This window comes from Bos grunniens, chromosome 8 (genome assembly GCF_055505025.1).
Source record: "Bos grunniens cultivar Pamir isolate PY7600 chromosome 8, Bosgru_T2T1.0, whole genome shotgun sequence".
NCBI classification, from domain to species: Eukaryota; Metazoa; Chordata; class Mammalia; order Artiodactyla; family Bovidae; genus Bos; species Bos grunniens.
In genome coordinates, this window is record NC_141172.1 from 20,706,405 (window position 1) to 20,850,583 (window position 144,179).

Consider the following 144,179-nt stretch of genomic DNA (forward strand, 5'->3'; position numbering starts at 1 on the left):
TGGGGGGCTCCAAAATCACTACAGATGGTGACTGCAGCCATGAAATTAAAAGACGCTTGCTCCTTGGAAGGAAAGTTATGACCAACCTAGACAGCATATTAAAAAACAGAGACATTACTTTGCCAACAAAGGTCCGTCCAGTCAAAGCTATGGTTTTTCCAGTGGTCATGTGTGGATGTGAGAGTTGGACCATAAAGAAAGCTGAGCACCAAAGAATTGATGCTCTTCAACTGTGATGTTGGAGAAGACTCTTGAGAGTCCCTTGGACTGTGAGGAGATCCAACTAGTCAATTCTAAAGGAAATCAGTCCTGAATATTCATTGGAAGGACTGGTGCTAAAGGGGAAACTCCAGTACTTTGGCCACCTAATGAGAAGAACTGACTCATTGGAAAAGACCTTGATGCTGGGAAAGATTGAAGGCAAGAGGAGAAGGGGATGACAGAGGATGAAATGGTTGGATGGCATCACTGACTCAACGGACATGAGTTTGAGTAGGCTCCGGGAGTTGATGATGACAGGGAAGCCTGGTGTGCTGCAGTCCATGGGGTCGCAAAGAGTCAGACACGACTGAATGACTGAACTGAACTGAATAGATAGGTGGGGGAGGAATACTAACATACCACTTGTCTGGGACTATAGCTCTCAAACTGGAAGCTGGATCCCTGTGTTCTTGGGTATACCAGTCTGGAGTAAAATTTCCATCTTGCTGAGTTAGGTTGGAGGAAGAGGAAGCAGATCTCAGTTCAAATACTACAGGCTCTAAATATTCTTAACAAATTACAGAAACTTTTCTTAAGTGTGTGTTTCTGTAGTTACTGTATGTACTTGAACCATATCCAGAGAGTTTAACTGGTTGTTTTAAAGTAATTTTCACTAGTTTCTCTGGTAAGTGAATCTGATGAGTTCCTCATTAGAGCCACAACACCCACTCCCTTTATTTCCTCTTTCTGGAAAAAGCATTCTTTTAAATAAGATCTGTTAGAACTTCTGCTGCACTTTATGTTTCAAGCTCTCTATCTTACCTTCCATCTCTTTCTCTGTACATCTGTGTTTCTCCTTTAGTTCATAATCCAGTTTGCCAATGATGTCTCCAACTCTTATCTATATAACTTTCTTCTGAGTTTCTAATTTTGTTGACTGTATTTCAAATTACCTTTGGTACTATTTAGTTTTTTTTTTTTTTTCTTTTAATCTGCCTAGTATGTCGAGGGAGAGTTTCATCCTCTTCTTTTGTCATCTTTTCCTGTGGCTTTGCTCCTAATTGTTTATGGGAACAAAAGTGCATCTTTATGGTATATATCTGACCCATTCTTAAATTCTAAGAAAATTTGATTTCTTGCTTACTAAGCTTGTTGTTTGTCATGAATGACTTAAATGTTATGAAATGCTCTTTCTGTGTAAATTAAGATGGTTTTGATCTTAATTAAAACAGGAGGGCTTCCATATGACTTTTCATGTATTTAAATGGAGGTGACATTGAATTAGAATATCACTTTTGGGGAAACTCATATTAAATTGATGGATAGAGGCATTAAAAGCTGATTGCTGTTAGATCCAAGACAGATGAGACATTATGTGCCCCTTGATGGAAGAACAGCCTACCTCCTCTGAAGTAACTTTGGAAAAAAAGTCTGTCTAGATTTGACTTAGCAATTTAGAGGAAGTACATAGGATAGAGGATTAAATGAAACTGTGCTATGGGGATGCACTTACAGAAATCTGGATTATATAAAATTCTCAAGGACAAACAACTATGTTTCTTCAAATAAAATGTAAGGAGAAAGAGTGCATATGAAAGATGGAGAAGGGGAGAAAGAAAGAGCAGAAGAACCAGCAAGAGAGGGCAAGTGAGCACAGAGATTAAAAGAAAAAGAAAGTATCTATCAATTGATAGCAACATGTGGACTTCAACTGCCTTCTGATTCAAATAAACGATTTGTGCAAAAAAAAAAAAAATGGCATTTTTGGGTAGGTGGGAGGTAGGGAGGTTCAGGAGAGAGAGGACATATGTATACCTATGGCTGATTCATGTTGATGTATGGCTGAAACCAACACAATATTGTAAGACAATTATCCTTCAATTAAAAATAAATTTAAGTTTTAAACAGTGACATTTATGAAACATTTGAACTTTTGAATATTTGACATTAAGGAACTTTTATTCATTTTTCTGTCTACTAATAGTGTTGTGGCTATCTTAAAAATACTTATTCTTTAGAAGTAACATTGAGATATGGGAATTTGAAATTCATCAGTAAAATTATATGATATATGTTGTTGTTGTTCAGTTGCTCAGTCATGTCCAACATTTTGTAACCCCATGGGCTGCAGCACACCAGGTTTCTCTGTACTTCACCATCTTCCAGAGCCTGCTCAAACTCACGTCCACTGAGTTGGTGATGCCATGTCCATTGAGCCGGTGATACCATCCAGCCATCTCGTCCTCTGTCATCCCCTTCTCCTTCTGCCTTCAATCTTTCCCAGCATCAGGGCCTTTTCCAATGAGTTGGCTCTTACATCAGGTGGCCAAAGTATTGGAGCTTCAGCTTTAGCATCAGTCCTTCCAGTGAATAGTTAGGGATGATTTCCTTTAGGATTAACTGGTTTGACTTCCTTGTTGTCCAAGGGACTCTCAAGAGTCTTCTCCAAGACTATAACATGATATATGTGAAATGCTTCAAAAGAGCATGGGAGGAGGGTAGTGGCGGGGAGAATAGAAGAAACAAAGTGGCGGAGGCTATGAGATGTTAATTCTTGAAGATGGGTGATGGATAAGATTCATTACTGGTTTTTAAATTTTTTTATTTTTGCATATATTTGGAATTGGCTTTCTTATTACTTGCCACTTAGGCCTGGTAATCTTGATTCTTATTGGGGAGTGGAATTTGCAAACTAAAGTGAGGTCAAAAAGAGTATTAATGAGTACACAGCTCTCCTGATGTGTAGACTTTCTAAGTTTGAATCATCTATGAAACTAAGGCCATGGTTTCCAAACACTGACAATTTCCCTAAATGAAATCATCAAATGCTTTTTTTTTTTTTATGGTGAAGAAATGTGCTCTGCAATAAAATGTCTATGAAATCAAGCCCATATCCCTTTTTCAGTTATATGCTGAATTCTAAAATACTTTTATGTTTTATGGTTTGTTCTTTTTCAAAATTTTTTTTCAGTATCTTATTGATATGATTAGTTGTTCAGTTTAAACAACTGATTGAAGTAAAACCAATAACAATCTGTTGGTTGCTCATTAGGTATAAGCATGTGCCAGGCTTTTGAGAATGGCAACTAAATCACCCCACAATTTATAGAAGGCTACAGTGTGCAGATTTTATTTTCTTGAGCTTCAAAATCACTGTGAACAGTGACTGCAGCCAGGAAATTTAAAAATGCTTGCCCCTTAGAAGAAAAGCTATGACAAACCTAGATAGCATATTAAAAAGCAGAGACATTACTTTGCTGACAAAGGTCCATCTAGTCAAAGCTATGGTTTTTCCAGTAGTCATGTATGGATGTGAGAGTTGGACTATAAAGAAGGCTGTGTGCTGAAGAATTGATGCCTTCTAATTGTGGTGCTAGAAAAGACTCTTAAGAGTCCCTTGGACAGCAAGGAAATCAAACCAGTCAATCCTAAAGGAAATCAATCCTGAATATTCATTGGAACGACTGATGCTGAAGCTGAAGCTCTAATACTTTGACTACCTAATGCATAGAGCCAACTCATTGGAAAAGACCCTGATGCTGTGACAGATTGAGGGCAGGAGGAGAAGGGGGCAACAGATAATGAAATGGTTGGATGGCATCACTGACTCAACAGACATGAATTTGAGCAAACTCTTGGAGATGGTGAAGGACAGGAAAGCCTGACGTGCTGCAGTCCATGGGGTCACGAAGAGTCAGATATGACTGAGCGACTGAAAACAACAGTGTCCTGGGGAAGACATACTACATGACAAGATGAACAACCTCCAAAAGATACAAATAATCACCAAAGCAACAGAATAAATATTATATGAGTTTTTTTGCCAACTAAAAATTTGAAACCCAAAATTCCTAATTTCTGCCATCTGAGGTATTTTTCAGCTATAATATACCCTGATTATTCCCTACCTCCCTAAGATAACAAGGGGGCATTAGTTGGGAAAAAGGACTCTGTTAAAATTAATTTAGGCACCAACATAAGATCTCTACATTCATTCCTTCTCTTGGAATATGTGGACTTTTCATTATCATGGATTGAACAGTTAACAGGTAGTGGGACTCCAGGCTCACAGCCACCCACAGGCAGATCCCACTTTCCCTTTGGGGTTATTTATTAGGGCTATGTTCATAAAGTGTGTGAGAGGCTGAGAAATTATGATTTATCTACAATAACTGTACACACTCATCTTTCTTCTTCAATCTGTTAGTTGTTGATGAGTCACTCAGTCGTGTCTGACTCTTTGTGACCCCATGGACTATAGCATGCCAGGCTTCCTTGTCCTTCACCATCTCTCGGAGTTTGCTCAAACTCATGTCCATTGAGTCGGTGATGCCATCCAACCATCTCGTCCTCAGTCTGGTAGAGAAACAGTCTTTTAACGCTTGTACTAAATCATATAGAACACATTTGGCAGCAGTTTTATAGTTTGGTTTGCTGTATTCCCCTTTAGTTTGTCTATTGAAGGGCATGTTTTTGTAAAAGGGAGAAATAAGCTTTGCTCTTAATTGAATATTTAGGATCTTGCTCATCAGTGATAAATGAAATGAACAAGGTTGGTATATAACCATGTTTTGATGAGTGATTGATTACTTATATTTTCCGAGAGATGGACAGATACCTGCAGTGGTAGAGTAGACAATGAATCAGATCTGACTAGTTCCTAGGAAGAAGGTTGTCAAAGGTAAATGGAGAAGTTGAGGAGATAAATGACATTTTGATGAATGATTGACTTCATGTACATGAAGACACATGGAGTCATTCAGAAAGTAAACTTTCTTTTTTTATGAAAACTGCTTTTAAAATCCAGTCAAAAGATTGAAAGAAAGTAGGTTTTAACATCATAGTTAAAACAGGGAAAAAAAGTGTCATAGGATTATCTAAGAAAATGCAGTTACCAGACCCAAGATTCAAACCAGGCAGTACATTTAATTATTGATTGAACACCTATTATGTAAGTAAGTTTCTTTTCCAGAGTTCCTGGTTTTCCAGTGTATCTAGTTTGGAGAGTAGAAATTGTACAAAAGTAAAATTACTCCAATAAATGGTCTGTGAGAAATATGGACCAGGTAGTTTGGGAGTACAAACAAGAAAATATTTACTGTGAGTTGGTCTGACCAGGTTCTTGGAAAGAAGTGATTTGAACTGGAAATGGATGGATGACTGAAATTTCAATAGGCAGAAATAGCATAGGTTTATACATTTACTTGACAATTATACATGGTAACTTTTATGTGTCAGTTGTTATGCTAAATAGACAATGAATCAATTATAATAGTGTGACAAAGTACTGTAATAGAACAAGGTATTTGTGGAACACAGAGGAAAGACAGATAGCAAATGAGCCAAATTGGAGTAAAGAGGACTGTCTTCCAGGTGGAGGGACAATGGTTACAAAGGGCCAGCGGCAAGAAGGGGCCTACCCAGGCTGCTTGGAGCTGCGAGCCCAAGAACTGCTCTGCTCACTATGGTGGCCCTTGGTCACATGCAGCTGATGAACACTTGAAATGGAGCAAATACGACTAAGAAACCAGATTTTTATTTAATTTTAATTAACTTAAGCTTAAAAATTGATATGTTTCAATATGTTTGGAACAAATAACAACTTGATTATGTGAATCTGCTTTTTCAAAGTAAACGTTATTACATTTAAATAAAGAGTAAATATGTCTTATGACAATTTAGCATCTGAATTGAGGTGGACTGTTGGTGTACAGTACAGGCCAGATTCCAAAGATTTTGTTTGGAAAAGAATGTATAAAATTTCATAACTTTTTAATATTAACTGTATGTTGACATAATATTTTGGATATTTTAGACTACTTAAATTAATTTTACCTGTTTCTTTTTACTTTAAAAAAAATTTTATTTTATATTGGGTATAGCTGATTAACAATGTTGTGTTAGTTCCAGGTATACAGCAAAGTGATTCAGTTATACATATACATGTATCTATTCTTTTTCAGAGTCTTTCCCCATTTAGGTTATTACAAAGTATTGAGCAGAGTTCTCTGCTATACAGAGGTACTTATTGGATATCTATTTTAAATACAACAGTGTGTACATGTCAATCTCAAACCCCCAGTGTATCCCTCCCTTCTACCTTTTCCCCTCTGGTAACCATAGTTTCTTTCTCTGAGTCTGTAAGTCTGTTTCTGTTTTATAAATAAGTTCGTTTGTGTCATTTTTTTTTTTTTAGATTCCACATGTAAGCAATACCATAGGATACTTGTCTTTCCTTTGTCTGACTTACTTTAGTTAATATGATAATCTCCAGATCCATCCATGTTGCTGCAAGTAGGATTATTTCATTTTTTTAATGACTGAGTAATATTCTGTTGTACATACGTACCACATCATCTTTATCCATTCCTCTGTCAGTGGACATTTAGGTTTCTTCCATGTCTTGGCCATTGTAAACAGTGCTGCAGTAAGCACTGGGGTGCCTGTATCCTTTCACACAATGTTCTTCTCTAGATATATGCCTTGGAGTGGGATTGCTGGATCATATGGTAGGTTCCCTGGTGGCTCAGTGGTAAAGAGTCTGCCTGCAGTGCAGGAGTGGCAGGAGACTTAGGTTCGATGGCATGGCAACCTGCTCCAGTATTCTTGCCTGGAGAATCCCATGGACAGAGGATCCCAGTGGGCTATAGTCCATAGGGTTGCAAAGAGTCAGATATAACTGAAGCGACTTATAGCATAAAGCACACGTGGTAGCTCTATTTTTAGTTTCTTAAGAAACCTCCATACTGTTCTCCATGGTGACTGTACCAATTTACATCCCCACTAACAGTGTAGAAGGATTCTCTTTTCTTCACATCCTCTCCAGCATTGGTGACATCTGTTCTGACTGGTGTGAGGTGATGTCTCATTGTGGTTTTGCTTTGCATGTGATATCTCACTGTGGTTTTGATTTGCATCTCTCATGAAATTAAAAGGCGCTTACTCCTTGGAAGGAAAGTTATGACCAACCTAGATAGCATATTCAAAAGCAGAGACATTACTTTGCCAACAAAGGTCCATCTAGTCAAGGCTATGGTTTTTCCTGTGGTCATGTATGGATGTGAGAGTTGGACTGTGAAGAAGCCTGAGCACAGAAAAATTGATGCTTTTGAATTGTGGTGTTGGAGAAGACTCTTGAGAGTCCCTTGGACTGCAAGGAGATCCAACCAGTCCATTCTGAAGGAGATCAGCCCTGGGATTTCTTTGGAGGGAATGATGCTGAAGCTGAAACTCCAGTACTTTGGCCACCTCATGCGAAGAGTTGACTCATTGGAAAAGACTCTGATGCTGGGAGGGATTGGGGGCAGAAGGAGAAGGGGACGCCAGAGGATGAGATGGCTGGATGGCATCACTGACTCAATGAACGTGAGTCTGGGTGAACTCTGGGAGCTGGTGATGGACAGGGAGGCCTGGCGTGCTGCGATTCATGGGGTCGCAGAGTCGGACACGACTGAGCAACTGAACTGAACTGAATCATTAGCAGCGTTGAGCATCTTTTCACATACCTCTTGCCCATCTCTATGTCCTCTTTGGAGAAATGTCTACTTAGGTCTTCTGCCTATTTTTTTAATGCATTTTTTTTAAACTTTGAGCTACATGAGCTGTTTGTAAATTTTGGAGATTAATCCCCTGTTGGTCGGTCACAATGTTTGTAAGTATTTTCTCCCATTTTGTGAGTTCATTTTCTTTTCATTTTGTTTGCATTCCTTTACTGTGCAAAAGCTTCTGAGTTTAATTGGGTCCTTTTTGTTTATTTTTGTTTTAATTTCTATTACTTTAGGAGATGGGATGAAAAAGATATTGCTGTGATTTATGTTAAAGAGTATTCTATCTATGTTTTCCTCTTAAGAGTTTTGTAGTATCAGGTGTAACACTTAGGTCTTTAATCCGTTTTGGATTTATTTTTGGGTATGGTGTTAAAGAATGTTCTGATTTTATTTTATTTTATTTTTTATAGGTAGCTTTCCAGTTTTCCTGGCACCACTTATTGAAGAGACTGACTTTTCTGTATTGTATAGACTTGTCCCCTTTTGTCATATATTAACTGACCCTATGTGTGAGGGTTTCTATCCTGGGCTTTCTGTCCTGTTCCACTGATTTATATTTGTGTTTTTGTGCCAATACCATACTGTTTTGATGACTGTTGCTTTGTAGTATAGTCTAAAGTCAGGGAACCTGATTCCTCCAACTCCATATTTCTTTATCAAGATTGCTTTGGGCATTTGGGGTCTTTTGTGTCTCCATACAAATTTAAAATCTTTTTGTTCTAGTTCTGTGAAAAATGCGATTGGTAATTTGATAGGGATTGCTCTGAATCTGTGATTCCCTTGGATAGTATAATCATTTTGACAACATTGATTCTTCCAGTTCAAGAACATGGTATATTTTTCCATCTGTGTCACCTTTGATTTCTTTCATCTTATAGTTTTTGCCTTGGATAGTATAATCATTTTGACAACATTGATTCTTCCAGTCCAAGAATATGGTATATTTTTCCATTTGTGTCACCTTTGATTTCTTTCATCTTATAGTTTTCAGAGTATAGGTCTTTTGCCTCCTCAGATAGGTTTATTCCTAGGTATTTTATTCTTTTTGATGTCGAGGTAAATGGGGTTATTTCTTTAATTTCTCTTTCTGATCTTTCATTGTTAGTGTGTAAAAATATCCACAGATATTTTAAAACAGATTTCTATGTATTAGTTTCATATCCTGCAACTTTATAGAATTCATTGATGAGCTCTAGTAGTTTCCTGGCAGCATTTTTAGGATTTTCTGTGTATAATATCATGTCACTGCAAACAGTGACAGTTTTAGGTCTTCTTTTCCCATTATTTGGATTCCCATTGTTTCTTTTTCTTCTTTCACTGCTGTAACTAGGAATTCCAAAACTATGCTGAATAAAGTTGGTGAGAGTCAACATTCTTGTCTCATTCCTGATGTCAGAGGAAATGTTTCAGCTTTTCCTGGTTGAGTATGATGTTAGCTGTAGGTTTGTCATATGTAGCATTTGTGAGGTATGGTCCCTCTATGCCTAATTTCTGGAAAGTTTTTGTCTGTATTATAAATGAGTGTTGAATTTTGTCAAAAGCACTTTCTGTATCTATTGAGATGATCATGATTTTTATTCTTCAATTTTTAAAAATTAATTTTATTGGATTATATTTGCTTTATAATGTTTGCGGTGAAACAAAGTGAATTAGTCATATGTATACATATGTCCGATGCTGATAAAGAGCAATATTGCATAGGAACCTGGAATGTCAGGTCCATGAATCAAGGCAAATTGGAAGTGGTCAAAGAAGAGATGGCAAGAGTGAATGTCGACATTCTAGGAATCAGCGAACTGAAATGGACTGGAATGGGTGAATTTAACTCAGATGACCATTATATCTACTACTGCGGGCAGGAATCCCTCAGAAGAAATGGAGTGGCCATCATGGTCAACAAAAGAGTCCGAAATGCAGTACTTGGATGCAATCTCAAAAACGACAGAATGATCTCTGTTCGTTTCCAAGGCAAACCATTCAATATCACAGTAATCCAAGTCTATGCCCCAACCAGTAATGCTGAAGAAGCTGAAGTTGAACGGTTCTATGAAGACCTACAAGACCTTTTAGAACTAACACCCGAAAAAGATGTCCTTTTCATTATAGGGGACTAGAATGCAAAAGTAGGAAGTCAAGAAACACCTGGAGTAACAGGCAAATTTGGCCTTGGAATACGGAATGAAGCAGGGCAAAGACTAATAGAGTTTTGCCAAGAAAATGCACTGGTCATAACAAACACCCTCTTCCAACAACACAAGAGAAGACTCTATACATGGACATCACCAGATGGTCAACACCAAAATCAGATTGATTATATTCTTTGCAGCCAAAGATGGAGAAGCTCTATACAGTCAGCAAAAACAAGACCAGGAGCTGACTGTGGCTCAGACCATGAACTCCTTATTGCCAAATTCAGGCTTAAATTGAAGAAAGTAGGGAAAACCACTAGACCATTCAGGTATGACCTAAATCAAATCCCTTATGATTATACAGTGGAAGTGAGAAATAGATTTAAGGGACTAGATCTGATAGATAGAGTGCCTGATGAACTATGGAATGAGGTTCATGACATTGTATAGGAGACAGGGATCAAGACCATCCCCATGGAAAAGAAATGCAAAAAAGCAAAATGGCTGTCTGGGGAGGCCTTACAAATAGCTGTGAAAAGAAGAGAAGTGAAAAGCAAAGGAGAAAAGGAAAGATATAAGCATTTGAATGCAGAGTTCCAAAGAATAGCAAGAAGAGAATAAGAAAGCCTTCCTCAGCGATCAATGCAAAGAAATAGAGGAAAACAACAGAATGGGAAAGACTAGGGATCTCTTCAAGAAAATCAGAGATACCAAAGGAATATTTCATGCAAAGATGGGCTCGATAAAGGACAGAAATGGTATGGACCTAACAGAAGCAGAAGATATTAAGAAGAGCTGGCAGGAATACACAGAAGAACTGTACAAAAAAGATCTTCATGACCCAGATAACCATGATGGTGTGATCACTGACCTACAGCCAGACATCCTGGAATGTAAAGTCAAGTGGGCCTTAGAAAGCATCACTATGAACAAAGCTAGTGGAGGTGATGGAATTCCAGTTAAGCAATTCCAAATCCTGAAAGATGATGCTGTGAAAGTGCTGCACTCAATATGCCAGCAAATTTTGAAAACTCGGCAGTGGCCACAGGACTGGAAAAGGTCAGTTTTCATTCCAATCCCAAAGAAAGGCAATGCCATAGAATGCTCAAACTACCACACAATTGCACTCATCTCACATGCTAGTAAAGTAATGCTCAAAATTCTCCAAGCCAGGCTTCAGCAATATGTGAACCATGAACTTGCTGATGTTCAAGCTGGTTTTAGAAAAGGCAGAGGAACCAGAGATCAAATTGCCAACATCTACTGGATCATCAAAAAAGCAAGATAGTTCCAGAAAACCATCTATTTCTGCTTTATTGACTATGCCAAAGCCTTTGACTGTGTGGATCCCAATAAACTGTGGAAAATTCTGAAAGAGATGGGAATACCAGACCACCTGATCTGCCTTATGAGAAATCTGTATGCAGGTCAGGAAGCAACAGTTAGAAATGGACATGGAACAACACACTGGTTCCAAATAGGAAAAGGAGTATGTCAAGACTGTATATTGTCACCCTGCTTATTTAACTTATATGCAGAATACGTCATGAGAAACGCTGGACTGGATGAAACACAAGCTGGAATCAAGATTGGCGGGAGAAATATCAATAACCTCAGATATGCAGATACCACCACCGTTATGGCAGAAAGTGAAGAGGAACTCAAAAGCCGCTTGATGAAAGTGCAAGTGGAAAGTGAAAAAGTTGGTTTAAAGCTCAACATTCAGGAAATGAAGATCATGGCATCCTGTCCCATCACTTTATGGGAAGTAGATGGGGAAACAGTGGAAACAGGGTCAGACTTTATTTTTGGGGGCTCCAAAATCACTGCAGATGGTGATTGCAGCCATGAAATTAAAAGATGCTTACTCCTTGGAAGGAAAGTTATGACCAACCTAGATAGCATATTCAAAAGCAGAGACATTACTTTGCCAACAAAGGTCCGTCTATTCAAGGCTATGGTTTTTCCAGTGGTCATGTATGGATGTGAGAGTTGGACTGTGAAGAAGGCTGAGTGCCAAAGAATTGATGCTTTTGAATTGTGGTGTTGGAGAAGACTCTTGAGAGTCCCTTGGACTGCAAGGAGATCCAACCAGTCCATTCTGAAGGAGATCAGCCCTGGGATTTCTTTGGAAGGAATGATGCTGAAGCTGAAACTCCAGTATTTTGGCCACCTCATGGGAAGAGTTGACTCATTGGAAAAGACTCTGATGCTGGGAGGGATTGGGGGCAGGAGGAGAAGGGGACGCCAGAGGATGAGATGGCTGGATGGCATCACTGACTCGATGGACTTGAGTCTGGGTGAACTCTGGGAGTTGGTGATGGACAGGCCTCCCTGTCCTGTGCTGCGATTCATGGGGTCGCAAAGAGTCGGACACGACTGAGCAACTGAACTGACTGACTATGTAGACAATTGTGTTAGTCAAGTACTTAGGGAAATTTGTTGGACTTATGAACAAATTGGACTTACACACTCACTCTTGTAATGGCACTCATTCATATGTACTGTACTGACTTTTGAGTTTTGATGTTCTTTCTTTAGTTGCTTTAGGTGTAAGGTTAGGTTGGCTGTTTGGGATTTTTGTTTCCTAAGGTACGATTATACTGCTATTTACTTCCCTCTTAGAATGGCTTTTGATACTATTTGGATCATTGTGCTTTCATTTTCATTTGTCTCTGTGTTTTTTCATTTCCTCTTGGATTTCTTCAGTGATCTTTAGTAGCATATTGTTAAGCCTCCATGTGCTTTTGTTTTTAACAGGCTTGTTTTTTTTCCCCTTGTAGCTGATTTCTAATCTCACAGATATTAAGATTAAAAGATGCTCAGTCAGAAAAGATGCTTGATATGATTTCAAATTTATTAAATTGACCAAGGCTCTCTTTGTGGCCTAGCATGTGATCAATCCTGGAAAGTATTCCAGGTACACTTGAGAAGAATATATATTCTGTTACTTTTGGATGGAATGCTCTATAAATATCAATTAGGTCTCTCTGGTCTAATGTGTCACTTAAAGCATGTGTTTCCTTACCAGTTTTCTGTCTGGATGATCTGTCCATTGATGAAAGTGGGGTATTAAAGCCTGCCACCATTATTGTGTTACTGTTGCTCTGTCCTTTTATAGCTGTTAGTATTTTCCTTACATATTGAGGTGCTCCTATGTTGGGTGCATAAATATTTACAGTTGTTTTATTTTCTTTGATGGATCTCTTGATCATCATGTAGGGTCCTTCTTTGTCTCTTGTCACAGTCTGTATTTGAATGTCTGTTTTGTCTGATATGAGTATTACAACTTCAGGTTCTTCTGATTTTCATTTGCATAGAATACCTTTTCTGTCCCCTCTCTCTCAGTCTGTATGTGCCTCTAGATCTGAAGTGGGTCCCTTGTTGACAGAATATATATGAGTCTTGTTTTTGTATCCATTCAGCCAGTTGTCTTTTGGTAGGAGCATTTGATTCATTTACATTTAGTGTAACTATCAATATGTGTGTTCTTACTGCCAATTTGTTGTTTTGAATTTGTTTTTATAGGCCTTTTTTATGCCCTTCTTCTTTATTCTCTTGTGATTGGACTATCTTTAGTGTTGTGTTTGAATTCCTTTTTCTTTTTTGTGTGTATATCCATTGTAGATTTTCAGCTTGTGGTAAACCATGAGATTTTGAGATAGCAGTCTATATATATAAATAGGATTAAGTTGCTGGTCTTTTAATTCCAAATACATTTCCAATTTCCTGTGTTTGTGCTCTCTTCTCACAATTGCTGGTTTTGATATCATATTTGTCTGCAGATTATTTCCTGTCTTTATTGTATGTTTGCCTTTACCAGTGAGCTTTTCCATTTGTAAGGTTGTTTCTAGTTGTGGCCTTTTATGCTTAGAGAAGTTCCTTTAATACTTGTTGCAGAGCTTGTTTGGTGGTGCTAAATTTTCGTAGATTTTGCTTGTCTGTAAAGCTTTTGATTTCTCTTTCAAATATGAATGAGAGCCTTGCTGGCTAGAGTATTCTTGACTGTACATTCTTCCCTTTCATCACTTTAAATATATTGTGCTACTCCCTTTTGGCCTGCAGATTTTCTCCTGATTCTTATGGGAGTTCTCTCATATTTTTTGTTGCTTTTCCCTTGTTGTTTTAATATTTTTTGTCTTTAGTTTTTGTCAGTTTGATTACTGTATGTCTCAGCATGTTCTTCCGAGTTCCTTCTTGGGACTCTGTGCTTCCTGGACTTGAGTGACTGTTTCCTTTCCCATGTTGGGGAAGTTCTCTATTATCTCTTCAAATATTTTCTGAGGGCCTTTCTCTCTGTCTTCTGCTTCTGGGACTCCTAAATGTGAATGTTGGTGCATTTATACTATTGTCCCAGAGGTCTCTTAGACTGTCTTCAGTTCTTTTCATTCTTTTTTCTTTACCCTGTTCTATGGCAGTGATTTCCACCATTCTGTCTTCCAGCTCATTTACCAGTTCTTCTGCCTCAGTTATTGTTATTGGCTCCTTCTACCATAGTTTTAATTTCAGTTATTGTACTGATTCATCTCTGTTTGTTCTTTAGTTCATATTGGTCTTTGTTTAAACATCTCTTATGTCTTTTTAATCTGTGCCTCAATTCTTCTTCTGAGATCTTGGATCATCTTTACTATCACTACTCTGACTTTTTTTCCTAAGCAATTTGTCTATGTCCACTTAGTTGTTCTTCCAGGGTTTTATCTTGCTCCTTCATCTGGGACATATTTCTCTGCTGTCTCATTTTGTCTTTCGTGATTGTGGATTCTGTTCTGCAGGCTTCAGTGTTGTAGTTGTTTCTCTTGCTGTCTGTCCCCTGGTGAATGAGGCTGTCTTGTGCAGGCTTCCTGGTGGAAGGGACTGGTTCCTGCCCACTGATGGGTAGAGTTGGGTCTTGTCCATCTGGTCGCAGCGCTATGTCAGGGAATGTGATTATTGGTCATGTCAGTCAGCTGTGTACTCAGGAAGACTTTAAACAGTCTGTCTGGTGATGGGTTGGACTGTGTTCCCACTCTGGTTGTTTGGCCTGAGGCATCCCATCACTGGAGCCTACAGGCTGTTGGGTGGGACCAAGTCTTCGTGAGAAAAAGGCAGCTTCCAAGAGGACTCATGCCAGTGAGTATTCCCCAGAACTACCACCACAGTGTTTTTGTACCTGCAGTGAGCCATAGCCACCCTCCAATTCTGCAGGAGACCCTCTAGTACTCGCAGCTAAGTCTGCCCCAGCCTCTTAGGAGGTTGCTGCTTTTTCTCCTGGGTCTTGGTATACGTGAGACCCTATGTGCATCCTTCGAGAGTATAGTTTCTGTTTCCTCCAGTCCTGTGAAATTCCTGTGATCAAACCTCACTGGCCTGCAAAGCAGATTCTTTGGGGGCTACTCCTCCTGTTGCCAGACCCCCAGGCTGGGAAGCCTGACATGGTGGCTCAGAACTTTCTCTCCTGTGGGAGAACTTCTGTGGTATAACTATTTCCGAAGTGTATCCCATACACCCTGTGTGTACAAGATTTAATTTTATCATGATTGTGTCCCTTCTACCATCTTGTCGTGGCTTCTTTTCTGTCTTTGGATGTAGGCTGTCTCTTTTGGTAGGTTTCAGTGTTTGTTTGCTTTTTTTGTCAGTGGGGTTCAGCAGTTAGTTGTGATTTTGGTGTTTCCATAAGAAGAGGTGACCTGGCTTCCTTCTACTCTACCTTCTTGTGTCCTCTCAAAAAGGACTTTTTTTTTCAGAACTGGAGAACTGGAGGCAGTGAACTGGCTGCTGGCTGACTGCTGGCCATCTGCACTTACAGTGCCAGACTCTGTCTCTTCCACTCTGATGTGGGATGGTGGGAAAGGAAAGCAGGAGGCAGCTGCTGCTGCCAAACAGCTCCTCCACTATCTTTTTACTTTTTAAATGTGGCTTCTAGAAGATTTAAAATTAAATATTGGTGCACATTATATTTCTATAGGCTAGCTCTGATCTAGAGTGCCATGAGGTGTGGGAGGTGAGAGAAGAGGCTGTAGTAGGCCAGAAAATGTTAGAACATGCAGGGCTTGTGATAAGGAAGGGGAAACTGTACATTTAAAAGTATTGGCTGAAAGCCTTCTAAGTGCCAGACAGACACTGTTCTGGTCATTTGGAATATGTATCAATGAATGACAGGATTCCTGCAGAGTTTACATTTTTGAGAAGGCAGTAGGGGGAGGGTATCAGCAAACAACAAAAACAAATAAGCAAACACAAATACTAGCATATGTTGGGAACATTGAGAGCTATGGAGAAAAAAGAAAAGTTGAGCCAGGAATGCTGGGGGTGTGTAGGGGAGTGAGGATCTTTGCTTTCTGTTAAGATATGATGGTTGAGGTTGACCTATCGAGGTTTATTTTGAGCAGAGAATTGAAGGAGCTGCAAGCCTGAGCCACATGTTTATCCGGGGTAACTTTTCAGGAAGAGGGACACAAAGCAAATACTTAAGGAGGAGAAGGCCTGGTGTGTTATAGGAAAAATAAGGTTGGTGGTATGGAGCAGAGTGAGTTTTGAGGATAGTTAGAAAGGAATTCAGAGAGATAAGGGAAAGGTACAGGTCTCATGGAGAAGAGTAAAAGCTGGAAGACCAGTTAGAAGATTATTTCAGTAGTCACATAAAAATTAGAGCAGCTCAGATCAGGGTAGAAACAGTAGATGCTGTGAGGAATAGTTTCCAGATGTGTTTTGATGGCAGAGTGAATAAAGTTTTCCTGGTGTGAATATGGCTTTTGAAGTGGCATGGATGACTCCATGTTTTTGGTCTGAGTAACTGGAAGGAAGGAACTGCCAACTGTGCAGGGAGGGCAGATTTGGGATGCAGATGAGAAATGGTCCCCAAAGTATGAGTGAAGATAGAAAAATCCAAAGATTGAGCCCTAAGGCAGGTAATATTGAAAGATTAGGGAGGAGGAACAGCGGAGACTGAGTAGCAGCTATCGACATAGAAGAAAAATCAAGTGTGATGTCCCTGAAAGCCACGTGAAGAAAGTTTATCAAATAGCAGGAATGGATAAATGTATCAAATGCTGCTGATAGGAAAAGGATGAAGTTGGAGAGTTGACCTAGATTTACTAGAGATGACTTTGAGAATAATTTCGGTGGTATTGGAAGTGGGTTGCTGGCAAAATTTGATTTGGAGTGAGCTGAACAAAGAATGAAGACAAGTTGGAGACAGTGAAAATATATAACTCTTCAAGAGGTCATATTTCAATGAAAGTCAAAGCATTAAGACAATCAGTAAACAGAATTGTGGTCAAGAAGTATTTTTTTTTAATGGGAGAAAGAATAGCATATTTGTGCACTGAGGTGCAATGATCCAGTAATGAGAGATGGTTTGATTTTTAGAGAGGGTCAAGTGTCAGAGTGACATCTTTGACTAGGTAAGAGTTACAAGATCCAGTAAGTGGATGAGCAGGGAAAAACATCTATGATAGCAGTTTTCAAAGTGTGGCTTCAGTGTCACCTGGAACTTATATTAGAAATGTAAATTATCAGGCCCTATCTCAGATGTCTTGAATCAGAAACTCTGAACCCTATCTTATATCTATACTACTCACAAAAATTAAATTGAAATGAATTGAAGACCTAAATGTAAGACCTGAAACCATAAAACTGCTAGAATAAAACTTGGGAAAAATACTTATTGACATGGGTCTTGGCAGTGATTTTTTGAATATGACACTGAAATCACAAGCAACAATACAACGGTAAACAGATGGGACTACGCCAATTTAAAAGCTTCTGAATGCCAAAAAGAAACAGTCAACAAAATGTACGAGCAGTTTACAGAATGACAGAAGATATTTGCAAATCATGTATCTGACAAGAGGTTAACATTCAAAATATATAAAAAACCCCATACAACTGAATAGCAAAATAATAATCATCTAATTCAAAAATTGGCAATGGACCTGAATAGACATTTTTCTAAGATATTCAGATGACCAAAAGGTCATGAAAAGGTGCTCAACATTAGGGTACTGCAATCAAGACCACAATGAGATTACATGTCAGCCATTCCATCAGAATGTCTATCCTCCAAAAAAACAAAAAACAGATAACAGATGCTTGTCAGGATGTAGAGAAAAGAGAACCTTTGTGCAAGGCTGGTGGGAATGTAGATTGGTACAGCCACTATGGAAAACACTGGATGTTTGCAAGAATAAACAAAATCACTATGTTGAAGAGCTCTCTGCACCCCCATGTCCTTTTTTTTGCAGCATTATTCACAACAGCTGAGACATGGAAACAAACTGTGTACTCACTGAGGGATGAACAAAGAAAATGTGGTATATATAGAAACAATGGAATATGCTACAGCCGTAAAGCGAAGGAAATTCTGCCATTTGTAACAACACTGATGGACCTTGAGGGCATTATGCTAAGTGAAGTAAGTCAGAGAAAGACATATACTGTTTAGTCTCATTTACACGTGGAATCTAAAATAGAACACTAAACTCATAGAAACAGATCAGATTTGAGGTTGCCAGAAGTAGGCTGTAGAGGATAGGGGAATTATGTGGATGTGGTAAAATGTATAAACTCCCAGTTATAAAATAAGTAAGTACTGGGGATGTAATATATAACATGATAACTATAGTTAATAGTGCTTTATGGCATATTTGAAAGATGCTATGGGCTCCAAAATCACTGCAGATGGTGACTGCAGCCATGAAATTAAAAGACGTTTACTCCTTGGAAGAAAAGTTACGACCAACCTAGATAGCATATTCAAAAGCAGAGACATTACTTTGCCAACAGAGGTCTGTCTAGTCAAGGTTATGGTTTTTCCTGTGGTCATGTATGGATGTGAGAGTTGGACTGTAAAGAAAGCTGAGTGCCGAAGAATTGATGCTTTTGAACTGTGGTGTTGGAGAAGACTCTTGAGAGTCCTTGGACTACAGGGAGATCCAACCAGTCCATTCTGAAGGAGATCAGCCCTGGGATTTCTTTGGAGGGAATGATGCTGAAGCTGAAACTCCAGTACTTTGGCCACCTCATGCGAAGAGTTGACTCATTGGTAAAGACTCTGATGCTGGGAGGGATTGGGGGCAGGAGGAGGAGGGGACGCCAGAGGATGAGATGGCTGGATGGCATCACTAACTCGATGGACGTGAGTCTGAGTGAACTCCGGGAGTTGGTGATGGACATGGAGGCCTGGCATGCTGCGATTCATGGGGTCACAAAGAGTCGGACACGACTGAGCAACTGAACTGAACTGAACTGAGCTGAAGGGAGCAGGTCCTAAAAGTTCTCCTCACGAGGAAAAAATTTTTTTTCTGTAACTATGGTGATTTTCTGTAACTAAGGTGATTGATGCTGAAGCTAAAGCTCCAATACTTTGGCCACCTGATGCAAAGAACTGACTCACTGGGAAAGACCCTGATGCTGGGAAAGATTGAAGGCAGGAGAAGGGGATGACAGAGGATGAGATGGCTGGATGGCATCACCGACTCGATGGACGTGAGTTTGAGCAAGCTCTGGTAGATGGTGAAGGACAGGGAATATTGGCATGCTGCAGTCCATGGGGTCACAAAGAGTCGGACACAACTGACCAACTGAATGGAACTGAATTGATGAGGTGATGGATGCTAACTAAACTGCAGTAATGTTTGCAATATATACATATGCCATTGTGCTGTAGATTTAAACTTACAGTATCAAATGTAATTTTATTTCAGGAACACTGGAAAAGAAAATGAACTAAAGATGTTCAGGCAAAAGATCTCTTGGGAGGACAGATAGACCGCCATCAAATATTAGAACTGTGCTGTGTGGAAGAGATTAGATGACACCCAAACAGTTCCAGAGAAGGAGAAATGAAAGTTACAGGTAGATTAATTTCAAAATTTAAGAGTTTTTTCTAAGTATCCTTTGTCCACCAGTGGAATGGGTTATGTTGGGAGCACCAGTCAACAAGCTCAGTAGAGGCTGGAAGACACAAAGATAGAAAGGGGGACTGAGACACCAGGACAGAAATTTGTGTATAATTTCAAGATGGCTGCAAAGCCCAGATTACGATGTCCCAGACTGAGGACTTTTAAAAAAGAAACTCTAGGGTGGCGCCATGCAGTCTGTTTTAAGAAGCCCTCCAGGTGCTGCTGATATGTATATTGTCAGAAATAACAAGAGAGGAGAAAAGAGTTTGGGGAATGGTAAAGGGGGGTATGCCTGGAAGTTCTCTGCTGAGGCTTCAGTTTTGTCAGTGAATAAGGAACTGAAGTTACCTGCTGAAAGTTGACATAGAGGGGAAGGTTCATGAAGAGCTGATGATGGTTTTATGTAGGAAAAATAAGATCAGATTTTCACTTACACAAATATAGATTGATCTTGTGATAATAAGTTCAAGGAACAAAGGATCTCATAAATAAAAAGATGTTTCATGATTTTATGGAGGCTTACTCAATAGTGAGATAGATTAGTCTATAACTGAATGACAGCCTTTTAAATATTTGAAATGCTCACATAAGATTTTCTCTTAAATGGTTAGACGTACTCAGTTGCTTCCACCATTACATATGTGGGCATTGTTTTCCCAGTTCCTGTACTCTTCTGCTGGTCCTTTTTGGTCAGAGTTCCCCTGAAAGTATTGTGCCCAGAACTGGACACACTGACCTGGACATGACCTAACAGAAATCAATGTCAGGCTAAAGAGATTATTTTATATAAACTGCTACAAAGCAAGGTCTCTATTCTCCATTCCTCAAAACGTATAAGCATCTACTAAGTAGATGCTTATGGTAAAAAGTCCAAACAGTACAGAAAGGTGTGAGGTAGATAGTAGGTCTCTTGATTCATACCTCAGAGGTGGTCACTCAGCTTCTTTCCAGAAACTTTGTGGCCATAAAACATAAATATGCTATTCACAAACACAAACTGCTTTATTTCACATAATTTTCTGATTTCTACTTTTGTCATAGACATTGTTCTATACTGGTGTATAAAGACACTGATTTGAATTAATGCATCTTATTTAAATTTCCCCACACCAGTGAGAATTTTAGCCGTTCTTAACTTTTTACCTGTTATGAACAAATCCAGGATGCACTGAAGCTAATCTGCAAAGTATTTTCAGTTCTCAAATGTAACCCTACTATTCCAGCCTTCTCCACTCTTTGGTTAACACTCTGCCTATGAACTATTCTAGTTATCTACTCCTCAAAATCATGAAAAACAATGCAAAATAAAAATAAGCAGCTCACAATGCCAGTAAAATATTTTTATGTAGATGCGGATGTACTAATTAGTAATTCAGCACTCTTCTAAGGGCCTGAGTTGCTAAGCTAGAACTTTTCTAATATTCCTATCATTCTCTGGAGAAACTCTGACATACTCAGAGCTCATCACAGTGTTTACTTATTGTTGTAGCTAAGAAAAGGAGTGAAGAACCATGGAATTGAGAAGTATTCCAGGGAGAAATGGTCAGCAAAGTCCTCAAGGATGAGCTATGAGGAAAATTATATTGTTGGTTTTGCTTAAGGAGTGAATGATGGCAACAAAGTAAGTGAACTGTATACTTCATTTGAGAAGTTAAAAATGTTGCAATAAAACACTACTGAATCAAGAAAATAACTTCTGTAATTTGGAAAGCAAAAGTAGGAAGTCAAGAAATACCTGGAGTAACAGGCAAATTTGGCCTTGGAGTACAGAATGAAGTAGGGCAAAGGCTAAGAGAGTTTTGCCAGGGGAATGCATTGGTCATAGCAAACACCCTCTTCCAACAACACAAGAGATGACTCCACACGTGGACATCACCAGATGGTCAATACTGAAATCTGATTGATTATATTCTTTGCAGCTGAAAATGGAGAAGCTATATACAGTCAGCAAAAACAAGACGGGGAGCTGACTGTGGCTCAGATCATGAACTCCTTATTGCCAAATTCAGACTTAAATTGAAGAAAGTAGAGAAAACCACTAGACCATTCAGGTATAACCTAAATCAAATCCCTTACGATTATACAGTGCAAGTGACAAATAGATTCAAGGGATTAGGTCTGATAAAGTTACTGAAGAACTATGGATGGAGGCTCGTAACATTGTGTAGGAGGCGATGATCAAGACCATCCCCAAGAAAAAGAAATGCAAAAAGGCAAAATGGTTGTCTGACAAGGCCTTTGAGAAAAAAAGTGAAAGGCAAAGAAGAAAAGGAAAGAAAGACTTACCCATTTGAATTCAGAGTTCCAAAGAATAGCAAGGAGAGATAAGAAAGCCTTCCTCAGTGATCAATGTAAAGACATAGAGGAAAACAACAGAATGGGAAAGACTAGAGATCTCTTCAAGAAAATTAGAGATACCAAGGGAACATTTCATGCAAAGATGGGCACAGTAAAGGACAGAAATGGTATGGACCTAACAGAAGCAGAAGAAATTAAGAAGAGGTGGCAAGAATACACAGAATATACAAAAAAGATCTTCATGACCCAGATAACCATGATGGTGTGATCACTTACCTAGAGCCAGACATCCTGGAATGAAAAGTCAAGTGGCCTTAGGAAGCATCACTACAAACAAAGCTAGTGGAGGTGATGGAATTCCAGTTGAGCTATTTCTTTTTTTTTTTCAGCAATATGTGAACTGTGAACCTGAGATCAATCACCAACATCCACTGGATCCTCAAAAAAGCTAGAGTTCCAGAAATACATCTACTTCTGCTTTATTGACTATACCAAAGCCTTTGACTATGTGGATCACAATAAACTCTGGAAAATTCTTAAATAGATGGGAATACCAGACCACCTGACCTGCTTCCTGAGAAATCTGTATGCAGGTCAAGAAGCAAGTTAGAACTGGACATGGAACAACAGACTGGTAAGGAGTACGTCAAGGCTGTATATTGTCACCCTGCTTATTTAACTTATATGCAGAATACATCATGAGAAATGCTGGGCTGGATGAAGCACAGGCTGGAATCAAGTTTGCTGGAAGAAATATCAACAACCTCACATATGTAGATGACACCACCCTAATGGCAGAAAGCAAAGAAGAACTAAAGATAGCCTCTTGATGAAAGTGAAAGTGGAGAGTGAAAAAGTTGGCTTAAAGCTCAACATTCAGAAAACTGAGATCATGGCATCTGGTCCCATCACTTCATGGGAAATAGATGGGGAAACAGTGGAAACAGTGTCAGACTTTATTTTGTTGGGCTCCAAAATCACTGTAGATGGTGACTGCAGCCATGAAATTAAAAGACGCTTGCTCCTTGGAAGGAAAGTTATGACCAACTTAGCATATTCAAAAGCAGAGACATTACTTTGCCAACAAAGGTCCGTCTAGTCAAGGGTATGGTTTTTCCAGTAGTCATGTATGGATGTAACAGTTGGACTATAAAAAAAGCTGACTGTGGAAGAATTCATGTTTTGAACTGTAGTGTTGGAGAAGATTCTTGAGAGTCCCGTGGACTGCAAGAAGATCCAACCAGTCCATCCTAAAGGAAATCGGTCCTGAATATTCATTTGAAGGACTGGTGCTGAAGCTGGAACTCCAATCCTTTGGCCATGTGATGCAAAGAACTGACTCATTTGAAAAGAGCCTGATGCTGGAAAAGATTTAAGGTGGGAGGAGAAGGGGATGACAGAGGATGAGATGGTTGGATGGCATCACTGACTCAATGGACATGAGTTTGAGTAAACTCCGGGAGTTGGTGATGGACAGGGAGACCTGGCGTGTTGCAGTCCATGGGGTCACAAAGAGTCGGACACAACTAAATGATTGAACTGAACTGAACGGAATTTGGAAACCACCGTACTTTTGAAGGAACAAGAAAAATGCCTACATTTCGGCCTTGACATCCTCAGATGTCTACCAAGAAAGAAGGATAGTAAGGCATAGCGTATATTACAGGGTAGTGAAAACAATCATGGTGTACAGAGCCAGAGAACCCTGGGTTCAGATTCATCACGTCCTCTGTGGCTGTCTCATGCACAGAGCTGAAATGCTGCATCAGAGTCCAAGAGCCATACTTACATGTAACCCAGACAGCTCTGTATTAACGCTGAAGGGTAACTGGTTTATTATTTACAGTTAGCAGCTCATTATCTTGAAGACAATTCCTTAGACATAAACACATTCATTCTACATTCTCTTTAAACAGCCAAGAGATATACATTACTAAAGGACTGAGTAACAGACTACAGTGAGGAGTAATTCTGAGGGAAAAATGATCTCTCTCTGATAAGAAAACAAACCACATTCCTTTAAAATTAAGAATAAAAAACAGTAAGAAGCTTCCACTTTTTTATTTAAAAAAACTCAACTCATGTAAAATAATTCATCAAATCATGAAAAGGTGTAGAAACAAAAAGTCAAATACCAGTTTTAAAAATATCTCACACACTATAATGTGTGTATATGGTCTCTTAAATAATTTAAGATTAGCTCCATATTAAACACTCAGCTTTTCTCACATTGTTGCAAATCCAAATACTGTTCTAACCATACAGTCATTAATGGCCTTTTTAACAATATAAAGATGGAACTCAAACAGAACTCCTCTTAGCAGTGCCATTTTAACTTCTGTTGCATTACCAAAAACAGTGGGTTTTCAAGAACTGGATCTTTCTAATCCCATTTTTATTTCTAAAACTTCACTATTCGATTATATTCATTGTAGAAAAATGTGAAGAAATGGAAAAAATAAAAAATTATCCAGTATCCCTCTTCCCAAATACAATAACAGAAGAGTGCATATATTTCTTTCTATTCTTTGTACATAACTATGTAGAATTTTAAAACAAAATCAGTATTGTAAAATGCTTACATATCCTCATTCCATATTATACAGCAACAATGTCTTTTGTACATTATGTGAAGCTATGATGTTCAGTTGGCTGCTTCACAGTCTAATTAAGAGCTTGACCATGATTTACCTCCATTTGTTAGATATTCAGATTGTTTTGAATATTTGCTATGATAACTATGTTATACATCCTTCTTTATTCATAATTATTTATATGTATCTCTGATAATTCCTTAAAGATAAATTCCTAGGAGTTTAACCAGCACAAAGAGTATTTTTTAAGCCTTTGATACATTTTACCAAACTGCCCTCAAAAAAGACTATACCAACTTACAGTCACACCAGTAAATAGTCTAAGAGCTTTTCTTCTTCAAATTCCTTGGCAGCACAGGAATATTACTGACTACCTTTATTGTTACAAATTTAATAGGGGAATGGTGAAAGGTGTCTTCTTTTTTTTCTTTTCTGGAAGTGTAATTTGCTTTCCTTCAATTATTTGAAGCAGTCCAAGTGTTTGAGAAGGCATCTCTGATGAGTGCAATGTCTTATCACTTCTTCCTTGGGGAGCAAGGGCATGAAAGCTGCATATCTTTTCTATGTTTTCTCAAGCAGGAATTCCCAAAAGGACTGGAATTTCGAAGTCTCCTGGGCAGCCATGCTGTTTTAATGTCTTGGTAACAAAACAGAAAACTGGGCCATTTTCTGAAAGGAAGTAGGCACAGATTATGATTAATCAAACAATTAGTACAGGCAGGAATTCTCATGCTTGGGGGCATGATAATCACCTGGAGTGCTTATTTTCACTTTGATTTTTATAGAGTGAGGACTCATGGGATATATACTTGATAAACTCTCCAGAAAATTCTCATGTTCACTGAAAGTTTAATAATCACTAACCACATATGGAGTTTTGGGCATAAATCTTTAACTGTTCGTTCTTTATTCTCCTTTCATGTAAAGTGAGGTTTAGAATGTTTATCTCAGAGGACTGTTCTGATTCTCACTTATCTCCACCCCTGCCCCTTTACATCCACTGGGACATATTTTTACACCAACCCCTAGCCTTTGTCTTATTCCACTGAAAAATGTCATTGAAATTTTAATATGCGAGTATCTCCAAATAGACTAGGAGCTTCTCCATAACAGCATCTTACATATCTGTGTAAACCATAGCTTGACATATAGTTGGTGCTCACTAAGTGATTCTGAAATGAATTAGTGAATTAATGATACACACTTCAGTATTCAGAGAGCTGAAAATACTGCCTTGGAATAAGGGATTATTAGTGTGGTATTCCTTATATGTTACAGAATGGAGGCTATGATTCTCAATTTTGTCTAGAGTAGCAATTCTTCATTTTCTCTCTTCTACACATATTAACCCGTTTAAAAAAAATGCCGTTTTACACACACTTTCAGAAGCTTCACAGAAGGAATAGAGAACACCAATCTACTATCCAAATATTTTTACTTAAAAATGAAGCTGAAATAATAAATTTATTCCTTGACAAATTATCTTTGAAAGTTCAAGGGGCTATGGTCAAATTGGCTTAGTAAAATTCTGACCAAGGATCAGAAACCTTAAAAAAACAAAAAACCAAAAAAACCCCAAACCCCAAAAAAACCCAAACCCCAAACCTCACCATCCCATCCAGCAGGTAACAGCCTCAGCAGTACCAAAAGAATGAATCACATTTCCTGCCAGTCAACAGTGTGTTTGTTTTGATAAGCCAAAGTCATACTGTTCAATCGCATTACACTCATTACGTTTCACCAGATGTAACTGTTTCTAGTTTAAAGTGACATTCTCCAATTCCTAGAACTGATTTTCTGTTCCCTTTTTCTTCATCCATATAAAAAGAGTTGCCTATATTTCAATTATGATGAAATAATTCATGAGGGAAAGGACCTATCATTAAAGAACATTTATCTCCTGAGTAGATAGGCTGAAACCAACAGATGTGTTTCCTGTTCCTTATGGATTTAAAATCTAGTAGGGAAGACAGTACTCTTGCCTGGAAAATCCCATGGACGGAGGAGCCTGGTGGGCTGCAGTCCATGGGGTCACAAAGAGTCGGACAAGACTGAAGCGACTTAGCAGCAGCAGCAGCAGGGAAGACAGAGTACAAAATGCCAGTATTCCTGGTTTTGCCAGTCCTCAAGGCTGAGAGACATTTTACACTGGTTTTCTGGAGCCTGCTTGTACCAGCTTTGTAAAAACTCATTATGTATATCACTTCCCAGCTTACCGGTGGCTTCATGTTGATAGCTTGAAATGGGCTGTGCAAGAGCATTTTATACTATGGCAGTCAGCAAACTACAAATCATGGCTCCTCCATGCCCAGCAGTCGGCAGTCATTTACTACCACAGTATTGTCATCACACTAAAACAATGGCTGTCATTCCAGGGTTCCTCGGTGGTTATTCAGGTTGAGAGGGGCTTTTATCAACTTTTCAAATCCTCTCTCAACTCTAACACCTAAGAGTAGAGATGTATTCTAGGAGACCTTTGGATATGCTGGCTACCCTCTTTGGATACTAGGTGAATGTAACATCTGATCAATTTCAGCCAACCCCTTATCTAAGGTGGTTAATCAAGAGACACAAGAGGTCCAGATAAAAACCACACATCTGAGCTCAGCAATCAGTTCAAATCATATTCTGGGAATTAATACTAGAGTTGAAAAGCTACCAATCTGCAACCCTCCACATGTTTATTACTATCTTAATTTGTCTGATGCAACATTAACTATAAGTAAACAGTCCCTGGCACCATTTTGGTATTGTATGCCAGTGTTTTGGCTTTAAAGGCTGCCAGTACTTAGCATAGGTCTGCCCACGGACCGAGGAGCCTGGTGGGCTGCAGTCCATGGAGTCGCTAAGAGTCGAACACAACTGAGCGACTTCACTTTCACGTTTCACTTTCATGCATTGGAGAAGGAAATGGCAACCCACTCCAGTGTTCTTGCCTGGAGAATCCCAGGGACGGGGGAGCCTGGTGGGCTGCCGTCTATGGGGTCGCACAGAGTCGGACACGACTGAAGTGACTTAGCAGCAGCAGCCAAAGAGAAAACAGCCTTGTCTGCAGTATAATACGTGTACAGAGCAAACACTACCAATCTTCTGAAGTAAAATTTACGGATACACTGCAAAGCAGGACAGTGTCAAGAACCTGATAGACTAGATAATAAAACTCCTTCACCTCAACTTTTAGTGCTCTTGCATTACCAGCCAGAATATATCTCTCTTCCATTTATGGTTAGTATGCTAGTAAATGACATGAAAACATGTAGAAAACATCTAGTCTAGTATAAAATGCATGAACAGATGGACCAAGGGTCCAATGCAAATTAGAGAAAAGGGCAGCTGAGAGTCTATGGAAGTGTCTGCTTGTAGATGGAGAGGATACTTACCTTCATGTTATGGAGGGTTTCTGACCATTCCATGGATCCTATCTGAGGTATGGTAGTGAGAAGTAAGCTTTTGGCTTTATTGGCATTTTCTTTCAGGGTCTTTAAGACCCGGTCCACTGAAACCTAGAAAAACAACAGCACAGGACATTACCAGCAATTTAAAATTCCACTGCTTTTCACAGAACATTTTTTTCTGAGTTCCTACTTGATCTGTTGAAGTCAGTTTACTCCCAAGAACTTGAACCCAAGTTCTGCATTTATTAGGGGAGAGGTCATAGAGAAATCCAATGACATCTCTGAAAAGCACAACTAGTTTTCAACATGGTGTCTGAGAAACCTTTTCAGTTGTATAATGTGTTGGCATGGCCTAGAAAGCTTGTGGCTCTTCTCATGTCCACAGAATGGATTCCAGTTTTAAAACTGTTGCTATACTGGATAAATCAGAAGATAAGAACATTTCCCTTTAGAGAAGTCTTTAATAGAAATAATGGAATCAAAGCATCACCATTTTTATAGTCCCAGTGAATTAATGGATGGGCTGTTAACATCACAAAACCAGAAACCCAAACCAAACAAACAGTCCACTTTCATGAGCTTCCTTGTGGATTATGATGTCAGAATTAGATCAAATCTCTGGATCCTGCTGCCAATTTACAGAAAATATAGAACACTGCGAAATTGGATAAACCATCCTAAGGAGATGATTTCAGTAATCAGACTGTGGGAAACTCTATAGGACAAATGACCTGGTTTCTTTTAAGAACACCTGGAAGCAAAAAATCACTTACGCTACTTGAGATAACTAGAAAATTGAACTTTGCCTGGATATATTAAGGAATTATTGTTGGACTGTGATAACAGCAATGTGGTTATGTTAGATGTCTCCTAAAATGTTCACAGATAAGTTCATGGATCAGCATGTAGATGAAACATGGTTGGCTTAAAATTGTTATGTTTATGACTGAAGTTGCATTCACGGAAGCTTACCCCATTGCTTCTGTGTATGACTGAAACTGCTTCCTAAGGAAGCTGAAGGAAGTTGAGTATAAGACAGATGACCAGAAAGAGTACTTGTCATGCTTAACTATGCTTAGAAGAAACCCAAGATTCAGGGGCACCATGATTTTACCTTCCTAGACCCCTCCCACAATATGGAGATGTGTTTACAACAAAATGATAAGCACCGTAGCAGAGAGGAGTGCCATCACTGTGGGAGGGATCACAGCAGAAGGAGGCGGCCAGCTGGGTGCCTGCCAGGTAGGCAACGTCAACTGCAGCGTCGTGAAACAACCAAGAGATTTGCCTTATATTTTACTCTTTTCCTCATCCTTTGTGGCTGCTATTTCTATACAGATTCTGACCTCCTTTTCCTCTGTGTTTTTGCTGCTGTGCTCCACCCAGAAGTCCTTTCTGCTTTCTCACAATAAATTCTCACTCAACATCCAGCTTAAATCTCCAGAGTTTTCTTCGGAAACTACATCCCTCCACCATTCCATCACACCTATCATCTGACTACGACCCTCTTAGGGGCCAGTACTATACTGTGCGTGCTAAGTCACTTCAGTCGTGTCCAACTCTGTGCGACCCTACGGACTGTGGTCCACCAGGCTCCACTGTCTATGGGATTCTCCAGGCAAGAATATTGGAGTGGGTTGCCATACCCTCCTCCAGGGGACATTCTTGACCAAGGAATTGAACCTGTGTCTCATATCTCCTGCATTGGCAGGCGGGTTCTTTACCATTAGTGCCACCTGGGAAGCCCTAGTACTATACTATTGGCTCCGTATTTATCATGTTTAATTCTTCCAGTCATCCTACAAGGTCAGAAATGTAATTAACACCCCCCACTCATGTGGAAGGGTTAAAGAAGTCACCCAATATTACAAGTAATAAGAACAATGGGAATTTGAAGAAGGGGTTAGGCAACTCTAGAACCTTTTTCTGTGCCAGGCTGCACATCTGGTTTAAAGCACAATGACACACATAGCTGACTGAGATGATGCCATCTTTGTCTATGCTTTCCTTGTGGGATTTAACATTATTTGCTTTCATGCCTTACCACTTACACAGAGCTTAGTTTTTTTGCTTTTAACTGAAGTAGCTCCAGTTGACTGTTTTCCAAACCTCATGTGGCCTACTAAATGAAAGCACCATTAGCTCTGCAAAGGAGACAAATGTTATGAAACCACGCAGAAAGCCACAGGCAGGAAGCAGTCTACTCTCGGGGAGTGGCAGAGGCTGGAGTCTCCTATTAATTGGAAGCAACTTCTCAACATCATGAGGCAGAGCTGCCACTGAGGTGACCAAAGCTGCCAAGTCAGAGACTACATTGGGTCAGGATTTGCAAATCTCTTAACTAACAAACATCCTCAAAGAATCTGTGTTCATCCATGACCTAAACTCCATACCCATGGATGGAGAGGCAGCTAGAATATCTTAGCCTGTTTTACATGAAACTGGATGGTGAAACAAGCAGCTCTGAGATGGTGCTACAGTCCCCCTAGAGAAGATGTCACCTCCCCTAAATGTCTCCAGAACAGCCACTGCCATACTCCTTCCTTCAAAATTTCTTGGCTGCAGTTTTGTCCTTTTCTCTTTTTAAGATGAGATAAATGACAAGACAAATGATCTGGTTTCTTCAAGTAAAATGCAAGCAATGAAAAGGGAGGAGAATATTAGGTTAAAGATTTAAGAGGCTTATCATTCAAATACAATGTGTGGATTATAAGGGATCCTGATTTGAACAGTTAAAAATGATGAGACAGGAGGGAAAATGTGACAAGTCTGGACATTTGATTTTAAAGAATTAATATCACTAATTTTTTTGTACAACAGTGATGGTGTGGTTTTAAAAAAATTATTTTTAAAAGAGAGGTCTTTTAGAAAAATTTACTTCAAAATCATAAGGGTAGGGGGGAGAAAACTGAATAGGGGCATATAAGTAAGTCAAGAGTTGGCACGGCTGATGATTGTGGAAAGCTGGGTGATGGGCACCTGGGGTGTTCATTACACTAAACTCTACTTTTGTAGATGTTTTGAAGTTTTCCACAAAGGACATATTTGTTTTGGAAGCCTGACCTCAGTGGCCCATTATCCTCAAATACCAGCTGGATCTTGATGTTTTTTTCTGCTTCAAAACCCTCACTGACCTCCCATCTGAAATCCTTACATAGTCTACACGGCCCTGCCTCCCTCTTCCCGCTCCTCACCTCTCCAGCATGGCCCTCTTTCCCATCACACTTAAGCCAGGCTTCCTGGATGTCAAGTATTTGGTTGGGCCCATTCGATACGTACTTCTGTATCCTACCACATTATTTCTATATAACCCCGAGCCTTCTCACGCTGGTTTGTTTGACCTCTACCCAGTTCCTTCAAAACCCAAAATGTTAGCTCCTTATGGACTTGTCTGTCTGCTATTGTATTTTTATACCAAGCACAGTACCCATCCATGGCAGGTTAGACATGAATACAGAATCCTCTTACCAGGAAAGGTACATTAATAGGTTTCCCTGCTACATAATAAACAGGAGCATAAAGAACTTATAACCAAGAGTCTTTATCTGTAATGTAAGAGCTGAGTCTCAGTAAGATTCCCAACACACCTACATGTTTGCAATGTACTCTTCCCTGTTGATCCTTGCCTAAGTGTCCTTTCATTCTCTATGAAGATTTTGTTCTTCCAATGGGAACTACAGAAAAAAAATCTGGTAACACCTAATGATAATGTATCAAAAGCTGACTTTAAAACTTGGTATAAAGGCACTTTCTGGAACTAATGTAATAGAAACAAAAAGTTAAGACACTCTGTCACTGGCTCTCATGGCACTTGGAAACCCAGGCCATACATGTACCAAAGAGAATTCCACCTACCGCTTCCTCATGCTCCTTCCAGCAATCATAATCTGTCGCCATGGCGATACTTGCGTAGCAAATTCCCGCCTCCTTAGCAAGAACCACCTCTGGAACTGTGGTCATGTTGATAACATCTGCCCCCCAGGTCTGGAACATGATGCTTTCTGCCCGGGAGCTGAAACGAGGTCCCTCAATGGTGATCACTGTCCCTTTTGAGTGGCACCGGAGTCCTAACTTCTTAGCAGTCTCTATGAGGACCTAGAACAGAAAGAACCAAACTCAAAACATACAAACAGAAGCTAAGCTTTATTTTTTCTTCCCTGCTACTTTAAAAGATTCTTACTATAAATACCCAGTACCTGCAGGCCCTCAAAGAGAACCTGGGTGATCACAGAAGGGAGTTTCCTAGCTCCCCATCTATTTACATAACGCTCTGTCCCACCCAACCTCTAGCTCACAGCAATAAGAGCAAATACTGGGCTTTTTCTTTACACCAGGCATTTGTTTACATGCTTTAATCTCACTTTTTAGCTGCTTTAATAGATTATCATGGACTGTGAATATGGGCTTGAGTCTGAGCTCTTAACCTTCAAAGCAACACAAGGCGCCCTCCTCATCCACGTCTCAGAGATGTGCAGAGTGAAGTTTCCAAGCTCCTGAGAAACCGATTCTCATTGCTCTTCTATATAAAACCTGAGGGCTTATGTGAAAGCTTTTCTGGAGTAGAAGGTACTTTCATAATCTCTTTGCCTGCTGCCTCTCTAAAGACATACAATAAAAAACAGAATGCAGCTATGCTGATTTCTTCTATCCAGAGATAAACTTATCTTGGCACCCTTTAGAGGCAAGGCCATATATGAGTTTAGAAACATTATTTAAAAGTTTGATCACTTTTTCTAGTGTCTAATAATGTATATTTAATCTAATTTCATTTTTCTCTTACTCTGTGCTTAAACATTCCTGTTTAATTGAAAAAAAGTCCTTTAAACTATTAAAGTACTGACAAGAATTCACTTCCCTATGTCCTAGTTTTTTCATCAGTGATATGGGAGTAATAATATAACTCATAGATACTGTGAAGATTAAACGAGCTAAGGAATACACTTCCACTTTCCTGGTGACTCAGATAGTAAAGAATGCCTGCAGTGCAGAAGAAGCAGGTTCAATTCCTGGCTTAGGAAGATCCCCTGGAGAAGGAAATGGCAACCAACTCCAGTATTCTTGTCTGAAGAATCCCATGGACAGAGGAGCCTGGTGGGCTACAGTCATTGGGACTGCAAAGAGCTGGACACGACTGGGCAACACTTCCAAGGAATAAATGGCAAGGAGTGCCCAATACAATATATAAGTGCTTAACTGGTCTTCTAATTATTTTTTTTTAATCCTTTTGGCTGCACTGGGTCTGGACTGCTGTGCACAGGCTTCCTCTAAATGCAGTGCCTGGGCTTCTCATTGAGGTGGGTTCTCTTGTTATGGCCCACAGGCTCTAGGACGTGCAGGCTTCGGTAGTTGCAGCCCACCAGCTCTAGAGCGCGGGCTCGCTCATTGTGGTGCACAGCCTTAGTTGCACCGCGACACGTGGAATCCTCCCGGGCCAGGGATCGAACCCATGTTCCCTGCATTGGCAGGTAGATTATTAACCACTGGACCACCACGGAAGTCCTCTTCAAATTATTAACACTGGCAGCTTTTACACATTTCCCAAGTAATTGGTCAAAGTTCCTAGGTTACTGTATACAAAATGGAGTGACTCAAAGTCAATAGAAAGCTCCAATTTAGGCCAAAGTCTTGCCTGCACATGTCTGAAACACACAGGCAAATTAACCTATTTCCTTAAAAATAACATTGTCCTATGGCAATAGAAGAAAGAATTTTAGTAAGAGCCTTGGCAACTCTAAATTTAGAACCATGACAAGCCCTAGCCAATGACTAGTTGATGCTCCATCATGTTTATTTGGAGAAGGCAATGGCACCACACTCCAGTACTCTTGCCTGGAAAATCCCATGGACGGAGGAGCCTGGTAGGCTGCAGTCCATGGGGTCGCGAAGAGTCGGACACAACTGAGCGACTTCACTTTCACTTTTCACTTTCATGCTTCGGAGAAGGAAATGGCAACCCACTCCAGTGTTCTTGCCTGGAGAATCCCAGGGACAGGGGAGCCAGGTGGGCTGCCGTCTCTGGGGTCACAGAGAGTCGGACACGACTGAATCGACTTAACAGCAGCAGCAGCATGTTTATTTATCCTGTACATGCTGAAAATAAGACTATGCTAAATCAAAACTGTTTCCTAAGGAGCAGAAGTTATAAATAATAAGCCTTATTAAATCACTCCTTCCCCTGCTGTCCCCACCCCCTTTCAAAATTAAGGTATAACCAGCCCAGTCCTGTCTTCATTAAATGTCTTTAAAAGTCCCAAATAACTGAGCTGTCTGTCTTGGCCAAACTTCAGAGTGCTTCTAAAGATGTGTGAAGGAAGATCACAAGTCTCAAAAGCCAGTGGCATATGGCATGTAAGTCTTCACTATCACCCTGGGGTGGGTGCCACGCTGGGGAGGAGGAAGTGGAGGCTATGGGCATGGCCCAGCCAGTGGCAGACCCTGAGGGCTTGCCACCCGAAGCAGCACTTGGCACTCTCACACAAACAGATAATGCCATTGTAAGGTGCCAGAAATACAGCTCCAGCCTGAGAGGTCTTTTTAATGTGTCAGGACTTTTTGAAGAAATTTGTTTCAGATTACTTTTTGACTAGAAGTGACGGTTTTCTGAATAGGTAATACTTGCACATGGTACAAAATGTAAACAGCACAAAGGTTCTTATTCTGTGACAAGTATTTCTTCTGCCTGTGTACAAGGGCTTCAGTTTCCCCATGGGAAATCACTGTTCCTAGTTCTTTGGTCAGCTTTCCAGAAACACGCTACTGCTACTGCTAAGTCACTTCAGTTGTGTCCGACTCTGTGCGACCCCATAGACAGCAGCCCACACACATAAATATTTTCATATTTATCTCTTTTATATACACATGCGTGAGCGCTCTCTTTGCGACCCTATGAACTGTAACCTGCCAGGCTCCTTTGTCCATGAGATTTCCCAGGCAAGAATACTGGATTGGGTTGCCATTTCCTCCTCCAGGGGATCTTCTGGACCCAGGGATTGAACCCATGTCTCCTGCATTGCAAGTGGATTCTTTACCACTGAGACACCAGGGAAGCCCCTTATATACACACACACACATATTTAACACAAATGATAAGATACAGTACAACCATTATGTACCTTGCTTGCCACTGGACAATTCATCTTGACAATCTGTCGTCAGTACACAAAAGATCACAAGGATACTGAAAGTTTAAGTGATGATTACCGAGGGGCAACACCATCTACTCTTTACATTTTTGGATAGTATTTTAAAAATCCCTTTTAGGGTATATAAGAATAAAATAATATTGTGAAGGCCTCTTCCCTCCTCCCCATTTTCTTAAACTGCCTTCCCTAGCACTCTTAATCTTTATGTGAGGGTCCTTAGCTTGGCTAGACTAATAATAGCTGAATTAATTCAGTCTCAAAAGAGGCCAAACTGTATTTATTACTGGAAACTATCACTCAGCCACCACATTTACATGTACTCTGAATACCTCATTAGCACTTCCCTTACACACCTCTACTCCTAGTACCCAAATCTCTGGGGCAATACCTCAGATTTACTATTAACATGCATATTCTCTCACTAGTCTATTTCTTCCAAGCTTCTCCCAATCTGAAGTGGACAAAAATGTTATTATACACTTCTAAGTTCTCTTGGAGAGCACATGTATTTTGTGGACAGATCTGTGTTTCAGAGGTTAAGACCAACATCATTCTGATATATTCTGCTGATAACTACCCAGGAACATATACAGTTGAGCCTTGAACAACACAGGTTTGAACTGTGTGGTGTACTCTTACATGTTTTTTCACAATAGATTCATGCTACAATGCTGTTCACTCTGTGGGTTGGCTGAATCCTTGGATGCAGAACTGCCAGATATGGAGGGCCAACTGTAAATTTATACTCATATTTTCAACTGCATGATGGGTCAGTGCCTCTAACCACGCCCCACGTTGTTCAAGGCTCAAATGTATATCTAAACGCCTACTTAAAAATGTGCTTTCACAGAAGTCACAAAGCATAAACATGCAGTGATATATCTGAAATAGCTCCCTTCAACGCCTGGCTTTGGACTCTAGATTTCTGAGACCAGGGTGTGGTTATTTAGGGCACTCTAGCTGCACCCCACTCCAGTACTCTTGCCTGGAGAATCCCAAGGATGGAGGAGCCTGGTAGGCTGCAGTCCATGGGATTGCTAAGAGTCGTACACGACTGAGCGACTTCACTTTCACTTTTCACTTTCATGCATTGGAGAAGGAAATGGCAACCCACTCCAGTGTTCTTGCCTGGAGAATCCCAGGGACAGGGGAGCCTGGTGGGCTGCCGTCTCTGGGGTCGCAGAGTCGGACACGACTGAAGCGACTTAGCAGCAGCAGCAGCAGCAGCTTTGCCTGTAAAGAGGCTAGTTTTACATGATTATGCAAGGTTGAACATAAATCTGTGTTTCACATCACATGTTAAAATTATCTGAATGAGTAACATGTTTAGTTATTTGTATTGTCTAAGTAAGATTTTACTAGGCAGTTTGCTTCTGACAGTACTTTTGACCTACTAGGTGGCATCTGACTTTCAAATTTTGGGGTTATAAGAAAAGTACCATGGATGGACTTGTGAACCATGGTAGCCAGTTTTATTCTCTGAAAGCTAAGGCTAGGATTTCTTTCTTTATACCACCACTGGCTTTTGTAAGGGTTGCCTCTACAGTCCTGAGATCTTACTATAATCCTGGAGAGGAGAGGAGGCTGGACAGGAAAAGTCAAACTCAGCTCAAAGGCAAATGATGCCAATCTATTTATAGATTATTAATCATTTAATTCATAAAAGCAGTTACCAGTCACTAGATGTCTTATAACTGACAGGCATCATTCAAAGCACTTTATAAGTTACTCTTTTATCCTTCACAGTCCTGTGAGGTATCAATATGTTATCATTACTTTATTTTATAAATGAGGAAACCAGAGTCCAAGGTTCTGATCCAGAAACAAGCAACAATTAAGTTGAAGAATAAAGACCTGATCCTAAGAAATCTGGTTCCAGAGTGTATACTCCATATTATGCTGTCTAAATTATTTTAAAAGGTATCCAGATATCCTGACACTAAAATCAAAACTTACTAAAAAAAAAAAAGGCAGGTTGCAAATTTGAGCGATTCAGCTTATAGATGACTGAGAGTAGTGGAGGGATTATTAACAAAGGGAAACAACTCTTCCTAAAACCTTACGTAAGCATCAAACTAGAGAGCGGAAGAGAGACCACATGCTTGGCCAACTAATCTGTCTGTAGATGCCACCCCAAGCCCTCATGATTTATTCTGGCGCACCTTCCAGAAAGATTACGAACCTCTCTTGTTTTAGGGCAGAATGGCTCAGCCATTGGAATATGGCACACTCCTCTGGCACAGGAATGATTTCCATCATAGAAGGTCTGAAGCCTTCTGGTAGTCCTACAAAATAAAGTAAAAAAGATTATTTTTTTAAAAAGTTACCTCTCCACCCTTTAGAGCTGGTAATCAGTTGTATCTAGGTCAGTATCTTGGTCCTCACTCTAGAATCAGTAGTTCTGGATAAGCTGAAAGAAACTGTTTAAAAAAGAGAGAGAGCTTCTTGATAGTACTTGATAGTACTTTTCTGGCTCTGAGTTGGTAGCACCCTGCTTCCCAACAGGAGTTAAAGTATCTGAGGTCTGGTGACTGTGACAGGATAACCACACTGAACAGTAGGTGAAAGTCAACTGTGGGCTCAGGAGGCCAGGTGAAACACTTAAGAAGTCAACTATGAACATTTTCCATCATCTCAGATATAGAGGATTGTATAGTGAACCCCTTATATATATTTAGATTCAACAATTTCCTAAATTTCGTCAAACCTACTTCATTTATTGCAAATCCCAGACTTTGTCACTTTATCCCTACTTCAAATGGACCAAAATATATGGATTATTTTCCATGGCAATGTCATTATCACAACTGATAAAAATGACAATTCCCAAGTATTATCTAATATATAGACCATCTGCCAATTTCCCTGGTGTCCTCAAAAAATAAAAAATCTTTTTTCTTTTTTTAAAAACTGTTGCTTGGTTAGTTTCATATTCCAAACAAGGTCTAAGGTCTAAATTTTGCACTTGACTGCCCTGTCACTAAATTGAGAGTAACTCCTGCCCTCCACCCTCAACCTTATTTTTTCATGCCTTTGATCCATTGAAGACAGCAGCCATTCATCCAGCTCTGTATTTCGAAACATCTGTCTCTGCTGTCTTGCTTAAACTTGTGCGTCTGCCTGCCAGAATTAATTCTGAAGTCTCATGAAAGTTCTAAAGTTAACGTTCTGATAAAACATTTTTGAGTCCATAAGAGAGTCCAAAATTAACCCAGTGCCAAGTCACCCAGCTACTTCTCTCTCAAAGTTTTCAGAATAAAGCACTTTTTATATCCATTGCACTGTTCTAAACTTGAACTCATGAGTAATATAGGAAAGAGAGAGTCCTCATTTTCCTAGAGAGGGAAGAGCAGGGTAGCAACAGGGCATGGGAAACCAACAGCTGAAGGAACATCACTTCATTTCTACTTCTACTGGGAAGGTAGAGAACAGCATGGAGAAACATTCTGGTTCAGTTTACCCAGCTGGCATGTCCACCTCTCACAGTTAACCTGTCACTTCCTCCCCATCACACATTAAACAGTGATACCAGCTGGCATCAAAGCCACCTCTCTCAGAGATTAGGCCTCAGAGCTTGGGAGGAATGAAATCAAAGTTCATGTTCCTCTCAACCCCCTTATCACATGAGTCTTAAGGGAAAGGCTAAATTAACCCCAAGCAATTCCAGATGGGGTTGAAGAACAGGTCAAATGACTCTTCCGGCCTATATAAACAGAGGCTGTTTTCTTTTTGTAAAACTTACTAATAAAATGGTGCCACGTATTCCAGCTTTGGCTTGGTTTCAGCCTTCAGTGAGTCAAATATTAGCAATAATCCTATTTACAACCATGATTAAATGTGAAAACAGGGCCACAGAACCCAGCAGGGGCTATGTCCCAGCAGACATCTATGCAGTAACACCCCATCTTATCTATTCTGTCCCTCTTTCTCTCCGTCCCTTCTTCGCCTAATTAGTCCTCTCTCTGTTCTGAACATTTACCTTAAGACATCATTATTGGGCTTCCCAGATGGCTCAGTGGTAAAGAATCCTTCTGCCAATGCAGAAGATGCATGAGATGCAGGTTCGATCCCTGGCTTGGCAAGATCCCCTGGAGAAGGAAATGGCAACCCACTCCAGTATTCTTGCCTGGGAAATACCATGGACAGAGGAGCCTGGCAGGCTACAGTCCACGGGGTCGCAAACGAGTCAGACCTGACTTGGTGACTAAGCAACAATAACGTATTATTCTTCAGCTCAGTTCACTTCAGTCACTCAGTCATGTCCGACTCTTTGCAACCCTATGACCACAGCACGCCAGGCCTCCCTGTCCATCACCAACTCCCAGAGTCCACCCAAACCCATGTCCATCGAATCGGTGATGCCATCCAACCATCTCATCCTCTGTCATCCCCTTCTCCTCCTGCCCTTAATCTTTCTCAGCATCAGGGTCTTTTCAAATGAGTCAGCTCTTCGCATCAGGGTCTTTTCAAATGAGTCAGCTCTTCGCATCAGGTGGCCAAAGTACTGGAGTTTCAGCTTCAGTCCTTCCAAAGAACACCCCAGGACTGATCTCCTTTAGGATGGACTGGTTGGATCTCCTTGCAGTCCAAGGGTCTCTCAAGAGTCTTCTCCAACACCATAGTTCAAAAGCATCAATTCTTTGGCTCTCAGCTTTCCTTATAGTCCAACTCTCACACCCTTACATGACTATTGGAACAACCATAGCCTTGACTAGATGGACCTTTGTTGGCAAAGTAATGTCTCTGCTTTTTAATACGCTGTTTAGGTTGGTCGTAACTTTCCTTCCAAGGAGTAATTCTTTATGTTATGCTATAAACACGTGATGTTAACTGCCTACAGTTTAACATTTTACATTTTTCTCTTTAAACAAAGCTCCCCAACTTCCACCTGTACAGTTTATAGCAAAACCACTATATCTTTTTGATTCTTCATTTTCCAGTTATAAAATGTATTGTTCACCACCCATTTGTAAGAGTGCTACGAGGATTAAGTCAGCCCTGAGGCCCAGCTTCCCCACAGCAGCTCAGAACTGAGGTCTGAGCTGGAGGCTGAATCAGGAGTCAGCACCAAGGAGAAGCTGTAGTTGGTGCTCAGAACACCCAGCCTTGCAGGAGGGGTAGCCCCAGGAAGGCCCGGGGACTTTAATACCCATGTGTCTAATAGTTTCAGGGTTATACTGTTAAGATCCCAGGAAGGAAAATGCTGATAAGAAACATCTCTTCACACAGCCTGCCCTGTAGTCATGGTGTTCTACATAACTCAGATAGCAATACATTCAAGTAATGATCTGAATTTAAATTACTGTCAATACTCTGATACTGCATAAAATGAGGCATGATTATGCTGAGTGAAATTCAGATCAAGAACAATGAGGTATGCAATCACAAGTGAAGGTACTGAAGGACACACCCAAGGGAAATTCTAAAATGAAAATACATGTAATTTTAATATCTCCTATCCTCCTGAGAACTTTAAATAGAAGTCAGAGGTTCTACAAGTCTGCAAGAAGCAAGGGACATCCCCGGGGGGAATGTGACCTGATTGAGCCTGTGTTGATGGGACTCCCCTGCCTGTTCACTCCTAATTTCTAGTCAAAAAAGAAAAGCTCTTCTGTAGACAGGATAGTGGCTCATCCTCAGTTTTGTACACGGATTTCAATCTTGTTACTGATTTTTCATGTGTCCTTGAGCAAATTACTTAACCTCTGTGAGTTCGTTCTTCATAAGGTATTAACAACATACACTTACACCCTTGTTTAAATATGAAAACATGGTCACAGAAATCTCCAGTAGTGACATCCCAACAGGCAGATGCAATAACTCCTCCATTTTTTTATGTCAAGTATGTGAGTTTGGGGATAAACAATAGTTGTTACAAAGCACTACTACTACTGCCCTGAGGATCAGTGAGGGAACAGACAAAGCATCCAGCACACAGATCACACAAGCCACATTACAGATGGATGCAGGCGCAGCAGCAGCAAGCACATGGAGCCCATCAATGCAAGACACCTGCAGATTTCTCTAGATCTGGAGCGGTGCCCACGTGAGCATCTTTTCCTGATAAAGAGGGGCCTTAATGGGATATCTTTTTCCTTCCATCAAGAGATAGAACTGAAATACATTCCTGGGCCATAGGAAAAAAATTAGCCTTAGACCACGTCAGACTGGCTGGATCCATGGGGAAGCAGTGTTCTAGACTGTGGGTGAGAAGAACAGGAAGGATCACCCAGTTGCTAGAAGCAACCTAGACCAAGGATGACAGTTTGGGGGCAGTGGCTCCATCCTACCAACCTGTAACAGTGGCATGTGGTAGTAAGCAGAATAATGCCTCCCACCATACCCCTGAATATCCATACCCTAATGCCCAGAACATATGTTGCCTTCCATTGTAGATGGAAGGGGGCCAGGAGCCAAGAATGCAGGTGACAAAGAACAAGGAAAGGGATTCTCCTGAGCTTCCAGAAAGGAATTCAGCCCTTGATTTCAGCCCACTGAGACCCATGTTATACTCATACCCTGCAGAATTAGCTAATAATGTTGTGTTGTTTAAGCCACTGCATTTGTGGGAATTTGTTACAGCAGCAAAAGGAAGCTAATACATGTGCTCATATGGTTTAACCTGGTTAACACAGTGTAATTTCTCTGGTAGGAAAGATCTGATGCCAAAAGTCTTTCTCCAACTCTTGCTTCAACTGGTGAACCCTCCTAACGGAGCAAAGGGACTGCTAATTCTCACTCCCAACCCCACCATCATCCTGGGACACGAACTGGAAATACACTTCAGGGACTGCCCAACTGGCTGGCTTTACTACTCCCTGGCTAGCTGTGTGCCTGCAGGAAAGTCAGCCTGACCTCTGTCTACCTCAGTCTCTTATCGGTCTTCTCATATTTAAAATGGGGACATGAAGAGGAAATACGGTCAGTGTGAAGACAGAGAGCACATGAAGCAAGTGCTCAGCCCAAGTCATCACTGCCCGTCGAAATCTGCTTCTGCATTTCTCGTCTGCCAACCTCTGAGGGTGACTTGTACGTGGGCCTCAAGTCAAGGGTACCCCCCAAAAGGGATATGTGATAATAAAAGTTAGAAAACAAACAACAAACTGCTATGGAGGAGTGAAGGAGACAAAATTATGGTGTGTATTGGCAAGGGAAATGAGTTCAAGGCCATCGAGGAGAGAACACCAGGCACTTTCAGACACAGCAGGGAACAAAACGCAGAGAAAGAATGACTGGTAGGTTCTTTCAGGATCAAGACCTTGAATCTGCACACAAAGATTGCTATCTGTTAATAGTTTTCCTTTGAAGAAATGCTGAGTTGCAGACAAGTTGAGAGAAAACACTTGTCCCACAGCAGAAACACCTGTCACACACCTGCACACTTCCAAGGTAGTTCTGGAGCACAGGACGTGTCCATAAGCCTCAGCACACAGGGATACTAGGCAGTTAATTTACCAGCAAGGTGGTGCCAAGGCCTCCTTATGAAGAGCTTGGTTTCAGGGAAATGACTGCACCCACATCTCTTAAGGTCTATCCAGTCTGTCTCAGGAGAACCCCTAATTGAAAAACACATCCTTTGGTGCAGTTACTCATAAGATTACAAACTGCAAAAGGGGGAAGGCTGGTTGGAAAGGCGTGTGTCCTAAAACTTCAGTTATGTGGCAGACTGCCTTTTATGATTCTAACCATCTCTACCAGTAATACATACATGTATGTTAATTACCCAGGACCTAACAGCATCGCATAGATGGGAACAACTCAGTATTCCGCCCCCCCTTCATAAATATCCAGAAATAACTTCATGTTCCAAAGACCAGAGATGACCAAATAATAAACATTAATGCTTCACTGGGGAAAGGAACATGAGCAAGGATGCAAAGTACAAAAGCAGTGAAGAAACCACCACAAAGGTGACGGGACAGTTTTCAGTTTATGTCAAAGATTTTACCATCAGTGACAAAAGGAACGAGGAAAAATTACATCAAATTACAGTAACAGATTTCAGGGCAAGCCCTCCCAGAGGCAACAGATGTTTGGGCTTGGTTTCCAGCTCTCTTGTGACTGTGTCTTTCTTTCTATTTCCAGGGAGTAGTAATGGAAACCAGGGAGTCGAGCTGAGAGAAGCAAAAATGTTAAGAAACATTAATAACCCAGATGAGGACAGTGGTGATGGACAACAGGGTGGATTCAGGGCACATACGGGCACAACTTGGGAGACCAACTGCACACAGGGGTGACAGATCCTCAGCAGTGACCACGGTGGATGGCAGTGCCATGGTATTACCAACGCAGCAACTTACCAAGCGGAGAGGAGGGAGCTCAGGATAGGGGGAGGTGTGGCTTAGAAGACAACCAAGGGGGATAATTCAGTCTTTTTAAAAACAGCTTTTTATTGGAGTATAGTTGCTTTACCATGCTGTGTTAGTTTCTGCTGTACAGTGAAGTGCTGAGTTATACATAACATGCCCTCTTTTTTGGACTTCCTTCCCATTCAGGTTGCCACAGAGGACTGAGTTAAGAGCTACCAGCGCTGTACAGCAGGTTCTCATTAAGTTACCTGGTTTACACAGAGTAGTGAATATATGTCAGTCCCAACTTCCCAGTTCATCCCACTTCTCCTTTCCCACCTTGGTGTCCATACCTTTTCTCTCTGTGTCTATTTCTGCTTTGTAAATAGGTTCATCTGTACCAATTTCTAGAGTCCATATATGTATTAATATACAATATTATACACTTGATCTGATAACATACACATGAATTACAAAGTGTGAGATGTCTCTGGGACCTTGTCCTGTATCTGGGAGCCAGTGTGGATCTCAAGGGGGAGGACAGATCTGGGAAGTCCACAGATCAGGAGTGGCTGAGGTCAGTCTTTGGCGATGAACTCAAATTCAGATCCCATAGGCCCCACTTATTAGCAAATGACCAGTATTTCTAAGCTTAAGTAACGTCAATTTAAACTGAAGAAGTGATCCTTTTATGCAGTGGTGGTTTAGTTGCTAAGTCGTGTCTGACTCTTGCGACCCCATGGACTGTAGCCCACCAGGCTCCTCTGTCCATGGGATTTTCCAGGCAAGAATACTGGAGTGGATTGCCATTTCCTTCTCCAGGGGATCTTCCCAACCCAGGAATTGAATCCAGGTCTCCTGCATTGCAGGCAGATTCTTTATTGACTGAGCTATAAACAGGGTTAATTGATTTGTGGCACTTGGTGGGAACTCAAACACTGGGAGCTTATTAGCATTTTTAAACAAGAGTAAGGATAGAAGGTGAGAAGGTAGGTTGCAGAACAAGGAAAGGAGTTAACCTCACACAGGGAATAAAGGCCCCCACTTCAAGGACAATAGCATGATGACAAACAGGGATGCAAGTAACTGGTGAAAGGGAGGGTGAAGGAAGATGACGTGTTTGTGCCTAATAACATCTGTTTTCTTGTAAAGAGGCAACCGTCTCAACCAAGAGCGAAGGATATGAGCAGGAAGCTGTGAGAGAACAGTAAGGTTTTAAAATAACTGCTGACAGGAATGGGAGCAAAGGTTTGCTGTATAATTCTTTATCATAAACCTCCATTTCTATTGGTGAGAACCCACCCCTGCCCAAGAGGCGGAAGGACTCATGAACTGACATCAGTACACATCTTAACCTCCCCAGGCTGACCTCCCAAGGGTGGGGAGGAAGAACTTTGCACTGTGACACCGTCGGGGAAGCCCAAGGCTGGGCTGTGTCTTTGGGAGAGGGAAATAAACTGACATAATCCCTTACCACTGTTACAGCGGGACTTTCCTGATGAGTAAGTCTGCATCACCAGCCAACGCTTGTCCCAACCCCCAACCTCTCCTGACTCTAGCGAGAAAAGAATTCTCTTAAGAGGGTGGACATCAGAACTCTTAGGAATCAATCCAGCACCCTCACTTAGCAGATGAGGACACTAAGTGACACAGGAATTTGGGGGCAGAGCCAGGAAACAATTTTGGATGTCCTCACTTCCAAGCCAGGACTTCTACCGCATTCTTTTAATAGAACCTAACCGGGGGCTGCAGGCCAGTGTGTTAACAGCGTTTTGCAAAAAACACCTGGCATTAGGAATTACTTCCTGCCTTTTTTTAATCTTAATTTTTTGGTCATACTTTTCTCATTATTAAAAAAACAAACAAAAAAACACCCCTTAAGAGGCCACTATTAAAAAGACAATCTTATTCTTACCCTTATGGATGTTATCCAGCCTCACCTTGAGATATTTCTGGTAGAAACAGAAGCAATTTAAGAGATCCAACTAGTTTGCATTTTTTTAAAACCTAATATAATGTGGGCATCTTTCCAAACACTCTTCAGAGCCAGTTGTTCCTTTAATAAATGTGTAAGTTGAATTCCCTTCAATGATAATAATCAGGATTGATGGTGAAGAGGAGAAAGGTCATTTGTGGAAACTTCTAGAATCCCCTGCCCATGTGCGTCTTCCATGGCATGGACAGTTACTAGTTTGGAGTGAAAGGCCATATAATCAGCTCACCCCCCACCCCAAAGACAAATGAATTTGTGGAAGTACCTAACTGGTCCACAATGGCAGGGATGGGCAACAGAAGGAAAACAGGAAGAGACAACAAAATGCCTCATGCTTTGAAAAAAGCAGCTAGTGGGGAAACAGTGTTGCTTACTCTGTAATGGCAAAAATCTCATCAGAGATCAGCTCTACACTCCATTTATAACGTATCATTAAAGTCAGGCTTTAAAAGTGGGGTAGGATGTGAGGGACGGTTATGTCTTTACCTGCAAGGCTGAAAAGCAAAAACGAAACAAAAGCCAAGTAAATGCATAGTCATGCCTCTAAATTTCTAAGTCTCATCTCAGAATTTGGTTAGTCTTATATGGAGCCATCACCAAACCTCAGGCAGGGAGGACCCAGCTCCATAGAACAAGTATCACTGATCCTGCTGGGCTCAAAGGAGGGGAGCACTTCTATCAGCAGGAAGGGAGGGAAGCAGAACCAATGAACAAACAAAGCCAGCTGACTGTCCAAACTGCTTGCTGGGTGGTGGCAAATAGACATGGGAGAGCACCAGACCATAAGGATGCAGGCAGGTATAAAGCACAACAGAGAAACAATTTGAAAAGCGTAGTGAAAACCTGAGAGTAGCTGAGCTCTTAGACTGCTGTCTCAGTTTCCTGAGCAAAGCCAGATTCTGGGGAGGGGAATGGACTAGGATTTTCTATGAAATCTTTTCTCTCCCTCGCTCAGAGAGTCCTGCTTCCCCAGCAGTGATACTGTGAGAACCAGGTGTGCCCTGCTCAGGCACAGACTTGTACCACAGAAGTACCCCAGATTATGAATCTTGGGAGCGTGTCGCTTATAAGATCCTTTTAAAGTAGAAATAGCCTCACAGCTTTCTCTTAAGACAGATGAAAGGTCAGCCACATTCTGTCCACAGTTCATACGGACTGTTAAATGATGGTCAAGAAGCAAAACAAGCCCCATGCTTAACCATGTTTTATCCTGAATTGCCAAATGACTCATGACTCTGTTAGTGGAGGCCTCCACCAGGCAGAAGAAAGGGATTAACCAAACCAGTGCATCAGGAGGCCCAAGGCGCTGAGGACATTTACTGTGGGTGGGCCTCTTACAGGTCCCTGGAATGAGTTACTATTTTTGGTTTGTGAAGAATATTGCACATGTGAGCCAGGATGAGGGAAGAGTCACTGGGAAACCTGTCACTGTGTAACAGACATGGGAAAATGACAAAAGGACTCCTTCTTTCAGCTTTAAGTGCTAGATCCATGTCCGTTTTCCTTTATGCAGCAGCCCTAATCACAAATGAATAATTACTTTCACTTTGCGCGTTAGCAAAGGTTATTTCCTTCCATGTCTGAGAAACAGAAGGACTAAGAGGACACACCCCAAAATACTGCAACCACTCCTCTCCCCACCTGTCTGTTGTTCTGATTTCTCCAGGTCAGCCACACCCAGGATTCCCCTTTTCTCATGCCCAGGCTTTCAAGTTTTCACAGGCTGGAAGGTAGCATGAGCAATCCCAATGATTTTTAGAAGAGAATGATCTTATTTTCTTAAAAGAGCCTTCAGCCTGTCAGATACCTTTCAAGGATATTTTTCATTTTTAGCTTATAAAAATCTGATGATTTTAAAAAGCAACCATAAAAATCAAAGCTGCCTGTCACTCTTAAATGTTAATGACCTCTAAGGTATGCACAGCATAGGTGAGAGGCCAGGTTGATGTCTTTTTTCCCTATGCTAAGCACCAAGGGCAGAGAAAGCAAGAGGTTCCAGTTCTGTCATCTATTAAAAAAAGAATAGCCACACTCTTCCCTTTTGATTCTTTATCATGAGTGTATGTCCGAGATTAAAACAATCCTTCTAGCCTTTGAAGACACTTTAGGACCAGGACATTGTTTCTTAGATGATGTGCTGGCAAAGTTATAGCAGTAGGCAAATATGTGTTTCCAGATCAATCCCTGGAGAAGAACCCATGGATCGTCCAAGGAAAAGGAGCTTAGGTGATAGAATTCAACTTGTAATTCCGAAGAGAGGACCAAAGCCCACATGAGTAAAATGATCTGCCTGAGGCCAAACAGAGCCAGGATGAATCCTTCTAGTCCAGGGCTCCTGCCCCCACAGCGCTAATCCACTGTGCAGCTTGGCAGGATGTTGCAATTCTACTCAACATGTTGAGGCTGTGGTTATAGCTGTGGGCACTCAGTCTACAAACAGCACAGCCTCCAGCTCACTGTTCCTCCCTGATGACAGGAGTAAGTGGAGGTGCCTGCCTCAACACACCAGGATTTACTCCGTTAAAGTAATAAAGTACTATCAGTAAAACACATATAGGCCATTTCCACAAGGTAAAAAGTTCTGATTCTCCTATCCTATAAGACATTCTCAAGCCTGGTTAATAGAAACCACACAGCTCAGCCAGCAGCAGTAATACTTTCAAGATGCTCTCCAAGAGCAATATAATGCAAGTCACATATGTAATTTAAAATTTTCTAGCAGTCACATTAAAAAAGTATAAGAGAAATAGGTAAAATTAGCTTTATATCTTATGTAACTTAATATATAAAAAGTGTTACTGTTATATAATCAATATAAAATTTGAGATTGCATTCTAAATGATTCTTAGGGGATTCTTCCTTTTAACAGATCTTTTCTTCTGTCTTTACCAAGTGATGTTAACTAGTAGACATACTCCAGCCCAGACTCACAGTAAAGGTGTTTATGGGCAGGTAACACAAACTAGATTCCATTAAAGGCACTCTCCAAGTCGAGAGTAAGGAGGCAGGTTAATGGACATGGTACACAGAAGCAGATACCAGAAGACTTTAAGGTCACACAGCTAAGTGCCAAGGCAGGAAGAAACCAGGTGTGATGGCAACACTCTTTCTATCCTCTTTGTGTCCCAAATGCTCTCATGGGAGCCAGTATGTGAAACACCTACATTTACTACGTGAGAAAAAGGTCTGGGAAATACAACAGTGTATAGTTACACCACTTAAGTAACAAATTAATCCCAGGCTTAGTAACCAAGCCAAACTTTTCTTTCCAGTATCATATATAATACTTTATAAATCCGCATCATTCTAGAGCTTTGTGTATTGCATTATTAAAAAACCACATTACACCCATTTTCTTAAGTCATTACCCCCAAACACTCGTCTTTGACAGCCATAGAGATTTTTATCAAGATACCCCCTAAACACAGACTCCAGCCTCCCTCTCCCTTCGAACAATCATGTTCACGCACTCACTCAGGAACTACTGACTGAACAACCACAGGCCAGGTAGTGTGGTGGGTGTTGGGCATAAAGTGGCAAACAGGAGATATGGGGTCTGTAACCTTCACAGTTTACATTCTAGAGGGCAAACTGTAAAACATGTAGTGTCAGATGCAGAAAAATGACTGGAAAAAAATCAAAGGGGCAGGTAATGATTTTACTCTGTCCTCACACTGAACCACATGAAACTGCTGGGATTCAGCCATTAACTTACAGAACAAACAGTTGCATTTGGTTCAAGCTAGGAGCTTCATTTCATCAGGAAACATTTGAGAATGTTCCTGATGGACTAGGGATCATTTTAAATCCGTGAAAACAGAAGACACAGAATAGGACTGAATAAACTTTCCTCCTCCTGTAACAGATGCGGTAGGAGAGGCATTGGATATAGCGAGCAGGAAGAGCAGGACAGACAGAGGTGACGGTCTGGGTGACTGGGTGGGGGACTCCGATAGGAGCTACCGGGTGGTTTATTCTCTGTGGTACTTCTCCCCATCTCAAGTAGCAGAGTGCAGTTACCCATCTCCATCGAGTGCATTCCAGTAGGCGGTTACTCCCACCAGGAATGGGAGGTGAAGGCAGTATGTGGATGGGATCCCTAGGAGACCATCCACTCTCTCTCGTCATTTCTTCTCCTACTTCTAAATGCAAAGCCCAGGATCTTGGCAGTCCATCCTCGTTTAATATTTTAGTAAAGGAACATTATATATTCCTTGTGCAATTCAGTAACAAAAAAATCCCCTAGTTCATGAACAAACTATTGATCTTAACATCAGAAAAAGACAACCAGACATTACATGCCTCCTGATATGACACAGAAAGATTCTTGCCAAGAATTCGAACCTGGTTCTGATCAGGCCTCCAGAATTAAGCACTGTTTTAGAAGGTAAATGCATGGGACAGAGGAACACACTAAATGACACTTGAGGATGCAATCAGTAAGATCTAGCATGTGGGGAAGACTAAAGGACAAAAAAACAGAAAAACAGGCTTCTTTGGATCTTCATTTGAACAAATCAACTATAAAAAAGTTTGTGAGACAACAGGGAAAAAAATATTGCCTAGATACCTAATTCTAAAGAAACACGAAGTAATTTGTTATTCAAAGAATTCTTATCTTTAAAAGTTACAAACTGATAAATGTTGAAGCTGGGAATTAGGAACTTGAGAGTTCACGAGGATTATTCTGTTTTGTTTCTGTAGGCCTGTGCCACCTCTCCCCCAGGTCCCCACACTATCCCCCGGGGCTAGGAATACCTTACAGGAGCCCGAAGCATCTTAGGTGACTGCTCACCTGTCAATGAACTGATCAATAATGATGATGTCGCCAGGCTGAATCTCTTCCTTCAAGGAACCGCAAGCTGTGGTCACTATGACATGTGTGCAGCCCTCCTCCTTCAGAGCCCAGATGTTCGCCTGATAGTTGACTTTCGAAGGCATGATGGTGTGCTGCCTCCCATGCCTAAGGAAGGAGAGTAGACACAGGAGAGGAGTGAGCAGGGCATTTTCACACTCCTGGAAAAGAAAACTCATTTCCAGCAGTGCCTTCCAGCCCTTTTCACCAAAGTGCTTTCCTTGGCAGAGGAAGAACGCAAACAGGTCAGGCAATTACCGGCCAACTTTAAACTATCTGGTTTTAAAGTGTGGACTCACTTTACTCTCCATATTGACTTTCCTATTGAGAGTAGGTAACAGCTAACTTAGAATTCACTCCCCGGGAAGACATGCCATATCTATCCTGTGGGGTACCAATACCCCAGAATCCGAGGCATCTGGTCTCCCCTAAGCCACAACACAGAAAACAAGAGGTGCCAATGAAGAAACACACAGAAATAGAAACTCCAGTTTAATCTATTCTTTTCTGCCTGATCACCCAAATAAATTTAAATTTTGAAACATTTAAAATACCAGATTTCCCAGTTGTTTGACATCAGCAGGTATGGTCCAGGAAGGGGTCACCTCACACACCACCACTGTTATGGGCTGAATTATGTCCCCTCCAAATTCTTAGACTGTATTTGGAGACAGGCTGTTTAATGAGGTAATTAAGTTAAAATGAGGTCATTAGGGTGGGTCCTAATCCAACACAAATGGTGTTCTTATAAAAGGAAATCTGGACAGACACAGAGAAGAACATGTGAAGATTCCTGGAGAAGACAGTCCTCTACAAGCAAAGAGAGGGCCCTGGAATAGAGCCTTCCCTCCTAACCTCAGAAGGAACCAATCCTGATGATCCCTTGGTCTCGGACCTCTGGCCTCCAGAACTGTAAGGAACAAATTCCCATTTCACTCAGCCTGTGGCTTCTTATTGTGGCAGCCCCAGGAAACTTCATACAGCCACTAATGATTTCCTGTCACACTTCACACAAAATCCAAACACCTTACCATGGCCCTCAGGTCATCTGGGCCCAGCCCACAAATGGCCGCTTCAGCCCTCGCCTTTCTCCTGCCCCGCCTGCTTGGCCTTGCTGGCCTGGCTGCTCAGCTGTACTCATGGCTGCTCAGGCTTGGCCCCCACGTCACCTCCCCAGAGGCGTGCTTTCCATGACCACGGCATCTACAACACATCACTACCCGTAACCTTATTTTTCTTCCTGGCACCTACTGGCCACTCAGACTATATATTTCCTTCTCAACACCCATCTTCCCACTAGCATCAGTGCTGAGAGGGTGAGCTCCTTATCTGTATTCTCTGCTGGTACCTAGAACTGGACTTGCCATGAGTAGTTCATTCATTGGACAAAAAACAGTACTCACACACACATTCTTTCCCCACTCTCTCTCTCTCACATCCACCCACACCCACCCACCCAGTGTGGGTGTGCCAGTGTTTCCAGTGCCACCCACCCAGTGTTTCCAGTGTGCCAGGAAACAGCCAGTGAAGGGAACCCAATTTCTAAAATTATTTTTTAAAAACTCACACCTTGTATATTTACAAGCAGTATTTCAGAGTTAAAATTATCCCGAGCTGCTTGAAAAACTACAGACATCACGGGTAATATTAGACTATAACAAGGCTAAGTCTCAGGAGACCAGTGGTCTTCACACATAATAACGAAATAAGCAGCCTCTCAAGGAAGTGACTGACACACAAAAATCTTACTGTGTACCATAATGATTTAAAGCTTGGGCTTTGAAGTAAAACTGCTTGGGTTTAAATCCTACCTCTGTCACTTACTAGCTGTGTGACCTCAAAGTCACTCAGCTCTCTCAGCCCCGATTTTTTTGGTGGTGGGAGGGGGGGTGGATTTGTTAAAACAGATAATAAAAACCAGTACCACAGGGTTGTTAGTATCTCTTATATCATTCCATATTTATATTTTGAAATAACTTTATCTCTTCTGATCACTAACAACAGAATTAAGACTATCAAAATAATTTGTACGTTAACTGCAGATAAGCATAGCATATCAGGGTTTTTACCCCAAGGTCAAAAATGGCCTCTCAGTAGGTGGAAGTCCATGAATGCCCAGAAAGTACAGCCGCCCCTCCTTATCCACAGGAAATGCATTACAAGACCCCCTGTGGCTGCTATGCAGGTTTTTCCTACAACAGGTGGATACGCTGGATAAAGAGTGATTCCTGGTCCAAGCAGATGGAGCAGGATGGCACAGAAATGAAAACTTATGAATTCTTTCTAGATTTTCCATTTAATATTTTTGGACCACAGCTGACTATGGGTAACTGAAATCTCCAATGAGAGTGGACTACTACTCTACATGCATTTTTCTAAGGCTGGTCTCCAAATCTCTGATTAGATTTTCAACAGAAGTTCAAACATCAAAAGGAGTTATGAACCACTACACAGAGTGGTTCACAATTCGACACACTTCAGATCAGCTGGTAGGAGTATAAAACCTTCACCATGGGGCTACAACACCAACCACTTTCTCTTAAAAGTCTGGAAGAAATTAAGTGTTTCTCCAGCAATGACCACAGATTAACAACAAGGTTGCCTGAAACCAACCCTGTGTGACCATCTAAAACTAAAGTTTAGTTTCACTGGTTTCAGCAAAGCCACTTCTGTTTCAAGTGTGGCACAGACCTTAGGGTGGGCTTCATTTTCATGCTCTGAATAATTCCTTCCTTCTCGACTGTGGATGGACCTGAGATGCTTCTAACCAATAGAACACAGACACACAGGAGCTGGAAGTCACTCCCATGATCAGGCCCCTCCTTCCAGCATGCACCAGAGACCTCTCATTGGCTTTGCAGAAGCAAGTTACTGTCTCCTGAAATGGCCATGGGGAGGGCCACAGTGCAGGGAACATGGACAGCCTCTAGGAGTGACAGCCTCAGTCCTTCAACCCCGAGGAACTTAGTTCTGCCGATTACTATGTGAGCTTGAGCATGGACCCAGAGCTCCGGATAAAAACAAGCACTTAAATATACCCATGTGACCTTGTGTGACCCTGAAGAAGACACAGATGAGCTGTGGCCACACTCTGGTTACTTGGAAACTGTGGGATAATGTATGCTGTTTTAGGCTGCTAAATCTGTGGTCATTTGTTATGCAGCAATAGAAAGCTAATATATGCAGTCTCACTAATTTCTAACCGTGAAAAATGACTTGTTCCTTTCTTTACGGAAGCGCATGAGCCTTGTCCAGGGAACAAGGGTATAGACACCATAGAGAACTCAACTTCAGGGACCTGAAACCCTCTCCCAAAGATCCAGAACTATTATTAAACAAAGGGTCACGAATAAAACAGTTTTTCTTGATCTTGATAAAAGACAAAAAAGAACAGAAGAAAACATTGCTTCTTGCTGCTAGAACTGAAAGCAGAGCTTCAAGTTTAGTCAAATCATCACATCAGTTATTAGATTCTTCTAAGCATTTTCCCAACCTAAGTGTGTATGGGCAAGATCTTTAATCTTCTAAGTCAGTAAAACCTACCCCCAAACCATAAGCAATAAAGAGGACTCAGATGTTATGGCTCCACCAACACATTAAAAACTCATACCTGCACCAATACTCTTTTCAGAATTTAAGTTAAACTGTCCTTTAGTAGTAACATTCAAAAGATTGAAATACCTTACCTTGCAAGGAGGACGCAATCAACATTCTTTATCTTCCCCAAAACTAAGGCATCAGAAGGCTGCACATAATGAAAAAACGGTTACAAGTCAGTGATTTGAAAATACATAGAGCAACCAAAAAAAGCTGCCCTTTCAATTGCTCACCTACAGGATTCATAGAAACTTGAGATCTGAAGATATATTTTAAAGACATAAAAGAGTCTAGATTTGATGGTTCAACTTAATCACTCAGTACTTACTGAGCCCTCTCTACTAGCACAGAGACATGTAAGACTTAGAAGGGTGCGTGGGTAGGTACCCTTTAGTAAGATCTATTTGTAGCAAGCACCCCTGGGGACTCTGATGCCAGACTGATCATACACAGATGTGTCAAGGGTTTTTGGCAGATTCAAGAACAGGTGTGTGAGAGTGAAATGCAAAAGGAGTAGGAGGCCACTCTCAGGCAATTTATGAGCTCAGCACTGGGAGCATTCACTGTGTTAACTAGGTTTCAGATAAAGGTCTGAGAACCTAGGAGGTGAAGAAAACATGTCAGCGAGTTGACAACAGGACTTGGGAGGATGAGAGATCAAATCTAAGGACCTGGCAGAAAAGAGGGATTTGGGTTGGGACTGCCGGGTGCAGGGATCTTTGCAGGAGGATCAGAGGAACCACAGGTTTGGAAGTACCCTCATGGAATTAGGAGAAGACAGACACCCTCCCCCTGGCTGGATGACGCATGGTCTGGGAAAACTAAACAGCCTCCTTTTAATAGACAAGGAGGAATGTTTTACTTCCAATTCTGTTCCGCAGTTGTGTTCTCAGTCCCCCCCAAAATCTCCCCTTGAGCCAGGGTTTACTAAGAAAAGACCATTTGATATTTCCTCCCATTTGTTAAAGACTGTGGCATGACCAACAGGCCCCAAATTAGAAGCTGATTTGAATGCATTGATCTAGAGGGTACAGTTCCTGTGTTTGAAATGAGCATCTGGCTTCTAGGGATATAATTAAGAAATTTTTTGTACGTATTTAAAAGCTATGTTCTTGGTAGTCAAGTACAAGGCATCCTTAGGGACACCGTCTCAGTTGGCAGAACTCCTGGCCCCTCTGTGCCTGGGGCAGGCAGCCCTGTGCTGCCAAGACAAAAGCAATTAAAATTTTTTTTTGTAACTTAAAAAAATCAAGCTAGCAAGGAAAAAGAAAAAAGCTAGTATGTCTCCATAAATGGATACCTTGCCAAATGGAGTATCCACATATTTTTCGGTTCTTCCTTCTAAGATTTCTGGATCATCCAGGCCTGTTCCACCAATTATTCCAATCTAAAAGAGACAATAAAAAGATACCACATTTGATCATTTTTCAGTAGAAACAAATTCATCATTTTAAGCAAATTCATTTATCCATACTTATATGCTCTTCTCCATTCCTGCTAAGCCCTAAATTATTTTTAAAAATCTGAGCATTACTGAAAAGCAGTCATTTATTCAACAAGTATTCGAAAGCCTTCTGTATTTGAGAAGTAACCAAAGCATGAGTCAGCTTTTTGGACTAAATCACATTTTTACTGACTATCTGAATAACAAATTAGCATAGAAAAGTACTTTAGTTTAAGTTATAAAACCAAACATAAAGATAAATAAATATGGTTGGAGAAAGTACTTTCTAACCAATTTTATTATCTTTATTGAATAAGTAATGGAATAAATGTTCAAAAGACAACTAGGATAGAAAATAGTTGGTATTTCCATTTGGTAAGGATTTCTCATTACCCCACTTGTAAAGAAATGAGAGATTTTCTTTCCTATGCCACTAAAATCAGAGCTGTAAGGGATCACAGAGGAATACAGAAATTTAAATTTAGCCTCATGTATATTTATGAAATTCAACTATCATTCATACATATGTAAATAAAAGTAATTCGAAGGCCATAGTCCTAAATTAATTTTAAGTGTTATATTACATTTTCCAGAGATTAACTTTATTGTGCTTATCCTCAGGGATTAATTTGAATTAAAAAAACCTGACATTACCCTCTAGAGTTAATCTAATTTGATGATTAAGACACATGAACAAAAACAATTACAAAGATAACTGATTAACTGTAAACTAAAAATTAAATAGCTAAAATCATTAGCAAGCCTTCCCTGGGCTGATACTTCCTAAAGGAAAAATATTAAATTGTCAGCAATAAGCTACAGAGATGACTCATGACTAGAAACCTAATGAAAAGTCACCTGAGCATTTTTTTTTCAATGAATAGCTTTAAATCTATTGTCACCTGAGTAAAATTTCTATTCAACGAAAGAAAGTAGCTCCTTGAGAAAAAAATTTTCCAAGTTAAGAATTAACTGAATATCTAAATAATTTTCAGATAGGGTTACACAAGTTGAATTATACTAATATGTGGGAAAGCATTTACCCTACTAGTTCTAGTCCCTAGAAAAAGACATCAGCACGGTAAGAAAAAGCACAATTGAGTAAGATTTTTACAAAGAACTTTAAAATTTTTACAAAATCAGGTTATATGACAGCACTTTGAAAGCATTCCCAATCAGGTGGCTAAACCAGTTTTTGAGGTTGCTGCCACCTTGTGGCACATTGTTGAAACCACAACAGGTTAAATACTGTATAGCAATTCAACATTTTCTGCTTTGTTAATCATAGGTGAAGACTAACCAGTACAGTATTGCAGCTTTCAAATCAATGGAAGTGTTCATTCACTTAAGTCAGTGGGTTTAAGTCATTCTAGTTCAGTAGAAAATTTTAAAATCACACTGTTTTATGAAATCCTAATCCTTCCTCCAGTTGGCATCTCCATTTTATCATTTTATGTACTGCCAAAGCATTGCAGATCATAGCTGGGATGGGTAGGGGATGTAATGAACTGTTCAGCCCATGTCATCACCTAGACCGCCAAATTCAGTTGATGACTCTGAAATCACTCTCAGCCTACTTTTGGGGATTCTACTACGGATGCAAACTTTGGGTGCTTTTTTTTTTTTTTGGTTTCTTTTTAATTTTTAAAAAAATACTACCACTTTGACTTGACTGTTTCCTCGGGTCAAGACATCTCCCATTCTGGATTTAACAGTGGACTCACTCGTACATACAAAACAAACCTAACTTGGCTGTGAAACCACTCTCTGTTTAGGCAAGCTAGCCCAGGACCACAGCAGTGAATAAGAAATGCCAGTTGGGGTCTTGCTCAAGTTCAGTGCCCTGGAGCTCACCCTCAGCTGCCCTAAGCTTCAGCCCATACCACTCTGGCTGCATAGTGACCATGCACTAGGTAGCTATTAACTCAGCCCCAGTGGGCAAGATTTAGTTGCTGTTCGATTGCAAAGCTGTGTCCAAATATTTGCAACACCATGAACTACAGCATACCAGGCTCCTCTGTCCTCCACTGTCTCCTGGAATTTGCTCAAATTCATGCCCATTGACTTGATGATGCCATCCAACCGTCTCATCCTCTGCCACCCCTTTCTCCTCCTGCCCTCAATCTTTCCCAGCATCAAGGTGTTTTCCAACAAGTTGGCTCTTTGCATCAGGTGGCCAAAGTATTGGAGCGTCAGCATCAGTCCTTCCAGTGAATATTTAGTGTTGATTTCCTTTAGGATTGACTGGTTTGATATCCTTTCAGTCTAAGGGACTTTCAAGTCTTCTCCAGCATAATTTGAAAGCATCAATTCTTCGAAGCTTAGTCTTTTATGGACTGTCATATCTGTACATGACTACTGGAAAAGCTATAGCTTTGACTATAGAGACCTTTGTTGGCAAAGTGATATCTTTGCTTTTTAATACACTGTCTAGGTTGGTCGTAGCTTTCCTTCCAAGGAGCAAACATCTTTTAATTTCATTTATTTAGTATTGGATGTGAAAACAAGAGCTGTTACAACTCAGAAAGGCCAGGATATGGTCTTTAGTACTAGAATTATCCGCAGGAGAGCCTGTCCAGTCAAAATGGCTTCAGTGGTTTATGAAAACCCATTATCTTATAAGGGATACAGAACAAGTGTAGCAACTGAGCCAAACCAGGGAACTGAATCACTCACCTTTTTCTTGCTGCCTATGGAGGCCAGCAGTGAAAAGATGTGGCAAAGTCGCCACCTGTTGGTTCCACGGTAAAGTACAACTAAGGGATGAAACTCCTAAGCACCAGTGGCATAATTCTATCATTCCCAGTTCAGTTCAGTTCAGTCATGTCCTGTCCAACTATTTGCGACCCCATGGACTGCAGCATGCCAGGCTTCCCTGTCCGTCACCAACTCCCGGAGCTTACTCAAACTCATGTTCATCAAGTCACTGATGCCATCCAACCATCTCATCCTCTGTCGTCCCCTTCTCCTGCCTTCAACTTTTTCCAACATCAGGGTCTTTTCAAATGAGTTGGTTCTTCACACCAGGTGGCCAAAGTGTTGGAGTGTCAGCTTAAGCATTAGTCCTTCCAATGAATACTCAGAACTGATTTCCTTTAGTATTGACTGGTTGGATATCCTTGCAGTCCAAAGGACTCTTAAGAGTCTTCTCCAATACCACAGTTCAAAAGCATCAATTTTTCCACATTCAGTATTCTTTATAGTCCAACTCTCACATCCAAACATGACTACTAAAAAAACCATGGCTTTGACTAGATGGACCTTTGTTGGTAAATGTCTCTTCTTTTTAATATGCTGTCTAGGTTGGTCATAACTTTCCTTCCAAGGAGTATGTGTCTTTTAATTTCATGGCTGCAGTCACCATCTGCAGTGATTTTGGAGCCCAAAAAATTAAAGTCTGCCACTGTTTCCCCATCTATTTACCATGAAGTGATGGGACCAGATACCATGATTTTGTTTTCTGAATGTTGAGCTTTAAGCCAACTTTTTCACTCTCCTCTTTCACTTTCATCAAGAGGCTCTTTAGTTCTTCTTCACTTTCTGCCATAAGGGTGGTGTCATCTGCATATCTGAGGTTATTGATATTTCTCCCGGCAGTCTTGATCCCAGCTTGTGCTTCATCCAGCCCGGCATTTCTCATGATGTACTCTGCTTATAAGTTAAATAAGCAGGGTGATGATATACAACCTTGACATAATCCCTTCCCGATTTGGAACCAGTCTGTTGTTTCACGTCCAGTTCTAACTGTTGCTTCTTGACCTGCATACAGATTTCTTAGGAGGAAGGTCAGGTGATCTGGTATTCCTGTCTCTTTCAGAATTTTCCAGTTTGTTGTGATCCACACAGTCAAAGACTTTGGCATAGTCAATAAAGCAGAAATAGATGTTTTTCTGGAACTCTCTTGCTTTTTCAAAGACACAGGGGATGTTGGCAATCTGATCTCTGGTTCCTCTGCCTTTTCTAAATCCAACTTGAACATCTGGAAGTTCATAGTTCACATACTGCTGAAGCCTGGCTTGGAGAATTTTTAATATTACTTTGCTAGCATGTGAGATGAGTGCAATTGTGCAGTAGTTTGAGCATTCTTTGGCATTGCCTTTGTTTGGGATTGGAATGAAAACTGACTTTTTCCTGTCCTGTGGCCACTGCTGAGTTTTCCAAATTTGCTAGCATATTGAGTGCAGCACTTTCACAGCATCATCTTTGAGGATTTGAAATAGCTCAACTGGAATTCCATCACCTCCACTAGCTTTGTTCGCAGTGATGCTTCCTAAGGCCTACTTGACTTCACATTCCAGGATGTCTGGCTCTAGGTGAGTGATCACACCATCATGGTTATCTGGGTCATGAAGATCTTTTTCTATAGTTCTTCTGTGTATTCTTGCCACCTCTTAATCTCTTCTGTTAGGTCCATACCATTTCTGTCCTTTATTGTGCTCATCTTTGCATGAAATGTTCCCTTAGTTATCTCTCATTTTCTTGAAGAGATCTCTATCTTTCCCACTCTATTGTTTTTCTCTACTTATTTGCACTGATCCCTGAGGAAGGCTTTCTTATCTCTCCTTGGTATTCTTCAGAACTCTGCATTCAAATGGGTGTATCCTTCCTTTTCTTCTTTGCCTTTCGCTTCTTTTCTCAGCTATTTGTAAGGCCTTGTCAGACAACCATTTTGCCTTTTTGCATTTCTTTTTTTTGTGGATGGTCTTGATCACTGCCTCCTGTATAATGTCACAAACCTCCATCCATAGTTCTTCAGGCACATCTGTCTATCAGATCTAATCCCCTGAATCTATTTGTCACTTCCCTATAATCCCTATAATCATAAGGGATTTGATTTAGGTCATACCTGCATAGTCTAGTAATTTTCCCTACTTTCTTCAATTTCAGTCTGAATTTGCAATAAGGAGTTCATGATCTGAGCCACAGTCAGCTCCTGGTCTTGTGTTTTGCTGACTGTATAGAGCTTCTCCATCTTTGGCTGCAAAGAATATAATCAACCTGATTTCAGTATTGACAATCTGGTGATGTCCATGTGTAGAGTCTTCTCTTGTGTTGTTGGAAGAGGGTGTTTGTCATTCCCCTCCAGTCTCTAAATTCAAATGGTCAACACAGTATCTGCCTTGATAAAGGAGCTGTGTCTTCTCATTTACACATCATAGGCACTGTGCCAAGTGCTTCAGTGGCCTTACTTCATTTACTTTCCACGGTCATCCTGTAAAATAGGCTCTATAGTGTTAATACCCATTTTACCAAAGAGCAAACAGAAACACAAAAATTAAGAAATTTTTTTCAAAGAGCAAAGCTGGGATAGGAACCCAGGTTTTCATACTCAACCACTATGATGTATTACCTCCCAATATACCCTGGAATCCATAATAACACCCTACCCTATTAGAACCAATGCAACGAACACGAACTTGAGCAAACTCTGGGAGATGCTAAGGGCCAGGGAGGCCTGGTGTACTGCAGTCCATGGGGTCGCAAAGAGTTGGACATGACTGCGACTGAACAACAACAACAATTAGAAACCTGTCTTCATGTTAGGAAGAAACTGATGCTCGGTTCAAGTTCTGGACTACAGTCACAGAAGCATGGAAATGCAACTCTGGGCGCCTGAGTGAACCACCTCAGAACGGAGGGGGCAGTCCATCCATGACCTCATGCATATTTATCAGGTCTTCAAGGTATGGCATGCATCCAAGCAACCCTAGAATGCTCAGGAGAAGCGTTCAAGGTCTGAGATGGAATTTCTGTGCCAGTTCTGCCCAGCCAGGATTTCTTCACTACACAAGATAAAGTTTGGAAATAAGAATCCCCTGGTCATTTAAGGCCACTGCTAGATTTTAACATTAAGTTGATTCTGCCCACATTTTTTTTTCCCACTTGCAGTCCAAGTCAGACTCTTCAAAAACAAGAGAGGGCTTCACTTCTTCTGAGACTGTGAAAGCATTCTATCTAAATGCTGGCTTAGCTGGCAAGAATGGTTATTTCCAATGATGCCAGAAGGGTTCATGCTAACCCCTACTCTGTGTGCAACTCTACTGGCAACTGATTTCACATACCTCACTTGCTTTCAACAACCACTCACCATCACTTTGAAGCCTGGAAATATTACATGGAGGAAGCTAGAACTCCATGAAGGCACTCTCAAAAATACCATAACCCTAAGCAGGTGAGACTAGCCCCTGCCAGGGAGATGGGCTGCCTCTGAGTTCGTCAAGCCCATGATGAGGAAAGAGCCAAAGCTCCAGCTGGCAGCAACCCCTGCTCTGAGCACTGCAGTCCTTCAGCTTTGGTCACCACTGACAGGTCTGAAAGTACAGCAGACAAAAGTCCTCCTCTTAATGGGCTGACCTCGCTGTGAGGCCTTCTAGCCAGAGTCTTGCAAAATCTTGGAAGGTCAGCTGTATGGGGAGTGTGGCCAAATGTCTCAGTCTGGGAGCGTGGCCAAATGTCTCAGTCTGGGAGCCTGTCCAGAACATGCAATATGGTCCATGGTGAGAGCCAGCTGCTCCATCTCTGACAAGAGGCCCTTCTCTGTAAGCCACCCTAGTAGGTGATGGTTATGGATGCCATTGTGTTTTACAGATCCACATGTTGAAGTTCTAACTCCTAACCCCTCAGAATTTGACTATTTAAAAAATTTCTGAAGTACAGTTATGCTACAATATTTGTTTCAGGTGTATAGCATTGTTGCTGTCCAGTCGCTAAGTCATGCCTGACTCTTTGCCACCTCACGGACTCCAGCACTCCAGGCTTTCCTGTCCTTCACTATTGCCTGAAGTTTACTCAGATTCATGTCCATCGAGTTGGTGAAGCTATCTAACCATCTCTTCTTCTGCTGCCTCCCTCTCCTTTTGTGTTCAGGCTTTTCTAGCATCAGGGTCTTTCCCAATGAGTTGGCTGTTCACATCAGGTGACCAAAGTGTTGGAGTTCCAGCTAAGTGATTCAGTTTTTGTAATGATACGCGGGCGGCTGCGACAGCGCACAAGTGTGGCTGAGAGGAGCTACCCCACGTCCGAGATCAGGGGCAGAAGCCGGGAGGACCCCATGCCCAAGGGGTGGCAGCCAAGAGGAGCTACCCCACGTCCAAGGTCAGGGGCGGCGGCTGAGAGTGCCAGGCTGCGACGGCACAGGAATGGCCAAAAGGAGCTACCCCACGTCCAAGCTCAGGGGTGGTGGCTGAGAGTGCCAGGCTGCGACAGCCCCGGAGCAGCCGAGAGGAACTACCTCCGGCCTGAGGCCAGGGGTGGCGGCCGGGAGGAGCAACGCCACATCCTAGGAGCGGTGGCTGCGCGGGTGCAGGAGTACCTAGAGGAGCTATTCCACATTCAAGGTCAGGAGGGGTGGCCGTGAGGAGCTACCCCTCGTCCAAGGTAAGGAGCAGCAGCTGTGCTTTGCTGGAGCAGCCATGAAGAGATACCCCACGTCCAACGTGAGAGAAACCCAAGTAAGACGGTAGGTGTTGCAAGAGGGCATCAGAGGGCAGAAACACTGAAACCATAATAGACAGAATAGACAGAAAACTAGTCAATCTAATCACACTAGGACCACAGCCTTGACTAACTCAATGAAACTAAGCCATGCCCTATGGGGCCACCCAAGACTGGTGGGTCATGGTGGAGAGATCTGACAGAATGTGGTCCACTGGAGAAGGGAATGGCAAACCACTTCAGTATTCTTGCCTTGAGAACCCTATGAACAGTATGAAAAGGCAAAATGATAGGATACTAAAAAAGGAACTGCCCAGGTCGGTAGGTGCCCAGTATGCTACTGGAAATCAGTGGAGAAATAACTCCAGAAAGAATGAAGGGATGGAGCCAAAGCAAAAAGAATACCCAGCTGTGGATGTGACTGGTGACAGAAGCAAGGTCTGATGCTGTAAAGGGCAATATTGCATAGGAACCTGGAATGTTAGGTCCATGAAGCAAGGCAAATTGGAAGTGGTCATCCAGGAGATGGCAAGAATGAATGTCAACATTCTAGGAATCAGTGAACTAAAATGGACTGGAATGGGTGAAATTAACTCAGATGACCATTATATCTACTACTGCGGGCAGGAATCCCTCAGAAGAAATGGAGTAGCCACATGGTCAACAAAAGAGTCCGAAATGCAGTACTTTGATGCAATCTCAAAAACAACAGAATGATCTGTTTGTTTCCAAGGCAAACCATTCAATATCACGGTTATCCAAGTCTATGCCCCGACCAGTAACGCTAAAGAAGCTGAAGTTGAATGGTTCTATGAAGACCTATAAGACTTTTTAGAACTAACACCCCCAAAATATGTCCTTTTCATTATAGGGGACTGGAATGCAAAAGTAGGAAGTCAAGAAACACCTGGAGTAACAGGCAAATTTGGCCTTGAAATACGGAATGAAGCAGGGCAAAGACTAATAGAGTTTTGCCAAGAGAATGCACTTGTCATAGCAAACACCCTCTTCCAACAACACAAGAGAAGACTCTACACATGGACATCACCAGATGGTCAACACCAAAATAAGACTGATTATATTCTTTGCAACCAAAGATGGAAAAGCTCTATACAGTCAGCAAAAACAAGACCGGGAGCTGACTGTGGCTCAGATCATGAACTCCTTATTGCCAAATTCAGACTTAAATTGAAGAAAGTAGGGAAAACCACTAGACCATTCAGGTATGACCTAAATCAAATCCCTTATGATTATACAGTGGAAGTGAGAAATAGATTTAAGGGACTAGATCTGATAGACAGAGTGCCTGATAAACTATGGACAGAGGTTGGTCACATTGTACAGGAGACAGGGATCAAGACCATCCCCATGGAAAAGAAATGCAAAAAAGCAAAATGGCTGTCTGGGGAGGCCTTACAAATAGCTGGGCAAAGAAGAGAAGCAAAAAGCAAAGGAAAAAAGGAAAGATATACCCATCTGAATGCAGAGTTCCAAAGAATAGCAAGGAGAGATAAGAAAGCCTTCCTCAGCGATCAATGCAAAGAAATAGAGGAAAACAACAGAATGGGAAAGACTAGAGATCTCTTCAAGAAAATTAGAGATACCAAGGGAATATTTCATGCAAAGATGGGCTCGATAAAGGACAAAAATCATATGGACCTAACAGAAGCAGAAGAGATTAAGAAGAGGTGGCAAGAATACACAGAAGAACTGTACAAAAAAGATCTTCACGACTCAGATAATCACGATGGTGTGATCACTCACCTAGAGCCAGACATCCTGGAATGTAAAGTCAAGTGGGCCTTAGGAAGCATCACTGCAAACAAAGGTAGTGGAGGTGATGGAATTCCAGTTGAGCTATTTCAAATCCTCAAAGATGATGCTGTGAAAGTGCTGCACTCAATATGCCAGCAAATTTTGAAAACTCAGCAGTGGCCACAGGACTGGAAAAGGGTCAGTTTTCATTCCAATCCCAAAGAAAGGCAATCCCAAAGAATGCTCAAACTACCACTCAATTGCACTCATCTCACACACTAGTAAAGTAATGCTCAAAATTCTCCAAGAGAGGCTTCAGCAGTACGTGAACCACGAACTTCCAGATGTTCAAGCTGGTTTTAGAAAAGGCAGAGGAACCAGAGATCAAATTGCCAACATCCGCTGGATCATCATAAAAGCAAGAGAGTTCCAGAAAAACACCTATTTCTGCTTTATTGACTATGCCAAAGCCTTTGACTGTGTGGATCACAATAAACTGTAGGAAATTCTGAAAGAGATGGGAATACCAGACCACCTGACCTGCCTCTTGAGAAACCTATACGCAGGTCAGGAAGCAACAGTTAGAACTGGACATGGAACAACAGACTGGTTCCAAATAGGAAAAGGAGTACGTCAAGGCTGTATATTGTCACCCTGCTTATTTAACTTATATGCAGAGTACATCATGAGAAACACTGGGCTGGAAGAAGCACAAGCTGGAATCAAGATTGCTGGGAGAAATATCAATAACCTCAGATACGCAGATGACACCACCCTTATGGCAGAAAGTGAAGAGGAACTAAAAGGCCTCTTGATGAAAGTGAAAGAGGAGAGTGAAAAAGTTGGCTTAAAGCTCAACATTCAGAAAACGAAGATCATGGCATCTGGTCCCATCACTTCATGGGAAATACATGGGGAAACAGTGGAAACAGTGTCAGACTTTATTTTTCTGGGCTCCAAAATCACTGCAGATGGTGATTGCAGCCATGAAATTAAAAGACACTTACTCCTTGGAAGGAAAGTTATGACCAACCTAGATAGCATGTTCAAAAGCAGAGACATTACTTTGTCAACAAAAGTCTGTCTAGTCAAGGCTATGGTTTTTCCAGTGGTCATGTATGGATGTGAGAGTTGGATTGTGAAGAAAGCTGAGCGCTGAAGAATTGATGCTTTTGAACTGTGGTGTTGGAGAAGACTCTTGAGAGTCCCTTAGACTGCAAGGAGATCCAACCAGTCCATTCTGAAGGAGATCAGCCCTGGGATTTCTTTGGAAGGAATGATGCTGAAGCTGAAACTCCAGTACCTTGGCCACCTCATGCGAAGAGTTGACTCATTGGAAAAGTCTCTGATGCTGGGAGGGATTGGGGGCAGGAGGAGAAGGGACAACAGAGGATGAGATGGCTGGATGGCATCACTGACTCAATGGACATGAGTCTGAGTGAACTCGGGAGTTGGTGATGGACAGGGAGGCCTGGCATGCTGCAATTCATGGGGTTGCAAAAAGTCAGACACGACTGAGCGACTGAACTGAACTGAATGATACTCTATTCAAAGTTCTTACAAAATATTGGCTCTATTTTCCTGTGTTGTATATCCTTGTTGGTTTTTAATTTTATACATAGTAGTCTGTATCCCTTAATTCTATACTCCTATCTTACCCCACCCTCTTCCTTCTCCCCACTGGTAATCACTAGCTTGTTCTCTGAGTCTGTTTTTTTTTTTGTTATAGACATTTGTTCATAGATTCCACATACAAGTGATAAAGAGTATTTGTCTTTGAGTTATTTCACTAAGCCTAATACTTTCTAGGTCCATGAACACTGTTGCAAATGGCAGAATTTCATTCTCTTTTGTAATGGCTAATATTCTATTGTGCACACACACACACACACACACACACACACCATTTCTTTATCCATTCATCTGCTGATGAGTACTTAGGTTGCTCCCATCAACATGATATTTGTAGACCCTTCATTTATTTATTTTTGGCTGTGTGAGTCTTCATTGTTGCATGTGGGCTTTTCTCTAGTTGCGGTGAGCAGGGGCTACTACTTTTCACTGTGGCCCGTGGGCTTTACTGCAGTAGCTTCTCTTGTTGGGGAGCATGGGCTCTAGGCGTGAAGACTCAGAAGTCGTGGCTCTCGAGCTCTAGAGTGCAGGCTCAGCAGCTGTGGTGCAGGTGCTTAGTTGCTGCACATGTGGAATCTTCCCAAACCAGGGATCAAACCCATGTCCCCTACACTGGTAGGCATGTTCTTAACCACTGGCCCACCAGGGAAGTCCTGTCGACTTTTTGATGGTAGCCATTTTGACAGGTATGAAGTGATCTCATTGTGGTTTTGATTTGTATTTCTTTGATGATTAGTGACATTGAGCAGAATTTGACTATTTTTGGAGAATGGTCTTTGAACAAGTAACATTAACTGAGGTCTTGGGGTGGGGGCGCTAATCCAAAATAACTGCAGGGTCAGAGCATCATGGTTTTAATTTAACCCAGTTCTCCTTGCAAAGTCAAGGTATTATTCTAATGGGTCAAAGTGTTAGTCACTCAGTCCTGTCCAACTCTTTGTGACACCATGGACTATAGTCTGCCATGCTCCTCTGTCCATGGAATTTTCCAGGCAAGGATGCTGGAGTGGGTTGCCAGTCCCTTCTCCAGGGGATCTTTCTAACCCAGAGATCAAAAAAAAATGCAATCTGCATTGCAGGCAGATTCTTAGCCACCAGGTAAGCCCAGCCTCTCCTTAATCTGTACAACTGTGAGAATCAAATGAAATAATGCATGTATATCTGTCACTGTTCCTATACACCTTCTCACCTCCAGCAAAAGTAAAATAAAAAAAGCTTTCCTTAATGCAACAACAAGCCCCTTATCTCTGTCTTTCTCTGCTACTCAGAACACAACCCTGGCTGTGTCGTCTCCTCACCAGGTGGTCTGTGCCTCAGGGGTGCCCAACCAAGTGCGGAGGCTCTCCTGGGAGGTGCCTGGGAACCCACAGGGATATTTCTGGCCGTCACCATGACTGGGGGGAGTGCTACCAGCATTTTGTGGGGAGAAGGGACCCAGGATGTGTTTGTTTTATGTCCAACAGTGCTCATGACAGTTCTACTAAGGGAGGAACCGTCCTGTCCTTGGGTCTCTAGGCAAAAAACAAAGGCTCGTTGTCATCTGGTTTCCAGTTGGGGTCTGTGGGTTGTCTACCAGTTTTTAAGGTCACTCAAGGACTTTTCAGTGTAAGGTCTACACTCAGCCAGCAAAAAGGAGAGTTTCAAAGGCCTGTTCTCCACAATCTACACTCCATAACTTGCCCATCATCCCCCTTACTACCATTTAGTTTACAGCCCACTACCCGACTATGATGGGACCACATCCCCTCCTTGTCATAGCAGTCATGTAAACACGATAGATTTTTAATCTCTCAGAGTAAAAGCTGGGCAGCTACCTAAGGGAGCCATGGCCCATTAAAGGAGCCCCTCAGAATGGTAAAGACTGGTTCAAACCTTCTACATGGTTAAGCATGCCACCCGCTCATGCCTGGTGCTGTAGGATATGGTATCTCTGAGGTCCTCTCAGACAATGGCTGCTATTAATTCTGTGGGAGAGTGTCCAGAAGGCACTTAGGAGGCTGCTTGCGTATGGACACACTTTATAACCCCTCTTCTTTAAAGCTGCATGACCTTTCTCAACACAGTAAAACAGGGCACAGGGACCACACGTGTCAAGAGTTCAGAAATGGCTCACAGCATCTAACTGGTGGAATATCTACACCAGTTCAATCACTGTCTAGGTCCAACTGTGTAATTCTGGACTCTTCAGGTGACCTTTCTGGGCCTCTGAAAAAAGAGGTATGTGTGGTTATTGGTCTTAAGAAACACTCTAGCTCTACATTTTATGAGCTGGGGCTAGGATATGGTTTTCATTAGCTTATTTTGCTCAGGACATTAGCATCTCATGTTCTTTATATAGGATGTTGCCTCAACAGTCTGGCAGAAATGGTGTAGGAATGAAGGAATTGCAACAGCAAAGTTTTCACCTGTTCTGACTCCAAAGAGAAATCAGCAGGCAGGCCCAGCACTATTTGTACCTATTAATTTTATATTCAGCAGCTGGTCAAGAACAAATATATATCATTCAATATTTATATCAGAGTTTTAATCACAGTGCCCATTCTTCACTTAAATACACTGCACTGATTTTACAAGGAAACTGCGTGGTAGGGAGAATGCCAAACGAGGTTAAAGTGATACTGTTTTAAATATCACCCCTCTCTATCTTTAACATCACTTTAAGTGTATTCCTGTAAGAGAAAGGCAATAGTTTCTTGCTTGCCCACTGAAAGCTGCAACCTAATTTAATTTTTGGAAAAAAGACAATCAAAATTAATCTCAACCCTCTCACTTGAAAGCGCTACCACTGAATAAGTTTCAGCCATGTGCTAAAAGACAATACAATTCTAATGTCCCAGCAAACCCTACAGTAAGGTTCCCATTTTACTGAAATGAAGAAGAGCTTCATAAAAATTCTGCTTTGTTCTCGATGCCTGATAAGGAAGAGGCAGTCTACAAATACTTGTTTAATGCAAGATTCTTTTCAAAATGGAAAAAGGAATTTAGTATCTTAAGTGTGACTGCAACTCTGTCCACCCCACCCCCTTTTCATCTAGTGTCTCTGATAGCTGCAAGGGCTACTAAGGTAATCACTCTGGCTGAGTACACACTGACCACTGATTTGCTTTCTCCAGGGGAACTGAAAACTGATTCCACAAAACATGGAATCATGGACCTTCCTATCTCATCAGCCAAGAATGTCTAAAGCCAGACAAGTTAACTGACCTCTTAACTGGTTAGGCCTGAAAGCAATGTTAACTTTGATCATTAATTTACTTCTGTGGACTGTAATTCTACATTCTCCCCCCACCCCCGGCAACCGGGACCAACAGGAAGAAGTGCTTAAAAGCCCCTGGGAAACTCGTTGCAAACCTCGAAACTAGGGCCTTCCTCTGGTCAAAGCTCCCACAGCACAATGATCCCTTATGTGGAGACTCCTGAGGACCGAGGGCACAAGGAAACTGATCTCCACCTTTCAAGGTTCCCCACAAAGCAGTTTGGGCTTCCCTGGTGGCTCAATGGTGTAAGAATTCGCTGCCAAGGGGGAGTCGGGGGTTTTATCCCTGGGTCGGGAAGATCCCATGGAGAAGGAAATGGCAACCCACTCCAGTATTCTTGCCTGGGAAATCCCACGGATAGAAGAGCCTGGTGGGCTATGGTGGTCCATGCGGTCCCAAAGAGTCCCACACGACTTAGCGACTAAACAACAGCAAAGCAGGTTAAAGCCAGAGGCCTCCAAACAGGGAGCGGCCCAGTACTGCTATACTCCATTTCCGTGTTGTAAAAACTCTCAAGAGTCCCCAAAGCGGAGAAGGCCTACGTTTATAACACAAAAAGCCGGAAGCTTGCAAAAGAGCAAGTATGCAGTTTTCTCACGTGGGCCGCGGGCAGAGGGCCAAGTCAGAGCGGAAGCGTTTAAGTCGGGCAGGGCTCAGGGCTCGAGGAGACCCTCAGGGGTTGTAGGTGCCCACCCACGTGGTACACGCAGCCCCAGCCTGACCCATCTGCTCAGAAAGGTACTTGCAGTACCGATTCGCGGCCCCTCTCCGAAGGGCGTGCCTTCGCCCTGCGTGAGCAGCTGAGACCAAAGGCAGGGCAATGGCAATGGTTTCCTGTCCCTCGCTCGCCGCTCCGGGCTAAAGAGCCGCAGACCCTCCCCGCCGCGGCGGGGGCGCCCCGGCTAGGCGCACGGCCCAGAGGCGCTGTCCCTCCGGACGGGAGAGACAGCGTACAGGTCAGGGAGGATCGCAGCAGCCAGGACGACTAATCTCACCTTCACGGCAGCGGGAGTGGCACCTGAGGACATGTCTGGCGAGGAAGGAGCGGAGGCCACGCTCTGAATGCAGGCGGGGAACAGAGCAGCTGCGCGGGTGCTGGCGCGCGGCGCGGGACTGAGCAGGGAGGTCCCGGGGTCGACGGTGGCTCCTCCTCTTCCTCCCGGGGACAGCTGGATTGGCTGCTGGCGTGGGCTCTCCCCCGCCTCTCCTCTCAATTCCAGATGCCCGCCTCCCGCCTCTTTTGCGACCTTTTCGGTTCTCTGTTGATTTCTCCGCACCCCGCCTTACCCTGAGGTGTAGCTAACGGGTTCATGATAGTGATAATAATGGGGACCGTTGATTGACAGCTTATGCTGTTCCAGACTTTGTACTTTGCACTCTCATCGGCTCCGTTAACTTTCACAAGAACCCGACAAGGAAGAGCAGCGCTTCTGGCGCCGTCTCGTATCCATGGCAAGCTCGGCCTCATCTGTAGAGCCAGGCCCATCTTGTTCCAAAAGTTCTCGGGGTCGGGGGAGGGAGAATCGTGGCGATGAGGGGACAGACTCTTCGCTGAGGCTGCCTCCAGCTGCGAATGCGGGGCGGGGTGCGGTTGACTCGTCTCATCCCCGCGACTCAACTGGGGGTTTGCTCCTTTCTGTTAAGTCGTTGGAGACAGAGCAGAGGTGGGGTTGGCTGGCCCAGGACTCTGGGATGACAGAAAAAACAGTAACGTGCTGTTGGATAATGATAACCTTTCTGACCTACAAACTCAGGCTATGGGGCAGGTTTTCCAGGGGATAAAACATTCCTTAACTTCCAGCCTGGGTCCACAGGGCCAGGGCCAACTTCAACCCTAACTACCCCAATCAAAGTCCAATTCAACTAGATTCAGAATCCGGATTTCTGTCTTCATCACTCAACACTAGTTGGGCATCCCCTACCCCCACCCGCCCTTTCACTTTGCACCAGCCCTTCATTGGGATAATCCAATTTAAACTCTCTGGATGGATTGAATTCTCTTCAACAAAATGCTGGGTGACAGTGATATTCTGATAGACAGAAATGTTGCAAAGATTTTACTCTGGGGGTGTGAGAATGGCTGTGGAGGGGTGAACTTCCTTTTTTCCCTACAGCAGTAAAACACTGAAACCCCACACAAGTATAATTTCATTCAGACATCACTGGGTGCTTCCCATATCCTGTTTACTTAAAACAGTAAAAATTTTCACTCATTATTTGCTCAAGATTTAAATTTTCTTGCAGTGTAAAGTTTTCTTCTGTTTCTTTTACATTATAAAATGAAATGGCAAAGTGAAAGACTGGAGTGCTCCTTTGAAAGGGCAGGAGGCTGGGAGTTCCTCCTGAATGTGGTTTCCTAGGAGCTTGTCTGCTGATTGTCCTGTTGATAGCTCACTACTCAGAGGGGAACCATTGCAGGGACACAGAGACCTTGGGTTATATGGTGCCTCACAGTTAGGGAATCTTGACCAACTTAGGTGCTCTGATGTAAGATAACTACCACCAGAGTTTGAACCCTTATCAATAAGAAACAATAAAACACAGTTACAGCCCTTAGGTAAGAGGTCTGCAAGCCTTGCCTACAAAGAGGCAAAAAGTAAGGAGTGTGTGAAGTTAAAAAACACAGACAATATCTAACTGAATAAGCCTGGCTGTATTCCAGTACAACCTTATGGACACTTAAATTTGAATTTCATATACTTTTCACCTGTGACAAAATATTCTGTAGATATTTTCAGTTCAGTTCAGTTCAGTCGCTCAGTTGTGTCCGACTCTTTGCGACCCCATGAATTATTTACCCAGTCACTTAAGATTGTAAAAATTATCCTTAGTTTGAAGCTATGCAAAAACAGATGGAAAGCTGGGTCAGCGGTGGAGAACCTGTCCTGTTGCTGATAGCCCACTACTCATAGGGGAAAAACATAGATAATATCTAATTGAGTGAACTTCTCTCCTCCCAGAAGCAGATGACCTTTGGGCTGACTTGTCAGACAATGCTTTGATAGGCAGGCAATAATCTTTTTGGCTTATTTCCAAGTTTGGATAATTTTTTTTCTTAACAAGGCCCAGAATCAAGGTAGGCCAAAATTTCTGATTGTCAATGGTCTCTCCCTTTATGATTGGTATAGAGAATCTGGAACAAGATAAGGTGTCTATAACCTTTTTGGCCCTGCTGTTCTTGCCCTGTAAATTCCCTCTGTTTATTTGTACCTTATCGTTCTGAAGACAATTCTAAAAAAGTACCCAGGCCACCTTACAACAGTTATGATTAAGGTACTATGTAGATATTTCAGTGGTTTAGTTGCTAAGTAGTATCTGACTGTTTTGTGACCACATGGACTGTAGCCCACCAGGCTTCTCTGTCCATAGGATTTCCCAGGCAAGATACTGGAGAGTGTTGCCATTTCTTCCTCCAGGAGGTTTTCCCTACTCAGGGATTGAGTCTGAGTCTCCTGAATTGCAGGCAGATTCTTTTACTGCTGAGCCACTAGGGAAGCCCCAGAAATCCCATATTTAATAAAAATGGAGTGTCCAGCAATAACATGTAATTTGTATCTTTGATTGAGGGAGGTATCACATGATTTGAAGTGAGATAATAAGGGTCAGTTTTGACCAGCTATTTTGAACCTGATGTGCTCAAGATAGTTGGAGATTCCCTTATTAATTGTCTTATTTCATCCAATCAATTTCTACTTCTTTAGTTTTTTCCGTTACTTATTTCTACCATGAGTTCATTTCGCCCTAAAATGCCTAGAAATAGCTTCCATTCAAGTCATCTTGTCTCTTCTTCCATGTTCACTTCAAATTGTGTCTTTCCTTTCATTTCTGGAGATCCCACCAAAGGTGAACTGTTACGTATTATTTGGATTTGTTGAAGGAAAATCTTGACCACTCTCCCTAGAGCAGTGCTGCACAGTAGGAATATATTCAGGTTAATAGAATAGCTATTCATCCCGGAATTCCAAAATCTTCACATCCTCTGAGGTAGTTATTATTGCTTCTATTGTAAGAAAAGGAATATCAAGATGAATTCCTAAAGCCTATTCACCTCCCCTGGTGAAGCAAAGAGTATTCAATGTTGTCATAAAGAGACATGGAACAGACTTAGAGAATGAACTTATGGTTACCAGTATGGAAGGGTAGGGGAGACTGAGAGTTTGGGATTGACATGTGCACTCTACTGTATTTTAAATACATAACTAAAAAGGACTTACTTTAAAAATAAATACATTTTAAACAAGATAAAAATGACATTACAGCAAATTAGTCCGGACGGCGGCCAATCGTGTCGCTCGCCGAGGGTCCGGGCCCGGGGGATCCGGGACGCTTGCTTGAGAGCAGGCTCTTGTCTCTGCTGCCCCGGGCTTTTGCAAGTGCCACGGCTGGCCTGTAAGTTAAAAAAAAAAAAAAAAAATGACATTACATGAAAATGCTTCAAAATAAAAATATGTGCCATAGAGTATCTATGTAACTAAATCATTCTCTGTATCTTCTTCTTATTGTGAAACATAGGCATCACGAATTCTCCAAAAAAAAAAAAAAAGAAGAAAAGAAAAGAGAAAGAGACACGGGCATTTCTGTGCTCTGGAAGAAAAAGGACCAGAATGTTTTAAGTGCTCAACTATATTTTAACATACAGTTGTGATGTAATATGCTCTGTTCAGTAAGTCAGTATCTGAACTATGACAGATGTTACATGCTGAATGTTTGTGTCCTTCCAATATTCGTATGTTGAAATCCTAACCCCTCCCCATGTGATGGTATTAAGAGGTGAGACCTTTGGGAGATGAGTAGGTCATGGAGAGGAGTATCTCATGAATGGAATTCATTCTCTTATAAAAGAGACCCCAGAGAGCTTCCTTACCTTTTCTGCCCCGTAAGAGAACAATCACCTATGAACTAGGAAGCAGATCCTTACTAGACGCCAAATCTGTCAGAACTTTGACCTTAGACTTGCCAGCCTCCCGAACTGTGAAATATGCTTGCTGTTTGAGCCCCCCAATATGTGGTATTTTTGTAATAGCAACCTGTGGTATCTTCTTTTCATTCTGCTTTTAAAACATGAGGCACACCTGTGGGCAATGGAGAAAAATTAAAATATAGGAAATAACTTATGTTTCCTTATTTCCCTGCTAAATCCATGTGCTGTCTGGAAATAATATCTTAAAAGTAAGTTGAGAATGGGGTCATGTTTTTCTTCTGCAAATCTTTATGAACAACAATAAGAACAGCTAATATTTCTTGAAAACTACAAATTCTTCATTTAACCCTTACAAACACCTTGGATGCTGTTATAATCCCCATTGTAGAGCTGAGGAGACCGAGAAAAGCTGACTCACCTTCAGCCCTCTTTTTCTGCTTATTTACCTTTTTCAAAAGCTTCCTTGTCTATTTGGGCCTTCAGTCTTCTCTCTCCCACCCCCACCTGCCATCTAAAAGTCCATCAAATCTATCACTGTTGATAAATTTTAAATGTCCAGTGGCAGTTTTTAATGTCACCTTTCCTAGGGATCTGGGAATTTTACAGAGATTAAAACAAACTAAGATAATAAAATTCTAGGTGGAATGTGATGTTAGAGAAGGCACAAGGGTATGGTGTTATTATGCCAATTATCACATAAGGCTCAGTACATTTAAGAAGTTTTCTCAAATTTATATAACTAGGTAATTGGGATTCAGTCCTCAATCTAACTGCAAAGTCTAAATTCTTAACGACTGTATTATCCTTCCCACCATGTGCTGGACCTTAAGCTAAGAGCTGAAAAGAGAAAGATGTATAACTTTATCCCCTCTCAGCCCTTAACGAACTGCCATCTGGTGAAAGGAGTCAGAAAGAGAAGTCAGATATTCTAATACATTGTGGTGAGGGTGAGGGTAGAGATTGCCACTAGATACTATGAAAGGACAGAGCAGAGCACATTTCCTGGTCTTCCTGGAGAAAGTTAAAACATCAGACAGAAAACTTGTTCCAAAAGGAACATACTTGTGTTAAACTCATCTAGCTCCTTACTAAGAAGTTTTATGCTTGTAATGGATTAAAGAGGGTGCAGCAAGTTGTTATGACTGGATTTCTTCATGTTCACGGTGCCTACCCACACTCTGCTTTTCCCTCTCCCACTCCTTACCTGTCCTCCCCTTCCATTCTCTCTTTCTCATCCTCATATTATTACTAAGCCCAGGCATCACAGATTTTGTACAACTGATTTGATGAGTTCTCAGTTCAGTTTCGGAGAAGGCAATGGCACCCCCCTCCAGTACTCTTGCCTGGAAAATCCCATGGACGGAGGAGCCTGGTGGGCTGCAGTCCATGCTAAGGGTCGGACACAACTGAACGACTTCACTTTCACTTTTCACTTTCATGCATTGGAGAAGGAAATGGCAACCCACTCCAGTGTTCTTGCCTGGAGAATCCCAGTGACGGGGGAGCCTGGTGGGCTGCCGTCTATGGGGTCGCACAGTGTCAGACACGACTGAAGTGACTTAGCAGCAGCAGTTCAGTTTAGTTCAGTTGTTCAGTCGTGTCCGACTCTGTGCGACCCCATGACCGCAGCACACCAGGCCTCCCTGTCCATCACCAACTCCCGGAGTTTCCTCAAACTCATGTCCATTGAGTCGGTGAAGCCATCCAACCATCTCATCCTCTGTAGTCCCCTTCTCCTCCTGCCTTCAATCTTTGATGGGTTCTAGGGACGTGTAAAAACAGATTTCATGTAATTTTGCCTTGAAATTCTTCTTTGTTCTCTCCTTGTCACATTGGTCAGTTTTGTGTCTCAGTCACCTGCAGACAGCATGGCTTGTAGGTGCATAGGATGGCTTACGTTCTTTAATTTAATGAAAAACTGAGTGAACGGCTATGTGAGTGAATGAATAGAGGAACGAATGCGTTAATTATGTTTGGTTTCAGCGAGAATTAAAAGTTCAGAAACGCTAAGGAATTTGAACAGCAGGGGGCAGCAAACGTTAGCTATTTTGTTGTTGCTTTTAACCCTGCAAGTCAACATTGTCTAACGCTTGAGTCATATTAGCTTCATATGAGAAAGAGAGTGTGATAATTTAAAGGTTAAACAACTGTCCTCAGCTTCCATTGCTTGTATAGAACAAGGAGCCTTTTTTTTTTTTTTTTTTTTTCAGAGTTCTTTCCTCAAAAATCTCAAAACTGTTCATATGGAGTTATATGTATCAGTGGCCAGCAGATGGCAGCACTTTTCATGGGTCAGGAATATAGAACACTATTTTGGGGGGGAAAGTATACAGAGGGTATGAAAACTTTATTTTAAAAATTACCGAAGTAAAAATACTAACTAGAGGATTAGACTTTCTATGTCACAAATATCTAGATTAAAGGAAGGTAGAATTTTAACCATGAGTACATTGTTCATTTTGAAGCAAGGTGATAACAAAAATGTTTTAAAATGTCAAGTTTGAGCCTTACAAAAGGTGAGCTGTAATTGATGGCAATCATTTGGATTTTCCTGCGTACTTCAACAATGTTCCCTTATCAGATTTTTCAATGATCATTTCACAGATGTTAGCCAAGAAAAAGACACTTGCACACAGACACAATGCTTTTAGATTACTGATTAATAGCACTAAATGACTCCCTAAGTTGTCCTTGGCTACATTATTTGAGTGTCAACAGAGTACCTCAAAGTCTCTTACATATTATCAGGTCTTCACCTTTTCTAAACATTTAACTGCTTTAGTTGGACATTTATAATCAGATTAAAAACAGTAACAACATCTATAGTTTGAGTACTTGAGCTGCAAAGGAAAATGCAGACCTACCTGTTTTTGAGACTGACAGCACTTACCCTGAAACTCACACAGGCCTGCGAAACTTCCATCTGGGTAAAAGAGCAGAGGCCAATCTAGCACTTAGTTTCTTTTTAGATTTTCCATTCCTTAGCTGTGCAGAAAAATAATAACTGCTTGAATGGGAATACAAAGCATTTCATTGCGTTTCTGTATATAATGAAAAGTCCCTTTCTTTGGCTCTTTGATTTCCCACATGAAACTCAAACTTGGATTTTACTGTAATAACAAAGAGCACTAGAAAAAACAGAAGGGCATATTTGCTTAAATTGCTATTTGCACCAAATGAAACTCCCTAATGGGGTTATCACTAGGTCAAGCTGCACTCTGTTTTTCACCAAGGCTGAATCAAGGGCAGATGAATTCAGAAACCTGGGTAGGTTTAGATTCTTTAAACATTATTTTAGTGAAGTTTTGCCTTCTTGACAAAATAGTCTTTCAGCTTTTCTATTTGATTAGCAACTGAAAGATACATTAGAAAAGCATTAGAAGTACTAAAGAGTGATCCTGTATTAGAAAATGACCGTTAGATACAATTTTATTTCCAAAGAATAATGCTGCTCCATGTAGTCTAACGTGGTCTAACATCTAGACCATGCTTCTAGATTAGTGTCTAGAAGTGTCTAGATTAGTGTCCAATTCCAGACTATTCGGTGTTGAATCTTCTTGCACTCTGTGCTTCAGTTTCCTCATCTGTCAAATGAGGAGGATATTACTAGTCTGCTGTGAAAGTTCAGGTTAATACTTGCAAGGCATCAGGAACATGGTTAAATACTGTGTGTGCTAGTGATGATGATGAGGTACCAGGCCCTGCATTGACAGAGAAATTGATAAAATACTGCTCCTGTCTTTGGGGAGTTTGGAGTCTCTTAGGAGGAGTCAGATAAATAAAAAAGAGCAATACATTACAGATGTAAGGGAGAAGATACATGGAGTTTGGACAGAAGGGTACAAGGGACAGTGTGGTGAATATGGTCTGAGTCAGGGTCAAAGGGTGTCTTGAGGAAAGGCCCTTGAGCTGAATCATGAAATATGACTTATGTGTTCACAGGCAAGAAGGGGCTGGTGAACATGGGACTGAAGGCAGGGCATTTACAGAGCTGCCTTTCTCAGAACGTGACCTGAGCACAGGGTATGCGCTTAAGGGGTGAGTGAGAGGTGATGCCCTACAGGCAGCAGACGTCAGAGTCCAGCCTTGCAAAGAGGGCCGTGTGGCCTGAATTTGAAATTAGATTGATTTTGTTTGGCTCATTCAGTATTTTCCTTAAATCAGGGACATTTAAAATTTAGCATGTTTTACATGGGAAAATAGGGACTCCCGGCTTTCCAGAAAATCTAGAGGATCTGGCAATACTGCTGAAGTTCCAGTACAGCGACATGGGTGACATGTGCACCGCCCAGTTTGCGCCGGGTCTCTCCTGCTTCAGCACGGTCATCAACCTCCTGTCCATCAGCAGTTGCGTCTTTGATCTCTATGTTATATACACTAAGAAGTTCTGACTCTTCTGGAGGGTGTGCAGAGCATTACAGTGTTTTAAGTAGGAGATTCTGTGTGATCTAATTGCATTTTCATGTGGAGGATAAAGCAAACGTTTTATCAGGAGAAGTGACTAGATACACAACAGGGCAACGGAATATCATTGGCTTTTACTATATGATTTTATTAGTAAATCAATTCCATTCTTTGAAAAGCATGACTTTTAATCTTGTTATGGAGGAGTGATCAATCTTCCAGTCACCTCTGTGTTATTTTAATTTTTAAAGGTAGGCCAAAGTCCAGGATTTTAAGAGGAGAACTCAATCTAGTTTGACAGCTCCTTTAAGGATCAATAGATGGCCCCCTCAGAATTGATAGTGAGATAAAATCATATCTTAGGACATCTGGAAAGGGCTAAAGGGAATGCATACATTTCAGCAGGGGAGGTGGATGGTACAAAACAACAGTTATGGAGAAGCAGCAAAGTATTTCTAGCAGAGGGGTTTTGCTATCTAAAAGGTACTCTTACTATACAACTTCTCATCTTCAAATAATCCATGATTTTCTGGGGGAAAGGCACCTGAGTTAAATTGAGGTGATCAGATCAGATCAGATCAGTCACTCAGTCGTGTCTGACTCTTTGCGACCCCATGAATCACAGCACGCCAGGCCTCCCTGTCCATCACCAACTCCCGGAGTTCACTGAGACTCACGTCCATTGAGTCAGTGATGCCATCCAGCCATCTCATCCTCTGTCATCCCCTTCTCCTCTCCATTGAGTCAGACCGATGTGATAGACATGAGTTTGAGTAGGCTCCAAAAGTTGGTGATGGACAGGGAGGCCTGGCATGCTGCAGTCCATGGGGTGGCAAAGAGTCGGAAACGACTGAGGGACCGAAGTGAACTGAACTGATGAGTCCCCTATGAGAAGCAATCTCAGACTCATTCTGTTTACAGGTTCCCCCCTTTCTTTCATTGCGAGATGCCCCTGGGATAGTCTTTGAAATCTAACTGGACTGAAGATTGGTGAACATATCTAGGTCCAAGGATACCGTCTTCCTTTTCAGGCCCTAATCGGCAGTCACACTGATTGCTGCCTAACAGGCCCAGTCTGTGGCAGACTGAATTTATGATTCTGTATGTTCTGGAGGCAGGAGGTGAAGAAGTAGGGTGAGCCTTCCAAAGTTGAAAAGAGTAGGGAGGTGAGGGGGCCATAAATGTTGGTTAGCTGAGAGTACTGGGTGTTGTAACACAAATCTCTTTAAGTATCCGTGGCTTAAATCAATAAGAAATGAAGTCATTTATTTCAAAGTGATCTGAGAGGGAGATCATTAAGAAAGTAGAGCTTTCTGGTCATTAAGAAAGTAGAGCTTACACGTGTCCACCCCTGACACAACATGAACTTCGGATCCAGGCCTCTGGAGACCACCTAGAATTCCTTATTCCTTAGAGATCACAGCCTAGCAACCTATCTGCTGCCAGCAAGTGACTGAATGCCTGCCAGCACCAATCACAGCTCTGTAAAGATAACCTGTGTAATTTCTCTTTGTTGCCTTTTAAGCTCCCATTGTTTTCTTCCCTCCACCAGAGCACATTGGAGTTGCCATTCAAATTGGTGCCTCCTATAATGCCATTTTTAGGATTGTAAAGAAACACTTTTTCTTATTTGTAGATAAAAATAAAGAACATTTGAAAAGAATATTGATTCTTAGGAGTGAGCTAGAGAACAGGGCTAGTTTGGAGTGACGAATCAGTATTCCGGGTCTGCTGAAAATGCTTCCACAATCCCGTAGTCTCGTGCTATGCCAGAGACGCCAGCGGACTGTTCCTCTAAAATGAATCTAAACTGCACGTGTGTGCTGGAGGATACTCAGATTACCTTTGTTTTTGAGGGAAAGCAAAAGAAGATTGCTATGATATTGGGCAAAAATGCTCAAGGCGAGGTTTCCTACAGGCTTTTTATTTTTGAAAGAGGGAAAAGAAATCCAATTGTTTTAATATAATCTTAAAAAATTTTATTGAAGTATAGTTGATTTACAATGTTGTATTAATTTCTGTACAGCAAAGTGACTCAGTGATACATATATATATATATATATATTGTTTTTTGCATTCTTTTCCACTATGATTTGTCACAGGACATTGAATATAGTCCCTGGTGCCATACAGTAGGACCTTGCTGTTTATCCATCCTATATGTAATAGGAACTCGCATTCCTTCCCTCTCCTACCCTCCTCCACCACTGGCAACAAGTCTCTCTATCTGTGAGTCTGTTTCTGTTCCGTAGATATGTTGATTTGTACCATATTTTAGATTCCACGTATAAGTGATATCATATGGTATTGTTATCTTTTTTTCTAGCCTGTGCCTTTGCATTTCTTCATTTGCCCCCAGGAAGCATGATTTTCTATGATTTGACTGTATTTTTTCAACAGCTGGATGGTAACAGTACTCACCAGGTGGATGAGCACCTATCAGTGTTACCTTTATCTCAGTATGGAGATAGGGCTGATTGTCCCCTAGAACTGCTAAGTTGCTTCAGTTGTGTCCGACTCTGTGCGACCCCATAGATGGCAGCCCACCAGGCTCGCCTGTCCCTGGGATCCTCCAGGCAAGAACACTGGAGTGGGTTGCCATTTCCTCCTCCAATGCATGAAAGTGAAAAGTGAAAGTGAAGTCTCTCAGTCGTGTCCCACTCTTAGCGACCCCATGGACTGCAGCCTACCAGGCTCCTCTGTCCATGGGATTTTCCAGGCAGGAGTACTGGAGTGGGGTGCCATTGCCTTCTCCCCCCTAGAGCTGACGGTATTAACTCTCCCTGAATCAGTTATAGTGGAGACTGGTTTATTAGGAATGATAGCAGGAATGGAGAAACAAGGAATGCTCCTTGGTTTCCAAGTTCCTTTTAAATAAATAATTCTTAGGAGTTAGAGAAATCCCCATGGCAAAGAATTAAAGAGATCTATTTTCCATACCTTTAGCTTTATCTGAGTAGAATAGTTTGCATAAAAACCCTTCTTTGTTAATCATTTAAGCAACATCTCAACCATAGTATAAAGCAGCTTGAAAAAGAAAATAGTTCATTGTTACGTCATCATGAGGCCAGATTGGCAGGGGTTGAATTCTGACTCTCTGCCTTCTGACCTCATGGTAGCTGAGTGACCATGAGAAAAGTTATTAAACATTAAACCTCTTTGGACTCCCATTTCCTCATCTGTAAAATGGAGATATTAATAATACCTACTTAATTGGGAGGTTTGAAGATTACATTAGATAAAACACGTAGCGTACTTAGAGCAGATCTTAGCCCAAGTAAGTGCTTAGTAAATATTAGCTGCTACTATTATTCATTTTGAAATAGTTATATTAAAAATGTTAGTTCCTTTTAATCTTAATCCAAATTCCACATATTTATTGAGTGTAATCTCAGGGCGTATATAAGTTTAAACTTCTCATTTTTTGTTGATCTACAGAAGTATTTTTTCATGTGGCTAAATAGACTTTGTAAACTTATTTAATTATAATAATTATTAATTATAATTTCTATAATGATAATGAATATAACTCCATGACATTGTTCCACTGTCATATACTACTACAGTCCCTTATGTGGGGTGCATTCCAACATCCTCATTGAATGCCTGAAACCATGGACAGTACTGAACTCTATATATACTATGTTTTTTTTCTCTGCTGCTATTGCTAAGTCGCTTCAGTCATGTCCGACTCTGTGCGACCCCATAGATGGCAGCCCACCAGGCTCCCCCGTCCCTGGGATTCTCCAGGCAAGAACACTGGAGTGGGTTGCCATTTCCTTCTCCAATGCTTGAAAGTGAAAAGTGAAAGTGAAGTCGCTCAGTCGTGTCCGACTCTTAGCGACCCCATGGACTGCAGCCCACCAGGCTCCTCTGTCCATGGGATTTTCCAGGCAAGAGTACTGGAGTGGGGTGCCATTGCCTTCTCCGGTTTTTTCTCTATATATGTATATATTGTATGATCAAGTTTAGTTTATAAACTTGGCACAGTAAGAGATTAACAATACTAATAATAAACTAGAACAATGATAACAATATACTATAATGGATGTTATGTAAATGTAGTCTCTCTCTCTTAAAAATATCTTACAATATAAACTTAATGTCTTTTCCATCCTGTGGTGCATGCCTGCATGCTGAGTCGCATCTGACTCTTTGTGACCCCATGGGCTGCAGCCTGCCAGGCTCCTCTGTCCATGGAATTTCCCAGGCAAGAATACTGGATCAAGTTGCCATTTCCTTCTCCAGAGGATCTTCCTGACCCAGGGTTTAAACCCACATCTATCTCCTAGCGTCTCCTGCATTGGCAGGCAGATTCCTTACCACTGAGTCACCAGCATTTTCTATCCTAACTAAGCATTTATCACACAATGTGACCATAACTTTTGTAATCTGAGGTACAATAGCAAAACCAGCATGAATTTCTTTTTCTTTCTTAAAATTTCACAGAGAGATTAGTTCTGACTTAGATTTTAGCAACCTCTGCATACATTTTTTTTTCTTTCCTTAGTAAATCAAGAACTTTAACCTTTTCACTTACGGTAATCTTCCTACAGCTTCTCTTTGGCATATTCGAATTGCCAGCATCACTACTCCTGTGCTTTGGTGTCATTATTAAGTAAAATAAGGATGACTTAAGCATGAGCACTGCGACAGTGCGATAGTTGATCTGATAACTGAGATGGCTGCTAGGTGAGTAAGAGGCAGGATAGCTGAACAAAGGGATGACCCACACCCTGGATGGGACAGTGAGATGGCCACAACCTTTCTTCTTGCTACTCAGAATGGTGTGCAATTTAAAAACTTATGAATTATTTCTGAAATTTTCCATTTAATACTTTTCAACTATGGTTGACCATAGGTAACTGAAAGTGAAACCATAAATAAGACGGGTTTTTCTGTAGAGCAGTCAGTCTACGGATTTCATATAACTTTCATAGTACTCTAACTATAACTATCCCTTTGTTATAATTTATATGGATTGTTCCTATTATGATTTTACAATTGAAAATATTCAGTGGACATCTTGGAAAAATTTGTATCCACTCTATTGATTTCTTTTTTTAACTGAAGAGCTAGAATTATTAAATATAAAGGTAGGAATGTTAAAACAATAACACTTCAATATAAGTTTTTAAAATGGTTACCCTAAATTACAATATTATAAGTTCTGTGCAAATATTTTATACCACACTTTCACTAGCATATGTATTTTTATTAATCTAGTTTGGCTCATTTGTTAAGTATAAACTAGTATTTTGATTGTCATCTTAAGTTTATTTCCTTTACAATTTATATCTCTTTGTGAAGTTGTCATTCATATCTTTTGATTATTTAACTATTGAGGTTATTTTTCTTATTAACCCTTTTTCCTATTTAATGAAAATATTTTTCCTTTCAATTGTTTTGTGATTTGCATAGTTATGATTTTATAAATTTTGTATATTTGAGTATTTTCCTTTGTATTTTTTTTTGCACTTGGGTTGCATAAATTTAGGATGGTCTTGTTCTATTTTCCTTATTTTTTTCCTCTCATAATAAATCTTTATTTTAATATATAGCATAAAAAAGATTTTTTAAAAATAATATACTAGCAAATCACATATTAGATTACACTTGGTACCTGGATTTTTGAAATATATCATTATAAATGAGGAAGAAATACAACAGGGTTCTACCACAAAAACTGAGATCAGACGGCAGATTTTTTGAGCAGAGATTCTCTCCTCTTTGCTTTTGCTTTGTGTTAGATTGCCCAGAGTCCAAACAACAAATTCCAAAGAAAGGGAAAACCTGTGCCCCAAATAGAACAAAAAGTTTTGAGCTAAAGACTATGTTGAGGTCTCATTTTCTCCTTGGGTTAGCTGATCTAATTTATCTTTTCGTGAAATGAATCTTAAGCTCACACACTGTTCACGCTTCTAAATTAAGGGATGCTAATGTACTTAGTGCAAGCTAGAAATATTGATTTCTTAATGTAATACTTAACCATATATATTGTGGCACCAGTTCCTGGCAGAAACTATTTTAATTTAATTATTTTAACAAGTGAAAAATAAAAGTGCTCTTTGTGGTTAGAAATGTAAGTGTACTTAGCAGTGGGTCCAGCCTGGTAAGATTACAATCTAGAATTGCTAACAAAATATTGTGCCTCACTTGTTTACTTAACTCTAGATGCAATAAAATCTTGTCTTTAGCTTTTTAAGCAGTTCATTTCAGTACATCAAACATTTATTAAGCACTTCCTTTGTAGCCAGCACTGTGCTAGGTGCTGAGGGTAAAAAGTTAATAAAAAAAGATTCTGCTAGGGCAATTTAAAGCCTAGTTGTAAACAGACACATAAATAGATAATACAACAGGACTCATTAAGTTCTGAGATTCAGGCCATTTGACTGCTCATGTCAAAGATTTTAAGGAAAGCTCATAGCTTACACTTGTGGGACTATTCTACAGCTTTTGACACTGCTCTCAGTCCAACTTCAGAGGGTTTGAGATTCACAGATTCCCACTCCACCTACCCAGTTCCTCCACTTGCTTCATCACCACATGCTACCTAAGCAACCTATCCCAAGAAGGAAGTGATCCTTAGAATTAATTTTCCACATTTCCCTGAGAGACCATGGGACTAATCACTACAATTCAAGCCTCTCAGATTAATATAGGGACTCTCATCCATACATTTCTGAATATCCCTTTACCTGACCTACTCTCTCATTCCATCCCAAACTGCAGTCTTTGCCAGGCAGCATTTGGAACTCAGGGCTTGAACCTCTTTTACCTTCACACTCTTTTCTAAATTGTTTTTTCTGAATTCTTGTCTCAGACTATTCTCTGGATACATCACCTTCTAAGACCTGACTCTCCCAGTTTCATCCAGCTTACCTGCTGCCCTTTTAAACGATGGTTGTTTTGCTTCCATGCCCCACATTTCCAGATCAGAGGGAGGAATAGAATAATAGTTATTCTCCTTGTTTCTCATCATTGCTTCTCTTTCAGAAACCCCAGTTCCCTTGAGATTATGTTAGAGTGCTTTCATTTCCTATCTACTCAGTCATTCTGCTTCATGCATGAAAGATTTTAGCAGCTGGCTTACTGTGTTTCCCTTCACCACTACTCCTGAAATTGAGTTCCCTAAAACCAAGTTCCCCTGCCAAGTTTATGATTAACATCTCTATTGGAAACTTTATTCCCTTTCTTGTCTCACCCCTGTTCCCCTCCGGATTGAAGAGTATCAAAGAGAAGTGGGGGTTAAAACCAAGTAGGACCCTATGAAGTTGTCTCAGGTAAAAAAGCCCCCCATGTTCTCCATTTCTTGTTTGTAGAGAAAGGCATTACTCTTCTAGATTTTCCCTGAGGTTGCAAAGAACAGACTCAAGCAGTTACCAATTATGGAAGATGGGGATTGCAGAAAGGAAAAGCAGTCAAGCAAGAAAAGTAACGACAATGGTTCAGATAAAATATTCCTTCTCAAGGAATATACGTAACAATCTGTCACGTACCTTTGAGTTGTTTAACTAAGACCTTCTGGGGGAGGATGCTGATTACATGCTGACCGCAAGCAAGCAGACCCCAGACTGATTAGAACCAGAAGGTGGATGATTACGATTCCTAAATCATCACCCTGTTACCTCACCATTAGCCAATCAGAAGAAGGTCCACAGGCTGTAACACTCACCCCAAGTGATGCCTTTAAAACCCTCCCCTGAAATCCACCAGGGAGTTTGGATCTTCTGAGCATGAACTACCTTGTTTTTGTTGCTTGGCATGCTGTAAATGAGCACTGTACTTTCCTTTATTATAACCAGTGCAGTAGATTAATTAGTCAAGACGGAATTCAAGTATTTGAGGGTTTTTTTTGTTTGTTTTTAACTCTCAGGTTGATCTGAATGAACAGAAACGATTCAGAACCACTTACTTGGGAGATCAATTCTAGTTCTTTGACCTCATCACTCCAATATCTCTTCCTCCCTTCCACCCCCACCCCCGACTGTGTTCACCTACTCCCACAGTCATAGTCTAGATTTTATGATGTTCAGTAACTTCCAAATTCTTCTTTTCCATCATCCCACTTTCTGATATCCAGAGCATCTCTTCCTGTCTCCTCAAGAACCCTACCACTCCAATAATTCATGGGTCCACCCCATACCTCTTCTCTGTCCAGTTCTCCCCTTTGTCCTTCTTTAATTACCCATCTTAGATTCCACAGATGTCACCATAACTCCCTTTCATGTACTGTCAATTCTTTCGTTCTTCCCTGTCTCCATTGTGCTTCTTTGGCAAAACCCAAACCCAAACTCTGTTTACTTGACACTTTCATTTAAGCAGCTAAGTAAAATGGAGGAAAAACACATTTGCTTTTTGGGTATTGCCACAGATCTCAAAACTGTAGGACAGATAATTTTGCTAGAATCCTCTCATCAGTTTCCTGTCCACTTTTTCAAATGAGCGCTTTATATCTTCTCATTTGTCAAAGCTCCAACATTCCTTCCCAGTCCTCACTCTCAGGTGATAATCTTGACTTTTAAAAATTTCACTAAGAAAATAAAAACAAGAACAAGAGAATTGCTTCCTTTCCCCTTTACCAAATCTACCAGCCTCCTTGATCCTACCCTTATGCTCTTCCCTCTAGATACCAAGGACGAGCAGGTCCAGCTCTTCTGAAGGACAGTCCCTCCACTCTTGCTGCACCCTGTGAACACCCACCCCCACCCCCCTAGTATTGGATCATTCTCATCATCATACAAATAGACCTCCCACCTCAATAAAATAAAATGACCCTCCTAGACGTATGATCAAACTCTGGTTCCAGCAGCTTTTCTGGGCTTTGCTTTTTGACAAGACTTCTCAAGAGGTTTCTGTATTTAGCACACACATCAGTTCAGTTCAGTTGCTCAGTTGTGTCAGACTCTTTGCGAACCCATGAATCGCAGCATGCCAGGCCTCCCTGTCCATCACCAACTCCCGGAGTTCACTGAGACTCACATCCATCGAGTCAGTGATGCCATCCAGACATCTCATCCCCTGTCGTCCTCTTCTCCTGCCCCCAATCCCTCCGAGCATCAGAGTCTTTTCAGTGAGTCAACTCTTCGCATGAGGTGGCCAAAGTACTGGAGTTTCACACATCAAGTTAATAATTACTGAATTACACAATCAAATACCTGGTTTATTCTCTCAAACATTACTTCTCTTCTATCAACAAGTCTGGTCTGCTGTACTTTCAAACATACCTTGAATCTGACAATTCTCATCATATTCATCTGTCATGTTGGTCCAAGTTATTATTATAACTGGCTGTGACATCAATTAAATTCCTAATTTGCCTTCCTATTTTTGTTACTGCATTCCTCCAATCATTTGCCATACAGCAGCAGATTATATTTTCAAAATAAAAATGTTCCTTAAAATCCACTTAAAACTGTCTTTTGGCTTGCTATTACATTTTGAACACTTGCTATTGCACTTTCAAGAAATTAATCCTTATCACATATTACAAGGCCCTCTGTAATCTGGCTCCTGAATCACCCTCCTGACTTCATCTTAACCAGCTTCCCTTTGCTTAGTCTACTGAGTCAAGCAAGCTGCTTTTGTTTTCCAGAATGCACCAGGCTTGTTCTCTTTCATGTCTTTGTCCTTGTTGCTTACTCTGCTGAGAATGCTAATCCCCTAGATCTTTACATGGCTCTCCTTCATTTAATAGAAGGGGTACCTCTAATGAAAATATATACTCAGATCTCTCTCCCTAAAATGAATCCAAGCCTACCCAGTCATATTCCATTCTCTTCATTTCCTCCTGAACTTAAATATTTGTTCACTTTTTAATTATTGTTTCTCTTGCTAGAAAGCAAGCCTCCTGAGGTTAGAAAACTTACATCTTGTTTGTACTGGCATTCCCCATGCTTAGAAACAGAGCCTAGGATTTAGGAGATTCTCAATGAGAGTTTGTTCAAAGAATGTATGAAAGGCACAAATCGTCAATGAAACTGACTGAAGTATTCATGCAAAGAGTTACCCTATTGATATTATTTTATTATGCATTAAAACTAGACACATAACTATTCATGTGTTCCTATACCACCTAAAACCATCTTGCCTACCTTTGAATACTATTGCAGTTACCACACTTTGATTAGCACTATTTTCAACACTGTGAACATATGATCTCTGCTGACTTTGACTAGCTCAACCAGGGGTGAATACCTGGCTAAAGAATCACCACTCTATTGTTTGATAACTGACCAACAAGTTGTCCTGGTTTGAAAATCTGGCCAAAAGGAGCATTACCACTTAATTAGGTTGAAGCCTGCTTCTGGGTAGAACAGAATAGCTGGCAGCAGACAATAATTACTGTCTCATTTATAATATTATAAAATTTAAAATATCTTAAATGACCAACATTAGAGGATTGACTAAATATGTAGTATAGAATGTTATACAATCATTAAAATGATGCAAATAAAGAACTTTGAAAGATATCCTTCTTATATAGTATGTATTGTTGAGTGAAAGAAAGAGAGAGCAAAGCTGTTTACGCAGTATTTATTAATCCTCCCCCAACCCATATAAGCTTCCCAGGTGGTGCTAATGGTAAAGAATCCTCCTGCCAATGCAGAAGATGCAAGAGATACGGGTTTGATCTCTGGGTCTGGAAGATCCCCTGGAGTAGGAAATGGCAACCCACTCCAGTATTCTTGCCTGGAAAATTCCATGGGCAGGGGACCTGGTGAGCTATAGTCCATGGGGCCACAAAGAGCCAGACATGACTGAGTACATACACACACCCACCCTACCCATATATATACTCATAGTAAAAGAAAAAGAAACATACCAAAAATGGAATAGGAACATTTTTCCTGGATGGTGCCAATGAAGTGTATAGGAATATACCCATTATATACATTATTTTTGTTATAGTTTTATAAATTTTTTTCCCATTAATGTAATTAGAATAAACAAATGTTACTTTGAAACCTTTTCACAAAAAGGACACTCTAAGAGTTAAGGCGTTCTTTGAAATTATATTTAAACTTTTGTATTATAGGTTCATTGTATATTAAACTATGTGAATAAAATATTACCTACGATTACAATATTACCTATGATTACCTATGATGGATTAGAGTATATTGTGTATGTTATCGGAGAAGGCAATGGCACCCCACTCCAGTACTCTTGCCTGGAAAATCCCATGGATGGAGGAGCCTGGTGGGCTACAGTCCATGGGGTCGCTGAGAGTCGGACACGACTGAGCGACTTCATTTTCACTTTTCACTTTCATGCATTGGAGAAGGAAATGGCAACCCACGGCAGTGTTCTTGCCTGGAGAATCCCAGGGACAGAGGAGCCTGGTGGGCTGCAGTCCATGGGGTCTCACAGAGTTGGACACGACTGAAGCGACTTAGCAGCAGCAGCAGCAATATATGTTATGTCTACACACACGTGTGTGTGCACACACATACACACTCACATAACTTCATTGTTTAGTCAGTTCCTTAGCAGCTCTTGAACTGTTGCTTCAGTTCAAATTCTGAAATGCAATATTATGATAATCCCTTTAAATGATTGCCAAACATTTGCTTTTGATTCTAAAGCAGGTAAAATACAATAAATAACCCTAGATGCAAGACTTCTTTTAATTCATGAGAATTAAAAAGTTAAAGTCCAATTCTTTAAAGATCAAACTATGGAATAATGAAAACTTCATTTTAGCATTATTATTCATTTTATAATTTCAAATATATCCCTGGTTAGATTATAATGACCTCCTCTTCAACCTCTAAAATGCTGCATGCATGCTCACTATAAAACTGAGCTATTACACAGTAAATCTCAAAGAGTAATTTATTATACTCCAAATATTAGGGCCTAGGACTGATAGTTTGAAATAGCAGCTTAAAGTCAATAGAAGTGAGTAATAAAATGGATTTTGAGTTGAGAAATAAAAATAATGGGCTTAGTTTAGTTTGTATTTAATTAGAAGTTCTATAGTTTGTTTTGTTTCCCTTGTAGCTCATTGGTAAAGAATCTACCTGCAATGCAGGAGTCGTGGGTTCGATTCCTGGGTCAGGAAGATCCTCTGGAGAAGGAAATGGGAACCCATTCTGGTATGCTTGCCTGGAGAATCCCATGGACAGAGGACCCTGGCAGGCTATAGTCCATGGGGTCCCAAGAGTTGAACACGACTTAGCAACTAAACCACCACCATAGCTTTTTAAAAATTCAATCATTAATTCTTTTATTTATTTGGCAAATATTTATAAAGCATCTGTTGTGCCAAATGGTAAAATTACAGTGGTGAGAGAGATGAATCCAACCTTCTTAAAACAGACTGTGGTTTGTCAATTGATTGCACTATTTTTTTGTGAACTAGAACACATATTAGGAAGTTGAAGTGGAGTTAAACATTAAATCTGAGGTGGTGTTATAGGCACTCAAGGAATCCTTTCTTATAAAGGAAGTTTTAAACTTCTAAACCCTGTAGACCTAGAGCACCCTGGCAGGAGGTGGGATCCATTTTTCTTTCCTGCTTAGTTGAAAGCTGATTGTACAGTTAGACTTGACATGCCTGAAATTCTATACTTATATTTTCCTAAGATACTTCACAGGAATGAGAGGAAAACCAAGAACTTGCCAATTTGTGAGAAAATTCTTTAGATGGTGTGCTCCTGATAATCCTGAATGGCTTGGCTCCAAGTTATTATTTGTTTACTGACAAATGGTCACAGTGGACAGATGGTCAGATGCCCACCAACTATTCTGAACCAACAAACAAATTTCTATGGCGGATGCTGGGCGAAGGACAGAGAGAAGGGGAGAGATGAAGGACAAATTATAAGAAAATAAGTTCCTATTTTGGACTCCTACTATGTGCCAGAAGTATTACATGTGTTATGACTAATCTTTACAAGAACTTAACAGCACAGATATCACCATAATTTAAAGATAAGGAACCTTAAGCCGCAAAACACACAAGGACTCACTCAGGGTTACTTCACAACTACATGGTAGATCTATGGTTAAAATTCAGGCCTTTCAAACTCCAAAGCTGGCACTATTTTTAAAACCCTCAGTGCTAGTAGCAGGATGCCTACACAGGTAGAAAATGGGACAGTAACTATAAAAGAAGGTGTGGATGAATTGTAACTATGCTAAAAATGCAAGGATTAAGGCTGCTAGCAAATAAAACCTATCGTATACCTGTTTAATTTGATTTATTGCTGGAAACTCATAGTTATTCTAACTGCAGTTTGCTTTTTTCTTTTTTTAAACACTTCGCTACCCCTCTCCTTCCAGGAGTTGGTTCACTAGGAAGCCCAACGTTTTCTGTGGATATGGGCCAGCGTGGTAGATTGAATTTTTGGTCTCAATTCTTCCTTCTCCCATGAGATACTTATATCATTTCCTCCCTTGCCTTTCCCTCATGTGTGTGAACTGTGTTCTTCCTAGTCTCTGACTTTGGGCCTGGACATGTAACTTGCTTTAGTAATCAGATGTGGGTGACATAGCAGAGACCAGAAATGTGCCTGAATGGTCCTGTTTGCCTTCTTATGCCCTGGTGCTCCACCATGAGAGGAACATGGCCTCGACAGCTGTTTCTCCATGAGCCTAGCCCCAGAACAAAGATACTTGAGACAGACTTGAACTGAATCTACAGCCAAGAGCCAAGGCTAGCCCACCCACAGCCTGAAAGAAAGCCTGGATTAGCCAAACCATGTTATGCACAGATCCATAAATGTAAGGATAAATGCTTATTGCTGTAAGTCACTGAGTTTTAAGGCTCATTTGTTATGTAGCAATATCATGCAGCTAGGTGACTAATACAGCCACAACGTGTACATAAAATAATTGGAGATACATAAGATGAAAAATAGTCTTCTTGAGTCATCATAGACAAAGTCAGAAATGAAAGGCTGTGATTAAGGGACTTGAATACATGGCCCAAGCACATGAGAACTTGTTCAGGAGTATTTGTTTGCTGGACCTGGGGACAGCTTGAAGATGAGGGGTAGAGAAAGCCCCACCGGTGTGAAAGCTTTGCCCCAGGCAGACTCCGAAGCTTAGCCCTACTGCTGCTGCTAAGTCGTTTCAGTTGTGTCCGACTCTGTGTGACCCTATAGACAGCAGCCCACCAGGCTCCCCCGTCCCTGGGATTTTCCAGGCAAGAACACTGGAGTGGGTTGCCATTTCCTTCTCCAATGCATGAAAGTGAAAAGTGAAAGTGAAGTCACTCAGTCATGTCTGACTCTCAGCGACCCCATGGACTGCAGCCCACCAGGCCCCTCCGTCCATGGGATTTTCCAGGCAAGAGTACTGAAGTGGGGTGCCATTAGCCACCTAAATGACGCCCTATCAGTGGGTAGAAACAGGATAAGGAACAAAAGATTAAAGCAATTGTTGTTTTGGCTCTCTGCTCTGCAGCCTAACAAATGAAATTAATAAATTGCTAAACATAGTTTTTATGTTACTAGCTGACTTCATACCATTAAGCACATTTCATTTCCCTAGAGAATGTCATTTTAAGCCAAAAAGGGTTTAGGCACCATTAGATATATCAGTATGTACTCTGCTGATGAAATAAGCTATAGATTAAAGTCCCTGGAACAAAGTGCTGAAAATGAAGGTGCTTGAGGCATTTTTTTGTCTCAGTATAGATCATTGCCTGGTGAAGGATTTACCACAGAAATATGTTATTCAGAGTTATGCAGGTGAGGATTTACTGTGATATTTAATAAAAACACACATAGGACTTATCATGAAATATGCTCCTGTGATGTGTCTGACACCCCTAAGGAATTTGGCACAAACACTGAAGTTCTGTTATATACCAGAGATACTAATATGAGCTGGTTGATTTCAAGAGATACAACTATTTGCTTTATATAGTCAACAACAGAAAATGGCATTTTATCTGTTAAAAACATCCATATGCTCTTCCCAGTTTTAAGCCATTTTCTGATAGATTTAAAACATTTTCTGATAGATTTCTTTGCTTGGCTGACTCTCTTCTACTTACTTTCTTTAAAGTTCTTGGACTTCTTACATGGAAATTTTAGCAGTTCTGGGAAGATGCTTTTGTCGCTTGAGTTACATGAAATATTCATCCCATGATTGTGAAATGAGATTTTTCGGAAAAAATTCCTTTATTATATACAGGCCAGTTTTATAGTTTTAAAAGCCATGTGCTATATGACAAGTGCAATCAATCATAGCTTCACACCCATTTTTAGGTTAAGGAGTAGCTGAAATAATAATGTCATTAAAGAAAATAAACAGACATTTCACTTTCTTCATATCCCAAACTATGAGACTGTCTCATTACCAAGTATGTGTCCATTGAGATAATTAACTCTCCTTACTTGGGACCCAACATTTCTCACTTTAAATTCAGAGAAATAATAGTACCTGTTTGTATAGTTTCCTATTGCTGCTGTACAAATTATCACAAATGTAGTGGCTTGAAACAACACACAGTTATCTTTCAGTTTCGTCAGTGAGAAGCCTGATGTGGGTCTCACTGGACTGAAATCAAGATGTTGGCAGAGATGTATGCCTTCTGGAGGCCCCACGGGACAGTCTATTTCTTGCCTTTTTCAGCTTCTAGAGGCTGTCCACATTCTTCATGTGGTGATGCCCTTCCATCTTCAGAGCCAGCAATGGCCATTTAAGTCTTTCTCACATTGTATCACTCTTGACACTGACTCTCCTGCCTCTGCCTTCCACATTTATGAACTCTTGTGATTACCTCCGGAGAAGGCAATGGCACCCCACTCCAGTACTCTTGCCTGGAAAATCCCATGGATGGAGGAGCCTGGTAGGCTGCAGTCCATGGGGTCACTAAGAGTCGGACACGACTGAGCGATTTCACTTTCACTTTTCACTTTCATGCATTGGAGAAGGAAATGGCAACCCACTCCAATGTTCTTGCCTGGAGAATCCCAGGGACGGGGGAGCCTGGTGGGCTGCCGTCTATGGGGTCGCACAGAGTTGGACACAACTGAAGCGACTTAGCAGCAGTAGTAGCAGTGATTACCTCGAGGCTACTCAGATAACCCATAATATTCTCCCTGTTTTAAATATGCTACTTTACTTCTCCTTGGCATTATAATGTAATGTTTTCTTAGACTTTGGGGATTAAGGTGTGGACATCTTTTGTAGAACATTATTCTGCCTACCACGCTCCTCTATTTTGTTTATTTAAATTAATTAATTTATTTTATTTGGAGGCTAATTACTTTACAATATTGTAGTAGTTTTTGCCATACATTGACTTGAATCAGCCATGGGTGTACATGCGTTCCCATCCTGGACCCCCTGCCACCTCCCTCCCCATCCCATCCCTCAGGGTTGTCCCAGTGCACTGACTTTGAGTGCTCTGATTCATGCATCGAACTTGGACAGGCGATCTATTTCACATATGGTAATATACATGTTTCAGTGCTATTCTCTCAAATCATCCCACCCTCACCTTCTCCCAGAAGTCTGTTCTTTACACCTGTGTCTCTTTTGCTGTCTCACATACAGTGTCATCATTACCATCTTTCCACACCCCTCTTTTATGGTTGCTGTGAGAACTAAATGAGACAATACATGTATAAATCTGGCCCATACAAATATTTAATACATGTTAGTTATTATTATTGTTACTTTGTATATGTAAGGTTTTCCGGGTGTTACCTCAGACTGAATGCTCACTAACCACAAATACTACCACAAATATTCTTCATATTCAGATAAATATTCCTTGGGATTGGACTTTGAAATCTTAAGCAGGCTCTGCTGTTAAGCAATTGCGAACCCCCATGTTTACCTGGTGCTTAAAAGAAGGAATCAGGTAATTGAGAAATGCTATGATTTTCAGGATATGACTTTCATTGATAGGACAATCATACATACATAACAGAACATTTTTCAATGCCCATATGACCAGAAAGTAGACTGATACTCAGTCTAGGCTGGTGTTTCATAGCATGGGAGATAGGGAATTTTTCAAGTCATTAGTGTGGCTTCAAATGGCCAATTTGGTTTTGATCAGGGCCCTTGCCAGTGGTTAAAGAGGGTAGAGCCCACTCATACTGAAGGGTAGATGTCTTGTGACTGGCTTCAGCCAACAGCAGCCCCAGGCCTAGGTAGGCAAATGGAATTCATCAGTTCAGTTCAGTTCAGTCGCTCAGTCATGTCTGACTCTTTGCGACCCCATAAATCACAGCATGCCAGGCCTCCCTGTTCATTGCCAACTCCTGGAGTTCACTCAAACTCACGTCCATCAAGTCAGTGATGCCATCCGGCCATCTCATCCTCCTTCGTCCCCTTCTCCTCCTGCCCCCAATCCCTCCTAGCATCAGAGCATGGAATGCATAGTAGTCAATTAAAATAGGAGTTCAGTACTGATCTATAAAACAAATCAGCCAGATGCTGGGCAAAGAAAGTGGCATGGTGGTTAATACTGGTTGACTAACTACTCTGTGTAAGGAAATAAGATGAATTATAGACTGAATCAGTGAATGAGTCTGAAGCTACAAATATCTAACTGCTTTGGCCAGCTTTGGCTTAGGGTGTGTGCAGACATAGCTTTACTTGCTGGTTTCAGGACACATATGACCAAACTCAGGGAAGGCCAGTGAGTAACATGTCTCTGGATTCCAGATAATAGTTTAGCATTAGTTGTTAAATTAACAGATAATTATTGAACTCTGTGTATGGATATGTATATTTTGAGAGGGTCTAAGGTAAACATTTGAAAAGACTCTAATGCTGGGAGAGATTGGGGGCAGGAGGAGAAGGGGACGACAGAGGATGAGATGGCTGGATGGCATCACTGACTTGATGGACGTGAGTCTGAGTGAACTCCGGGAGTTGGTGATGGACAGGGAGGCCTGGCGTGCTGCGGTTCATGGGGTCGCAAAGAGTCGGACATGACTGAGCGCCTGAACTGCACTGCACTGCACTGAAGGTAAACATAGTAGGAAGAGTACAGGTTTCATTTATAGACAAACTTATACTTAAATGCAAGTCACAAACTTCTGTGAGCCATATAAAATTCTACATGTAGTAGAAACTTGATAAATGATAGATGTATACAAATTTGGCAACAGAGGATAAAGTTCATTGTTTTACTTTCCCAACTCCTTTATCCAGGAACCAAAACTTTGTCCTTATGGAGAGGTGAGCACTGTTTTTTAAAGAAATTAATTAGTTTATTCTTGACTGTGCTGGGTCTCCATTGCTGTGCGGGCTTTTCACTAGTTTGTGGCAAGCAGGGGCTACCGTCTAGTTCCCGCGCGCAGGCTTCTCATCGCGATGGCTTCTCTTGCTGCGGAGCACGGGCTCCAGGGCACACGTGGACTCAGTAGATGTGGTTCATGGGTTTCAGTAGTTGCAGTGCTCAGGCTTAGTTGCCCTGCAGCACATGGGATCTTAGTTCCCTGACCAGGGATTGAACCCATGTCCCCTGCATTGGAAGGTGGATTCTTAACCACTCTACCCCCAGGAAATTTCCAGAGCTTTTATTTTTTACTTATTTTATAGTACAGTTGAAATGTTTAAGCATCTCTGTACAAATACTCAACTGTACTATCCTTGGAGACATGCTATGAGTTGGGAAACTGTTTCTGTAAAGGGACAGATAATAAGCAATTAAGGCTTTGTGGGCCACTTACGGTTTTTGTTTCTTCTGCTACTGCCACTCCTGCCTCTGCTTCTGCTTCCTCTTCTTCCTTAACCCATCAAGAGTGTAAAAACCGTTTTTGTCTTGAAGATCATAAAAAACAAGCCCCAGACTGTAGTTTGATAACCCTCACTCAGAGTTAAGTTTTATTCTAGTAGACAGTTAAATTATAGACAGAACATTTTGAACTTACAGGGTTTGGTTCAACAATTTGCTTAATCAGGCCTGTTTTAGTTTTGTCCTTAGTTCAAGAAAAAATCCCTTAGTCCTGGAATGTCATATTTATTTTCAATGTGTGACTTTCTGGAATTCAGTGGAAAACCCCCAAAGTTTACCTAGCCCCTCCAATTTGATTGGACGTGAACTCTAAATTGCCTCTCTGCAGCAGGTAGCAGCTAAAATATTCGGTTAGTTCTTTTGGGCTTTCAGTCTTTCAGTCATTTTCCCTCTTACTTCCTTGCACATGCAGCTGGGGGGACAGGCAAGGATTTAAGGGGCCATCTGTATGCAACTTTTAAGACATCCTTTTCTATGACTTCATCTTTTCTTAGAGGAAGGTACTTAATTTCAATTCTCAGGTCACTAAAGCTGCAGATTTTTTTTTTTTTTTTTTTGACTCTATATTTCAAATACCACAGAGACCAGAGAGAGCCTCAGGGGAAAAGCTACATAAACCCAATGTGATCCCATAATTTCAAGGGTCACATCACCTCCCGTTTCTGCTGCTCTTGGCTACTCTCCATTGCTTTTAAAGTTTTTTGTGCAGAGTTTATAATTGTTTCCTGAGGAACTGTTAGTCTGATATAAGGTGTCCTGCCATTGTCAGGCTGGAAGTCTCTGGGATCACGATATTTGAAATTCCATTAGAACCCTTCAAAAAAGAAATAAAAGCTATCTACTGAAAGGAGCACGGAAAAGTGATGAAGGAGTTTAGACAGAGTGTGACCTGGTCTGATCTGTGTTTCAGATAAACCTGTCTGGTGGAAGTATAGATGATGGATTTGAAACAAAAGAAAGAACCTGAACAAGGGGGAACCCACTTAGGAAAATGTTGCAATCATTTAGGTGGGAGACATCAAGGGCTAGAGGTGATTCTAGAGAACAAAAGATTAATTTGAAAAATATTTAAGAAATACAATTGGTTGAAATCAAGAGACCTAGTAATTGTCAGTGGTGAGGTCTAGCATGCTTCCCAGACTTTTATTTTGGTGCCTGACAGCAAGTGGAAAGTATCTCTGAAACAGGGAACACAGGACGATAAGCAGACTGAAGGGCAGAAGAGAGAAGGATTTTGTTATTATTGACGCACATACATACTCAGGATAGGCTTCCAGACCCTTTACTATTGTAGCTGTGTAATGATTACTTTTTCATAATGTTCATGGGGTTCTCACAGCAAGAATACTGATGTGGTTTGCCATTCCTTTCTCCAGTGGACCACGTTTTGTCAGAACTTTCCACCATGACCTGTCCGTCTTGGTTGGCTCTACACCTCACGGCTCATAGTTTCATTGAGTTAGACAAGGCTGTGGTCCATGTGATCAGATTGGTTAGTTTTCTGTGATTGTGGTTTTCAGTCTTTCTGCCCTCTGATGGATAAGGATAAGAGGCTATGGAAGCTTCCTGATGGGAAAGACTGACTGAGGGGGAAATTGGGTCTTGTTCTGATGGGCAGGGCCATGGTCAGTAAATGTTTAATCCAATTTTCTGTTGGTGGGCGGGGCTGTGTTCCCTCCCTGTTGTTTGACCTGAGGCCAAACTATGGTGGAGGTAAAGATAATGACAACCTCCTTCAAAAGGACCCATGCATGCACTGCTGCACTCAGTGCCCCAGACCCTGCAGCAGGCCACTGCCGACCCACGCCTCCACTGGAGACTCCTGGACACTCATGGACAAGTCTGAGTCAGTCTCTTGAGGGGTCACTACTCCTTTCTCCTGGGCCCTGGTGTGCATAGGTTTTGTTTGTGCCCTCCAAGACTCTGTTTCCCCAGTCCTGTGTAAGTTCTGGCAGCTCTGTGGTGGGGTTATTCCAAAAGGGCTTATGCCATACAAGGTCTGCTGCACCCAGAGCCCCTGCCCCTATGGCAGGCCGTTGCTGACCCGTACCTCTGTAGGAGACACTCAAACACTCAAAGGCAGGCGCGGCTCAGTCTCTGTGGGATCTCCTGATGTGCACAAGGTTTTGTTTGTGCCCTCTGAGCATCTCTGGCAGGTATGGGGTTTGATTCTAAATGTGATTTCACCCCTCCTACCATCTTGCTGGGCTTCTCTTTTGCCCTTGGATGTGGGGTATCTTTTTTTGATGGGAATCCAACATTCTCCTGTAGAGGATTGTTCAGCTGCTGCCAAGTCACTTCAGTCATGTCCGACTCTGTGTGATCCCATAGATGGCAGCCCACCAGGCTCCCCCGTCCCTGGGATTCTCCAGGCAAGAACACTGGAGTGGGTTGCCATTTCCTTCTCCAATGCATGAAAGTGAAAAGTGAAAGTGAAGTCGCTCAGTCATGTCCGACCCTCAGCGACCCCATGGACTGCAGCCTTCCAGGCTCCTCCATCCATGGGATTTTCCAGGCAAGAGTACTGGAGTGGGGTGCCATTGCCTTCTCCTGGTTGTTCAGAAGCAAGTTGTAATTTTGGAGTTCTCGCAGGAGAATATGAGCACACCTCGTTCTACTCTGCCATTGTTCTGGAGGCTGGAAGTCCAAGAACTAGTTGCTGTCAGGATTGGTGTTTGGTGAGGACTTTCTTCCTGGGCTTGCAGACAACAATTTTCTCATTTGTCCTTAAATGACCTTCCCTCTATGCTGGGAAGGATGAGCGGGGAGTGGAGTGAAGAAAGAGAGCATGAAAAGGTGAAAAGATAGGACACTGAAAGATGAACATATGCTACTGGAGAACAGTGGAGAAATAACTCCAGAAAGAATACAGGGATGGAGCCAAAGCAAAAACAACACCCAGTTGTGGATGTGACTGGTGATGGAAGTAAAGTCCAATGCTGTAAAGAACAATATTGCATAGGAACCTGGAATGTTAGGTCCATGAATCAAGGTAAATTGGAAGTGGTCAAACAGGGGATGGCAAAAGTGACTATCAACATTTTAGGAAACAGTAAATTAAAATGGACTGAAATGGGTGAATTTAACTCGGATAACCATTATATCTATTACTGTGGGCAAGAATCCCTTAGAAGAAATGGAGTAGCCCTCACAGTCAACAAAAGAGTCCGAAATGCAGTTCTTGGCTGCAATCTAAAAAATGACAGAAGGATCTCTGTTCGTTTCCAAGGTAAACCATTCAATATCACAGTAATCCAACTCTATGCCCCAACCAGTAATGCTGAAGAAGCTGAAGTTGAACAGTTCTATGAAGACCTACAAGACCTTCTAAAACTAACACCCCAAAAGATGTCCTTTTCATTATAGGGGACCGGAATGCAAAAGTAGGAAGTCAAGAAATACCTGGAAATAAGCAAATTTGGCCTTGGAGTACGAAATGAAGCAGAACAAAGGCTAACAGAGTTTTGCCAAGAGAATATACTGGTCATAGCAAACACCCTCTTCTAACAACACAAAGGAGGACTCTATACATGGACATCACCAGATGGTCAGTACCAAAATCAGATTGATTATATTATTTGCAGTGAAAGACAGAGAAGCTCTATACAGTCAGCAAAAAACAAGACTGGGAGCTGACTGTGACTCAAATAATGAACTCCTTATTGCAAAATTCAGTCTGAAATTGAAGAAAGTAGAGAAAACCACTAGACCATTCAGGTATGACCTAAATCAAATCCGTTATGATTATACAGTGGAAGTGACAAATAGATTCAAGGGATTAGATCTAATAGACAGAGTGCCTGAAGAACTATGGATGGAGGTTTGTGACATTGTATATAAGGTGGTGATCAACCATCCCTAAGAAAAAGAAACACTAAAAGCCAAAATGGTTGTCTGAGGAGGCCTTACAAATAGCTGAGAAAAGAAGAGAAGTGAAAGGCAAAGGAGAAAAGAAAAGATATACCCATTTGAATGCAGAGTTCCAAAGAATAGCAAGCCTTCCTCAGTGATCAATGCAAAGAAATAGAAGAAAACAATAGAATGGGAAAGACTAGAGATCTCTTCAAGAAAATGAGAGATACCAAAGGAACATTTTATGCAAAGATGGGCTCAATAAAGGACAGAAATGGTATGGACCTAACAGAAGCAGAAAATATTAAGAAGAGGTGGCAAGAATACACAGAAGAACTATATAAAAAAGATCTTCATGACCCAGATAACCACGATGGTGTGATCACTCACCTAGAGCCAGACATCCTGGAATGTGAAGTCAAGTGGACCTTAGGAAGCATCACTGTGAACAAAGCTAGTGGAAGTGATGGAATTCCAGTTGAGCTATTTCAAATCCTAAAAGATGCTGCTGCTAAAGTGCTGCACTCAATATGCCAGCAAATTTGGAAAACTCAGCAGGGGCCACAGGACTGGAAAAGGTCAGTTTTCATTCCAATCCCAAAGAAAGGCAATGCCAAAGAATGCTCAAACTACCACACAATTTCAATCATCCCACATGCTAGCAAAGTAATGCTTAAAATTCTGCAAGCCAGGCTTTAACAGTACATGAACCGTGAACTTCCATATGTTCAAGCTGGTTTTAGAAAAGGCAGAGGAACCAGAGATCAAATTGCCAACATTCGTTGGATCATCAAAAAGGCAAGAGAGTTTCAGAAAAACATCTACTTCTGCTTTATTGACTATACGAAAGCCTTTGACTGTGTGGATCACAACAAACTAGAAAATTCTGAAAGAGATGGGAATACCAGACCACCTTACCTGCCTCCTGAGAAATCTGTATGCAGGTCAAGAAGCAACAGTTAGAACTGGACATGGAACAATAGACTGGTTCCAAATTGGGAAAGGAGTACATCAAAGCTGTATATCATCACCCTGCTTATTTAACTTTTATGCAGAGAATATCATGTGAAATGCCAGGCTGGATGAAGCACAAGCTGGAATCAGTGTTGCTGGGAGAAATATCAATAACCTCAGATATGGAGATAACACCACCCTTATGGCAGAAAGCAAAGAAGAATGAAAGAGCCTCTTGAGGAAAGTGAAAGAGGAGAGTGAAAAAGTTGGCTTAAAACTAAGAATTCAGAAACCTACTATCATGGCCTCCAGTCCCATCACTTCAAGGCATATAGGTGGGGACACAATGGAAATAGGGAGAGACTTTATTTTGGGGGGCATCAAAATCACTGCAGATGGTGACTGCAGCCATGACATTAAAAGACATTTGCTCCTTGAAGGAAAAGTTATGACCAACCTAGACAGAATATTAAAAAACAGAGACATTACTTTACCAACAAAGGTCCATTTAGTCAAAGCTATGGTTTTTCCAGTAGTCATGTATGGATGTGAGAGTTGGACTATAAAGTAAGCTGAGCACATAAGAATTGATGCTTTTGAACTGTGGTGTTGGAGAAGACTCTTTTTGGACTGCAAGGAGATCCAACCAGTCAATCCTAAATGAAATCAGTCCTGGATATTCATTGGAAGGACCGATGCTGAAGCTGAAACTGCAATCCTTTGGCCACCTGATGCAAAGAACTGACTCATTGGAAAAGATCTTGGTGCTGGAAAGATTGAAGGCGGGAACATACGGGGATGACAGAGGATGACATGGCTGGATGGCATCACTGACTCAATGGATATGAGTTTGAGTAAATTCCTTGGAGTTGGTGATGGACAGGGATGCCTGGCATGCTGTGGGTCGCAAAGAGTCAGACAGAACTGAGAGATTGAACTGAACTGAATTGAATGACTATTTTGGGGGGAAAAGTTAGAAAAATCTCAGTATTTCACAATGATATGTTGATTACTAGGACTTCATTGCATTCCTCTCTATTAATGTTGGGTTTCTAAAATATATTCCCAGTATGTTGATACTGAGAAGGACAAAATTCCAATGTTTATTTTCAGCATTTTTATTTCACTCTTTCTATAACATTCATGATACTTATAGGAACTGTTGGTAGACTGCTTTCAGCATCTTTTTCTCATCAGTAATATCTGTGGCTATAAACCATGAAATTAATGTTTTTAAAAGAATCATATATAAATATCGAATATTCTCTGTGCCTTGAATATATTAATATTCTGTATTCCTTTGATAATCTTTTAAAATGGAATATAACTTGGAATTCATTAAGATTTTTTTCAATTGTTTTTATGTAAAGAATATATTAATTCTTCATCTGTTATAGAATATATAATGTCATGTAGATAATATACTTTATTGCTTTATTCAAACTATTTTGCATCAAAATTATCCCAATTTACAGTTTCTCAAATTATTCTAAGTAGATCAATATTTACATAGAAGTATTTTATAATGTTAAAATTGTGAATATTGATTTTTCCCTACATGTAGGGGTGGCTAATTGAAGTCTGAATTTGATGATGGTTGGTTTACAGATAGTACTGTGGATTTAACTCAGAGCTAGAAATGACTTGAAAAATGAAATTTTCTCTTAGCACCAAATGACTAGAAGATATATACCTATAGAATCATTGAACAAGAAAGATTCTGAATCTTTTAAACTGTTTTTAGACTTTGATGAATACAGAGCTCTATGCTTAAATTCCTCAAATCATATTTTTGAGTTCAGTAATAACTTCACTTGCAAGCTATCATCTTGATTCTTCCTTATCCTTTTCCCATTTTTCTTCTCCCTTCCCTTCCCCTCCAACCAGTTTATTTGACTTTGTAAAATATCTCCAGACTCCATTCATTTCTCTTTCTCATGCCACTCTGTGTGTGTGTGTGTGTGTGTGTGCTAAGTTGCTTCAGTCGTGTTCGACTCTTAGGGACCCCATGGACTGTAGCCCGCCAGGCTCCTCTGACCATTCATTCTCCAGGCAAGAATACTGGCATGGGTTGCCATGCCCTCCTCCAGGGGCTCTTCCTGATCCAGGGATTGAACCTGCATCTCTTTCGTCTCCTGCACTAGCAGCTTTACTGCTGGCACCTCCTGGCCAGCCCTCCCTCTGTCATTTTCCAAATCTGAATCATCATGACCTTTCACAGCCTCTTGCCTGGTCTCCTACATCCTAACTTGCCCCTAGTCTGTTGACCACATTGTTGCCATTGATGTGTTTTTTTTTTTTTTCCTAAAATAAAAATCCCTTCAATAACTTCCTGTATCCCTTGGGGGGAAATTCTTTAACCCGGCTTGCAGTTTTCTCCTCTCTCTCAGGCTTGGGTTTCAACTTCATCTAATGTCGCTCCACCCTCTCCTCTGAATTCCAATCATTCTGAACTTCTGTCAGCTCCACGTCTTCACTGTGCTTTCATTTGCCCAAACAAATGCTTTGGAGAATGTTCCAAGCATCCTTCCATCCCTACTCCTTTCCCAACGTCAACTCACCCACCCTTTGGTAACTTCTTATCTAGCACTTCTTTCAGAAGACTCTTTTTCTTGACTTTTACTTGACACCAGACTGCCTGAATTTCCTCTGTCATAACGCACATCAGTCTTTGTCCTAACTTCTTGTTCAGTTAGCTGCCTTGATTCTATGTTGCAAGCTGCATGGGAACTATGACAATGACATTCCGGTTTTAGTTGCCAGGTATTTAGTGGATTCTCAACAAATACTTATACAAAAACGGTCTATTCTAAAACCTCTTAAAAATAAGACAACTATTAACTATGATACTAAAGTTAAACCTTTGAAGTCAAGCATTAGATCCTTAGATTGAAATCGAACCCTCATTTGTACCAATCTTAGACTTCTGAATTCCTCTGGCTTTAGTGGGAAAAGGGGAGCTTGACATCCCACAATCAGTTTCTGTTTTAATTATATCCAAAGGTGCTAAGAAACTTGGGGAAAGTTTGTTGAGTAAATTGGGGTGTGTAGACTATGTTCCTCATTAAATAATTAATCAACACCTTTCAAAAATGTTCACTGGGGACTAAGAGCTGGTTAAGAAGCCAAGTTATGATACACTAATCTGAGATTCAGATCAAGAATGTGTCTTACAATGTTTTATGTCAACTATATCTCAATAAATCTGTAAAAAATAATAAATAATAATAATAAAACAATCCTACTTAGAATTCAACACTAACGGCACCTTGAGGACAGTGCTTGAGTGAGAGCAGGGTTGATTAATTCTGAAAGCTACAGCGGTGTCCCAACGCTTCCACCGTTATCTGGTGATCCAGGCAAGAAGGCTTAGAGCATTTGACACTAGTCAGATGAAAGTGTCACCTCTACTTCTTGCATAAGGACTTATAGAAGAGTAATTCAGAACAGAAACAGAAATAACAAGAACAATAGAAATGTGGTTGATGAAGCTCTGATGGCTGAGATGGAAAGCTTGCATTTGCAGCTCTGAATTTGAACAAATGCAAAGTGTACAAAACTCTCCACCTTGAATGTATTGTCCTGTTACCTGAAAGTGACTACTGTGGAATAGCGCAGTGTGAGGGTGTTGAAAAAAATCAACAAGTCTTAGAAATATAAATTTAGGACAGGAGAAAGACAAACCCAGACTCAGTACTGGCACAGCTGTTTAGGTATGTCACCTATAATCTGGTGAATAAGAATTGGAGTTACCATTAGAGTATATTGCAGTTATATGTTATGCTATTTGTGATTTATTTTATATTTGTATGTTTCAGAGAATCTTAGAATAACTTAAAAGGCTATATCAAAAGATTTCCAATTGTCTGGGAGAAAATTAAAAACTCCAGTCTTTAAGTTATTGTTTCAGTGCAACTCATTATTTCTGAAACTTTCTGATGTTGATGGATTGTTTTCTTTCAGGTGTTTAAATGGATAGTATATCAAGTATTTCAAATAAATGGATAGGTTCAGTATCTGCCCTCCAAAACCTATTTTCTATAAAATGTAAAAATAAGAACAGATCTTGAAAACTAGACATGGAAATAAAAGTTTCAAGCAATAGCCATGGTCCTCACTCTTTCCTTCTCTCCCTCCATCACTGTTTTCTTATTCCTTCACTATCTCTCTGATAGGTATTGGTGCAAGGAACTCAAACATAGAGTTTTTGCAAAATTTAAGGCTATTTCTATTTATTCATAGCCCTCCCAACACTCAAGAAAGTTAAATCCGTAAATAATTAAGTTAAGGCAATGTATTACAATTTTTTTCAAACTGATGGACAAAGTTCAGTCCCTTATTGAGAAATGAAAGGTCTAAAGTATTTGGGGAAATGTTCCATAAACTTTGTAAATAAGTGTGTTTATTTCTTCTAATACATGGGCGTATTACTCTCTGTACAAGAAAATGCTACTATATATAGTATTTCAGTTGAAAATCCTTTAATGCAAATCAAAACCACAATGAGGTACCATTTCATGCCAGTCAGAATGGCTGCAATCCAAAAGTCTACAAGCAATAAATGCTGGAGAGGGTGTGGAGAAAAGGGAACCCTCTTACACTGTTGGTGGGAATGCAAACTAGTACAGCCACTATGGAGAACAGTGTGGAGATTCCTTAAAAAACTGGAAATAGGACTGCCATACGACCCAGCAACGCCACTGCTGGGCATACACACCAAGGAAACCAGAATTGAAAGAGACACGTGTACCCCAATGTTCATCGCAGCACTGTTTATAATAGCCAGGACATGGAAGCAACCTAGATGTCCATCAGCAAATGAATGGATAAGAAAGCTGTGGTACATATACACAATGGAATATTACTCAGCCATTAAAAAGAATACATTTGAATCAGTTCTAATGAGGTGGATGAAACTGGAGCCTATTATACAGAGTGAAGTAAGCCAGAAAGAAAAACACCAATACAATATACTAATGCATATATATGGAATTTAGAATTATGGTAATGATAACCCTGTATGCGAGACAGCCAAAGAGACACAGATGTATAGAACAGTCTTATGGACTCTGTGGGAGAGGGCGAGGGTGAGATGATTTGGGAGAGTGGCATTGAAACATGTATATTATCATATGTGAAACGGATCACCAGTCCAGGTTCGATGCATGATACAGGATGCTCGGGGCTGGTGTACTGGGATGACCCAGAGGGACAGTATGGGGAGGAAGGTGGGAGGGGGGTTCAGGATGGGGAACACATGTACACCCGTGGTGGATTCATGTCAATGTATGGCAAAACCACTACAATATTGTAAAGTGATTAGCCTCCAATTAAAATAAATTTATATTGAAAAAAAAAGAAAACCCTTTAAGTCAGTGAAAAAAGTAGCTATCTGCTTAGGAAAATGGAACATTTAGGAAGGAGCAATTTCTTTTTTGTTTCTGTTGAACAGATTCTTGGCAGTCAGATTCTTTACCACTGAGCCTCCAGGGAAGCCTGGGTTGGGAAGATCTCCTGGAGAAGGAAATGGCAACCAGCTCCAGTATTCTTTCCTGGAGAATCCCGTGGACAGAAGAGCCTGGCGAGCCGCAGTCTGTGGGGTCACAGAGAGTCGGACACGAGTGAGCAACTAACACTTCAAACAGATTCTTGACTTAAGGAGCCTTGTGATGATACTAGCAAGTGACAACTGCCAGACAACTTGATCGGAGGCAATTATCCTTCTGAACCTATCGGAGGTGACATCCCAGCCTCACCTCTTAGGAGTACAAACAAATTTTTTTAGAGTTGGAGACTAGTGCAGAAGGAAGTCCTGAGGCTAGAAATGAAATAACTCTGTCAGCTTGTTATATTTTAGAAGTGTTTGTTCTACTTTCTTATCTTCAGTAGATTTCCTTTTACCATGGAGACAGGGAATAGCTAAAAGTAGCACATTCATTAATGGGAGAGAAGCTGCTCACCTTGATGTTCAAATAAGCTTTTCTTTTGTTTTTGTTTATTGCTTCTTTTAAAATTTGCATGTATTTTGACAAATGAAAATTATATTTAAGATGTACAATGTGTGTATCTCTCTCTCTCCATATATATATATATATATAAATATATATATGCTGCTGCTGCTAAGTTGCTTCAGTCGTGTCCGACTCTGTGCGACCCCATAGACGGCAGCCCACCAGACTCCCCCGTCCCTGGGATTCTCCAGGCAAGAACACTGGAGTGGGGTGCCATTGCCTTCTCCAAAAATACATATAGGTGAAGGTAAATATATGGTGTATATATATGTGTGTATCTATATATCCATTGGTGAAGGTAAATATACTGTTAAATATATTTACCTTCACCAATGAGTTTTATACTTTAATATGGTTTCATGGTACTAGTTAGTATCCTTCCTTTTCAGGTTAAAGTACTTCCTTTTTTGGTTCTTTCTTCACCAATTATGGATACTAACTGCTTATGGTGTCCCAGAAATCATTTTTTACTTCGACACATATTCATTCACTTACTTCTTCCTTGAAGAAACACTTGTAGAGCATCTACTGTGTATGAGGGATTGTATTGAGGAGATGTGGCATGATGACTATAAAGACAGTAACATCTATTATTAGAGACAGAAGTATAAACAAAGATTCATAAGATGTTAAGATGAATAACTGAGACAGTGATAGACTGGAATTGGGGATTGCAGATGGATAAGCCAGAATTTTTGATGGGGTGAGAGTGGGTCAGGGGAACTATATTTCAAATTACTTTCATGTCCTGGAAATGAGAGGCACTGTCCCTCACCCCTCACTCCTTTCTCATATAGCATCCTACTGAGCTGCCATTGCTAACAAGATCATGCCAGATCCCAGGGGTGCCTATGTGCAAAGAAGCCTGAAGGACATTGAGCTAAGAGGATATACAAATTGCTTTGGGACACCGAGGACTTCCTGGATGATTTTATTGACAAGGAACTGTTTTTGCTTTTTTTTTTTTTGAAGGATAGAAGTTTGTCAATTCAGAGAAGAATATCCTTAGCAACGGATACAGTGTGCAAAGGCATGGAAAAAAGAAAGAGGGAATTTATTCTCTTTAGGAAGTGTGAAGGATTTGCATAACTTCAGCAGTGAGTGTGTGTGTGTAAAGGGACTGGACATGGTTGATATAGGACTATATTTCAATGAATGGTGTGTACTCCACTGGAAAGTTTTTACTCTGCTTTTTGGAGAAAGTATCAATTGTCCCCATAATCAATACCTTCTTCATAGTCAAATTCAAATTTCAGGAATAGCCTGGATTAGAATTGTCTTTCTGGCTGTCTCCTATCCCTATCTCTTCTTTTCTAGACAACTGAATTTGCAGATTTGATAGGAACCAGTGGCTGAAGAAAATTTCCTCTGTCAACCAGTTTATCTTGTTACTGACATGAATAATCAAATTCAATTGGATTAAACAAGCTGTAACACACTGTCAGAAGCCATTAGCAATATAAGAGTGTCCAGCCATAAAGAACTCTTTTTGTATATCTTAGAGTTTTCCTCATGTAGGGAAAAACTCAAACTAAAGGAAACAGTGTGGTTTCATTTACAAGCTCTGAGTCCTCTAGGGTCTTCTCATAAGCACTGCGGTTTGATTTTTTCTGGAAATAGCAGCACGGTCTTCCTGATAATCTCACATGTGTAATGTTTTCTTGAAAAGGATTAAAAAGCCTGGTATATCTAAGTTTGCATATTATCCAGATTTTCAAAAGGAAAAAAGTGAGGAGGCATAAATCAAGACCAAGGCAGAGGAGCCTGATACCCCTGCTGTCTTCTGAGAGTTTATCTGCTTTCTGGAGCTGCTGTTGTGCTTTTCCTGACTCAGTGTCATGCTACAGCTCCTAAGTTCGCATGGCTGCTAATTCCCTGTATATACACAGGCAGAGAAGTTGGCTATTGTAATTGACAAGATGCCAGTGACTCCCTGGACTATCGGAAGTAGAAAACATTGGCAGAGCTACATAAAAACATAAATGAGCTGCAGATGGACCCACATTGAACAATCCTGGTGTACTTTGCACTGATCATTTTCCTTTAAAGACAATCCCATTGCAGGCAAAAACAATATCTGATGCCATCCATTTAGTAACTTTATTAAAATGCCTAGAAAATAGAGATTACTTACACCCACTCGATGCATTTTTGAATGTACACACTGTCCCTGATGAAATGATCAATGAAGCCAGATACACAAGATGAAACTTAAATCCACACCACCATTTTCTCTTCTCTTCTGGACCTAATCATCTCAAACATGTGTTGATCCTGGGTTCAAGTAAATAAAATGCAAAGAGAGAAAAAAACAAACCCTAAGAGAGGAAGTTTTGATGCTTCCTATGGATTCATTTTCACAAAGTGCTAGAGGACAATAGCATAAATAACATCTGTGCATCAGGTACCTTGCTCTCCAGCACCTCAGACAGATTTTTTGTCTTATGAGATTTAGGAAGGAAAAGGTGAACTCCAATCTTAACTGAATCCCTTTGTATTAGAGATTTAGCTAAATTAATCTTTAAGTTTGATCCTGACCTTTGTTTAGAAAATAAATGGTTGACCTCCAATGGAAGCTCTGAGAGTTCTGTCTGCAGGGTGTTGCCAAGGATCCTTAAACACTACTTATGTTCTTCTTGTGAGAAATGCCTTAAAAGCATTACTTGAAGTACATGGGAAATAGATTGCTGGTAGGCTTCCTTATTCCAACCTCTGTGTTGGGAATAGCCCCAGATAGGAATCAGGCCTGCTAAGAAGGCTCGGTTTATCTTCCCTATCCTACTGGGTCCCCAGGTGGTGCTAGTGGTAAAGAACCCATCAGCCAATGCAGGAGATGTAAGAGATAGGGGTTCTATCCCTGGGTTAGAAAGATCCCCTGGAGGAGGGCATGGCAACCCACTCCAGTATTCTTGCCTGGAGAATCACCATGGACAGAGGAGCCTGGCGGGCTACAGTCCACAGGGTTGCAAAGAGTCTGACATGACTGAAGTGACTTTCTACACATGCAGGAGGGCTCTGGGCTCTGTTTATCTTCCTGCCCTGCTGAGCACCAGAATCTTAACTGCTGTGGTCAGCTGGGATTCCCCTGACCTGATTTCCCATCTTTAGTATAGCCAGTAGGGTCTTTTGTCTCTAGACTTTATGAGAAAAATGAGGAATTAGTTAAAATAATTTAAACTAGGTAGAGTTTACAGTATATTACCCTAAGCATAATTACTTATAAGCTCTAAATAAAATTTGTAGGTTTCTGCCAAAATCTTCAAATCCTTTCTTTCTAGGGGTAAGCCAAGTGTGTGTTGGCTAATTGTCTCTGGTTTGGTCTTATTTGGATTTTCTTTTCCTTTTTCATTTAGATACCTCTTACTCATCTGTATGACCTTGATACCCCCAACTGAACTTCATTAAGGTGGCTGTTTCTCTGTTTTTCAATGTTTTTTAGTAGTAATAAAAAATTCTATTTTTAATTAAAAAGTTTTTAATTGAAGTGTAGTTGATGTACATCATAAGTTGCAAGTATACAACATAGCGATCTATAATTCTTAAAGGTTATACTCTATTTATACTTATGATAAAATATTGGCTGTATTTCCTGTGCTGTATAATATATACCTGTTGCTTTTTCATTTTATACTTAATAGTTTGTACCTCTTAATCCCCTATCCCTTTGGCCCCTTCCACCTCTCCACTGATATCCAGTTTGTTCTCTGTATTTGTAGTCTCTTTTTTGTTATATTCACTAGTTTGTTTTTTTAGATTCTACATATAAGTGACATCATACAGTATTTGTCTTTCTCTGTCTAGCTTATTCCACTTACTATAATGCCCTCCAAGTCCATTCATTTCATGCAAAAAAATACTTGGTCATTGAATTCTTTCATTTATGATCTTTATCAAGTATATTCAAGTGAAGTGAAAGTCGCTCAGTCATGTCCGACTCTTTGCGACCCCATGGCCTATGCAGTCCATGGAATTCTCCAGGCCAGGATACTGGAGTGAGTAGCTTTTCCCTTCTGCAGGGGATCTTCCCAACCCAGGGATCAAACCCAGGTCTCTCGCATTGCAGGCAGATTCTTTACCAGCTGAGAGTATACTCAAAGATAATGATATTTCCCCACACTGTGGCCTCTGGTTATCTCTGGAACAACTTCTCTTTCCATCTGCCTGGATCTGTTGCTTTCTGCCTCTGTTGCACAGTTTCTGACTGCTCTCTCTCATTCAGTCTGCTCCCTCCACATTCTTCTTAATAGAAGAACTGTTCAATTTTGCTTCCTTGAGAATGAAGAGTATCTTTCAGACTGAGTTTGAATTGAAAATGAACCTTCCTCTTGCTGGAAAGATGGGTATTCTGACATTCCTCATGTAAACATTATCAAATTTCCTCCTTAGCTGCAGAGATTCTGGGGTATTGTTCTTTAAAGTCATTCTTAGCCTTATATGTGATATTCCATGATGATGCAAATAGTTCTTAGGAATCACCAGAAGTATTTCCCAAATATTCTTAAAACATAAAAAAGCAGGTAGAACACATTTTCTGATACTTTAGTAAGAAATAGATCATGAAATCAAAGTTTAATAATCAATCAGCAAACAAACATTTGTCGAACGCCTATATCCTACCCCTGATGGCTTGTCTATATTCTATTAGCAATGATGGATTATGTACAAATCATATTTTTTTGCTGCCTGTTGTATCACTGTGTTATATGGCAACTTTCACATAATTATAAAATACACTTTAACAATGCTTACTGTGCAGATTCTATCAAGTAAATATGATATTAATATAATAAAGAGGAAGTGTTATGAACACCAATAACATAGCCTATATATTGAAGATAAATTATGTGCAAGTGTGTGTGGGTATGTACATGTGCATCAAGATGGCTATGTTCCCCTCATCATCACTAAACATTGGACAGTCTTCTTCCTCACTTGAGGCTCTGACTTCCCTTTTTCTAGGGCAGTTACATAAGAAAACTTATAACTGTACCTTATTTCTCTGCTCCTTTGAGTTGTTGTTCTTTTTAAAATCGTTTTTCCTGTTTTACAACCCAGGAATGTCTTTCTCAGGGACCTCAGAGCCATCACTTTGAAATGTAATTATTGTGGAAGCTAACACCTATCATCTCCCAGGCTCTGAGGAAAGGTAGGAGCCTATGGGCACTACTAATTAGCAAACACAGATGGCTTGATCACAGAGAAAAGCATTTGCACACTCAATGTGTTCCATATAATATCCCATTGATCAGTCACTTCCCAATGCCTGAGCATCTTCCAGGGCTTTTTCCACTAATCATCTCAGCCCTTAAAGACCCTTCCACCGTTTTTTCAATTGAGTTCAAACTGAGTTCTGGCTTCTCTCTCCTATTGTAATAGTCTTAAATAATATTTTACTTGCCTATTCAACTTCGATACAAGTTTTCCTTTGGCTGCTCACAGAAAAAAGCAAAGGATGTTATAGCCTCCTAATGTTATAGTCTCTAAAGAGTTCAAGTTTATGCACACATTCTGGGATATTCTTTGAGAATTTCTGCACTGCTATTTCAATAGTGTTTAATTCTTGTATTGTTTTACTGTCCCACTTCTCAGTTTTATCTTTCTCCATGCCAGACATGCAATATATTTAACTGATCTATTTATTTTCTGTCTTTTTTTTTTTTTTTACCGAGAATGAAACTCAGGGGCAGCATTGATTTTTATCTCTTTGGTTCACTGCTTTCTCTTCAGCATTTGGCTCATGGAGTAGTTGCACGGAGAGCTATCTGTTGAATAAAATGACTTAGCTATTAATATTTTGTTATTATTATCATCCATATTATGTTCTATTTATTTATCTAGGAATTATAAAAGCTAGCCCAGGATTAAGCCAGAATTCCAGAGAGTATGTCAGTGTGGGTTCTTCCCAGAATTACTTTCTATGATTATGTTCTGGTGTGTTGTCGTTAGTCTACTCTGAGGGAAAAATGTATGCATTGCTAGAATATCGTGGAGGATGCTGCTCATTACTTCTGTAATATCCTCTGTGTGGAGACTAGTTGAGAAATCTCTCTCTGCTATCAGTGTCAGGATTATTTAGGCAACTGGTTGGTTTTCAAGTTGTGGATGCTAGGAATCCAGTAACTGATGATGTTGAAAGTGTAAAATAAATGTGTATTCCTCTACCAGCAAAGATAAATAGCATTTATGCTAGAGGTCTTGTTCCTAGATCTATTTGGTTGGCAACACTTTCCTTTGCCTTATTTTTATTGATTATTTCAAATTTGTATGATTTTGTTATATTCAAGTGTCTTCAAAAGTCTACTTCAGTCCTTTTTCGGGGATATAAAAAACTGATATAAATTTTCATAATATTTAGTAAGCCTTTTGTTAGTAGAATTATTCTTATTGAGGTAGTAGTAATAATTCAGTATTTAGAAACGTTTTAATGAATATGACTTACTCAGTTCTTACAAAAGTCATGTGAAGCAAGCAGTTTAGGGATTATACATTCATGCTATAGCTAGCAAATGGGTACAAAGTGGTTATATGATTTATCCAAATTCAAATAGCTAACTAAACTGAGGAAGCCAGAGGGAACCCAGACCTCCCAAGTATTCCTCCAAGGCCTCTGGATGGTGATTACTTGATTCAAGTTTTATAATTAGACAAATATCTCTCATATTATGTCTGACTCAGCAGTACTCTCTTGGATAATATGTGGCAGCCTTTTTGACCCAGTGGAATTGGCACTATCTATACATTTAACCATAAAAACAGACTTGAAGACCAATGCAACTGCAGATAGAGCATAGGGCCTTGTCTCTAGAGGCAAACCATCTGTGCTTCAAATCCTAGCTATAGAACTTTGTGAAAGATCCTCAATATTTCTGTGCCCCAGTTTCTTACCTGTAAAACAGAAATGATCGTACTAAGGATACTGATGTCATTGAATTGTTTAAAGAATCCAGTGAGAATATATTTAAAGCTCCTAGAAGAGTGCTGGGCACCTAGCTAGTACAGAATAATAAACTAGTTTCTCAGCTCAGGTCCAGGAAAACAGGTTGAAGCTGAAACTGTATTTGGAATTGTGATTCCAGGGTAGCAAGAGAAAAGGACAAAAAGGAAATGAGGTAGGGATAGAGGGAAAGTAAATGCAAGGTGGTTTGTTTTTGTGCTGGCCATAGTGTCACAAGAAAAGAGAGACGGGCACTCAGTCTTGTGGGAGTTAACGCAGATAGGGTATGTGGAACCTCTGCATTGTGGGACAGTCCATTGAAGGGGAAGAAGTAGGAGAGGTTTCTTTGCTTCATCCTTTTAATCTTCCATTTCTCACTGGTTAGAATTCAGCCTTTGGGGCATTAATTCTCTTGTACTTTGAGCAGGTTGGGTTACTTGGCCAGATCCACGTCTTCTTGGGGTGGGCCCTCATCTGAGTTCAGAAGTTAGGCAACCAGAGCCTCCGTGGGTCTAACTGACTGAGGTGAGCATCAGAGCTGCTGCCATTCCCACCATGGTGGATGCAGCAGAGGCCAAAGGTGAACCTGGCCTGCATACCAGGGGAGGCCAAAGCTACTGGTACAGGAGATGAGGGGATTTTGAGGGTGGCGGAGGCTCTTTCTTGGGAAAGTGGCTAAAGTCCAGGAACAGGTAGGGGCCAAGAAAATGTGAGGAAGTACATAATCTGGGTCTGCTATACACTGAATATTTGTGTTCCCCAAAGTCCATATTTTGAAATCTAATCCCCAGTGTGATAATATTTGAAGGGGGGCTTTTGTGAGGTGATTAGGTCATGAAAGTGGAGCCCTGATAAATAGCGTTAGTGCCTTTATAAAAGAAGCTAGAGAAGAAGCTTGCCCCTTCTGCTATGTAAGAACACTACAAGAAGATGACTACCTATGAACCAGGAAGCTGGTTCTTACCAGACACTGAATTTGCAGTGCCTTGCTCTTGGACTTCCCTGCCTCTTTCATGAGAAATGAATTTCTGTTGTTGAGGTGCCTCCCAGCCTTTGGTATACTGTTATAGGAAGTTGAACAGGGTCCAACTCAGACAGGGTCCATTGTTGACATTATATCTCCTGAAGTCTTCCTGTGGCAGACACATTCATGCGCTCTTCAGATGTTCCTCTGAGAATGGACTTGCTGCCTAGCTATGAGAAATTCCACTAGCTGAAGGCCTCCATCTAACTCCTTCACAATCCATGTCAGCTTTCAAGCTGAGGACATACCCATTTTGAAGTGCTCTGGAATTCAAGTAAGCCAAGTTAGGGTTATGTACTCCTCAGGATGACTCTGAGCAGTCATTGGTCAAGGCAGGGTATGAGGGCCCAACCCTTACGCCCAAGCTCATGATGACACTAATGAGCAAATCTTGCTCTGGGCTCTTCTTTGGCCTGGTGAGTCTGAAGGCTGCTGCTGCTGCTGCTAAGTCACTTCAGTCGTGTCCAACTCTGTGCGACCCCATAGACGGCAGCCCACCAGGCTCCACTGTCCCTGGGATTCTCCAGGCAAGACCACTGGAGTGGGTGAGTCTGAAGGCTAGCCCTACCTATTCTGGCTACTGTCCTTTGGTTTTATTTCCAATAAACCTTTCACATTCCTCACAGTCCCAGGTAAACCAACCCCAGCACTTCCCTCAAACAAACATATGTATCAATATATATTAAAGCTATAATGGCTAAATATCAAAATAGGGATGAGGAAGTGCTACTGGCGAGAAGAAAGTCCCCAGGAAATTTCTAATACAAATAAAGGGATAATCATCAAAGTATTTGCCCTGTACAAAAGGGCCAACCTCAGGCTTTTATTAAATATCCAGAATGTATTCAAAATTATTTCACTCCCAAAATTAATTTTTTAAAGTTTAGAAAATATGAATAAATTTTTCTTTAGTATGATTTATATCGGAGAAGGCGATGGCACCCCACTCCAGTACTCTTGCCTGGAAAATCCCATGGGCGGAGGAGCCTGGTAGGCTGCAGTCCATGGGGTCGCTAAATTGGGCATGACTGAGCGACTTCACTTTCACTTTTCACTTTCATGCATTGGAGAAGAAAATGGCAACCCACTCCAGTGTTCTTGCCTGGAGAATCCTAGGGACGGGGGAGCCTGGTGGGCTGCCATCTATGGGGTCACACAGAGTCGGACACGACTGAAGTGACTTAGCATATAGCATGATTTATATACTCATCTCTTTTCTTTAGTGTTTATTTAGTATGACTTATATATGCACAATTGCACTCATCTCACATGCTAGCAAAGTAATGCTCAAAATTCTCCTAGCCAGGCTTCAACAGTACATGAACCATGAACTTCCAGATGTTCAAACTGGATTTTGAAAAGGTGGAGGAACCAGAGAACAAATTGCCAACATTCGTTGGATCATCGGAAAAGCAAGAGAGTTCCAGAGAAACACCTACTTCTGCTTTATTGGCTATGCCAAAGCCTTTGACTGTGTGAATCACAACAAACTGTGGAAAATTCTTAAAGAGATGGGAATACCAGACCTCCTGACCTGCCTCCTGAGAAATTTGTGTGCTGTTCAAGAGGCAGCAGTTAGAACTGGACATGAAACAACAGATTGGTTCCAAACTGGGAAAGGAGTACATCAAGGCGCTATATTGTCACCCTGCTTATTTAACTTATATGCAGAGAACATCATGCAAAATGCCAGGCTAGATGAAGCACAGACTGGAATAAATGTTGCTGGGAGAAATATCAATAACCTCAGATATGCAGATGACACCATCCTTATGGCAGAAAGTGAAGAAGAACTAAAGAGCCTCTCGATGAAAGTGAAAGAGGAGAGTGGAAAAGTTGGCTTAAACCTCAACGTTCAGAAAACAAAGATCATGGCATCCGGTCCCATCACTTTATGGCAAATATATGGAGAAACAGTGGAAACAGTGGCAGACTTTATTTTTGGGGGCCCCAAAATCACTGCAGATGGTGACTGCAGCCATGAAATAAAAAGACGCTTACTCCTTGGAAGAAAAGTTTTGACCAACCTAGACAGCATATTAAAAAGCAGAGACATTACTTTGTCAACAAAGGTCAGTCTAGTCAAGGCTATGGTTTTTCCAGTGGTCATGTATGGATATGAGAGTTGGACTATAAAGAAAGCTGAGTGCTGAAGAATTGATGTTTTTCAACTATGGTGTTGGAGAAGACTCTCGAGAGTCCCTTGTACTGCAAGGAGATCAAACCAGTCAATCCTAAAGGAAATCAGTCCTGAATAGTCATTGGAAGGACTGATGCTGAAACTGAAACTGGAATCCTTTGGCCACTGATGCAAAGAACTGACTTGTTGGTAAAGACCCTGATGCTGGGAAAGATTGAAGGCAGGAGAAGGGGTCGACAGAGAATGAGATGGTTGAATGGCATCACCAACACTATGGACATGAGTTTGAGTAGGCTCTGGGAATTGGTGATGGACAGGGAGGCCTGGCGTGCTGCAGTCCATGGGGTTGCAAAGAGTCAGACGTGACTGAGTCACTGAACTGAATTGCCTGGCTGATGATTTAAATAATATTAATAATAACAAATTATGTTATTTTTGAGTACCTACTATGTGCCAGATATTGTGGTTATCATTTTACATATACTTCTTTCCTCAATAGATTTTTTCCAGTTTGAGGTATAGTTTCTAATTTATCTTCACAATGATTTTATGTTCCTGTCCTGTTTATAAGTGAGGAAACCAAAGCTTAGAAAGTAAGTAAATTGCTGAAGATGGTACAGCAGCAGGATTCAGATTCAGATGGGAACAAGGGGACACTCAGGGTCTTCACCACTTCTCTGCAATAGCAGCTCACATATTCCAGTGTCATACAGGAGCCAGATTGAATACACACACGGTTTTATTTCATCCTCATAGTAGCCCCTAAGGCAAGTACAATGGTATTTTACAGATAAAATAATTGAAGTCAATTGAGTTTGTGTGGTTCAGAAAGAGGTAGGTAGAAGAGTTAGGATTTAGAATAGGGCAATCCGATTTCAGAACTTATCACTATTCTGTGATGCTTCTATCAAGTTTGAACAGTTTGACCTTGACCTGTAGTAATCCAGTTTACATAGATTCATGAGAAGAACAGTTATTTTGAAGTTAAAGTCATCACAGAAAACTGGAGGACTACTTTGATAAAGGAAAAACTACTTAAAACTTAGACCCTACTTAGTGTTGACATGGCAAGATCCTATCAGGCGACGTTATTTTCCCTTTAAACCTGTCCTCTGCTTTCATAGAAACTGACATTAAATGTGTGGTAAGGCCCAGGAAGTGGAGCATATTTTGATGTGCTTAGTGACTTCCCAGCTGTTCAAATGAGAAATGACAGGCTGGTCTTAACTTTCCACTGAAGTGTTTAACTGGAGCAGTCTCTGGATCTGAGCCTTGGGTCTTCAGGAGGTGACAGAGAAAAGAACGGACAGAATGTCGGCCCACCTGCCGTTCCTCCAAACACTGCTCCCAGGCCTGTGGGCCAGTCTTCAGGATATTCCCTCCAAGTAGAACGCCTTTAACTTCCTGCACTCTCTGAGCAAATGCTTCCAACCTGTAAGAGCTGGCTCAAAACCTCACTTTTTCGTGAAAACTCCCAAGCCCTTTTCCTGTGTACAACCACCAACCATATTCTTTGAAAGAATGAAGACTTCTGTGCTCCCACTTTTTATACCTCTATTCCAGAGTCTTCCATCATGTCTATGGTATATGTGCATCCTATAGTTTATGGTATTGCACAAGTATAAAACAAACACATGGAGGGCTTCCCAGGTGGCGCTAGTTGTAAAGAATCTGCCTGCAGTGCAGGAGATTTGGGAGATGTGGACTGATCCCTGGGTTGGGAAGATCCCCTGGAGGAGGGCATGGCAACCTACTCCAGTATTCTTGTGTGGAGAATCCCATGGACAGAGTAGCCTGATGGGCTACAGTCCATAAGGTCTCAACGAGTCAGACACAAATGAAGTGACTTAGCATGCATACACGCAAGCACTTCCTAGATTGTTAGTTCTTTAACAGCAAGGACCATATGTGGCAGTTATTCTTGAACTTGCTCTGCCTAGCGTAGTGTCTGGTGAATATAGGTGCTTAGTTGTTAGACTGATAGTTAAGAATCTAAGAATATTGAAAAGCGTAAGAGAGATATTACTTATCTAACCAGATTCTATAGGACTAAAATACTTAGTAGATGTGTCAGGAACAATTCACTAGCCCACAAATCAGTCTGGGACAGGTGAGGCAAAGACTGCTAACTGCTAAGTTGCTTCAGTCTTAGTCTGTACGACCCCATAGACAGCAGCCCACCAGGCTCCCCCGTCCCTGGGATTCTCCAGGCAAGAACACTGGAGTGGGTTGCCATTTCCTTCTCCAGTGCATGAAAGTGAAAAGTGAAAGTGAAGTCTCTCAGTCGTGTACGACTCTTCGCGACCCCATGGACTGCAGCCTACCAGGCTCCTCTGTCCATGGGATTTTCCAGGCAAGAGTACTGGAGTAGGTGCCATTGCCTTCTCGGGGGGCGAAGACTATGCTCCTCTTATTTCACAACAGCACCTCTGGCATATGTAGCTTGATGTCTGGCACATAGTAAGTGCTCTGCTTATTACATAGTTGCTGAGCCAATATTGTGAGACCATTATTCTTATAAGCCTGCCATAGGGATACAATATGTGTACCCAACCTGTATATGGTTACTATGAGAATGCCCTTATTTTAAAAACTGCATCCCCATGCCAAAAAAGGGGAACTTTAGTCAAAACAGGGAATTGGTGACCTACTCCATCAGTGTAGGCATAAATTTCTTCTTTCAGGCTCTCCATGATATAATTTAGCAACAATCAAGATCCTCTGACTTTCCCACTGTTTATTGGCTCATGTTACAACTAATGGGTAAATAGGATTTGAATAAATTACATCTTTATGTGAGCACTGAAGAACAGCCTGATGAGCTAATGGGCCAGGTGCACCTCATCTAACTCAGAAGCCTCTCCTTTTCTGGCAGAACTTCAACGACTGCATTTCAAAGTAACGTGATTTGGCCAGCCCTTCCACACCTGGGGAGACCTTTAATGCTTCTGAACACAAATACAGCTCCACACCCACCCACTCACTCACCCACACGTCTTTTCCCAGACTGAGCTTCTAATGGACCGATGCTCCCTTTACAATGACACTTTTATTTTCCCCTGAGGGTCCTCATATATTCTTCAGTAAACTCGATGCCATGCAGTTGTTGAACAAATCAACCGTGAATCAGTCTGTGAGAGTGGATGATGATAGCTTGTTTAAAATAAGAATGATGGGTAGGCCTGAGAGAAAATAAGAAAGGTGGAAATTTGCCAGAAACCAACTCAAGGAAATAGTGAGGCATTTTTGTCCATTTAGAACAGGTTTTAGTTCCCCACAAACACAAGGATTTTCCCCTTACAAAATTTTTTCTACACAAATGTTGAGAGTTGGATTATTCATAATATCCCAAAGATGGAAACAACTCAGATGTTTATCAACTAATTCATGGACAAACAAATGTGGTGTATCCACATAATGAAATAAGCCAGTCACAAAGCACTGTTCATTATATGATTCCATTATATGAAATGTTCAGAATAGGCAGATCTAGAGAGGTGGAAAGTTGATCAGTACTTTAGAGGGATAGAGTGTTAGGGTGTTGATAGCTAAAGGATATAGGACTTCTTTATGAGGTAAAATGAAAACATTTTAAATTGCTGTGGTGATGGTTGTGTGTATTTGTGAATATGCCACAATCTATTTAAATGAGTGAACTGTATGATGTGGTAATTTGCTAGGGCTACCATAACAAAGTACCGTAGACTGAGTGGATTAAACAACACAAATTTATCTTCGAATGGTTCTGAAGTCTAGAACTTCAAGACCCAGGTATTAGTAGGGTTGTTTTTTTCTGAAGACCATGAGGGAAAGATCTGTTCCATTCCTCTCCCTTTGACTTGTAGATCACTGTCTTCTACTGCGGTGTCTTCTTATGTTCTCTCTATGTCTGTGTCCACATTTCCTCTTCTTAGAAGGACACTAGTCATTGGGGTCAGGCCCACTGTAATGACTTCATTTTAACTTAATTACCTCAATAAAGACCCTATCTCTGGATATGGTTGCATTCAGAGATACTGGAGGTTAGGACTCAACATACGTATTTTGAGGGACTAAAACTCAGCGTATAACATATGGTATGTGAATTATATCTCAATAAAAGTTTTTTTAGAAAAAGATTTCCTATAGACACTGAGCCTGCTTCCCAGGGTTGCCCTAGGTAAGAGGAAGTTAAGAAATACCTATTTTCCAGAGTTGTCCCTTGCTGCTTCTTTATTGGGCAGGGCTCCTTTTACCCCTAAACCCACAGGTGTGCAATGTGAGAATATGGTAGGAATAGACCAAGGTTCATAAAATTTCAATCCAATAACTGACATGTTTCATTTAGCCTGTGGTGTTTTCATAATTTTTAAAATTTATGTCTCTGAATTCAAGGCATGCAGGCATGCTGCAGTTTGCTATAGTCCTTACCACCCCCTATTTTCTTACACATCACATGCTTCAATCATTGTTTGAATGTTCGAACGTTTGAGTCTGAGGCCTCAGGAAGAAGCACATTGACAGGCTACAACATCTCTTGGCACATCTATCACATAGCATTATTATTTAAAAATATTAATAGATGTTTTATGACTTCCTAATTAAAAGTCACAGTTCAGAGGAACACATATGAAAGTTTGAATTTGAACTTGCTATCTAGGCTATATAGTAAGTAAGCTATATGTGTGTGTGTGTGTGTGTGTGTGTGTGTGTGTTTGTTGGACTGCACAACTGTTATAGGCAAATCTAAGTCTGTAACATTCAGTTATCAAGGGAGGACTGAATGATAGAGGTTTTGGACACAGCTAATAAATTTCATTTGAAATTTAAAGCCAAGGTCCTTAAAATCAGAAACTAAGATAGTTGAAGGCATTTTCCATCTTAGTTTAATATTACAAACATACAGCAAGTAGTTCAAGACTGTTATGGTATAGTCCCATATATTTTGATATATCACGGGTTCCATTATTTTCTTCCTTTGGAGTAATTTCATATGGAAAAGACTTGTGAATCAGGGTTTACTCACACCAGTGTTTTTCAAGGCTAAGAGTGCTTCAGCATCATCTGGAAGGCTTGTTAAAACAGATTCCTGAACTCCATCTCCAGGATTTCTGATTCAGTCAGTTTCAAGTGAGGCCCAAGAATGTGCATTTTTTTTTTTTTATAAGTTTCTGGATGATTTTGCTGGTCAGAAGCCATACTTGGAGAATCATAATGGCCTACACAATGAATGTGAACCCTGTCTCTCGATTTCATCTTGAATACAACTCACCCTGATTTTTAAAATTTTAGAAGAATTCTGGGGAATGAATTTAACTCACCACATTGTAAGTGTCCAGCCCTACCATCAATGAGGCAGGTGGAGTCTGTTTGTAGAAAGACACAGGGAAGGCATGCGGAGCAAGATAAAATCGTCCATGTTCACCACACTCTTTCTTTGGTTAGGAGAGGATAGAGTTTTTAAAGAAACTTCCTCTTGATTATTGTAGAATCACTAGCTTAGTTTGTTATGATACTGAATTTTGAGATAATTAAATCCAAGGGCTTGAGCAAGTGATTAGTGGCCAGTCTTTTGTGTTTGGAATCATGAACTAGCAAATAAAATTCAAAAATGGCAACCCACTCCAGTGTTCTTGCCTGGAGAATCCCAGGGACGGGGTAGCCTGGTGGGCTGCCGTCTATGGGGTCACACAGAGTTAGACACGACTGATGTGACTTAGCAGCAGCAGCAGCATGTATGTGAAACATATGATGCCCTGCATGGCTCATAAAAATGAGGGGAGAAACAAGAGATACAGAATAGTGGTAACTAATTTGTCCTTGGAAGACAGGCCTTATTTTATGATAGAGTAGAATATCTTTTTATCAACTTGGGATAATCTCAAAACTGTGTTTCTCCAAAAATGTGACTGTGTTCACTGAGATTTTGTTTTTATTTACTGAATATGTTGACAGTAATAATTGTTCCTGTCAAATCCATATTTTTTACATAGGTCCTTTACACATTAATTCGAGCTTACAACAACCCTGTTAGATATTATTATCCAGTAATATTATCCATTATTATATTTTACAAGAGTTGAGAATTAGACTCACTTTCCCTTGGTCGTATTTCCACTGTCCGATTTACTCCAGGGCCTGGGCTTTTTCCACTTTCAAAACTTCTTCCACGTGACTTCAAAAGTACATGGTAGATATTCACGGCAAGAAACTGACCGAGGGCATGAGAATACTAAACCAAAGTGGTGATTCTTGAACTTCCCTCATTTTTATTTCCTTGAAAATCAAATTAAAAATTGGCATTGTCTTCGGAAAGTGTGATCTAGTGGTTGAAAAAATGGATAACATAAATTACATTTTTTGTTACTTTTGACTAATATTTTTTAAATCACTTTTTTGTTCAGTTCAGTTGCTCAGTTGTGTCCGACTCTTAGTGACCGCATAGACTGCAGCACGCCAGGCTTCCCTGTCCATCACCAACTCCCGGAGCACACCCAAACTCACATCCATCGAGTCGGCGATGCCATCCAACCATCTCATGCTCTGTCGTCCTCTTTTTTGTTACCTTGCCTAAATTTTGAAGTGCTGAGGACTATGGGGAAGAAAGGAAGATACACTGTGAAAGAAAAGATATTATGACTGAAATTTTACAACAGGATAAAGTTACTTTGGTATTAAGTCTTCAGCTTTATAGTATTCTGCAATATTATTTCGTTTATGTTCATGTATTGAAGTTTGCATTTTCTCTTTCCGTAACTCCTGAATTTAGATTAGGGAAAAGACTACCTTATTTTCTTAAGGCTTGGGAAAATCAGTAGCATTCTCTGAGCAAGACTCAACCACAGGGTGACTGAGGGTGATGTCAACTCCCAATTAAGGAGACAGGAATAGTATTTACTATTATGAAGCTTAAATGTGTACAGACCATATCCTGTCCTTTAAATGACATGCCTCAGTAGTTAATTCATGCTGATTTATGAAAGACATAAGAAAATAGCCACATATTAGCTTTCTTTTGCATGTGGGCATTAAGTATATAAATCCAGCTTGGACCTGGCTTGGTTTCTTTGTCAGGTGATTCTGAAAGTGAAAGTGAAAGTCACTCAGTCGTGTCTGACTCTTTACGACCCCATGGACTATACAGTCTGTGCAATTCTCCAGGCCAGAATACTGGAATGGGTAGCCTTTCCCTTCTCCAGGGGAATCTTCCCAATCCAGGGATCAAACCCAGGTCTCCTGCATTGCAGGCAGATTCTTTACCAGCTGAGCCACAAGGGAAGCCCCAGGTGATTCTGCTTACACACAAAAGTCCAGGCTTCCAGATGCTCACTGTTATCCAACTTGACTCCTCCCATTTTCTTCCACTCCAATCCTGTCCATCAGCTAATCCTGTCACTGTTAGCTGCCAAATATATAGAAATCTGACCATTTCTCACCACTCTCACTGCTTTTACTCTGGCCCAAGCCACCATCACCACCATTTGGATAAGTGCAATGACCTCTGGACTAGGTTCTCTGCTTCCAGCTTTGTACCCCTGGAAGTCAGTTCAAACAAAATAGCTAGAGAGAGTCTTAACAGAGCGATCACCCAACGTATACATATATATGTGTGTGTGTGTATGTATATATTTGGCCATGCTGCGCATCATGTGAGATCTTAGTTCCCCAACTAGGGATGGAACTTGGGCCCTCTGCAGTGAAAGCATGAAGTCTTAACCACTGGACTGCCAGGGAATATATATATATATTATATATATATATAATATATATTTATAATAATTATATTAAATTATATTTAATTAAATTTAAATTTAATTTCTTTTTATTAATATTTAATATATTTATAATTTAATATAATTAATTAATTAAATTAAAAACATATAATTTAATATATTTAAAATATTTATTATATTTAATTAAATTATAATTAAATAATTATAATATATTTATAATATATATAATATATATTATATATAATATATATATTAATTTTTATTGGAATAGAATTTATTTACAACATTTAATTAGTTTTGAGTGTACAGCAAAGTGAGTCAGTTATATGTGTACAAATATAAAAAAATCTTCTTTAAGATTCTTTTCCCAGGTAGACCATTACAGAGTGTTGAGTGGAGTTCCCAGTGTTATACAGCAGGTTCTATTTTATATAGTAGTGTGAATACACCAGCCCCAATCTCCCTATTTCTCCTTCCCCTCCTTTATCTTCTGGTAACCATAAGATGGTTACCAGAAAACAAACCATGTTTATTTTCTACATCCATGCCTCTACTACTGTTTTGTAAATAAATTCCCTTGTACTATTTTTTTAAAAAAAGATTCCACATAAAAGTGATATATGATATTGGTCACATATATATATTTTAAATATCAATATTCTCCATAGGATTGATTTATTTATTTAGGCCACACTGTGCAGCATGCGGGATATTAGTTCCCCAAACCTGCACCCCCTGCCTTGGAAGTGCAGGGTCGTTACACTTGCACCACCAGGGAAGTCCCTGTCACAGATTTTTATGAGTCATTAGTCATGCTCAAAATCCTCCAAAGGTTTCTCATCACAGCACAGGGTAGAAGCAATAGGGACTTGCAACAACTTACACTGTGGCTCCTCTCTTTCTCTGAGCACATCTCTCTGCCCCAGCCAAAGCAGCCTCCCTGATCTCACCCTCACCTTCTCCAGGTCCTTGCTGAAATGTTGACTTCTCTTGTGCAAAGTCTTGCTTAATTACCTTATTTAAAATTGATCCCCGCCTTGACACCCCTTTTCCTACTTTATTTCTATTACTCTCATCATTGTTTTACACACTTTATACATTTTATGCATTTTAAAAAATATGTCTCCTTCTTCTGGAATGTAGGCTTCAGCAGGGTAGGGAATTTATGCTCACTGTTGTCTTTACGGTACCTAGAATAGTGCTGGATGTATAGTAGGTTCTCAACAAATGCTTATGAAATTGAATACTTCCCAAAAAATTGTATCTGACTGCAATTAATTAAGACACCTCAAGGGACTATTAATTTGAGGGTAAATCCAAGCCAGAGATTAAAATCTTAGCTTCTTCCCCTCTCCCCTTGATGAGCTAGGAAATTTGCTTATCATATTACATGATGGTATGGTAAGGCCATATGGTATGGTAATATGGTATGGTAAGGCCCAGTATGGTGGGCAGTGTTTCGTAGTACGGAACACTTCCTGGAGGACTTATACCCTTCCAACTGCACACTTATGCTCCATCTCTGCAATTCTCTTGTGAGTTGGATAGTTGGGTTATGGATTTAATTAGGATCATGAAAGACAGCAAGTTTAAAATGTAAAAGAACTGAGACATGTCCCTGATTTTGGAGAACTTTTTTTTTTTCCCACTAAGCAAGTCAACTGACCTCTGTACTGTTAATTCCTAGGTGGTGCTACATGCTGATATCTAATCCAGATCTACAGGAGCCAAGAAGGAACCATCCCCAACAAGGCAATGGCATGTGAGTAGAGTGAAATGATTTTCCTAGGTAGAAGTTTGCATGCTAGCACCATGGGAACATCTGGGCTATGAAATCTTCACTCACACCTTCCAAGGTTCTGAGCTTTGGCCAATGACTGCCAAGTGCCAGCCTTCTTGATCTTGTAAGTTGTCACAATCACTAAATAGGCTCTTTTTTCTTTAAAAAAAAAAAAAAAGACATGAGCTTTTATGCTTCATAATCCCGAACAAACATGCCAAGCAGCTTAAGAAATTATGCTGAATCAGAAACAATACAGGCTGCCAATTTACACATGTCAAAGGTTTCTTAGTACCACTCAGTTTGCTTTGACTACCAAAGCCCATGATGGTAGGTCTGAGTTTCCAGCAAGTCTGAAATGAAGGATCTGGCAGAAAGCTTTATGTTTTTGGTTTTTTTCATTGACAAATTTCCCCCTGCATTTTCCTGACTCTCCTGATACCTATTATGTCATGCCCCATCATGTCAGGCCAAGCAACATCGCACAACATAGTAGAAAACAGTTCTAAAAAAAGGAGGGGATTAGGTGTCTGTGTGGAGCCTCAAAGAAATAGCTCCTGGATATACAGTTTTTGTGGTCATGGGTACTAACACCTGAGATTTCTGCAGTGGTCACTCTGCTGCTGCTGCTGCTGCTGCTTCTGCAGTGGTCATTCTACGGGGTTGTAAATCTAGCGGTGAAGCCAAACATTAAATCCAATTGATATGGTATTAATGAGTTGCACATGGGCCAAAAGCTAGAACTATGGGAAAAAGAAGCAGAGATTAGAAAGAACATGCCCATATATAAATATATATATGTATGTCATATACATATATGTGTGTGTGTATATATATATCAGTTCAGTTCAGTTCAGTCGCTCAGTCGTGTCAGACTCTTTGCGACCCCATGAATTGCAGCACGCCAGGCCTCCCTGTCCATCACCAACTCCTGGAGTTCACTCAAACTCATGTCCATTGAGTCGATGATGCCATCCAGCCATCTCATCCTCTGTCATCCCCTTCTCCTCCTGCCCCCAATCCCTCCCAGCATCAGTCTTTTCCAATGAGTCAACTCTTCTCATGAGGTGGCCGAAGTATTGGAGTTTCAGCTTTAGCATCAGTCCTTCCAATGAACACCCAGGACTGATATCCTTTAGGATGGACTGGTTGGATCTCCTTGCAGTCCAAGGGACTCTCAAGAGTCTTCTCCAACACCACAATTCAAAAGCATCAATTCTTTGGCACTCAGCTTTCTTCACAGTCCAACTCTCACATCCATACATGACCACTGGAAAAACCATAGCCTTGACTAGACAGACCTTTGTTGGCAAAGTAATGTCTCTGCTTTTCAATATGCTATCTAGGTTGGTCATAACTTTTCTTCCAAGGAGTAAGTGTCTTTTTATGTATATATATATATATATGTAAATATATGTATATATATGAACCAGTGAAAAGTCCTTAATGTAAATGAGTTTCAAAGGGTTAGGTTTCCATGGATTTTAATATTTATCTTCTTTAACTTTTGGAAATGGTAATACAACTGCATAAAAGAGTTCTTAAAATAAAGGTAGTAACCCCTGCTTTGGGTTTTAGACTCTTTTTAAGCATTCTATCTCATCAGTCCTTCCTGCTCCTGCAACCTTTTTATCCACCTTTTCTGCCCTGCTCTGCGCCTGGTTCTCTTGCTAGGCCTCTGGATGATATAGTACTTGGTACCAAGGGCAGCGTCAGAAAACAGACCTTCTGGAGGAGGTTCTGAAACTCGGATTGCTCACATATGTGTTGTTTATGAACACATGCATGACCTCCTTGTTAGGTAGAAATTGAACCCTGGTAGTGTATGGCATGTTATAGAGTCATAATTCCTCAAATTATCACTGGCATCAGTGTGAGACGGTGAGCTGATGGAGAGTATGGTTCTGAGTGATCAAGTAGAGGTTGCATTTGATTGGTGTGCAACAGTGATGATTAGAAAGATTTTAGAGTGTGTTAACTGCTTCTGACCGTGTTAGAGAACTTATAAAAAGAAAGCAATAAGTTTGGAGCCTAGAACTCTCAACTCAAAGTGGGAATGAAGAACCAGAAAACTTTTATAATGGTAGAAATTAGATGCATGACCTCAACACCATAGAATTCACATCATCAAGGCTGAGCTGGCTATGGCCATTGCTGTAGCACAGAGGCCAACAATAGGTCCCTGATATATCATTATTCCTAGGAAAAATAGCTGGCCACCTGGAGAAGGAAGAGATATGTCCTCATGGAATAGATATGAATTTCAGATTCAAATTTTCTTTTCATGTTTGCAGTGTTTTTGCCAAGATCACAATTTCTATTGTGGGGCCTGGGTCTTCAAAACAGTTTATTCCGTAGTCTCCTTCCATTCATGGAAGAGTCTCTTACATTCTTTTCCATTCTGAAGTATAAGGCTTTGCATATGCACCTGAAAACTATACTTTAAAAAGAAGTCAATTAGAGTGCCAATATCATTTTAGAAAGAGGATCTTTGTATCTCTTGAGTTGGATTCAGGTCATTAAATAAGAGAGAACATTTGAGGTTAAAATGTTGGAGACCATTGTTGAGTAAGAATAAATCAAAAGGTAAGATGGACAAACATAAAATTATAACAATGGAAATAGAGGAATCTTGAAAAAACCATTTCTTTTATCAGATAGCTAAATACTATTTTATTTTATCAGCTAAAATACTCCTCTGCTGTGTTTAATTCTGGAGATGTAGCAGATTCCTCAAGTGTACTAGACTCCATGAACAATTCTTGGGTCTTGGGCTAAAGGAGGAAAGAAGATGATAAAGATGGAATTAGGTTGGGCTGAGGAAGGGGGAGACTTCTTGGCAGACCTATGATATGCCAGAAGCCATCTGGATTTCAAGGCTTATTTCATCTCTTAGGTGCTCCAGGCATGGTGCTTGTGATCTCTTCAAAACCTTTTGTGCAGGACTGTTTTTTCTTCCCAGATGCCCTGTTCCCAGTCTCTCTCACCAGCCCTATGCTCCTGTCCCCCAGCCACTGTATTCTTTGCTGATAAAGGCTCCGTTCCTCAAAAGATAGGACAAACCTTCCTGTGTGGTGTTTCAGAGCTCCCCACAGGATCAGGCTGAGGCTGGGACTTCATCTGAAATCATACCCATGCTTGGCTTCCTGTTTCATCCCCACCTACTTCTCCCATCTACTGGAAGCATTTCCACAATAAATCACCTGTACGTGGTTGCTCATCTCAGATTCTGCTTAAGAGGAACCTGGACCAAGACAGCTAATACAAATATTTGAGAGCAAAAGACAAACTGACACCAAAACATGGAAGCTGCCAAATTGAAATAAGTAAAAACATATATTTTTTATAATATATATGCAAACATTAGAATAAATAAAACTACCAAGTGAAATAAATTCCTACAAAATTTGACAGTATATCAATAAGCCTGTTGCAACTAAATTTAGTTGACATAATTATATATAATATATTTAATCTATAATGTGAATATATTTTAATATATCACCTAAGATGAGGAATTTCATCTTCAAAGGCAAGAGGGCCACCGCCATGCCTGGTTCCAGAAGCTGGTGAAAAAAAACACTGCCCTTTTACTTGTATCACCTAAAGTATGGATTCCACTCAGGAAGCAGAGTTCCGTCTGGGTAGGGGAGGGGGAGACTACAGATTTTCCTTGAAGAAAAGTCTCTTTTCTCTCAAGTGAGATAAGCGTAGTGTGACTTGCAGTTTTCTAAAGTCTAAAATTATAATCAAAGTCAGAAAGTAGAGATGCAAATACTCCTTAAGTAGTATATCGACTGACAGTCATGTTATAATGTAATTGGTTAATTTATCAACTTGGGTAGATAAATCACATCAGATTCTCTCCATTTTGATTGGAGTTGAGATCAAACCTGGCAGACACACTGAAGGAGTCTGGATCCCTGAAGAAGGGGTGGAGGTAAGGAGCAGAGGGAAAAAAGGCACCAACAGGGAAACTGTGGGACGTAAGACAGTCTCAAAACAATTATGTTCAAGCATAATTTAGCCTTTCTTCAATTTGGTAGCAACAAAGGAACTTGTATTTTGAAACCTAACTCCAAAGAGATTCAACATAACACCTAAGGTAGTTCAATATGATGAGAAATCACTGTAGCTTTCTCCTGTTTCCTAATTTAGGTCTTATTTTGTTAGAGTGGTGATGTTACGTTAGTTTTGAGAGATCCTTTCAACAGGATGCTCAGCCAGAAGCTTAATGAAATATTAATAGTAATAATGCCCACCTAGTGCCAGACTGCTTCAGGCATCCCAGCTGGTGCAAGCTTTCTCTGGGAAACAGGGTTCAACTTACGTTGTTCAAATGTCATCTACAAATTCTTTTCATTGTCCTTTTTACTGGAAAAGACTGAGACTCAATATTTGGTGCAGATACTGCAACATATATTTGAATGCTGATGGTTTGCTGGCGATTTTATTCTTTTGCAAAGAACAGGAACACATGGGACCCATTGTATTGATTGCTTATGTGAGCTTTTTAAAAATTATGAAAACACTCTTTTCAGATGTTCTTGAAATAGAGTCATTCTCCAACCAACCCTTTTTACATTGGCAACCTCAGGATAACATTTCCTTTGATCTTTTTGGTTAGTTGCTAAGTTGTGTCTGACTCTTTTGCGACCCCATGGACTGTAGTACACCAGACTCCTCTCTACATGGGATTTTCCCAGCAAGAATACTGGAGTGGGTTGCCATTTCCTTCTCCAGAAGATCTTCCTGATCCAGGGATTGAAGCTGTGTCTCCTGCATTGGCAGGTGGATTACTTTACCACTGAGCCATCAGGGAAGCCCTTCCTTTGATATATCTTGTTCTTATTCTGTAGATCACGTTGCTCTGGGGCTTCTCACTCCTTGAGACAATGGGTTTTAGTGCTTCGGGTGAAGGGTGTCAGGACACCATCCCCAACAGAACACAGGGAATCTGCTTAATTTTAACTGTCAAATAAGATTTAGGTTTGCGTCTAAAAATTAAAATAAGCTCAAAATCTAGACTTTGTCAAGAAAAAAGATGTCATAAATCTCTCCAGCACATCCAGACTTAAGTCTGGTGGACTCATCTCATATTTCTCCCATAACACAAAGAGGATGCCCTTTCCATGATTCTAGAGATAGAGGTTTCATACCTCTCAAATTCACCATGAGGAAGAACCACATTTTAAAAGCTTTTAATACACCTTGCATCTATGATTTTTAAAACATACTAAAAATTAATTATGAGAAAAAGCAAATAGAAAAGCATTAGATTTGATAGATATAAAATTACTCTGCCAAATTGCTATTAAGAGTATCAAAATCTTCACTTTCAATTTCTGTGCGTGTCTTGATGTGGACCATTATTGGCCCATTATTGGCATCTGAGTAGCACTGGTTTAGAGGAATTGGAAAGCCAGATACTTGAGAAAAGAGGAGAGAAGCAGAATAAGATGGAATATAAGGTTTTTATGTTCTCCGCATACCTCTGTTCTCTGTGTTGGCTTTGTAGAATTCTGTCCCAGTAGCAAGTACCCCATCATGGCCAAGGGCAATGGCATATCTCATTGGCAGAGAGTAGCAAGGGAAGCAGACAAGGAACTCAAGGGTGCCTGCATGCCCCTTGGCAGATGCTGAAGAAAGCTGAAGGGTGGGGAGTTGGGTCTACTATAGGTCCCTGAAGCAAGACATCTAGTGACTATGATAGAGGCTGTGTTGGGTAGCCTAGGGCCAAGCTATAGATGAAGAATATGCTTGAGTCTTAGAGGGGTTTGCTGTACCAGGGTGGCCCACTGTGGGGCCAAATCACTCAGGAAGAGTAGGATGTGACTAAACTGAGAGAGGGGCTCTAGGCTATATCTGCTTCAAACTTTAGCAGCAGATGCCTGCAAGCTCGGTGGTTCCTGGTGGTTCCTGAGAGACACCAGAAGCAGCCCTTCTTCAGAAAAGAAAGGAGAGGACAATACAAAGTAGGATTCCATTCATCCAGGGCCTTCTTGGAGAGGACCTGGGTGGAGGAAGAACCTGTGGGACTGAGTCTTTTATTTGAAAGAGATTAAGCATTTAACTCAACTGACTATTGTATCAGACAATTTATGAAGTTGAACTAAAGACTCCCTCTGATAGACATCAAGGAAAATCCAATAGGCTGCAAAGAAAATAAAGAAAATGTATTTTCTTTGCACATCTGGCTGTAATGTTTAAAACTATAACCGCTCTTCCCAAGGAACGTGCATATCTGTGGGCAGGAGGAATGAATCCTTGGTAAATTAGCCACCCTCTGCCCTCCCTGACATCTTCCTTTGAAGAAATGTGGAGACAATAACTTTACTCACAGTTATATCATTTCTGGAATAGGCATGGTCAGCAGATAGAGTTTGAATTTCCTAACCTCACTATAACTCATTTTCTTAAAGAATGTCTGTAAAAATGAATCTTCTACCTTCCAGCCAAGTCATTTGGCCTTTCTTCATGCCATTCATTTAGAGTTTGCCTACAAGTGAAAGTACATTGGCAAAAGGGAGCACAGGATGACTCAGATTCCCAAGGGCTTTGTAGGCTCTAAAATAATAGTCAGAACCCCACCTTGAAGTAAGTAACAAAAGGATTACTAAAGGGACCAATTTCTAGATTTAGTAAATGCAATTCCTGGTGAATGACATCTCTTCCAACCACCAGCAGAGGGGAAGGGAGACTCATTTTCTTTCATGTATCAATTTATCTCAACTTTTTTTTAACATAACCTTTTAATAAAACAGTATGAAAAAGAAAAGTTGTGTGAGAGACATTCTAAAAACTATTTGATACCTAGGACTTAGAGAAGTTATAATCCCTGAATCAATTATTAAGGAGAGGATTTACAAACCAAAGGGGAAATTAATTTTTACTGTCTCAACTGACTTAAATATAGTTAAATAACTACTCAAACATCAAGACAGATAATATTTTAGTAAGCCTTCTAACAGAGTATATCTCAAAGGTTAACATGCAAAAGAAGCACTTGATCCAATAGTCCAAGTTGGGGCCCAAACGCCTGCATTTCTACATGCTCCCAGTTAATACTAATGGTGTCGGTGTAGGAGCTACACTTTGAGTAGCAGGCTATAGAGGAGTCCCTGAGCTTTCTATAGTGCAGAACTACTTTTAATATTTCTGAAGTCGGACATTGAACAGTGGAGTCAAACATGTTTGACACAAAAAGTTCTTAAATAGAGTAGGGGAGGAAATTCATTGCCTTACCTGTCAATCTTGGCATATTGCTTAGAGGCCTTCCTAAAGGAGCCTGCCTGCCGCCCCCACCACCCAGCGTATTTCCCCTGTTCCTGCATTCCCCACTGGCCTAACATTCATTCTCCTGATTTTCTCCATGGCAGATATTTTCCCTCTCCATTTCTGATCGAGGTGGTCATAGAAAAGCAGTTAGTTCTAACACATCAGATTCCAAAATTTCAGTGCCCTTTATGGAAGACGTTGGCTGGCACAGGGATCTGCCTCACAGGCAGATCTTGGGTAGAACAGTGACCACTATCGCTTTGTTCACACGTGTAATCTATAACTCGTGATGCCCAGTGGTCTATTTTGAAAAGGGGTGATGCTGCCTGCCATAGCACTTTGTATTGCTTTTTCACACTCTTTTCCTGCTGCTGCTGCTGCTAAGTTGCTTCAGTCGTGTCCGACTCTGTACATTTGCCATGAATGGTAGAATGATTGCTTAGTATGATTGCATAGTTCATTCATTTATTCACCTATTCATTCATTCCTGTTTTGTTGAGAAAAACAGTATATACTAGGTTTTTGTGAGTAGAAATTGATAAGAAATCATCGTGATTAATTCTGTGATTTAATTTTAGCCCAAATGTAATTGAAAACCTTAATTGTGTTAATTTCAAAAAACGTGTTAATTTTCTCACCTAAGTCTGGAGATTGCTAACATTAGTTCCACATCTTGAGTGTTCAGAATAGAGGTCTTTGAAATTCTCTCAGCTTTTTCTTCAGATTACCTGACAACTGTTGTGGTACAGCCCTAGACACTGAGTTCATGAATTCCTGAGAGGAGTACAGGGAAGATGGTAGTGTTTATTCCAGGAAAATAATTGTAATTGTCAAAAACTTGTGCTTGACTTCTGCTTACATTTCATTGAGGAGTCCTATGTCACATGACCTGTCCTCAGCTTCAAGAAACACTATCACATGTCTGTATTTTTTTGTTTGTTTTGTTTTGAGCTGAGCACACTGAGATCTCCAACAAGATCATGAATGTTAGGGAGAAGGGTAGAATGGATTGTAGGTAGGCATTTAGTCACACCCATTTAAGGCACTTAAAGTCCATGGGATACATTATTAATTCTGCCTAGTTCTTGTTGTGTTTGCTTCTAAGGCCTATAGAAAACTCACTCACTGCACACAGGTCAAACCACAGGCATTTAAAAAAATGCTTTTAACTAGAAAATCAAGAGTCACCAATGGCAAACTCTGACCTTCTTAGATCATCTGCTTAAATATTTACCAGAAAAAATATTGAGAACACATGTGTTCAGTTGAGGAGGTTTGTTTCATCGTGTATATGAAGGTTCAGGCAGTATTTCTGTTCTACATTGCTGGTGTTAGTGGCAGGTTTTATCTCTGCATGGCTGAACATAGATTATTTGTACAGACTTCATCTATCTGTATGCAGGCCAGTGCATTGCACAAAAGAACAACTCAGTATTTTGTTTGCATTTGACTGTGAATATTGTTTACTTTCCCTGTCCTGATCCAGACACAAAGCAACATGGAGAAACACTGATCTCAAACGCTGATGTTTTACTCTGAAAATTATAAACCAGTTGAATGTATTAAAAAAGTCACTGTCTTTTATATTTTCCCCATCACCAAATCATAATATAAACAGCTACCACTTTCCTCTTGTATAGCACCCTTTTAACTGACTTCAAGGTCAAAATTAGTTACTGAGAATTTTCCTTAGCTCAAATATATTCCTGCTGTAGCATTTGATGATCCAAAAAATGTGATTAAAACTAGAAGAAAGCAGGGATGGAGAGAAAATGGCATGATGGACCTTGACTAATAGTTAAGCAAGTGTCAGATCATAGCAAAATCTGTACTCATCTGGAGAATGGTCATAAAGGCTTCTCCATCCATCTGCTCATCCATCCATTTTCCATTTATTCAGTATTTGTTGAGTAAATGATGAAACGATGAAAGAGAGGACATCCTTAAAGAATCTAAATCTTAATAAGCAAGGTGACACAAACACATATTTCTTTTATGAAAGAGAGGTTATCACAGTATGGACTGGAGTATCAGGGATGGTTGCCGGTGTATGGCCAGGGAAGGGCTTAAAAGTTACAGAGGCACTGAAGGTCAAACCTGAAAGATTTGAACATGTGAGGGAGGTGAGGTAGAAATCATGTTTGCATTTTAGGCAGAGAGAATAACATGAGCAAAATCCTAAGTGAAGAAGCAACCGGCTATGTTCAAGAAACCATGGACTATTTGATTTTTCAAGAACAAAGAATGTCTTAAGGGGAGTAACAAGAGATAATTTATGCCTACTTCTTTCTCAGGAAACTTTGTCCCATGTCTCCAGGATGTCTGGACACCCTTGTTCTGTCTTCACCAGTATCCTGTGCTTATCTGCCTCACAGCCAAATGGCTAGAATATATGGCTCAGAAGTCTGGTAGGAGCAGTATTTTTCGAAATGCAAAGTTGTAATTTGAAATTATTTTATTTATTTTATCTGTTATTTTCACAGTTACTATTCATTTAGGTCTGCATATCTATGTATTCATTCTTGCGGTCTTTCTTTCTTCTTGTATGATTGAACTTCCATCTGGGATCATTTTCCTTTTGTTAGGAGAACTTCGTTAAGTATTTCTATAGCAGCAACAAATTCTCTTAAGTTTTTGTTTGTCTGAAAAGATTTTCACTTTGTCTTCATCTTAGAAGGTTATTTTTCCTGAATAAAGAATGCTGCATTGGCAACCATCTTCTTTCAGTGCTTTAACGATATCATTTCATTTTCTTCTGGTTTCCAATGTTTCTGTTGAAAAAGTTGAAAAGTCAGCACTTAGTTTTTTGTTACTCTTTTTAAGGTAATGTATCTTTTTCCTCTGAGTGCTTTTAAGATTTGTTTTGTTTTGTTTGTAGCTTTCAGTAGTTCTATTGTGATGTATATAAGTTTGGTTTTCATTGTTTTCTCTTGCTTGGGGTACAAAGAGCTTCTTAAACTTTTTGTGTTTTTCGCTTTTATAAAAGTTTTGGTAGGTTATTTCCTCTCTTCTCCTTTACAAAGTTCAGTCCCACATATGTTAGATATTTTCTCTAAGTCCTGGATATCTCTTATGTTCTTTTCTATATTTTTCTCCTTTTTGTCTCTGTAGGTACCAATTTTAATATTTTCTGTCAATATCTATTCTGAATCTTGTTTTCTACTGTCCTGATATTAAACCCATGTATTGAATTTGAGTTTTTAATTATGGTTAAATTCTGTAATATCAATTAGATATCTTTTTAGTAGATTCTGATTCTCTGGTGAAATTCTATGTCTTTTTTTAAACCTCTTTTGTTAAAAATATTAATCATGGTTATTTTAAAGTCTGTGTTTGATGACTTCAGAATCTTGATTTTTGATTTGTTGATATTGTCTATTTTTTCATGGCCTTTAATAATTTGATCCTTTGTACATGTATGCCAGTTGACTTAATATTGAATATTTGATACTGTCTATGAAAAACTTTAGGATATATTAATTTTCTCCAAAGAGATTTTAATGTCCTTCAGCAGATGAATGGATAAGAAAGCTTTGATACATATACACAATGGAATATCACTCAGCTATTTAAAAAATGCATTTGAATCAGTTCTAATGAAGTGGATGAAACTGGAACCTATTATACAGAGTGAAGTAAGTCAGAAAGAACACCACCAATACAGTAAAATAATACATATATATGGAATTTAGAAAGATGGTAACGATGACCCTATATGCGAGACAGCAAAAGAGACATAGATGTAAAGAACAGACTTTTGGACTCTGTGGGAGAAGGCAAGGGTGGGATAATTTGAGAGAATAGCATTGAAACATGTATATTACCATATGTGAACTAGATCGCCAGTCCAGGTTCAATGCCTGAGACAGGGCACTCAGGGCCAGTGCAATGGGATGACCCTGAGGGATGGGATGCGGAGGGATGTGGGAGGGGGGTTCAGGATGGGGAACACATGTACACCCATGGCTGATTCATGTCAATGTATGGCAAAAAACACTACAATATTGTAAAGTAATTAGCCTCCAATTAAAATAAATAGGAAGATACAATACTAATAGGGTACCTTGATTCAATCAGGGACTGAATTGATTCAAAGTTATGTTCATCGCAGCACTGTTTATAATAGCCAGGACATGGAAACAACCTAGATGTCCATCAGCAGATGAATGGATAAGAAAGCTGTGGTACATATACACAATGGAGTATTACTCAGCCATTAAAAAGAATACATTTGAATCAGTTCTAATGAGGTGGATGAAACTGGAGCCTATTATACAGAGTGAAGTAAGCCAGAAGGACAAACACCAATACAGTATACTAACGCATATATATGGAATTTAGAAAGATGGTAACGATAACCCTGTATACGAGACAGCAAAAGAGACACTGATGTATAGAACAGGCTTATGGACTCTGTGGGAGAGGGAGAGGGTGGGAAGATTTGGGAGAATGGCATTGAAACATGTGAAATGTCATGTATGAAACGAGATGCCAGTCCAGGTTCAATGCACGATGCTGGATGCTTGGGGCTGGTGCACTGGGACGACCCAGAGGGATGGTATGGGGAGGGAGGAGGGAGGAGGGTTCAGGATGGGGAACACATGTATAATTTTTTTTAAATTAAAATTGAAAAACAAAAAAAAAAAACAAACAAAAAAAAACAAAGTTATGTTTCAGGACTTGTGAAAACTAGCATGTTTATAATTTATATTTGGTCTTAGGATCTAAGGCTTTAAGAATATTAAATGAAATCCCAGAGTATTTACTAGGCTCTATCTCCTTAACAGGATATGAACTTCAATTTTTGTCTCTCAATCACCAGTGCACAGCTTAGGGATTGGCAAATGTTTTAGGGGTGAAATGCATTCAGAACGTTAGGCTTTCTTTTCTTCAGAATGTGCTGTTGTTTAGTTGTGTTTTGTGTCTGACTCCTTTGTGACCCCATGGACTATAGCCCACCAGGCTCCTCTGTCCATGGGATTTCTCAGGCAAGCATACTGGAGTGGATTGCCACTTCCTTCTCCAAGGGATCTTCCCAACCCAGGGATCAAACTCCTGTCTCCTGCATCTCCTGCATTGGCAGGCAGATTCTTTACCATTGAGCTACCAGGGAAGCTTTTCTTCAGAATATTAGTCCCTTAAACAGTGTCTGTCTTGAAGTTCTGAACTCTGATTTTTCATCTTTCTGATCAGTGAGACTGTCACAGACTTTAGAACACTATTTTTGGTGACTTTGGTGCCCTGAGCTATAAATTAGCAAATGGCTAGGAGGAAGAAGTAGCAGCAAGTAGAGGATAACTGCAATCCTTTTTCCTTCTCTCTACATGTTATATTCCTGGCTGCTTTGGTTGTTCTTTAATAGCTTCAAACCCACAATTAAGTTCTGATTGCCAACTAATTGTAAACATGAATGGATAAGCTATACACACATCATAGGACTAGAGAAGTAGCTATATCTGCTGATATAAAACTGCATGACATTCAGCATCTTGTGCCTGAATACTTCTGCAGTATTTTTATCAGAAAAATACATTTTCCACCATTCAGCAAGATTTCTCATATATCTGGAGCATACATCCCATTCAATTAAGAAGGAAGTGAATATGAATTCCTTTCTTTATTATTTTCCCACCAGTTTCAGTTTAAAAAGATAATAAATACTATGAGATGCTATTTAAATAAAAAATGGGGCAAATAAGCAAAACACAATTATGATAAATGAAGAAGCAATTATTTAACTCGGTAAGTGGTTTTTTTCTTTTTAAAATGAATTTCTATTGTTTATGGTGTCCTTCCTTGATTATAAAGGGTAAGAATTCTTACTGTTTTTCAAAACTAGGAATGTTCTAGAGTTCTTACATAAAATTCCTGAGACTTTTGCCACTTTAGCTAGCAAGTTGAGCTTGTAATTTATTATCAGAATATGTTTTGCTATAAACTGTGTAAACTTTTGCATAATTTTTGAGGTCACTTTTCCATGTTAGCAGTATTCTATTTTGATCTCAAGGTTAGTACTATAGCTCCAAACAGATAGGAACATGAATTCAGCTGGACCTCCTTTAAAAGTCAATGCTTTCTTAAAACTTTATTGTTTTTACAAGCCATCCTGAAATGGAGATAATAATTGTTTAATTCAGCCTTGTCATTTGCCGTAAACACCAGCTGCTACAATTGTTGGTATTCCACGTGGAGCATTTTTACCAACTGTTAGAAAAATATTTTTAAAAGAGCTCAAAGCAATCTGGAAGTATGAATCAAAAGCACACAATGCCTTTAAATTTTAGTCCATCTGTAGCTTCCAATTTATATTTGTTTCTGTCTGATAACTTTGGACTGTCAGTTTCTCTTTTATTATATCAAAAATATATTTAAAACCAAGAGAGCTCAGACAATACAGTCATAGTTGAGGATTAGAAATAATTTATGTTTCCAGGAAAGGAGTAAAAGATTATTTGCAAATTTTACTAAATTATGTAAAAGGGATTCTCTACTAGTATATTCCTTACTGATGTAAGACAATAGTATGACAGTATGACAGAGATATACTTTTTCAATATACATTTTGCATTTTTGTATAGAATGCTAACTTTAAAAATGTATTAAGAAACAGTCTCCTCTTAACATATCTATTAATATAGTCTTATCTCCCATTTTTCAAGTGTTCTCTTCCCCTGGGATCCTTATTCTGTGAGTGGTTCATCATCTACCCAGTTCATCCTTGCCTTGCTTTGTCTTACCTCTTCCAACATACCAACTACCAAATCCTGTTAATCTACCTTATAAACTCTCCCTGCTTCTCCCTGTTCACTTTGCTACTCCCTTGGCATAGTTATCATTATCTCTTCCTGGGATGACTGCAACAGCTTTCCACCTGGTCTTTGACTCCCTCGTATCACTTCTCAGCTTTGCACCCAGCACTTGTTAAAACATGTCAGTGGCTCCCAGTCCCATCAGTGTAACCCCCTGAATCCTTAACGTGGCTCTCATGGTCTTTTGCGATATAGCAGCATTGTCACTCTAGCCTAGTCTCTTACCCTTTATACTTCAGATGCTATCAATTCCTCAAACATGTCAAGTTCTCTTTAATCTCATAGCTTTGAAGATGTTCTTCTAGTTTAGAACCCCTTTTGCTGAACCTTTTCACCTTCGCCTAAGTCCTACACATCTTTTAGGGGTCTTAAATATCACTTCCTCTGTGAAATAGTCCTAGTCCTCCTCCCATTCAAATCTGGGTTACTTGTCTCTCATCTGTAGTTTTGTGTCATCCTATACTTATACTGCATTATTGCCTGTTCAGTAGTGGGTATACCTTATAAGACAGTAAATTCCATGATGCCGAGGACTGTGTATGGTTTGCGGTTTTAGCCCCAGGGCCTAATACAATGCCTAGTATATCACTGGTACTCAATGAAATGTGGGCTTCTCTAGTGGCTCAGATGGTAAAGAATCTGCCTGTAGTGCAGGAAACCCAGGTTTGATCCCTGGGTCAGGAAGATCCCCTGGAGAAGGGAGTGACAGTCTACTTCAGTATTCTTGCCTGGAGAATTCCAAGGAGAGAGTGGCCTGGCGGGCTACAGTCCATAAAGTCACAAAGAGTCAGACACGACTAGATGACTAACACTTTTACTTTTAATGATATGTGTCGAATGTCTTTTGTTATTGCTAAATTTCTTGTATCTTATGTCTATAGTGAGTTGATTTTCCCAGACAAAAATGGAAAAATATGATCTAAAAGATATGTGCACTTCATGGATGAAGCAAGTGAGAGAGCTTGCTTCCTGTCTCTCTCTCTCTGTTATCCACCATATGAGGATATGACAAGAAGTCCGCAGTGTACAACCCAGGAGAAAACTCTCATGAGAATCTGCCCATGCTCTTGGACTTTTGGCCCCAGGAACTATGGGAAATAAGTACCTGTTTTTAATGTCACCATTTTATGGAATTTTGCTATAGCAGCCTGAACTGAAACAGCAATTGGTACCAAGAAGTTGTGGTGCTGCTATAACAAATATGTAAAAGGTGGAAGTGATTTTGGAACTGGCTAAATGCGTAGGGTTAGGAAAAGCCTACATTGCTGCGAGTGGACCATTAAGTACTATTCTGGTGAGAGTTTAGAAAGAAAAATGGAGAGTTGTAGACAAAGCCTCAATCCTCTTAGAGAATACCTAAGTAATCATAAACAGAATTTTGGTAGAAATATGAGGTAATAAGGTAAAAGGCAAAATAAGGTAAATAAAGTAAAAGCCTTTTGATGAGGCCTCATGTAGAAATAAGGAGCACATTATTGGACAATGGAGAAAAGCAGATTTTTGTTATAAAGTGGCACAGAATTTGGCAAAACTGTGTCCATGTTCTACTGTTTTTGGAAGTGATTTCTAAGGAAAATTTTGAAGGTGCAACTTGACTCCACCTGACTGTTTATAGTAAAATTTGGGAAGAGAGACATGACTTGAAGATGGAATTATTAAGCAAAAATGAACTAGAACTTTGAGACTTGGAAAATTCTCAGTCTATCTGTATTGCAAAAAAGAGAGAAAGTATATTCAGAAGGGAATGCTAAGGGTGTGGTTAAGCATCCTTTTGATAAAGGATGGAGGTATGAAACCTGCACTTAAGCAGCCACCTGAGCAGGAAAATGGCTAGTTGGAACTGAAGAGGAAAGAGATAAGAAGGAATTAAGAAGTTTATCAGACTCCCAGGTTTTTATAGGACAGGACCATAAAGCTGTTTGGCTGCAAACATGTGCTATTCTTGAAGACAAGGGAGGAAGACTGATCCCAAAGATGACGCAGAGATCATCTGGATTGCCTCCTTGGTCTCAAAAAGGGAAGTCATCACCTTGCTTTCAATAGGCCAGACATCTTCTGCCCAAAGTGGGGCTGAACCCTGCCCAGCAGAGCTCTGGGGGCAAAACCACCACCCCAGTGGGTCTGGAAAGTGAGACATCTGCTGCAATGGGCCTGCAAAGAGCATTAAGCCAAAGAGAATTATTCTCCAGCCTTAAGATCT

At 40.5% G+C, this 144,179-nt stretch overlaps 1 protein-coding gene and 1 long non-coding RNA gene across 5 annotated transcripts; both read right to left on the reverse strand.

Annotated features, from left to right (window-relative positions):
• Nucleotides 1-24,101: 24,101 nt before the first annotated feature.
• Nucleotides 24,102-70,557, reverse strand: MTAP (methylthioadenosine phosphorylase). The gene is made up of 8 exons (XM_086414273.1): nt 70,438-70,557; nt 55,221-55,307; nt 54,010-54,068; nt 50,264-50,431; nt 37,370-37,472; nt 31,901-32,140; nt 28,031-28,153; nt 24,102-25,319 (listed from the first exon to the last, which is right to left on the reverse strand). Exons 1-8 carry the CDS (start codon nt 70,468-70,470, stop codon nt 25,281-25,283), a joined length of 852 nt encoding a protein of 283 aa, XP_086270399.1. The 5' UTR covers nt 70,471-70,557; the 3' UTR covers nt 24,102-25,280.
• Nucleotides 70,558-70,626: 69 nt separating this feature from the next.
• LOC147366735 (uncharacterized) lies at nt 70,627-86,384 on the reverse strand. Of its 4 annotated transcripts, none has more exons than XR_015169057.1 (5): nt 86,267-86,384; nt 77,228-77,348; nt 74,470-74,514; nt 73,700-73,829; nt 70,627-71,078 (listed from the first exon to the last, which is right to left on the reverse strand). It is a non-coding gene; the product is annotated as an uncharacterized LOC147366735 (long non-coding RNA). The 4 variants fall into 4 exon arrangements; XR_015169056.1 differs by having other exon boundaries at nt 70,627-71,129; XR_015169058.1 differs by lacking the exon at nt 70,627-71,078 and adding an exon at nt 72,316-73,350.
• Between the last annotated feature and the right edge of the window lie 57,795 nt (nt 86,385-144,179).

Bases quoted from the DNA above. Each gene is read 5' to 3' on its own strand.
- MTAP (XM_086414273.1), bottom strand. From the start codon at position 70,470: ATGTCCTCAGGTGCCACTCCCGCTGCCGTGAAG. The intron at 55,308-70,437 runs GTGAGATTAGTC...TGTCTCTTTTAG, and splicing joins CCACTCCCGCTGCCGTGAAG to ATTGGAATAATTGGTGGAAC. The intron at 37,473-50,263 runs GTGAGCAGTCAC...TTTATTTTGTAG, and splicing joins ATTGATCAGTTCATTGACAG to GACTACCAGAAGGCTTCAGA.